The sequence below is a fragment of the Trichosurus vulpecula genome, chromosome 5 (assembly GCF_011100635.1).
Source record: "Trichosurus vulpecula isolate mTriVul1 chromosome 5, mTriVul1.pri, whole genome shotgun sequence".
In the NCBI taxonomy this organism is placed as follows: Eukaryota; Metazoa; Chordata; class Mammalia; order Diprotodontia; family Phalangeridae; genus Trichosurus; species Trichosurus vulpecula.
In genome coordinates, this window is record NC_050577.1 from 202,143,047 (window position 1) to 202,285,496 (window position 142,450).

The 142,450-nt window shown below is 41.6% G+C and overlaps 5 protein-coding genes and 1 long non-coding RNA gene across 14 annotated transcripts; 5 read left to right on the forward strand and 1 right to left on the reverse strand.

Moving 5' to 3' along the window:
* Positions 1-11,362: 11,362 nt before the first annotated feature.
* On the forward strand, positions 11,363-17,238 carry LOC118849750. The gene is made up of 3 exons (XR_005010441.1): positions 11,363-11,440; positions 12,167-12,277; positions 17,163-17,238. It is a non-coding gene; the product is annotated as an uncharacterized LOC118849750 (long non-coding RNA).
* A 1,530-nt stretch (positions 17,239-18,768) lies between these two features.
* LOC118851170 (maestro heat-like repeat-containing protein family member 1) lies at positions 18,769-22,329 on the forward strand. The gene is made up of 7 exons (XM_036760689.1): positions 18,769-18,861; positions 19,194-19,238; positions 19,827-19,971; positions 20,667-20,710; positions 20,978-21,137; positions 22,162-22,214; positions 22,309-22,329. Exons 1-7 carry the CDS (start codon positions 18,769-18,771, stop codon positions 22,327-22,329), a joined length of 561 nt encoding a protein of 186 aa, XP_036616584.1.
* Positions 22,330-22,558: 229 nt separating this feature from the next.
* Positions 22,559-27,940, forward strand: LOC118851171. Its single transcript, XM_036760690.1, has 6 exons — positions 22,559-22,857; positions 24,801-24,917; positions 26,051-26,173; positions 26,564-26,716; positions 27,647-27,766; positions 27,908-27,940. Exons 1-6 carry the CDS (start codon positions 22,699-22,701, stop codon positions 27,938-27,940), a joined length of 705 nt encoding a protein of 234 aa, XP_036616585.1. The 5' UTR covers positions 22,559-22,698.
* LOC118849751 (maestro heat-like repeat-containing protein family member 7) lies at positions 27,588-69,679 on the forward strand. 2 transcript variants are annotated; one of them, XM_036758715.1, is made up of 18 exons: positions 27,588-27,766; positions 28,197-28,276; positions 35,485-35,617; positions 36,800-36,889; positions 38,465-39,433; positions 39,931-40,031; positions 41,507-41,656; positions 42,186-42,340; positions 43,323-43,458; positions 44,273-44,466; positions 47,803-47,940; positions 48,079-48,289; positions 48,760-48,900; positions 58,186-58,344; positions 58,680-58,802; positions 59,658-59,763; positions 60,290-60,355; positions 68,960-69,679. In XM_036758715.1, the coding sequence occupies exons 5-18, from the start codon at positions 39,001-39,003 to the stop codon at positions 69,355-69,357; spliced, it is 2,511 nt and encodes an 836-aa protein (XP_036614610.1). In that variant the 5' UTR covers positions 27,588-27,766; positions 28,197-28,276; positions 35,485-35,617; positions 36,800-36,889; positions 38,465-39,000; the 3' UTR covers positions 69,358-69,679. The 2 variants fall into 2 exon arrangements, with proteins under 2 accessions (XP_036614610.1, XP_036614611.1); XM_036758716.1 differs by having other exon boundaries at positions 48,172-48,289.
* A 593-nt stretch (positions 69,680-70,272) lies between these two features.
* On the forward strand, positions 70,273-106,835 carry DDX11 (DEAD/H-box helicase 11). Of its 5 annotated transcripts, none has more exons than XM_036759315.1 (27): positions 70,273-70,352; positions 76,474-76,618; positions 77,215-77,460; positions 78,066-78,152; positions 78,712-78,866; positions 82,015-82,063; positions 87,692-87,799; positions 88,095-88,182; positions 91,244-91,449; positions 92,265-92,417; positions 93,655-93,701; positions 94,074-94,153; positions 94,645-94,689; positions 94,786-94,853; positions 97,532-97,570; positions 97,934-98,048; positions 98,166-98,300; positions 98,904-99,016; positions 99,597-99,669; positions 100,119-100,222; positions 103,189-103,338; positions 103,853-103,921; positions 104,137-104,237; positions 104,770-104,854; positions 105,313-105,376; positions 105,595-105,749; positions 105,832-106,835. In XM_036759315.1, the coding sequence occupies exons 1-27, from the start codon at positions 70,276-70,278 to the stop codon at positions 105,859-105,861; spliced, it is 2,787 nt and encodes a 928-aa protein (XP_036615210.1). In that variant the 5' UTR covers positions 70,273-70,275; the 3' UTR covers positions 105,862-106,835. The 5 variants fall into 5 exon arrangements, with proteins under 5 accessions (XP_036615210.1, XP_036615211.1, XP_036615213.1 ...); XM_036759316.1 differs by having other exon boundaries at positions 98,169-98,300; XM_036759319.1 differs by lacking the exon at positions 70,273-70,352 and adding an exon at positions 70,363-70,426.
* Positions 106,836-106,939: 104 nt separating this feature from the next.
* Positions 106,940-120,177, reverse strand: WASHC1 (WASH complex subunit 1). Of its 4 annotated transcripts, none has more exons than XM_036759322.1 (11): positions 119,735-120,177; positions 118,263-118,416; positions 111,976-112,087; positions 110,974-111,120; positions 110,497-110,633; positions 110,163-110,295; positions 109,705-109,906; positions 109,463-109,627; positions 108,864-109,022; positions 107,358-107,426; positions 106,940-107,216 (listed from the first exon to the last, which is right to left on the reverse strand). In XM_036759322.1, exons 2-11 carry the CDS (start codon positions 118,409-118,411, stop codon positions 107,077-107,079), a joined length of 1,413 nt encoding a protein of 470 aa, XP_036615217.1. In that variant the 5' UTR covers positions 118,412-118,416; positions 119,735-120,177; the 3' UTR covers positions 106,940-107,076. The 4 variants fall into 4 exon arrangements, with proteins under 4 accessions (XP_036615217.1, XP_036615216.1, XP_036615219.1 ...); XM_036759321.1 differs by having other exon boundaries at positions 119,701-120,025; XM_036759324.1 differs by lacking the exon at positions 119,735-120,177 and adding an exon at positions 119,413-119,622.
* Between the last annotated feature and the right edge of the window lie 22,273 nt (positions 120,178-142,450).

Here is a 142,450-nt window from a genome sequence, read left to right on the forward strand (position 1 = left end):
GACCTATTTGTACAAAAATATTTATAGCAGCTCTTTTTGTGGTGGCTAAGAACCGGAAATTGAAGGGATGCCCAGCAATTGGGGAATAGCTAAATAAGCTGCAGTATATGATTATGATGGAATCTTACTATACTGTGAGAAACGACAAACAGGATGACTTCAGAAAAACCTGCAAAGACTGACGTAAACTGATGCAAAGTGAAGTGAGCAGAACCAGGAGGAGATTGTACACGGTAACAGCAATATTGTACAATGTAGAACTATGAATGATTTAGCTATTTTCAGCAATACAATGATTCAAGACAATTCCAAAGGACTAATGATGAAGCTTACTTCTGCCTCCAGAGAAAGAACTGATATTGTTTAAATATGGGCTGAAGCATGCTATTTTTCACTTTCATTCTTTTAGTCTTTTTCTTTTATTTGAGTCCTTTTGTACAAAATGACTAACATGGAAATATTTTACATGCTTGCCCATGTAAAACCTATATATGATTGTTTTACCTACCATCTCAGGGAGCAGGGAGGGCAACGAAGGAGGGAGGAAGGGGGGGTAGAATTTAGAACTCAACACTTAAAAAAACCCAAATACTAAAACACTTTTTAACATGTAATTGGGGAAAAATAAAATATTATATATTAAAATAATAATGAAAAAAGACAGGGCCCTCTAGGATTAACCCTAGAATTCTGAGGACCTGACTCAGCAGTTCAGGTGAGAGTTAGAATAAGGATCCCAAAAGCTTAACTGTAACACATTAACAAGGATTTTAGGTAGGAAGAAAGGAAACAAACATTTATTAATTAATTAAGCACCTACTATGTATTTAAGTACCTAATTTTAGTAATTTGAGTGCCTAATATGTAATTAAGTACCTACTATTAATTACCTACTAATTAATTAATTAAGTGCCTACTATGTGTCAGGCACTGCTCTAAGTGCTTTACAATTATTATCTCATTTGATCTTTACAACAGCTCTGGGAGGTAGGTGCTGTTGCTATCCCCACTTTATAGATAAGGAGACAAAGGCAAACTGAAGTTAAGTGACTCACCCAGGGTCACACAGCTAGTAAATATCTGAGGCCAGATTTGAACTCAGAAAGAGGAATCTTCCTCACTCCAGACCCAGCACTCTATCCACTATGCCACCTAAATGCTTCAGTGCCTTGTCAAAGGAATCTTGTCTTGTTAAGGGGACACAAGAAAGGTCCAGGAAGGTCTTCCCGGACTCTTTAGTACAATGGATATGGAGTTTGGGATTTAGGATCCATGTTTCATATTTAGACTTGCCTGGATTCCATCTATATTTCCCTCCAGTGCCTGTGAAAGGGATGGGTAGGATAGAATATTGTACATTTAAATAGTCCTTTACAGCTACAGATCACTTTTACTGACAGTCCCTCATTTGGTCTTCACAGAAGTCCTCGGAGATGGGTATCATCTCCATTTGACAGATGAGGAAGCTGAGGTATGGTTTTTCTAAGATCACACAGCTAACAAGTGATGAGACAGGACTTATTATACCCAGATTTTCTGACTTGAAGCCTGATGCTCTTTCTATTACACCATGTTGCCTCTGGGAGTGAGAGTCTTAGGAAATGGGAACCAGAAAGTCCAGCAGGAAAGAAACACATTTTATCCTTTCTATACCTCATAGAGATATCCCAGGATATCCAAGAACGTATATGATCATGTCTGAACTGAAATGGGACCCAAGCTCCTCAGCAACAAACTTCAAAAGCCTATTGGACTCCATTCAGAATGCTTCTCAGGTGAGGCTGTCTTAACCACTCACTTCACTTCAGAACAATATGGGATGGGTCTACACAGCCAGCTGGACAAAAATCAGCTGTTCTAAAGAAATTGTCGAGAAACATCTTTGGAGTCAGCAATAGATTTAGTTAACACCTACTAAGGCCAGTCCGTGTCACTGGTCAGTCTTCCTTCTCGGAGTCTCTTTCTTCTCCCAGTTCTCCTCTCCCTCTTTCTTCCTCTCACTTCCTCCTTCCTCTTCTTTTTCTCAACTCTCCTGCCCCTAGCCTGTCTGCTTACCAGGGATGTCAATTATATACATCCTTACACACAGACACACAGACACACAGACACACACACACACACACTCACCCTCTTTGCTTCTGTTTTTCTTTCCAATAGCTTGCTCCAGAGAATACCTCTCATATTCTCAACTTACTGGAAAGGAAGATCTTAAGCAGCAAGAGAATAAATGTTTCCATGAGCCAGAATATAATTGAAATCATCATCAACTACTTAGTAAATGTGGTGAGACCTTTGGGGCTTAAGGGATGAGGGAAATTGGAAGAACAAAAGAGCCTGACAGATTCCAAGGGAGTCATTCTTGGTAGGGACTGTATTGGTCAGGGATAGAGGGTACTAAAGACTTTACATACTTGGCCAGAGGTGCAACTGCCTATTGTTGCTCCTTGGGCTAGTGCCAAGATTTGTGACCTGGGTGGATGTGAATGCTTAGTAGAAAGCAGTATGGGCGGGTGGCGGGGGGAAGTTGGGGCATCTGGTGAGTCAGAGTGAAGACCCAGCATCAATTCAATTCAGTCAACATCTGTTTAACACCTATTATGTCTAAACCACTGTGCTGAGCATGAGGGGCAAAGACAAAAATGAAAAATTTCCCCTACCCTCAAGGTTCTTATTTTCTATTTGAGAGATTTAAAATGCAACACAGATATAAGGATGCCTTGTTTTGAGTGCTGACTGGGTCAGGAGAAAGCTGCCCTGATATGTGTCCTCCAATTTAGACCTAGGATATCCTAGGACAACCACCTCAATGATGCTGCTCTCAATGTGCTACTAGCATTGTCCCATTCCTACCTTAGTGCCTAAACTAGTGGATCTGTATGGTCCCTTTTAGTTCCACCAACTGTGAATTCATAACATCCCCTTGCTGGGCTCCCCACTTGCTGTCTACTTATTCCCTAACAACCTCTCTGTTTGCCTAAGTAACAGTGGCAATAGAACTTTAAGGTTTAGAAAACCTTCACTCCACAGCTCTGTGAGGTGAATATGCAAGTAAATATTTTGCCCGTTTTACAGATAAGGAAACTGACTCTGAGAGAAGATAAGTGACTTACTGACCGGTGGTCACAAACTAATATAACTTAGAGTTGGGATTCCAGTCCAAGTTTCCTGCTTTAGTCCAGTTCTCTCTCCACGCTATCTCCACAACATCTCTTTCCACTATAAGCTTATTTATATGAAGCTAGCCCCCTTTCCTGTTTTCTATTAGCAAAGTTCTGCTATATGGCGACCAGCCCCCTGGAGAACTCGTTTCTTTCTGCCATACAGGAAACTCCATCACCTTCCAGTGTGAGCGTTTTCTATTTGGGAGTGTGAGACTTGTAATTTAGAGGACAGGGAGCAAGTTCCCAAAGTCCAGCAGATCAGTCTGTATAGGAAATGCATGTCCCTTTTTCCAGAATCTAAATAAAGTACAGGAGGAAAGCGCTGCCGCTGTCCTACTAGCTTTAGAAGCCCACAGCCCCAAAGTGGTCATCACTAATTTTTGGGACCGAATGAAGGAGCACAGCCTGCCCCAGCCAAATCTTCTTCGGGCGATGGGGAAACTCGTCCTCTACCAAGGTAGGAGTGGGTATGAGAGAGAAGAGCATTTGGAAGATGGAGGAATGGGTCCCTCAATCCACCTCATAATTTTTCTGTTATCTCATGCGACCTTCATGGCAGCCCAATGAGATGGGTAAGCCAGGTGTTTTTGCTCCCATTTCACAAATAGGGAAATTTAAGCCCAAAGAGAAATCAAATGAAGGTTTGGATTTCGTATATGGTCCCACCCTCTAATCAGAGAGGCAGAGGGTAGACATGAAGTGAAGTACCACTTGTGGCTTTCCACTGTGAATGGGAAACTAGATCATTACAGGATCCTAGATCTCAAAATGAAAAGTACCTCAGAGTCTGTCTAGTCCAACTCCCTCATTTTATAGTTGAGAAACTTGAGGCCTAGGAAGGATAAGTGATTTTTCCATGGTCACATAGCTAGTAAATGGGTCAGGTGTCACCTTCTTATCCTGAGATAGAAATACCCTTTTTTATCCTCCTTGTATCTAGGTATGGTACCCTACATTGGTGCTACATGGACCTATATCCTACCCATCCTGAGAAAGGCCCAGACTGAAGAAGAAAGACTGGCATTATGTAATGGTGAGGACCTTTGTTAGGACTGAGGGATGGACAGAGGTGGAGGGGGTGGCAAGACCGGGAAGAAGATGGAGAGAAGAGCATGGCAGTTGTAGCTTCAGTCGTGCAGCCTCTCTACCCTTATAGCATGAGAAACCATGCCTAGTGCTTGGCAGGACCCTGGGTGCCTGGAACCAAACCAATTTATAGATATAATGGGGTATATCTAGAAACTTGGATATAGCTAGTGTCCCTATGAGGCCCTATGGAGAAGGCGTGGGGATCTGAAGAGCATGTGGTTCACTCCCTAGTGCAGTGGAGGCCAGGGAATTGGTGCGAGTTCAGTGCCAGCTCTGAATTTCCCATGCAGTGATCAGTGGATTGGCCATTAATGCCCTAAAGCACATTTCTCTGGGCAATGATGGTGAAGAGGCCATGGATATCACAAAGGAGATGTTGTCCTTTAAGGCCTGCCTGACTCTCCGAGTGCTTTTTAATCGCTGGCCCCTGAAGACCAAGGGCAAGGTAGGGACAGGAGTTGGCTGATGTAATGGATGGGGCCTGGGGAACACAATGTTCAGTACCCATGGGGCAGCTGTCTATGCCAAGGGTGGAGTGGTGAAGCTTCCTGTTAGCAAACTGAATAAACTCTTCCTTTGTCAAGACACTCATCTAAGTTTCCAGGTGATGGTAATGGCTCCTTCCCAACCCTTTCCTTTCCTTTTCAAAGGACACCAAAAAGATAAGTGTGTTTCTTCTCTCCCTTCCTCCTCCCTCTACCTCCTCCCCATTGTTGGCCAAAGTCATTGAGTGTCATTCCAGGGAGTCATCGGTCAGGAGACAACCAAAATGACATTTCTTAAAGAAACAGCACCTTTTAGAGGTACACAATATTGCCTCTTGCTTGCCAACAACCTAGGGAAGCCCTAGAAGTGCTTATCTACCCACAGGCTATGGGGCAAATTCCTTTTGCCTTATGGGGGAGCCACTGCACTATCCCAAAGCCTCTCAGCTAAGGCTTTATTTCCCTGGGGACAGGTGGCTGAACAGACCTTGAGCATATTGGGAGACATCTTCTTTCTCATCTCACCACCAAAGCTGAAATGTCAAGTATGCTGGTTAATCCGTCGTCTTTTGACTCTGAGCAAAGCAGGTGTGCCACCCTTCTACATTGTTCAGGTGAATATGGGAGTCTCTTAAAAGTGCACATCCTTCTCTGACTCCTAGGGTCCTCTGTCTAAGGTCTAGGGATGCTCTGGACCTAAGACCACCTTATGGGTAGGTAGAGTAATCTCTGACATCATGTGATTTCAAACGATTGGGAAGGTGAAAAAGAAAAGGTCGTTCTACAATTATCAGAAACTATGCTGTTGGATCAGTGTTTTCCAGCCCTCATTCTGTAGACCTTTTAGTAGTCCTTAGCAAGTTTCTACAGGATACCAAAATATGGTTCCTACTTTGGTATGTAGAAATAGTGTACTGAGGTGGAAATCACAATGGATTGGGAGTTAGAAGTCCTGGATTCAGATCCTGCTTCTGCAACTTATTGCTTGTATGACCTTGGACAATTCATCTAATTGCTTTGTGGATGATCTCTTAAGTTCTCTCCTAGACCTATCATACTTCTCTTAATGCTGATCTTCCCTGAGCCAGTGGTAGAGAATTTCAATATGTTTACTTGCCTAATGAATAAGCGCAGTATTAGGCCAAGCAGTAATCAGAGAGATGTGACTCTGGGGCCATTTTAAAATTATGATTAACCAATAAAACCACATGGCTACTGTATGCTGTAATATCAAATCAATTTATTAAGTGCTTACTAAGTGACAGGCATGGGGCAGGTAGGAGGCATAGTGGATAGAGCTCTGGACCTGGAATTCAGGAAGACCTGAATTCAAAGGCATCCTCGGACGCTGAGTAGCTGTATGACTTTGGGCAAGTCACCTAACCTTGTTTGCTTCAGTTCCCTCCTCTGTCAAATGAGCTAGAGAAGGAAATGGAAAAGTACTCCAGTATCTTTGCCAAGAAAACCCCAAATGGGGTCACAAAGCATTGGACATGACTGAAAAAAGACTGAACAATAACAATAAAAGTACCAGGCATTGTGGTAGTCATATTAAAGACCCAGAGATACAGAGAAAGTTAAAAAATAAAATGAAACAAAAAAAACCCCCAGTCCAGTCCCTATTGCTCTCAGGGGTTCATAGTCTAATGGGGAGACAACATGCAAACAACCATATACAAAAAGGTATGTGTGGAGTGAATTGGGGATAGTCTCAGAGGGAAGGCAGTAAGCTTAAAGAGGACTGGCAGAGACTTCCTGAAAAAGGATGGACTTTAGCTGAGTCTTGCAGGAAGCCAGGGAAGCTGGAAGGTGGAGATGAGGAGGGAGAGAGCTTCAGAGAGGCAGAAGATGGAGTGTTGTGTATGAGGAACAGCAAGGAAGCCAACATCGATCTCACAGAAGGTGAAGGTGAGTGAGGTGTGAGAAGATTGGGAAGGTACAAAGGGGCCAAGTAGAAGGACTTTAAAAGCCAGACAAAGGACTTCTATTCCAACCAGCCAGCTGTTACAATAACCCATACGAGAGGTGAATTCCAGGGTGGGGACAGTGTTAGAAGAGAGAAAGGGAAGTATAGGAGAGATATTACAACAAGTAGAAATGACACTTCTTTTTGTTCCAATTCTTAAACGTTTTTATTTAAAGTTTTGAGTTCCAAATTCTATCCTTCCCTCCCCTCCCTCTTCTCTGAGACTGCGAGCAACCTAAAAATTATATTCTTGCCAATTGTTCTATTTTTATTGTCACCAGTTCTATCTGGAAATGGGCCCATCAGATATATACGTATAAATATATAAAATTAAGGACTGTTGAAAAGCAAATCCCCTATCAACATACTTTGAAAGAGGGCTATTGGCAATGTGAATGTTTAGTTATTTGCCTCTTTTCAAGGGCACAAAAATAGGTTATACGCGTGTAATTATGTAAAACATAGAAATGATGCTTCCAAAAGGGACTCGTGTACACTATTGCTTCATCCTTTTAGCTTGCAGCTTTGATCCCGATAAAGTGACAATCTCCTTTGGGAGGAATAACACTTTATTTGGGAGGAACAATACTTTATTAGTCATTTTTCAGAGAAAGTTTTTTTTTCCCGCAAGTCAACAAGCATTTTTTTTAAATTAAGATTTTTTTTATTTTTAGTTTGCAACACTCAGTTCCGCATGATTTTGAGTTCCAGATTTTCCTCTCCCACTCCTCCCCAAGATGGCATGGAATCCAATATGTCTTCTACATATAATTTTGCATTAAACTTATTTACACAATAGTCAAGTTGTAAAGCAGAATCATGACCAATGGAATGAATCATAAGAAAGAAGAAACGAAACAAAAAAAAAACAAAAATAAAAGAGAAAAAATATACATATACCACAACTTGTTTAGCCATTCCCCAGTTGATGGGTATCCCTTTGATTTCTAGTTCTTTGCTACCACAAAAAGAGCTGCTATAAATATTTTTATATATACGGGTCTCTTTCCCCCTTGTGTGATCTCTTTGGGATACAGCCCTAGAAGTAGTATTTCTGGGTCAAAGGGTATACACATTTTTATAGCCCTTTGGACATAGTTCAAAATTGCTCTCCAGAATGGCCGGATCAGTTCACAACTCCACCAACAATGTAACAGTGTTCCAATTTTCCCACATCCTCTCCAGCATTTATCATTTTCCTGTTTTGTCATGTTAGCCAATCTGACAGGAGAGATGTGGTACCTAAGAGCTGTTTTGATTTGCATTTCTCTAATCAATAATGATTTAGAGCATTTTTTTCATATGCCTATAGATATCTTTAATTTTTTCCTTTCAGAGGAAGTTTTGCTAGAAGAATCATGAAGTCATAGATCTAGAGCATGAAGGGACCTCAGAGGTCATTTAGTCCAACATTTTATTTTTATTTTACAGATGAAGAAACTGAGAACATGAATAGCTACATGTGTGGGAGGGATTGAGTAGAAGGAACCTGGGTACCTGGAGAGAGAAAGGGAAACACTGAAGGCAGAAAGGATACACAAAAAAAGGGAGAGCGTACCTTCTCTCCCCCAGCAGAATTTGCCCATTTCTCATACCCATTAGAATTCAAGTTCTGAGACCACAAGGACCGTATTTTAGTTGTTCTCTAGCATGATTATTTAATTAAATTTAATTAAAGCAAACTGAATAATTTTTACTGTGGGGAGATACAAAGAAAATTTGCAACTGTAATCCCTTTGTCAAGGACTTCATAGCCTAATTGAGTATATAGAACATGAGAAATAGTTAAGAATACATATAAGAAAAACATAACTAAGCTATTAAATCACCTTGTGTTTATCCAGGAAGCACTTTCACACACACATGATGCGTTTATACACAACAATCCTCTGAGGCAGATAGGAGATGGATTTTCATCCCTCTTTTATTAATGAGTAATTGAGGTAACTAGGCATACAGTAGATAGAATGCCAGGCCTGGCTTCAGGAAGATGCTTCTTCCTGAGTTCAAATCTGGCCTCAGACACTTACTAGCTGTGTGACCCTGGGCAAGTCACTTAACCCTGATTGCTTCAGTTTCCTCATCTATAAAATGAGCTGGAGAAGGAAATGGCAAACCACTCCAGTATCTTTGTCAAGAAAACCCCAAATGGGATCGTAGTCCGACAGACTGGACAATAACAACTGAGGTAGAGTGACTTCACCATGAAGCGACTAGTTCTTTGCTCTCCCTCTATATTATGTGTTGTCCTTTTTTTTGCGAAGATGGCATTACCGACAAAAGTGCTTTGAGATGTTTTCTAGGTAGTTGTGCCCATTACCCAAATTCCCTTAGGGAATACTTTTGTGTCCAAGGGGGACATGTATTTGTGAGATGGTTATTGAGGGGCAGCTTGCAGCCTGGATATGAAGTTTTACTTTGTGAGGAACCAGTTGTTTCATATAAGGAAAGGACCTATGACCATAACCACCTAAACGTGATATTCTTACCAACTGTTCTATTTTTATTATGACCAGTTCTATCTGGAAATGGGCCCATCAGATATATATGTATAAATATACAAAATTAAGGGCCATTCAAAAGCAAATCCCGTATCAACATACTTTGAAAGAGGGCTATCGGTAATGTAAATGTGTGGTTATTTGCCTCTTTTCAAGGGCACAAAGAGAGGAAGGTATTTGTGAAACATTTAGGGGCTTTGAGAATGTGGCTTTGATTATAGCTTGGTGTCGCTGTACGGTAAAGAACCCCAGAGAAGTCTTGACATTCGGTTCTGTTTATGTAGTTGTGTGACTCAGGAAAATCATTTTCCCTCTCCGGGTCTCATTTCTTCTCCTCTGTAAAGGGGAGACAAGAATACTTGTTCTATCTCCCTCAGAAGGTTTAGTAAAATACTTTGCAAATTCTCAAGTGACGTGTAAGTATGAGCTATTATCTCTGGAAAGAAAGGCAAAGAAAGATAGCAGGAGTAGTTCCTATGGGAAGCCCAACTATGGGTAAGAGTTTGTTTATAACTGCCTGTCTGAAGTCAGAATTCACTGTTTTCATGATTTTGAATGGCCCCAAATGTTTTTACCCTTTTAGGCACTCACAGTAGGTTAATTGGAAGATTTGTGGTGCATTTGAATAGGTTCAGAGTGGAAAGGCTTTTGGGAGGAGTTGAAAGGAACAAGCATTTTCCTTTTAGACATTGCATGTTACCTGCCTAGGATTAGGAGTATGACAACACTTAGAGAAAATCTGGGAGGCAGGAGTGATTTCTTCACTCCATTCCTTTCGATCAGAAAACCATTTATTAAGCACCTGCTATGTGTGGGTTACTACACTAGATACCTGAGGAACTAAAAAGTTTTTCTTAAGACCTTTTCCATGCTACCATGGAGCATATAACTTAATAGGGGAACACAACAGTACTTGAGACTTGGAAAGGACTTTCAGACATCACTTAGTCCCACCCATAATGGAACAAGTATTTCTCAGCAAGTGGTCATCTAGTGTTTGCTTGAAGACCTGTGGTGAGGGTCTTGACCTTCTATGCTAGCTCATTCCATTTTTGGAATGTTCCAAAATCCTAAGCCGATGGAATCTTTCCAGCAATCCTCAATCTCCCTCCCTGCAATATAATCATGACAAATGGCACATGACAGGTAGATTATTAAGGGACAAAGTGCTAAATGAAGTCAGAGTAGGGGAGTAACTGGTCCTAGATTTAGAGTTCTGACCCTACTCTTCCATTTAGTGTCTTTCCCAGCTCCTGGAAGCTGTGGCTGCCAGTGGTTCTGGGGGTATGAATCTGGCATCGAAGTTGGATGACCTTGTGGTGCTGTTGTCTTCACAGGTGAGCTCTGTGGGAATCAAGCGATCTGGGCCCCTTGAATCTCTATGATCCCCACCTCCATGGGACCTCTCCAAGAAACCCAGCCTATACTGGGCCTCTGTATCATTTGCCACTATTTTTGTGGTCCTTAGGGCTGCCCGACTAGGCAAATGCATTGGCCCTATGGAGCAGGACTGGAATCCTTCCCCAAGCTAGATTGGAGAAATTCCCATGAAGCCAGACTAGGAAAATTTTCAGTGGTGGAAGGCTAGTGATGCTTTTTCCAGCACTGGAAAAAAATACAGAAAGTCCATGTCATTCCACAGGAAAATGTCCAATTTTCCTAGGGGCGAGGGGGAAGGGAATATTATACTCACAATCCTGTGAAACGATTATATTTTCCCTATGATTCAAATCACTCAATTCAGTGAACTCAATTAAGCACTTGGTGCTTAAGCCATGGTGCTAGGGAACAACTTCAGGGTGAAGACAGTATTGCCTCCTATATTTGGCACTGAAAATCTAGGGAGTCTTCTGGGATACAGCTTTCTGTTTTCCCTATGACTGTCCTGTTTCCCCTGCTTTTTGCTTTAGTTCTCTCAATGCTAAGAATAATAGTTTCTTACAACAACCCTCTAAGGTGGCCTATCTGTTTTTGTAGATGAGGAAAATCAGGCCAAGAAAAGTAAAGAGACTTGCCCAAGTTTCATGTGTGGCAGAGATAGGGGTATAACCCAAATATCGGACTCCAACTTCAATGCTTTTTCCATGATAGTGGGTTGCTTACCATGACAAAGAGCTCCTATTTTCTCCCTCCAAACAGTTTCTCTTCTTATATAGGTGACTTATGGGAAAGTTATCAGTACAGATTCACATTCACTTCAGAACCACGATATGGCCTTGAAGTCCTTCCATATTATGAGTAAGAATACAGGGTCCCTTGGCCTGAGCTAATCTGTGAAGAGGGAGGGGGGTTATGTGGGTCATGAATAACTTAACCCCCTTCATTTCTGCCTAGCCTGGAGGCTGCCAAGGCAAGGTGAACTAGATTTGCCCCAGAACCAGCCTTCATCTTCTGTGGAAAGTGGGGGTTGGGGGACAGTATTTCTGTACTTATGGATGGCTTGCCCAAATCTGAGGCTCAAAGCAATATGATATCAGCTGTGCATAGTATGAATTTAAAGGGTCTAGAAATACCTCTACCTTTATCTCTGTTCCTTTTCTCCAGTATCTCTCTGGTCAATATAATCTTCTTCCAGAGGTGATCTAAGCCCAGAGAGGCTGAGATACAATTCCAGTAATGATAAAAATAAAGACTATTTATGGTGATTGGGAAGAAAATGGCGGTAAGGGGTGGATTCTAAGACCCTGCCAATGATCCTACCTTTTCTGCAACCTTTTCTAGCCCTTGGTAAACAATCAGAGGCAGCATGATATTATAAAAGGGGTGGAGAATTTAAAATAAGAAAACTTGGGTTCAAATCCCAGCTTGTTTTTGTTTTTTTTCTTACTGTGTGACTTTGAACAAATCACTTTGCTTTTCTGGGCCTCAGTTTTTGGGGCTGGACTAGATGACTTCTAGGTTCCTTCCAATTCTAGAACCTCCATTTGTCCTCTTTCACTCCTTTGAATTCTCTTTCTCTGGTAGCACGGCTGTACCACCATGAGATGGCCAAGTTGTTCCTGAAGAGCATTCGTGGCAACGACATAACTGAGGTCACAGTAGCACTCCAGATTTTCAGAGATGTATTCCAGGAGGGTGAGTAGATTCAGAACTTGGTTATTATTGACGAGAGGGGATGGGAAGGTCTTCTAGCAGAGAAATACACAACACACACACACACACACACACACACACACACACGTGTCCCAAAAATTTTAGCTCAGTTTTAAATTTACTGAAACTTTGTGTGTGTGTGTGTGTGTGTGTGTGTGTGTATTCATACTAAAAATGGGAAAAATGATAAGTAACAGGAGGAATACAAAAGCATATGACACTCTTTTCTCCTGGATCTTCTCAGTCTCTTTTGCAGGATCATCATCCGTCCATCTCCTGTTTCTTAACTGTGGGTGTGGTTGGACACGTAGCCTCGGCACCCCTTTGACTCTCTCTACACCCTTTCTCTTGGTGAGCTTAGCTTCCAGGGTTTCAATTGTCATCCCTATACAGATGACTCCCCAATACATGTTAATATAAACACATATATCCGGTCCTAATTTCTCTGAAATCTAATCCCAGAAAACCAACTGTCTGCTGGACATATCTACCTGAACATCTCATTGACATTCACACATCCAAAATAGAACAACTTATTATCTTCTCCCCAGCCTACTCTTCCTCCAAACTTATTTCTGTTGAGAGGGCCACCACTCTTCCCTTTTGCAACCTCAGAGACATTCTTGATCAAACCTCTCCTTCAACCCTCATAGCCCATCTGTCACTGAGTCTTGTTAGTTTGATTACACATCTGCCTCTTTGTTTTTTCCACTCACACTATTTCAGTCCCTTATCAGTAATCACAAGAACAACTGTAATAACATCTTAATTAGTCTCTGCTTCTGGATCCTCCCTTCTCCAATACTTCCTCTGCTCTGCTGCTTAAATCATCTTCTTAAAGCATTGATTTGGCAACATTGCTCTTCTTCTCTAGAATCTCCAGAGGCTCCCAATTTCTTCTAGTAAAAACTACAAATTCTTCAACATGGCATTTTCACAATGAGGCTCCAGCTTTCTTTTCCAGACTTTAAAAAAATCGTTCCCTTTTACATGTTCTAGGTACAAGCCAAATTGGCCTTCTAAACTTAGGCTTTCCTAAACTTATCATTTGATCTCCTGCATAGACCACCCCCTTGACTAATATGCACTTTCTTTTCTTCTGTATAACCATAGAACCTTCTTAAAGCCCTTAGTTTCCTTCAAGGCTCAGCTCAGGTGCCATCTCCTTTGGGAAACCTTTCCCAATCTATCTCATTGTGAGTGTTTGCTCCTTCTTCAAATTATTTTGTATTTACTTATCTGTTTATGTAGTGCATTGCCTAAGTAGCCTATGAGCCCCTTAAAGGCAGTGATTAATTGTAATTTTGGTCTTCATATCTTTATTGCCATGAATATTTTTGGGGGCTGGGGAGGGGTGGTGGTTGTGATCTGTCATTTTATTAATGTATAGAGCTCCCTGGTGAATAAAACTCCTACCTAGATCTGCAGTGTTTCTGGGGGCCCTGAAAGTTTACATGACATGTCCAAGGTCACAGCCAGCATGTGTCAAAGGTAGAACTTGAACCCAAGGTAGTCTTGATACCTGAGCCTACTCTTTATTGACTAAACTATCTACTCACCTGCCTTGAACATTGTGCTTAATAAATGTGTGTGGAGCTATTGTTGAATTAAAACTATACTATACTGTACCATAAAGGAGGGGAAGATATGGTGTGTAGAAAGTTGCTATTAGTGAGGAATGTGATAGTGATGGTGGCAGAAGGGTTGATTGCCCAGTTGTGACCATTTGGAAGGTAAGGTAGAACTTCAGAGAGTATTGGAAAACATAGGTCTTTTGAAAAAATCAATGATATTTTTAATATCAAAATCATTTCCCTGTAGAGTGTCTACTCCCATGCTTCCCAAAACTTCTTTTATAACAAAGAAAAATAGTAAAACAAAATTGAATAATTCAGCAATGGTATACGGGTCCACATTTGCCACAGTGAGCACCCATAATCATCTAACCTCTGGATTAAATATTTATCATTGTATTTATTCTGTCATTTTTATTTATGGTGTTGTGGTCATTTGTGTACATTATTAATCTTTCGCTTTCTTCCTGCAAGTCTTCCCATATTTCTCTGAATTCTTCATGTTCATTGTTTTTTAATGGCACAAAAATATTCCATTACATTCATATACCACAATTTGTTCAACCAATCTCCAGTTGATGGGCACCCTATTGTTTCCAGGTGGGTTTGGGGTTTTTTGGCTACTGCAAAAGAAAAATACAAATACCATACCCTGTTTTAGGCACAAGTTTGCCAGAGATAATTTTATTTAACATTAATATCCAAACATTTCTAGCTTGTCCAAACTGTCTGAACTGGTATAATTTCTCCTCTCCCCTTCCCACCCTGCCATGCGCTTGGACATCTCTCTATATCAAGGCAATTTAGGTAATATTTGCAGATATATTGAAGAAGAAAAATCACAATATGTTAAAATATTATGTTTTTGAGGTTAGCCCCAAAAAGTTTTAGGTTAACAGTCTAGAACAAAAGTCTCTTACAGTAGTCACTTAATCTTCAATTAGAACCACTGGGTTCTTTCCTTGCCCACAGCCCTTAAGGATTGTGTCTCATCTGTATGATCAATATTACAACACTTTCTGGATAAAAAAAGAGGACATTTCTCTGGGATGGAAAAGAGAGCACTTTGCCTGGGTGGGTCACCGGCTACTTGCTTAAGGGGATGGGAAAAGCAATGATTTTAATGAGAAAAAGTACTTTTTATTCGAAGCATAGTTACTAGACCTCCATTTCCCAGATCTTAGTCTTTGTTCTTGGCATTCTGTACCCTTCCCTAAAGGGAAGAGTCTAGAAAGGATTTTAGTTTGGAGAAAATATAATTTCTTCATATTTTCAGTTGAACTAAAAATGAGGTTTTTAATATGCTGCACACAAAAGTACTGCTATGAATATTTTAGTACATATGAGACTATTTTTGTCTTTGATTTCATTTCGATACATGGCTATGACACTTTGTCCACATAGAAAACCAATTTACCTTTATTTATGTTTTATAGGGTAGATAGTACCCTAAAAAGATGTATATTCATCAGTGCAGGCAATCAAACTTTATGGACTACCATCAGTGAAAATACCAGCTTTTTTAGGAACAAAGCATCATGTCTTATCCCTGTGCTCACAACAAGATTCCTTCCTTGCCTAGTTGGAAATTACATGTCTCTCTCTGAGGTGATAGTCTAATAAATCTTTGTCAATCAGCACTATACAGATATTTGACTTTCTGAGTGTGGAAATGTCTGTCCTAGTGGTGGCAGAAGAGCAGACTAAAGGCTGCTGAAGACTTCCAGTGGTTTTTTAAAAATTTATTTTATTTTTTTGGGGGAAGGCAAGGCCATTGGGGTAAAGTGACTTGCCCAAGGTCACACAGCTAGTAAATGTGTCAAGTGTCTGAGGCCAGATTTGAACTCAGGTCCTCCTGACTCCAAGGCTGGTGCTCTACTCACTGCACCACCACTGTCCCCCAGCGGGTTTTTCTTATTCTCACTAAGGATGTTTAAAAGGTACATCTACGTTCTTATTGAGGATCCTTCAGCATTTCTTACAGCACAATAGTATTCCATTACATTCAGATACCATCATTTGTTCAGCTTGTTCCTAACTGATAGGTACCCCTTCAATTTCCAATTCTTTGCCACCACAAAAAGAGCTGCTACAAATATTTTTGTACCTGTGGGTCCTTTTAGTCTTTCTTTGATCTCTTTGGGATGTAGATGTAGTGGGGCACCAGGTCAAAGGGAATGCAGTTTAATATTTTTTTTTTAAGGTATGGTTTCAAATTGCTTTCTAGAAGTATAGGACCAATGGACAGCTCCACTAGCAGTATGTTAATGTACCTGTTTTCCCACAGCTCATACAGCATTTGTCATTTTCCTTTTTTGTCAACTTTGCCAATCTGATGGGTGTGAAATGATACCTCAGAGTTGTTTTAATTTGCATTTTGTCTAATTATTAGTGATTAAAGAATTTTTCATATAACTATTGATAACTTGGATTTCTTCCTCTGAAGACATTTATTCCTATTCTTCGACCATTTATCAATTGGGAAATGGCTCTTATCTGCATATATGATCAGTTCTCTCTACATGTCGAAAATGATAACGTTATCAGAGAATCATGACAAAGATTTTTTTCCCTGTTTACTTGCTTCTCTTCTAATTTTAACTGAATTGGTTTTGTTTGTGCAAAAACATTTAATTTTATGTATACTGTGTGCCTAATCTGTTCCACTGATCAACGTCCCTGTTTCTTATCCAGGATCCAATTGTTTTGATGATTTCTGCTTTGTAGTATAGTTTGAGATCTAGTCATGACCCCCTTCTTTCTCACAGGAGGGTGTCCCTTTGGGAATGGGCAATCACTGAAGGTTTTTGAGCCTTAGGAGTGATAAGATTAATGTCATTATGAAAGTAAGGATTCTAGAGCCATCAGGGTCTTTAGAAATCATGTTGTCTAATTTCCTCATCTTACAGATGGGGAAACTGATACCCAAAGTGACTTGCTTAATGTTACATAGCTAGCATTTACATACATGAATATATACATGTATGTATACATATGTACATATCTATAATCTTATCTATTTAAATGCTAGCTATTATTATATAGGTAGTAAGTAGCAGAGTTGGAACTTGAACCCAGATCTTTTGACTCCAGTGAAGTATGGGTTATATGCTTTCCTCTTTTAAGATGTATGTGTGGGCATTGAGGCAGGGACAAGATAAGATAGCCTCTGCAAGAGTCTAATCTTTGAAGACCAAAGTTCCCAACGTGGAATTTTCTTACTTGCCTGTCTCTGGGGACAAAGGAAGGAGGGAGGAAGTTGACTGCTACCTTGACTTTGATCTTTCCTTTAGTGCCCCAGACCGTGGAGCTAAAGGATGAAGTCATGCAGACTGTGATAAATTTAATTAAGGAGGACACCAAAGCAGTGAGTATGGAAGCAATAAATGGGGCTTGGAGGGTAGCTACTTTCTTTAGATTCTGACAGTATAAAGGGGGTGATTCAGGGGTGGGGGTGGAGGGGAGAGAGGAATCTATCGGCTTTGGGGGAGACTGTTGGGGGAAGGGTGTGGGGCACATGAGTTAAGTCAACCTTAGCTTTGGGGTCCTGCTCTTAGTTTGGATTTGTCCATTCCCCACCATCTGAAGCAGGTTCAAGAAGTTGTTCTCCAAGTGGGGAGAAGATGATGACTGGAGAATCGGTCAACAAACAAACTTACTGAGCATCTACTATGTTCAAAGCATTGTGCTGGGCGCTTATAAGATACAGGAGCTAACAGATGCACTCATGAAAAGATGGGAATATAAGAACAATCCATAGATATCACAGCGGTTTAGAGGGGATGGCTTGGGACTCAGATGGTTAGGAGAGAATGTTCCCCTTTGATCATTCCCTCTGTGTCTCTCATCAGTCTTTCACTATGTCCTGGGTCATTAACTATCGTCATCTCTGTCTTTGTCTCTGTCTCTCCCCACCCCACCCCCCACCTCTCTCTCTCTTTCTCCTCCCTCTCTCAAAATTATCCTGTGTTTACTTATCTGTTCACATGTTGCATTCCTCAGGATTATGGGAAACCTTGAGGACAGGGAAGTTTTCGTTCTTCATCTTTGTATGCCCAGAACTGAGAATTTCTTTGAAAGAGGATAGATTTGAGTTAGACTTTGAAGGATAATGTATAATTTTGACAATAGGATTTGGAAGGGGGGTGGTAGGTTGGACAGCTAGTGGAAATTCTAGACAAAAGGAATAGTATGAACAAAAGCACAGAGGGTGGAGTACAGAAGCATGTTTGGAGGGCAGTGAATAGGCCATCTTGGCTAGAGTTGAGCACATGTAGGAAGATAGTGGGTGAGAAGGCAGAAAAGGTAGATTGTAATCAAAACTGAAGAGACCTTGGAATAGTATTAGGTTAAGGAGTTTGACCATTATTTCAAAGAATCAAGTACTACTTGACTTCTAAAGGAGAAGCTGGGATCCTATGAACTTATTCTTAGCTTCCCTTTAAAGTTGTGAATGAGTATCTTTTTTGGACCCAGATTCTTCCCTTTGACCCCCTCTGCCAGTCTTCCTCCCCTCCCAGCCTCCAACTCAGTCATTGAGATCGTGAGAAGAGTTCCTTACAGGAGGAGGGTTTGTAGGAGGGCCAGGCTTCGTGCTTAGGTATTCCTAGATGGCTGGTACAAGAACAGATGGCTGTAGGCCTCCAGATGGCGATCAAAAGGAGCTAGGACCATTGGCTAAGCAAAGTGAAAAACATATTGGACTAGGATTGAGGAGATTTGGGTTCTGATCCCAGCTTTGATGCTAACACATCATTTGCTATTTGGAAAGTCACTTTAGCCCTCTGAGCCTCAGTTTCCTCATCTTTAAAATCTTCAAAGGTACCTCACAGTATGAATGTTCCATAAGTATATGTTATGTTACTTATGTAATAGGTACGGTTGCCTCTACTGCAATTTATGGAAAAACTAGGTGTCTGTGACTACTTCACCCTGCAACAAGCTGGTGTGCTTATTAACCATCTCATCAGACTCAATGAGATTGGATCCACGGTGAGTAGGGGAAGGGTGAAGACTCAGTTATAAGGGAGCCCCAAAGAGGGAAAAGGGCAAGAGTAGGGCTTGCAAAAGAGCTACAAGAAGGGTAGGATTGGGAACATAAAGGATAGGAGAGAAGGGAAGGGAGGGGAGGCTAGAATAAGAGTGAGGCTCAGATTATGAGGTGCAGTCTAAAATGCCTTCTGTAGCCTCTGGGCTCAGAAATATCAGCATTTAGCTCAGACCCTGACAGAAGGAGGGAAAAGTATTGACATTCTGATGGAGGTACTGACCCAGGAGGCTTAGATTGGGTTGGCTTGACTTTTCTTTTTTCTCATTTCCTTCAGATTGATGAGGAAACCCGGGAATTGTCAGCCAATATCCTACATCTGGTATAGATTCCTGGAGACAAAGATGCCTGCCCTTCTCCTGACTCCTTTCAACTTAACCCTCAAGTTGCCTCTTCCCCATAGCAAATCTCCTTCAGAGCTAAGGGGCTGCCTTAAGAATTTCACTTACTTTTGGAATCTCTATCTATTTCCACCCCTGATGACTGTTCTGCCAGTTAGGTCTTAGGGTTGTGACCCCTGGGGCAGACAGGAAGATAGCCTTTTCCCTAAAAGTCTCCATGGTGGTAGGCTGACCTCCTGCCCCATGCATTTTCATGTTTCATGACCCTAATCATCAGGGAGGTTTCTTCCCCTTGTGTAAGATCATTCCTGCTGAGGTTGTCCTCGATCAGAAATGTCTTCTGAGAGCCTTAGCATGTTTTTCAAATATTGTATGGGAGGAGTAGGCACATGGGCTATAGGGATTATCGCTGTCCCTTGCTCCCCCTCCCCATCATCCCATAAGGGCACAAGATGATGGTGATGAGAGCATGATGCTCTAGCCCCCTGTAGAGGTGGTGGTGGTAAGGATTGCAGTGGGGCTTGGCAACTGAAACTGTTGTTGGAACCTGTATTCCATGTTACCTCTAGGTGTCCCTGCCCAAACTGATAAATGTGTTGTGTCAGCCTATGAGCCCCATGGCATTTGTGCCCCTCTGCAAGACTGCCACTGAAATTGCATTGAAGAATCAGGCCTTGGGCCATGCCCCCTACCTTAGCAGCTACCATCTTAACCGTGAGCTGGAAGGGTTGGGTTTCCCTTGGGAGGGGGGAGCGGGGGGGGGAGAGAGAGAGAGAGAGAGAGAGAGAGAGAGAGAGACAGACAGACAGACAGAGAAACAGAGAGAGACAGAGACACAGAGAAAGAGACACAGAGAGACAGAGATGCAGAGAGACAGAGAGACAGAGACAGAGAGACACACAGAGAGAGAGAGAGAGAGAGAGAGAGAGAGAGAGAGAGAGAGAGAGAGATCGATCGAGCTTGAGCTTGGAAATGTAGGTGTGGAGCTGGAGAAGCTGTGAGGTGGGAACCTTAGTGGACAGCTGTATACCTTGGGAAGGAGGGCTGTGAGACCACAAGACCAGAGCCTGAGGTAGAGCTGGGGCAAAGCAAAGGCAGGTCCAAAAGTAGAGAATAAAGAGAATAGAGCACTGAGTGGTGGATGAAGTCTAAGGATGTTAGGGGTGGAACGAGGATGGGGAGACACCATGACCTCTTAAGAGAGTGCCTTGGGATGGCACCTGCCCCAGATACAGGGTCTCTCTCTGGGGTTCCTGACCCTAATTCTCTGTATCATCGATTCCTCTTTTCTGTCCTTTATCTGTGGGCTTAGTCTCAACTGGACGTGGGGTGGGAATGGACTGTGTTAGGGACGACACAACTTGACCTAGATGCCCCCTGGTCTTTTCTTTTTCTTGTCTTTACTGCAGCTACTGAATACCCCTCCCCGCAGGTGCTCTTTGTCCACCTTCTAGTAAGTGATGCTATAGGTGACTGGGATGAGTAACTGGTTTGGGTCTGGGTGAGGAATTTGGAGGCATAACTAAGGGGTATGGGGTGTGATTGGGGTCAGAGAATTTAAGGGAGGGGGCCTAGAAGCCTAAAAGGCAGTGACACAAATGTGGGAAAAGGGGCTGGAATTTGGGGACCTAAGGTTGACCTCTCCTGTTACCCCTATGTACATTACACCCTTACCCGGATCATTTCTTGCTGTTCCTCATACCCACCTCTTCCTTCCCAGATATCTTCTCTGATGCCATATAAAACAAAGGAATTTGGCATAAACTCCCTTTGGCTGTTATATGCTCTCCACCCTTTCAACTCCCTGCATCCTGTGATCCACTTCAAACTGGGCCAAGTGTGGACAAGAGAGATTCCTGATATGATTCACATTCTGGAGAGTGAGGAGAGGGGCTGGGGGAAGAAAAGGGGGTGGGGAGATACTGGAACAGAAGGAAACCAGGGTGGGAGATAGAACCACCCTGCGTTGGAGGGAGCTTGGGGGCAGTCCCTTCCCTATGGGACTTCCTTGTTCTTCATAGACAATAGTCTGTGTTCAGTAGGCTGAACACAATCTGCCTCTAGAGCAGGTCAAAGCAGAGCTCAGCCAAGGCATTTTTGTATGCCTTAGACAAGGATTGAATCTCAAACCTCTCCCTGACAAGTTAAAATATGAATATAATTTTGCCTCTTAATGGAATAATTGTAATTTAGGAATGTCGTAGTAATAGCCCAAGACATTCATAGTTGCTTATGGAGAAGCTACAATTGCAAATTTAGAAGTGGTTCTAAAAAGGACATTTTTTTCCTTGCCAACAGCGTCATCAGAATGAGTGTGCTACGTACCATTGTATCCACTGATCGAGTGGTTTGTAACTCACCGTACTCTGATGGGCTCTGCATTTCTAATTTCCTTTCACTCACAAATCACAAAGAAATTGAATTTGTAGAAACATTTGTCTTTACATTTTTATGAGGTTGTATTGAATAGAGAATTCTCATTAAAGCTTGTTTTCCTTCATGGTCATATGCCATGTTGATGTTCCCTTTGAAAGTGCCTGGGCAGGCCTTGACTCCTGGCTTTGGCCTGTTGCTTTATGCTGTGAAAGCTATTTCTTGGCCTCTACTGTGAATAAGAGTGCTGTATTTATCAATATAATACATGCAACTGGCATATCCCAAACACATTCCCAGCGTATACCAAACAGACTTTTCGGGCTCCCAAAAAAGTTGCCTTGATTAAGTTAAATTTTAAAGTGCCTTCTGCATATTGTCCTCTAGGCAGCTACCTACTTTGCTTAATCCTTGAACTAGCTCCAGGTTCAATGTCCTCTTCTGCTTCCCCTTGATAGATGAGTGGCAGTCTGATGGCTTTGAGGACTGACCTTAATGAGATGTACCCTCTTTTTTTCTTTTTAAATCTAGAACACACCAAAGAGGACTTAATTCAGAAGGAATGGGAGAAAAGGCTGCTTCTAGTGAGAAATGAGACACCAATTCTCTTTTCACTTGTCTTTTTCCTTTCTGAAAGCTGCTCACAGGCCTACACCCTAATCTTGGCTTTTCTTTGAGGGTGACGCCCTGGTAGAATGAGGCTACACTATACTGTCTGGCCCCTGTCCCCAAATCTTAATCAACTCACTATTTATTATTATTAATATTTTCTGGGGCAATGGGGTTAAGTGCCTTGCCCAGGATCACACAAGCTGTGCCCCAGACCAGGTTTGAAATCAGGTCCTCCTGACTCCGTGGCTGGTGCTCTATCCACTGTGTCACCTATGTGCCCCTCACTATTTTATTCAATGGTTTAGTCTCATTCCTATGTTTTCAAGCCCTATCTGATCTATCTTCCTGGGTCTTTCTGTTGTTTACCGAGGCTGTGCCCCGTTCCCCAGCTTCTATCTCCATATTCAAAGTCCCAGCCCTCAGACTTGTTACTATCTTTCTCTCCCCACTCTGTGAATGACCTCTCCCTGCTTGTGTTTTGTGTTCCACTTTCTGTTCCCCAAGTTTTCATATAATGCTTTGCTGGCCATCGATGATGACTATTGGCTGAAGGATCTCATCAGAGTGATATTTGAGAAGATCCAAAGCTTCAAGTGGTCACAAGTGGAGGAGAAGGTACACATAAGTGTCTTATGGGGGTGTGTTGGCAAACAAAATGGTTTCTTAGCACTCAGTTCAACCAAGTGCCCTTGAAGAGTTTGGCCTTTGTTTCCTTGATTAGATTTGGGAGTCCTTGGTGACCTCCTTGCCTCAGGGGAGGGCCTAGTTTACACATGAGTTTGAGTGACATGTTTGGGACATGAGAGGCTTTTAGACCACGTGGGTTTAAGTCGCCTCTTTGTGATGATTTTAGGTCATGTGGGTGAGTCGCCTGTGTGACTCACCCTTGACCCTGAAAAAGATGTAAAACCAGGGGTTGGCTTTCTCTTTTTTGGAGCTCTTACCCACAGCTGTGACTCTGGGCCAGATCTTGTTATGAGCTCCTGCGCTGAACTTAGATGTTGGTAACTATGAATTTTATTTGGTCTGTCTGTCGATATTTATAATTTTTTTGTATTTTGCTCTGAAGTTCAGGGTGCTGGCTTTTCCCCCTGAACTAAGTGAATGATGTCTGTATGCTGAATTAAAGTAAGCTTGTTAACCCCTTAACGTTGCTTTCCTCACTAAAGCAGATAAAGAACCTGGACTTTTGCAGCGTGCTTGTAGAGTGCTTGTTGTTGGGCTTGTGTTGGTCTTTCACCCCCACAACAGCTGCTAGCCAGATTGTTGCAACAGGGGGTTAGGGTGGTCCTGGAGGGCATAAGGACAGTAGGGGCATCCAGGAAGTGGTTAAGTGACTTTTCTTGGGCCTCAAAGATCTCAGAAAAAGGAGAAACAAGCAGAAGATTAATGACAGTAATATTAGCAGCAGCAGCAGCAGCAGTAGCAGTAACACCTTGCATATGGTTAGCACTTTTTGCTTCTCAAAGCTCATTCATGTCCACTATCTCGGTGGAGGATTACAGCACTGTGAGGCAGGCTGGACAGGTGCTATATCCATTTTAAGTCACTAAACTAAAATCACAAAGCAAATTAGGAGTTGAATAGACCAGAACCCAGTTCTCCCAACTCCTAGTCCATTGTACCACACTTTCTTTCTAGTCGGGACCCTGGGCTTGGGTCCCTAGGAGGAAGGGGAATCACTCTTCTGAAGGTTCAGATGTGACTCCAGGCTTTTTCACCACCTGTTTCCTCTGTGCCTAGAATTTACCCCCTCCTCGTCTTAGCCTCTTACTTTGCCTGGCTTCCTTCAAGTTTGAGCTAAAATCTCACCTTCCATAAGAAGTCTTTCCTAGTCCTCCTTAATGCTAGTTTCCTTGCTCTGTTGATTATCTCCATTTTATCCTGTTTATAACTGGCTTGTACATAGGTGTTTGTATGTCGTCTCCTCATTAGACTGAGCGTTCCTTGAAAGTCAGGACTGTCTTTTGCTTTTCTTTGTATCCCCAGCACCTAGAACAGTGCCTGGCACATAGTAGGTGCTTGTTGACCGACACTTCCCTCAGCGACTGAAGAGTAGGTTGTAGAGCTCTCCTCCTGCCTTCTACTCTTTGGTCTAGCCACCGTCACACAGATCTATTTTCCTGCAGGGTGGTAAATGGAAAAGAACACTGAATTTGGAGTCAGGAGGCCTGGGTCATTTAACCTGTCTGTGAACCTCAGCTCTCACATCTAAAATATTTGTACTGTAATCATGTTTATATTGCCTGCCTCATAGAGTTGTGAGAAAGGTGCTTTGTAAACTTTAAAAGGCCCCCTATACTAATGTGAGTTATTATAACTTTTCTCTGGGCATCTCAGAACCTGAGATGTCTGATGTGGCAATAGAAGACCCGTGTGTGTGTGTGTGTGTGTGTGTGTGTGTGTGTGTGTGTGTGTGTGTGTATGTGTATGTGTATGTGTGTGTGTGTGTGTTTTGGGGAGGGGGTTGACAATGACAGAGGGGAGGGGTGAATACATATAGCTTAGAATACTATTTTTGCTAAGACCCTAGTCACTCCTCCTTCTTCTCCTTCCAGTCCTTCTTATACAGACTCATTGGCTACACCCTGAGGGGCTCTACTGACCATAACTTCGTCTCCCTGATGTTAGCCGATATCCTCAACAGCACTCAAGAGGAAGAGTTGGAGAGAATGGTGAGGCCAGAGGCCCCAGGAAGGAGGCACATGTTAGAGAGTATTAGAGCACAGAATTTTTGAACTAGGTCTTCAGACTCTCCATTCAGGAGTCTTCTTTCAAAAAAAATTATTGGTATCTTTTATTTTTGTATCACTCTTATTTCCAAGTATATTCCTCCCCCTCCTCTACTCCTCCCAGTGAACCATCCCTTGTAACAAAGAATAAATAAGAAACAAAAAGCAGTTTAGCAAAACTAACTAGGACATCAACTGAGTCTGGCAAAGGTCCACGCCCATAGTCCCCCACCTAAAGAAGGGAGGGGGGGGGTGACCCTTTTCCCTTCTATGGAGCTAAGCTTGATCATTACACTTGTACAACCCCCCATTTCTTTTTGGTGGTGATGTTGTTTTCCCATCTACATTGGTCATTATGGATGTTGGCTTCTTGGTTCTGCTGACTTCCCTTTGCATCAGTTCACGTATGTCTCCCCCTTAATCCTTAATATTTAGCATTTCCAATGGCTCAGAACTATTCCATTATATTTGCATATGACAGTTGTTTTAACCATACCCCAATCAATATAGCCAATATTTTTCTACATCTCTGCTGCAGGTGAAGTGTTTTGCTTTTTTTTTTTTTAACTTAATAACTCTCCTATGGAGTAGTATTTTCCCTCCCCAGAGTCTCCCTCCCAGATGACCAAGGCTCCATCATCAACAAATATGGTTTAAGTGCCTACCAAGGCAGTGTGGAGTAACAGAAAAAGCATTTTAATCCTGATCTTAATACTTAGAGGTTGTATGAACATAAGACAACTATTTAAACTTAATGAGCCAACCTACATTGTTAAAGGGAATTTTCTCACCTGAGAGTTTTCTATACTAGCAAAACCACAGGTCTTGTCCCCTGTTCCCATATGGTTATAAGAATTGTTCCGATTTTGTTTTTGTTGAGATTATTGCTAAATTCTTAATGAAAAAAAAGTGTAAATGGGGTTTCCAAAGGGACTATATCTTCTTCTCTTGTATCTGTACCCCTCCCTCCCTGCCTTGTACTTTTTGCAATGCTATGCACATGGTAAATATCTGGTAGGGGCTTGTTGACTTGTCTGGACTCACAGGGATATTGAGGGATGTTTTTGTTTTTACAGGGCATTGGCAACGCTATTAGTATCGTGGCTACCTGCCATCTTAAGGCAGCTCTCAACGTGCTTCAAGATTACAGCAGCATACTCACTGATAAGAACACATCCCCTATCCTCAAACTCAGCAAAGTAATAGTCTTGAGCATTTCCGCATCTGTGCACCTCAGGCTTCCTGTGACTTCAAAATCTCCACACCATGGCTCCATAACTACACCATCCCTACTTCCTTGTGGTTCTAGCATTCCACTTTTGGGTCTCCTGCCTTGGGGACCTCTGTCACTAACTTCCCTTCCTCAGCTGGCACCACCAACCCTACGCTTCAGACTCTATGGATACATATTCTCCTTCTCTGTCCTCTAATTAGATTCTATTCCTTCCCTGGACATCAGTTTTCCCATTAGGCAATGGGGAAAAGACATTTAATTTTTAGGTGAAAGTACAGGGGACACAGTAGTGGTGGCAGGAGGGAGTAATGAAGAAGAATCAAAAGTGATCCAGCCTTATCTTTTTCTGTAACAGGAACTTCAGCAGATGGAGTGGGTAAAAATCTGCAACACTATCTACATTGCCTATAGTAGGATTTTTCAAGAGACCAAGTCTGATATTGGTGTCCATGCAGACGTCATCTTGTCTTTAATCATAGATCACTATGAAAATTGCATCGTAGAAAAGGTACAGCCTTAACTCTCATTTTCCAGGAGGACCTAGATCAGGCCTGTATAACCTGTGGCCTGCCAAAGGATTTTGGGCGGCCCGTGAAAAATGTAGAGGAAAACATCCTCTACATTTTTTGCAGGCCACGTGAAATCCTTTTTCGTGCCCGTGGACCATAAGCAGTCCATGGGCTGCAGGTCGTGTGGGCCTGACCTCAATCAAGGCAAGGTGGATAAGGGCAGGACTCTACTGACTATAGTTACCCCATAATATGTGTTTAGAGCCTCCATTTTGGATCTTGATGCCTAGGGCAGGCCTTTGGAGTAAGTAGTGATTTTGCAGAATTTGGGGGCAGGAACAACTGCTTTTCTTGGATGTCAGTGGAAAAAATTTTCCATTATGACTTGATGGGTGAAATTTCATCCCCAGTTCTTTCCTGTGCATGGGTCAGTGTGGTAATATTGGAAAAAGTACTGGCCTTGAAGTCAGGAAGACGTGAATTCAAATCCCATCCCTGACACTTGGTACTTGCCAGCTGTGTGACTCTGGTTATAGTACTTAAACCTCTCTGAACCTCAGTTTCCTCATCTGTAAAGTGGGATTAATATTCATACTACCTACTTCAAGGCTGCTTTGAGGAAAGTGCTTCTGAAAATCTTAAAGGGTTAAACAAATATGATCTGTTAATATGATGACAGGACATTACGCAGAGTTTGCAGAGGGTGGGACGCTTTGGCTTAGCTTATGGGGCTGGGACTTTGTGAGGGTTATTAAGGTCCCATATAATGTCCCTGGGGGTGGGGGCAGGGTTATGGATGGGCTAGAGGCTTCCCTGACTTTCATCTCTCCCTACCCAAATCTTGAGATCTATACGCTTACCCAGAGCCCCAGGAACCATCACTTCCCAGGAGGCACTCTGGAGGAATCTGACTCTGATGGTTGATATAGGATACAGACCTGAAGCTGAATTACCTGAATAACGTGGTCAAGTTAACAAGCAACTTGGCAAGTGTGGTTCACTCAGAGCTCCATTTCTCCTACAAAAAAAAGATGGTGTACTTCATGATGGTGAGTCAGCCCTAGCATGTTGAGGGGCATGGACATCTTAGGGTCAAAACTGGTCATCATGGAAAGTAACCACAGCTCCTGGGCTAGGTCCAAGACTGAGTCTCCTATCCCTGTTTGTTCTTGATTCCTGATCCCCTTAAGCCCTGTGAAATAGGCCACAAGAGCCTTTGCTAGTGCTGTAGCTTTCCCTTTAGGAAATAATTTGTGCTGTCACCCTCCCCTATCTCTGGTCTGGTGGAATTAACTGGTGAGGAGTGTTTTCCAGAGTCTAGTTCTGGGAATGCTAGGAAGAGCCTGAGCCTTTGGGTACCCTGGCTTTTCTTTCTTTGGGAAGTGGAGGCTGGAGTACAGAGAAATGACAGGAAAGAGGAGGCATGTGGGAAGATAATGATGTGTATTGTCTTTACTCTTACTCCCTGGGGAGTCACAGGAACTGGTAAAACAGGAGCCACCAACCTCTATCTCCAGTCCTATTAGACAGAAGGCAATGATGATTATCACCAATTTCAGGTAGTCATGGAAGACAGCCCCTATTTCCTCCAATGCTTCTTGTTTCCTTCTTCCTTTCCAGTCTCTTTCCTCTCTTTCAATCTCCCAGTGCAAATATCCCCAGCCAATAGAGAAGGTTCTACTCCCTCGGATAGATAGATAACCAAGCCTTGGCAGATAGTGTTCCAAGCTGATAACTGTCAACACGATCTTTGCTTCATTTGTTGAGATGCTATTAAGTGAGAGGGAGTAAAGCTGGAAGCAATTTCTTGTCTTTTGGCCAGCATTCTTCTGGCCAGCATTACACATTCGTTTCTGAGACTCTGGTACGTTGATGGCTCTGGGATTTCATAAATCTAGGCTTTGTATCTCCTGCTGTAGATTGCAACCCTTTTATGCCCTTCCATTCTATCTGTAGATCTTTCCACAGATCTTCAGTAGAAGAGCTATCCAGTGGGTTGAAGGGCTTCCTCTCATTCTTTTAATATTTTTGGGATACTATTATACCACTTGGGCTGTCCATCAATATACTGAACCTTGTTTCAACAGTTAATTGTGATAGAGATTGTATGTCTTTTATAAAGGTGTGGTGTACTATAGAATATTGCTTGCAAAAGTCTATTACCCCTCATATTTCCATCGAGGGTGATATATATGTGTATATATATACACATGCATATACACATACATATAAGTATATATAAATATATACACAAATATAGGTATTTATATATATGTAAATTACTTATATAAAGATCTTATTAAGATAATAAAGTAGCATATGAGTCAGTAATTGATGATATCTTCTCCAATATCTCTTTTTGGTGGCAAAAGTACCTGTAATTTCTGCGCGCCCCCTTTCCTCTGCCACCATACACAGACACACACAGACACACACAGACATACACATACACATGTTGAATAGCTTCCTCTTTTTCAGGTATATTGAGAATTGATCCCTCAATGGCCTCAAATTTGTGTTACCTACAAAAAAGGACTTCCTCTATATATACTTGGCCTAGTACTCCCTGATTTTCCAATTTTTATTTTCTTTGTTTTTTTTTCTACTTACTCATGAGGCAAAAATTGGGGCATAATCCACCCCGAGTGACTAGACACCAGGCCTCTCAGCATTTTGGCCTCCTAGCTGTTTTCTTGCTCCTAGGCCACATGGTCTTCTAGACCAATTGGGACAAGAGACTCAGAGACTCAACCTCATCCTCTCTCACCCAGAGGGTGATAATCAAGTTGATATTTGAGTTGGGACGTGGGACAGATCTGTCCTTACTTCTTGGAAGGATGTGACAATCTACTATTGTATAGCTAGCAACTTCTCCTCTTTTCTGATCCCTGTGATTCACAGTTGAAGGTTGCCTAGGCAAAAAGCACTCTTCCCCTATTACCTCTCCCTGATCCCTGACCCCACCTCTGCCTCAGCCTTATCTTTTAAGTGTCCCTCTCCCATTTTGCTTTCTCTCTCTGTTGTGACCTCTGAAACTCCAATCTACTGTTAACAAACTGCCCTTTGAATTAGACTTCTTCCTTTTATATCCTTCCCATCTTCAAATTAGGGAAATCTGTACAAGTTGAACATAATAGATTTGCCATTTCATGTGCAATCATCTTTTTTTTCCCCATTCTACTATGTTATGGAAATTCTTGTTTTATTTCTTAAGTTCACAATAAAATAAATTAAATTGAAAAATTAGGGAAATCTGGCTGCCCCACCCCCCCGAAAACACTGCCAAACCTGGCCAAACTCCTCCGTACTGAATATACCTTCTCTTATGCTCCCTAACAGACATGCTTGGCCAGGGGAATGAATGGGAACACTTCTTGCTCCTTACCGCTTTCAGACCCTCCTCCTGCCACCATCACTCTAATCTTTTTTTCTAGGTTTACCTCATCCATTTCTATCATCCTAACAAGATACTGGCGGCAATTCTCTCTCAGCCTCTAGGTCATTCTCCCTCCTTTTTCAGGTTCAGGACTCAGCTCACAGTCTTCTTTTCTATCTTAACCCCTGCGCCTCTGCTTTGAGGGTCGCAAAGAGTTGGAGGCACCTGAAATGGCTGGACAACAAACAGCTCATGCTGCCAAATGCCTCTGAAGGGAATCACAAAACTGTATTGATTAGCTCCACCACACCCTGTAGTTGGCTGGGCCTTCCTTCCTAACATCCGTTTCTGTATTCCTCCCTGATGGACTCCCGGTCTCACCACTCAGTTTAGCATCTGTACTAACTCCTCTCTTCATCACACTTTCCCTTCACTCTCTAAGCAGAGACCTTGAGTCATACTTTACCGAGAAATTGAGACTTTTTGTCATGAATTCTCTCTTCTTCCCAATTCTACATTTCAGATCCCTTCCACATCATTACCTATCCTTTCCTTGGCTCAAGCTTTGGAGGAAGAGATAATAATGGCTGTAATAATACTTAACATTTATGTGGTACTTAGTTCCATACACAGTGCTAATTGCTTCATAATTATTATCCCCTTTGATCCTCACAACCACCCTGTAAGGTAGGTGCTATGATCACCCCCATCTTACAGTTGTGGAAAGTGAGGCAAGCAGAGGTTAAGTGACTTGCCCAGGGTCACACAACCAGTAAGTGTCTGAGGCTAGATTTGAACTCAGGTCTTCCTGACCCCAGGCCCAATACTGTAACCACTGCACCACTCAGTAAAGTCCTCATTGGCAAGGCCAAAGCTTCTCCTCTGGGAGCTTGAGATATCAGCCATGCCTCCTTTTTCCCTAATCTTGAGTCTCTTTTTATTCACTGTCTCTTTATGCTGCCAAGATCTCTTCAAGCTCTCGTCCTCGACCTTTCCACCCCATTCATAGACAATCTTCTAGAGAAAAATCAGCACTCATTAATACAACTGCATCATCCCCTCTTTCTTTTCAACAACTTGTAGCTTGGCTTCTCACCCTGCCATCTGACTGAAACTGCTCTCTGCAAGGCCACTGATGATATCCTAATAGGCAAATCCAATGACCTTTCTCAGTTCTTGACTCCTCTGTAGCCTTTGACACTGTTGACCCGCCTCTCCTCTATACTCACCTCAGTTCCTTCTCAGTCTGCTTTTCTAGGTCATTATTCATAGCCACAAGACAGCTAGGTGGAGCAGTGGGTACAGTGCCAGGCCTGGCCAGAAAGTCTCATCTTCCTGGGTTCAAATCCGGCCACTTACTGGCTGTGTCATTCTGGTCAAGCCACTTTACCCTGTTTGCCTCAGTTTCCTCTTTTGTAAAATGAGCTGGAGAAGGAAATGTCAAATTGTTGCAAGGTCTTTACCAAGAAAACCCCAAATGGGGTCACGAAAAGTCATACATGACTGAGACAACAACAGAAATCCATATCTACTTTCTACCTATCTCATAGAACTGTTGTGAGGCTCAAATGAAATTACATATAAGGTGTTTTACAAACCTTAGTGCCTTAGAGGTGTAAATTATTATTATTATTACAAATAATAATAATGATAGCCATTTATAGAGTATTTACTGTATGCCAGGCACTATGTTAAGCACTTTGCAAACATTATGTCATTGGATTCTCACAACAACACTGAAAAGACTTGACACACTTACTAGCTATGTGACCTTGGGCAAGTCACTTAACCCCAATTGCCCTGCCTTCCCCCCTCAAAAAAAAACCAAAACAACACTGAAAGTAGGTGCTATCATTATCCCCATTTTACAGTTGAAAAAACTCAGGTAAGTAGAGGTTAAGTGACTTGTCTAAGAGCACACAGCTAGTAGGTGTCTGAGGCCAGATTTGAACTCAGGTCTTCCTGAATTTGGGTCCAGAGCTCTCGCCACTGAGTCACTAGCTGCCCCCAAAAGGCGAGAGAACCAAGTCTATAACCTATACTGCAGTGAACTAGGCCTTGATTCCAGGGAAAATTCTAGAATGATCATTAAAAAGATGGTTAGTGACCATGTCAGAAAGGAATCAGGGATTACAAAGTCCTGTCATGCTTTACTAATCTTAGCTCCTTTTTTGGGACAAGGTTTTGAAAATACTAGATCAGGGAAGTGCTGTAGAAATAATTTACCTGGCTTTTACCAAAATATTTGATAAAACATTATTCTTGTGGAGAAAAAATGGAGACGTGTAAATTCATATGGCAGTACAATAAAATGAACTTGGAACTAGTTGAATGAAAGGATTCAAAGGGAAGTTGTTAATGGTCAGTGTCGGTTTGTTTTGCTAGGAGGTCTCTGGTGGAGGGCTCCAAGGATCTGTGCTTGTTCTTAAGCTGTTTGAGTTTTCTCAAGGACCTTAGGTAAAGGTATAGATGGTATGCTGATCAGATCTGCAGATGACCCAAAAGTGAGGGTAGCTAACACACTGGATGAGAGCATCCACAGAGAATTTGACCAACATCCATCTAGTCATCCAGGTTCACAACTTTATAGTTATCTTCATTTCCCAAAGACCAACTGAATCTACCTACCGACCATCTCTAGCACCTACTCCCTTCTCTATATTCACATTACAAAATTCTATTTCAGGCACTCATTGAGTGCCACCTAGACTATTCTAATAGCCTTCTGATTGGTCTCTTGGATTACTTACTATCTTTCTTCCTTCCAGTCCAGCCTTCATACAGTTGACAGAAAAATCCTCCTAAGGCACAAGTGTGGCCATTCCATACCCCTGCTCCAAAGTCTTCAGTCTTCTTTTCTCTAGGATAAAATATAAATGCCTTAGTTCTATTATTTAAAGCATTCCACAATCTGACTTAATCCACCTTTAAATTGAATTGCTAGTTGGTCCCTGAACTCAGTATGTTCTCTGAACTGGACTTCATGGCCCCCACTTCTGTTCATTTGAGCAGGCCCTCTCCTTTGCCTAGAATATACTCTTTCCTGATCCCTGTTTTCTAGAATCCTTATTTTCTTCGAGGATCACCTTTAATGCTGTTTCAGTGTGAACCTTTCCTTTATCCCCCCACAACTGAATGTGGTCTCTGTGTTGTACCAGAAGTGAGTGAGACACGCCACGGAGTATAAGTTTTAAATGGAGAATTTATTAGCTGGCGGCCATTGGGGTTTTGCTACCCAAATCAAATGGCCCTGTGTTGGGGTGAAGCTGTGGCTTATATAGGAAATACGGTATGGTGGTGAATCATCTCTTGGAGTTTTACAGGCCAGGTCACAGGGTGGTGGGTGGTCCCGGGGAACAGGAACAAAGATCTTGACAGATCAAAAGATTCTGACAGGTTATCGTTAAGTGGGATAATCTTATCTATTGACATTCCTTGGAGGAGCCACAGAGTCCCAGGGATGTAAGGGTCTGACAGGTTATCGTTCAGTGGGATGGTCCTATCTATTGACATTCCTTGGAGGAGTCACAGGGTCCCAGGGATATTTGCTAAATGCCGAAGAGATCTGAGTCCATTCTTTCTGGGGGTGTTTGTCAGAGTCTAGGGGTTTCTCAGGGGTCTCCTTAGCGATAACTAATTTTTCCAGTACCACATCTGTCCTCAGTATTTATTAGAGCACTTTGTCTGCTCTTTCTTTTGCTTATCCTGCCCTACCTGTGTATATATGCTATTCTGTTCTGTGCCCCCTCCTTCCTCCTCCCCGCCCTGCCCCCCCTCCCCAGCAAGCTTCTTGAGAGATGCTTTGTTCTGCTAAAACCACCATTTTGTTGTACCAGAAGCGAGCAAGACACACCACAGAGTATAAGTTTTAAGTGGAGGATTTATTAGCCGGCGGCCATTGGGGTACTGTGCCACAAATCAATGGCGATGTGTTGGGGTAATGGCTTGGCTTATATAGGATATGTGGGGGTACAGGGTGGGGGAAACAGGAACAAAGGTCCTGGCTGATCAAAAGATCCCACTAGTGGGATAATCTCATTTACATTCCTTGGTGGAGTCACGGAGCCCCAGGGATATCTGCTAGAAAGGGTCTGCCAGGTTATCCTTCAGTGGGATGGTCCTATCTATTGACATTCCTTGGTGGAGTCATGGAGTCCCAGGGGTATCTGCTAGAAAGGGTCTGCCAGGTTATCCTTCAGTGGGATGGTCCTATCTATTGACATTCCTTGGTGGAGTCATGGAGTCCCAGGGGGTTTCCTAAATGCCAAAGATATGAGTCCATTCTTTCTGGAGGTGCTTGTCAGTAGCTAGGGGTTTCTCAGGGGTTCCTAATTTTCCCTGTATTACAATTTGGAGGAGAGTGAAGTGCCTGCGCTTTTTCAGTAGTGAGGAGACAATTTAACATCTAGTTATTTTCTGGCTTGAGAGAGGTGTGTGTGTGTGTGTGTGTGTGTGTGTGTGTGTGTGTGTGTGTGTGTGAGAGAGAGAGAGAGAGAGAGAGAGAGAGAGAGAGAGGTGGTGCTAATATTGGAATCTGTATCTGAGATGCTTGAGAAGTTACTTGTCCAGGTCATCCAGCTAGTATGTATCAAAAGTGATGACTAAGAACCAAGGCTAGCCCTCTATCTATTCTATTAAGCTGCCTCTGGAGCACCTAGTTACCAAGATTATACATCAAAATACCGGGTGGTGGCCGTCCCCCAGGTGAATTCCTCTCTGGAATGCTTTCCGCATTCCCCTAAATGAATGTCTTGAAAAGCTGGTTTGAGGGTGGATTTTGTGGTTCTTGCCCTGGGGGCCAAAATGGTTAGTCACAGCTCTATTGATTGTGGTTTGTAGGCAGTCTAATCACTTCTCAGAGAACTCAGTAATCCCTGCTTGGTTTTCTTTCATTGTGGAAGGGGAAGGAGGACGAACAGACCTGAAGTCCATTTTGTGTTTTTATCTTTTTCATGGGTTACTATGGTTTTAAAAAAATCATCACCTGGTGGTCCGCTGGTGAAGAAAACTGTTCTTAAAGAAAACTTGCAAGGAAATGTTGTCAGAGATATACCTTTGTTCCTTCCCCTAGCAGTAATCTCAAGGCAGCAGAAAATATGTCTTGTCACCATTGGTTAGGGACCCCTATTCTGTAGTATTTTCTCCTTATCTGTTCCCAACCTCTCCCTTTGCCCATTTCTTCTTTTCTCTTCCCCTCTCTTAATATGTTGCTTCGTTGTCCCTTTCCTCCTCTTCTCTTCCCTTCTTTTCTCCTCTTCTCTTCTCTGTCCTCCTCTCTCTCTTCTCCACCTCCCCTCCCCTCTCCTCATTCCTTTTTGTCTGGCTCATTCCCCATCTATCCCTTGTCCCCAATCCCTCTCTCTGTCAATGTATCTTTCTCTCCCTCTTTAGGAAGCTGAAACCTGCTTTGCAACCAGAAGAGAGGAAGGAACTGCTCAGAGCTTGTTTTAAAAACATTATCAGCCTGCCTCCCTTAGAGGTCATGCAGACAGATATGTCTCCCAAGGAATCCCAGGCCATCGCGGTAATGGACTATATCTTGAGTAGCTTTGTTGTGAGGGATAGAGACAGATTCCACTGCAGCTATCATGAGAAAATAATAATGTTTGGAGGCCCCTGTCAGTGTCACCCTAGACATGATAAAGGGGGACAAACAGATATGGGTGCTCCTTCTTCAGGCTTAGAATCTCAAGTTAGACAATAGTTGGACAGATGTGAAAGGAAATTACGAATTGAAGAGTACAAACTTTCTGCCAGTGTTAAACTCTGGAACAAGACCCTCCGATAGAATGAAGGGCCCAAGACTCTAGTTGTTAATTGTTGTTAATAAATAGTAACCATTAGTGATAATAGGGGCATTTATATAGGGGCAGCTAGGTGGCACAGTGGATGGAGTGCCAGGCCTGGAGTCAGGAAGATCGATCTTGGTGAGTTCCAATTTGGCCTCAGACACTTTCATGGTCACGAAGGGTCAGACGTGACTGAACCACACAAAGTTGGATGTGACCGAACACACACACATTTGCGTAGTACTTTAAGATTTGTAAAGAGCTTACAAATATTATATCTTTGATCCTCACAACGACCCTGGGAGGGAGGTGCTATTATTAACCTCGTTTTACAGACTAAAAAATTGAAGCAAGCAGAGGTCTCGCCCAAGGTCATCCATTGATTAAGTGACTTGCTGAGGATCTTACAGTCAGTATATGTTAGAGGAGGGACCTGAATCCAGGCCTTCCTGACACCATGCTATCAACTATGCCACCCTGCCTTCTCAACAAAGAGGACATTCATGGAGTGTACTGTTTTTGTGTTGATTAGTCATGTCTAACTCTTCATGACCCCATTTGGAGTTTTCTTGGCAAAGATACTGGAGTGGTTTGCCATTTCCTTCTCCAGTTCATTTTCTAGATGAGGAAACTGAGTCAAATAGGGTTAAGTGACTTGCCCAGGGTCACACAGCTAGTAAGTGTCTGAGGCCGGATTTGAACTCAGGTCTTCCTGAGTCCAGGGCTGGCACTCTAATACACTGCACCATCATCTAGTTGCCCATAGAATATACCCTCAGCACCAAAGTGAGAAGGATATAAATTGTAGGCATAGACTTACCTAGATGGGATTTCTCAAAGAAAAATTCCTAGTGGTTTTGAGAGAGGAAAACAATTGACTCCTTCCTGAAAAACCTTCCTCCTCCCTTCATGTCTAGAATCTATTCAGGGACACATTGCAGGCTCTGCGGAAGATGCTGGAGGGGTTGGTCACAGAAATGCCAACCTGGGTCCAGAACTACTTGGAGGTCAGTGAGAAAACCCTCGTAGTTTCCTGCTTAATCTTTTAGTGACTCCCCACTGCCCATATGAACTCACCCAGGCTTATGGTGCTCCACAAACTGATTCCTATCTATCATTTATTGATATATCCATATCTAGTTTAATTTCATTGTGTTTCTCTTCATATGCTTTATGTTCCAAGCAAAATGGGCTACTAGCTATGTCCTGATTTTTCCCTGCTCTCTCCTACCTCTGGGCATCAATGCAATCTGTTCCCCCTTCCTGGGATGTTTTCCCTCCTTCTGCCTGCTAAAATCCTCCTCTCCTGGTCTCTTGGACAAGTGCCACCCCTTTGATGAAGCCATTTCTAGCCGAAGAAAAAATCTCTCCTTTAGATTTCTTTAGAGCCTTTTCCCCTCTATCTTTCCTTTGCCCTCATCCCACTCTACCTTGTATGCTTATTTGTGTGTATGCTATAAATTGCTATATTAGATGGAAAGCTCCTTGAGGGCAGAGACTGTATTTTTTAAATCTTTGTATCCTAGCATAGTGTCTTATATTTAGTATGCATTTAATAAATATTTGTTGAATTAGCAGGAACCAGAAGTAGGGAGCAGGACCAGAGATTCCACTAAGAGAGTACAGTAAAGCTTAAGAGTGGGGATATAGACCCTAAAGAATGGCATTTAAAATTAGAGGACATGGGTTCAAACCCCACTTCTGTAATTTGCAACCTCTGTGACCTTGGGGAATGGTCTTCACCTCCATGAACCTGTTTCCTCGTCTGTAAAATGAGGGGATTAAACTGGACAATTTCTGAAGTCCCTTCTTGCCTGTAAACGTAGTACATGCTAGCATAAGACTAAATCTTTCAGGACACTGGTTTCCAAAGAAAAATGGCTCCCTCTCTAAGACCCTTTTCCTTTCCTTCCTCCACTCCTGCAACCTACTTATTTTTCTCCTTCACTGTGTTTCAAAGAATGGGATTCTCACTAGGAGGCATGATGAAGTACAAGGACATGTGGGCTCCCAGACAGGGCTGACCCTGAGTACAGTTCTGAAGCTGGCCAACTTTGCTTTTTGCCTTTTGTGTTCTCCCGTCAATATTTTCAATGCCGCTTCCTCCCTCCATCCTCTCTTTTCTTTCTTTGTCCGTTTCTCTCTGTCTCTCTTTTCACCTCTTTCTATTTCTCTCTTCCCCTTGTCACCGTATTAAACTCTGCTCTCAAGAATGGATATGCTCAATCCATTTATGTGTCTGACAAGTGTAATGGGGGCAAAACAGCTGGGAGAGGGGCTGGGGAGATACATCAAAACTTTGTCAAAGAACCTTGGCCACTGAACCAGGAAGAGCTACCCACTCAAGGTTGTATTACCCCTCTTAGGGGTACTTGAATCTCTTATTGTGGAATTTTAGAAACTTTTGTGCCCAGTAAGACCCTTCAAGTTATACTGCCTGTCTTTGTGTAAAGTCAGTTCTACCCCATAGGATGATGTCCCTCCATTTTTCAGAGGCCAAGGTAGGGGCTGAGGTATCCTTTTTCCTCCCTGGGGATATAGCTGAGTGGGGTCTTCCTTCCCCTTCTCCTTCTTCTCATCAGTTTCTGGACACATGGCTTAATTCCCAGAAGGACCATGAGAGGGAACGAGCCTTGTGGTGTGGTGTTCGCATCCTCAGTTTCACTGTCAAGAAGCACAATTTTTATGTGAGTGTGGCCGTTGTGAGAGACAGTCCAGGGCAGGCAGGCCAGGGGCAAGACCCAGCCAAGGGACAAAGGATCCAATTCATCTCTTCCTCTCCACACATAGTCACCTAGCTCAGCCTCACAGCAAGCTACACAATAAGAACACTTCTAAAAGGTTTTAAGGTTTGCAAAATACCCTACCACAACATTGTAAGGAAGGGAATGCAAATATTACTACCCCATTTGAGGATGAAGAAAATGAATCCCGGGAGAAGTTGTAAGTGATTTTCCCCAAGGCCATACATATTAAAGTCAGAGCTGGTATCCTAATCTAGGCTCCTGACTTCCAAAACCAAAACATTTTCCCATCGATTAGGAAACTTCTCTAAAGTCCTTTCCAGGTAGGCCTGTTTTATCTGCCCCTTGCTCCGCCTGTCCCTGGTTCTTCTGCTATGTGTTTTCTCCTCAGCCTCCCTGTTATGTCCTCTGCCCAGAACAAAGAACTTTTGTTCTTATCAAGCACTTTTCCATCCACGTGCCCAGCTGACATCTGCACTCTCCCTTTGTCCTACCAGCTTCCTCCATTAACTTCACCAAACACCATAACCCCCCTCCTCACTCTTACTTTCTCCAAGGGTGACCCATACCCTTGGGCTGCCCTAGCTTCCCTCACATTCACCTATAAGCTAGCATGGTACAAAGGAATAGCATGTGTAACCTTTGCTCTCTTCTTCCCTTTCTCCCCTGAGATTGACATTGAGTTTCTCCAGCTCGGGCAACTGGTGAGGTTTTTGGCCATACTTTGTCAGGACCATGTGGACAACATCAGCTTCCTGGCCTCACAGGCTGTTTACAGTCTCTACTGCATCATGCTGCTCAAGAAGAGTATGGAAAGCCAAATGTTCTGTCCCTTTTTCCATTCCCTTTCCTCAAACTCAGCTATTCTCCTTGTTCCTCACCCAAGAGTCAAGGTTCCTTTCCAAGTGGGATCCAGGCGCATTCCCATGACCTGCAGCCATCTTTTTGGACATCAGATCCCTCCTTTGGAAATGCATGGTCTAGAACCTTGCCTTATCCGTTCCTTAGCCATACTCTTATTTTCTAGCCCCATCATTTTCTACCCTTGAACTCTGCCATCAAGATACCTAACTTTGATGCCTCCCCTGGGAGTTCTTATGATCTTAACCCACATTGCTACTTATCTAAATCTCTGGTCTGTGGTCCCTATGGTCCCAGCCTGATTTGTCTAGGATAGCTCAGTAGAGTTAGTGTGCTTAGGAGGTTGGGGGTGGGATACATCTGGAAAATTCCTATAGTATTTGGTGGGAAGGAAGGGGTCCTCTAGGAGTTGGAGGAGTGGGAAGGTGGAATCTGTTTTCTAGAGTTGGATCAGGAAAAGAAAGGGATATGGGAAGAACTTCCCAAGAAAGAAGGTGTCTACAGTGCCTGTGTGTTCCATAATGACACTGCTGAGATTGCCAAGGTAAGCCAGCAGGGCCAGGTAATCCCTCCTTCTTCCCCCACACAGACTCTGCCCTCCAGAGGGGAGGTGGGAAGAAACCTAAAACCTAAAGCAAGGACTCAACTGTATCCCTAATGTCATGATCCTGTAGACTCCCCTGAATGGGTCTGCCTCTTTCAGTACCTCTGGCTCTCCATTTGTGGCTGTGAAATGAGGAGACAGGGTATTGAAATAGCTGGAGCACTGGGCCTGAGTTAGAGTCCTGGGCAAATTGCTTCATTTTTCTGAACCCCTTTTCTTGTTTTGAAAATGAAGGGGTTAGATAATTTCTAATGTCCCTTGTGGCTCTCAATCCAGTGATGCTCCAATGAATACCAGGCTTCCAAATCCAGTTTTAACCTTTAGGGATGCTGTAACCAAATGACTGAGGTCACAGACACAGGAGTTTCTGCATTGCCACCTCACTCAACTTTAATTGTTTTAGATTGGACTTGTGATTTAGACATGGGGAGCTCCTGATATGGGAACTTTCTCTATTGGTGCATCTTGAAAAATCCTCTATAATTTATATTCTAAGAGAGTTACTTCAGGCACCAAGAGGTTAATGACTTGCCCATGGTCATATAGCTATGAAGTGCTGGTTCTAAGGCCAGCCCCATATCCACTCTGCCATGTTGCCCCTCTGGTTCCATGTCATGGCTTCCCATTTCCTCCTTCTCCTCCTCCTCCTCCTCCACCTCCTCTTCACTCTCCAGATATCCTTATTAAGTACCTGATAATGGACAGTGCTGGTTCCACCCAGAGAACTGTACAAGTTCCTTCCCTTCCTTTATGGAGTTTGCAACATTACTGTAGTTCTTAGCTATACCTTACCTCTCCCAGCCCTCTGCTGTAGTGTCAGCCTCATGGATTTTAGAGTTGGAGGGGACCTCTTTAGAGATCATCTACTCCTAATCTACCCATTTTATGCTGAGGAAATTGATGCCCAGACTGGTAGAGACTGGTCCAAAGTCACACAGGTCTTCTGATTATAAATCTAGGCTCTTTTTTCTTTCTCCTTGTCCTACAACACCCTCCTCCCATCCTGCCCTGTAATTTTTATTTTAGTTTAAAAATGGTGACCATCAGCAACAAAAAATATTTAAATAAATAAACAAAATTAAGAATTGATCCCCCAGTTTACTTTCATCAGCTCTGTCTCATTTACTCTTCTCCTTAGCCCCTAATACCTAGCTGCTGTTTCCTGCCACTTCTTTTCTCTCTTTCCAAAGCCCTTGTTCCCTTCTGGCAGGATTCCATCCTGAGGTGTGGGTGGGCAGCCCTGCTTTGGGAGTAGACCTACCTAGGGAAAGTTTAGATGGGCAAATCTGAGCCCTATAGAGTCCTAATGGGAGCCCCTTTTCCAATCCCCCCCCCCACACACCCAAGATAAGGGGCACAAGACAAGTCTCCTTGGATCATCTGAGCACTTCCAGTCTTTGTCCACTCCATTACAGGCTTTTGCAGAATACTTCACCCCAAAGCAACTCACCAGCCTGGTACTGACTGCCATGGAGGGCTTAATGGACAGCCGAGCCAAGATCTCTCTAGCTTCAGGGCAGCTCATGAGCTCTATCATGGAGGAGAGAGGGAAAGATGTATTGAAGGTAGTGTTGAAAACTGGTAATTGTTGAGTTTGAGTGACCAACTATTCACTATAGCACTTGACTAGGCGCTTAATTTCTTCCCTGTTTTCCCCTCATCCCAAACCCCTCCCCAAGTCCCTTCTCTCTGGGCTTCAGTTTACTAATTTCTGAAATGAAAGAGTTGGTATGAACTCCTAAGATCCCATTCTGCTCTAGTATTCTGTGATTCTAAAGCAGGCTCCACATGCTAATTGTTTAGTCAAAAAGAGCAGAAGTTATAGTGGAGACAGCTACTAGGATGCTTGTCATCTGCCTTACTAGTTGGTAGTAGGTTACCCTGGGAAGCTGGAAGGGCATGGGGTTATTATAGGCTCTGGATGTCAGACTTGATTCTAGAGAGGTTCCAGGGTGGTCTTGGAAGCTTAAAATCACTCTGGGAGAGCCCCTCAAGGGATCTAGATTGAAATGGGAAGGGGAGGATGGAAGAGAGGTTCTAGATTGGGAGGGAGGGGATGATTAGGTTTTTCTGCCTCCGTTTTTCACTTTCCAGATCGATCAAATTGTCAATGGCATCTATGATAGACTCAAATTCCAACTGGAACCAGCTACAAGGAGGGAGACACTGCAGGCCATGTGTGCATTAGTAGGCAACAACACCCACAGTGTAATGACCCTACTGCTGAAGCGCCCACTTCCTTGGGAAGGGTAACTATTCTTCAACACCCCCAACCCTAACTACAATAGATATCATAGGACCTTGGAGGTGATTTAATCTAACCCCCTCATTTTAAGACTAAGGCTTAGAGGGTTTAAGTGACTTGCCAAGGTCAAGTATATCCATCAATTCAATGAACACTTACTGTGTGTATGTTTTATATGAGGCGCTGTGCTAGGTGAAGACAAAAAAACAACAGTCCTTGCCTGCAGGGAGCTCTTTATTCTACCTTTTCCTCAGCATAAAGATTTCTATTCCTTTTGCCCAAAACCAGTTCCTCTCTTCCCATAGCAGGCAGATACAGCGGTCCTCCTAACCTCTTATCCCCCAGACTTGTGACCTATCTCTGTACTTTCTGTCCCTTTCTTTTAAAATAATAATTTTCATTTATGTTGTATTTTAAGGTTTATGAATTGATTTCTTTTGAGGTAGATAGTGCTAGTGTTATCCCTTTTTGTAGATGAGATATCTGAGGTTGGGTGATTTACCACAGTCACGCAGTGAATGCCAGAGGCAGGATCCTAGATTTCTTGATTCTAGGCTCAGTAGACTTTTAACTATGCTATGTGATTTTTATACTGTATGTAGGGAGGGGATGGTGCTGGCCAGAATACAGCATAGGAGTGAATGGCAAGCTAATAGCACATAACCAAACCATTGTACCTAACATTAACCAATAAGGCCAGTTAGACTACCCCAGATGAAGATTAAATCTATTCTTTTGATTACCTTTGTCTGATGCTAATTCAAAGTCTGTAGTCCCAGACCACAAAATTTCATTGTTTCTCTCTCTATACAACGTTCCCTTGGGTTTGTCTCTCTTTCTTCTCTAGTCCCTTGACCATTTTCTCCGAAAATCAGGGCCCCTTTTCTGTTCCCTCCTCTCATCATGGTTCCTCCTTATGGGTCTGGGGCCAGATCAGGGAACATAGCCGCCAGGTTGCACAACTTGTGCATCACTGGATCCTGCAGAATCAACATGGAACTATGGCGAGTGTTTGGCACCCGGAGGAAGACCACAATCAATGTCCTGCAGTTGCTCATATCTATCTTGGAAGAGTGGCACCCTAAGCAGGGTTACAAGGAGATGTCGTTTCGTCCTGTGGCGGTTAGTTGAAGGGATGAAGGCTAAGGCATAATGAGGGTGGGAGATCATCCTTCTGGGAAGCTGGTCTACATGTATCAGGAGAAGGAAGCAGAACTAGGAATAGCAGCCAGCAGTCAGGAAAGAGGGGAAACCCAAAGAAAGTGATAATGAGTCTTAGAATCCTATCAGCTAAAACCTGAAGAGGTAATAGTCCTCTTATGAACACAACCCACTTCCGGTGCTTTTAACGTTTTACAAACATCTTCATTGTCTCCTCAGAATGTCCCCATAAAATATAATCATTCCCATTTTATAGATGGGCACATTGAGGCCAGAGAAGACAGGTAATGGGTCCAAACTCACAAAGCAATTTAGTTGCAGAGCAGGTTACTCATATTTAGATTTCCTGACCCCAAGACTATCTAAGGTATAATCAGAGTTGGGGAGACACGGGGAGACAGATGATGGTGGCTAGGAAATGGATCTAAGGAAACCTTGCTAAAAGTCATTCCCCCACCCACTTTGGGCAAATCACATTTTAGGCCAGGAGGTAGAAGCAAAAGCAGGATGAATATGTTTCATCCTCTTTTCCTTAAAAAAATAGGTGGTGGGCCATTTGGTCTGGTTCTTCATCCCTAAGCTGAGTTAGGATGAGGGCTATACTTTGTTGATGGGCGAAATAGTGGGAAGAAAAGGGAATCTCTGCTTTCAAATGGAAGAGAATCATGAAGAGTTTTCTAGCTGAGCACAAGCTTGGCTAACTGCTTTCCTGTCCTCCTTGAGCCTCCCCTTCTACTCAACCCCATTCATCCTAGCTATAATTGTCTCACCCCAGGTGGCCTGTGCCCTGTGCGAGATGCTGTCAGGGACAGTGTGCAAGTTGGCTGTGCTGGAGCTCTACCCCCGGCTGCTGCTGGCTGTACTAAATCATGTATATTGGGTCATTGAACAAAATGTCCCTCAGAACATGGTGGTATACCGTAAAGAGGGCATCCCAGGCATCAGGAGCAAGGTCTTCGACCCTGTCAGGTAGGCCTGCCTCTGGGGTAAGGGAGGAGAAAGTCTGATAATGTTAGTTACTCAAGATCCAGAGGAAGAAAATAGGGTCTTCTCAAGGGGGTCACAGTCTAAGAGGGAAATAAGATAGTGGGGTCTATAGACTGATATTCTTTACAGCTGAGGTATTCAGACATTTGAACACACTTGTGTGAGCCTTTGAGGCAACTAGGTGGTGTGGTAGATATATCTCTATCTCTATCTATCTCTATATCTATCTATCTATCTATCTATCTATCTATCTATCTAAAATACCTCGAATCAAGAAGACCTGAATTGAAATCCAGCCTTGGAGACTTACTAGCTATGTGATACTGTCACAGGTCACTTAACCTCTATCTGAGTTTTCCCAATTATAAAACTGGGATAATAGTAGCACCTACTCCCCAGGATTGTTGTGAGGAGCAAATGAGATCATATTTGTAAAGCTCTTAGCATAGAGTCTGGAACCTAGTAGCAGTTTAATAAATACTTGTTCCCTTTCTCTTTCTTCACATACTCTACCACAAAGACATTTTCAGATTCTCCTTTCCCCACAGTCTCATGCACAGGCATGCTGTACCTATGCCAAGACCCTCTACATGACTACATCTGACAGCTCTTCACACTCACATGTGGTCATAAGAATTCTCTTGCATCCTGCCACAGATTCACAAATTTATTCTCGTTATCTGCCATGTGTTCTCCTCCCCAGCCAGCACATACAAACTCTGACACACTGTAATGGCAAGTAAAGTGGGACTTTTTGTTGTCTTTTGTTTTGGAGTGCTTCTCAGCACTAAGGCAATGAAGTGCCTTTAGTCTTGCCTTTGTTTCAATCAAGAGTCTTTGATTGAAACGGGAGTCTTTGGTGACCTGCTTAAGTCATGGGAAGGCCTAGGTCACATGGGTATGAATCATGTGATTGTGACAGCCTCTGACCCTGAAGAAGTATATATATGAGGTTAGCATTTTTCTTAGGGCTCACTTACTGGAAGAGTGTCATGTGATTTGACCAGACGAGACTCTGGGTAGCCATTAAGGAGCCCCCTGGCTTTGAAAAACCCGGATGTCGATGCTTCTGTCTCTGGCAACTATGTATGTTACGTCTTGGTCAGATGGCTAGAAGCCTGTCGGTTGATTTGTGTTATTTTGTTCTGTTTATATAATTTCTGCTTGTAATTTCTGTTTGTGTTTTCTCTGAAGTTCAGGGTACTGACTTTTCCTTCTGAATTAAGTGAATGATATATGTATGTTTAATTAAAGTAAGATTGTTAACCTCTTAAAGTTGCTTAGAAAAGCAGATCAAAGAATCTGTGCTAGCAGCTCTCCTATAAGCTGATGTTATTGGCCTTACATAGCCATAGTAGTGGCAAGTAGCATTGTGGTTACACACACTTAGATTATAATGACTGTGTTGATGGCTGATGTAGTTCTCTTAATAAGCCCCTCCCCTCCAGAATTTACAATTGGTGCTGGTTCATTTACAAAATTGTGCTATTAACAGTGGGCAAGTTATAACCTCCCTGGGTCTCAGTGTTTTCATGTGTAAAACAAGGGGATCATTCTAGCTGATCTCTATCCATAGTCCTCTGGAGGTGGAATTTTCTGTGGTTCTGATACTGGGTGAATGGTATCTCAGAGCAGGGCTATAAAGGGCTTGGCTGGAAGCAGCAGCTAGGAAGAGGTCAGAAGGAGCAGTAGAGATCTGTATGGCCTCTTGGGAGGGTTTTTTAGCCACTCTAGGGCCCTGTTCCCTCCTCTGTAAAATGAGGCAGTTAGATTTGATGACTTTTAAAGTGGGGGAGAACTACAGATGGAAGGGAGTTATGACTCACCAAGTCTGCCTTCAGGGATAATGTGGCAGCTTCTGAAGCAGCTTCTCAGCTTTCCCATTTTGTTTAGGAAAAGTCCTATCCATGACATGTGCTGAGGATGCTCCCTTGTTTTCGAGGGCATTCCAGGCTGGCAGCTGGTGGGGGAACAAGGAGAAATCTCTTGACTTTGCTTACAGATCTATGCTTTGAGATCTTTGAGCATTATAACTGGTTGAGGGGCATGAAGGGTAGCAGTTGTGCAATCAAGGGGGATGTGTGTTGGATAGAGAGCTGGTCTCAGAACTGGGAAGATTTGAGTTCAATTCTAATTGACATATGCTGGCTGTGTTGAACCTGGGCAAGTTACTTAACCCCTCTATATGCCAGGTAATTCTCTAAGATGGTAAGTGGCAGAGAAAAGGCCAACCTACACTGGCAAAGGAGGTACCTCACTAGAAGCTCCCTAAACCAGTGAAATCACAAATCTAATCCTTGTTCCTATCCCTATGATCCCAGGCACTGTAAGATCATTTGGGCCCAAGGGGGCAACTATCTTGAAATTATAGGTAGGGAGATTAGAAGAGCTTTCTGAGCTTTTTAGGAATAAAAACAAAAGGAGAAGCAGAAAGTCAGGAAGATGAGTTCAAATTCAGCCTCAGATACTACATGTGTGACCTTGGGCAAGTCACTTAACCTCTGCCTCAGTTTCTTCAACTGTAAAATGGAGATAATAACAGTAACTATTGCCCATGGTTGTTGTGGGGATAAAATGAGATAATATTTGTAAAGTTCATAGGATAGTGCCTAGATAGTAGGTGCCATACAAATACTAGCTATTATTTCTATTAATTAAAACTATATAAACAGGGCCAGAATATTCCCAGAGATCTATTATAGCCATTATTAGGGGCATGATGACCTCTCATTGTTTTCCCAAATGAGCTTCTCCTTTGGGATCCTACATATAAATGCCAATTCAGATTCTATAGGAATTGGGGAAAATAAAAGTTCAATTTACAACCAAAGCAATACAAACGAAGAAAAAAGGCCTCAATTATTAACACAGCTACATACAAATGTGTGAAGGTATGTATATATTGTCTAGCAAGCAATAGTAGTTAATTTATATTCCCAGAGGAAGAATGCCATTTTTAGTTATAAAAATTCTAAGGAGCAAACATATTCTTATATGTGTAATAAAAAGTTTCATAGTAATAAAACAGACAATACAGATGTATAAAGGGAGATTGAATAAGAGAGATAGAATGTTCAAAGGAGTTAACACCTAGAAAAGATGGTACAAAAGTCACAATTAGAGAAGCTGGCCTCAACAAGAAGGGTTACTTCTCAAAGGAGAGAATGGGGACTGATGTGGAGTAGAGGGAAAGAAGGAACTCATAACAGATACCTAGAGATTCTGAAGTTGTCTCTCAAAGTTCACAGGATGGGGTACAGATGGTCATTCCACATCCCTTCTTCCTTTATTCTTCACCGATCCATCCTGGGCTTACAGTTGTGCACTGGAGGCTGTCAAGACCATGTTGATAGCTGCTGAGTATTATAGGGTTGTATCCTATGCTGACCAATACCGTGGCTGGGATCTGCTCTCCAGCCCGAAGTATTACTACATGGGAGTCATCGAATTAACAAGGTACCTTTAACACCATCCTGGTTGACTCCCTCCCCGCTCACTCCTCTCTGCTATGGTAACCCCAGCCATTCTTGATTCTCCTCTCCCTGGATTCCCAGGGTCTTGATCTCTCAACTCACCACCCCTCCCATTTTCCAGTCCTTGTTCTATTTCCCAGCCACCTTCCAGGATGTCCTGCCTCCCTTCCCTCCCCACCCCCAGCAACCCTTGGACTCCTATGTCCCATCCCAGTGGCTTAGTGAGGAACTGTGACTCCAATATTCTACATCGAATCATGAGGGAAGTCAAGCCACTCCTGTACAGTGTGGACGACAGGCAGAAGGTCATGGCTAGGGCTTTGTTTGTTCAGGTAAAAGGCAGGGTGGAGGAGAGGAGGGAGGGACACCCTGGTCTTTTGTGGGGGAAACATTAGTCCCAGAATCTGGGACCGATCCATACATGGGCTCTACCGTTACCTTGCTCCCTGGCCTGTTCCTAAACTGGGACTGTGCATGTTCTCATCTAATCATTTTGGTTCCATTTTCTCAAGCTGTTCCTTGTCCATTTATTTCTTTTGTCCATTTCTCTGTACAGACCCTTAGTCTTGGACCCTAGTCGACTTAGATTTCTTGTTTCTTGATTGCAGGAGGAGGGAAGGGAAAAGGGAATTAGAATATCTACATGGGGGTTCCCTTCTCCTGAACTTCAGGAGGATGGCTTGAGGAGGCAGGGGCAAGGGACATACAACTGCAGTCTGAGTACTGAGCCAGAGACACGGTTGTACTTTATAATTATTTTCTCCTCCACCCCACTCCCATCCCCACTTTTTTTTTTTCACAGCTCCTCTGGCACCGATCAGTGGCCCAGACCTTGGGGGAAAACTTTCTGAGTCATCTAATTAAATGGATCCGTGAACCCAATCCCATCATGAAAGAAATTGGACTCCGGGGAATAAGTAACCTGGCACTGCACCCAGGGCAGGTGAGAAGAGAGGATGGGATGGGGTTGGGGGTGGGAGCAAAGGGGATTCATTTCAAGGAGACTTCCCAGCTGGAAAAGCTTCTAGGTATGGAGTGTGAACAGAGCTACAACTGGGAAGAGTCAGTGGCGTATGTGGGTATGATTCCCAATGACTTAGTAAAAGAGTCTAGATTAGGGTTTGGGAAACTCTGCTACTTCACTACTAGATAAAGAGTAACTCAGTCTCTAGAAGTTGGAATCTAATGGAAAAGGCAATTAATAGGCCTGAGTTCTGACTCCAGTTCTTCCATTAACTAGTTGTATGAATTGTAGACAGCAGGATATTGTAGGAAAAAACACTAGATTTGAATTCAGGAGACTTGGGTCCAAATCTTGGCTCTGACACTACCCAAATGACCTTGGGTAAGTCATTTCTACTCTTTGGCCCTCCGTTTCCCCTCCTGTAAATGAGAGAATAATAGATGAACTCTAAGGTTGTTTCTTATGATCTTACGATCATTTCAGTTGCATTATCCATAAAATAAGGGGATTGGTGTTGAGAAACTCTTAAGATCCCTTCCAGGCCTAATGTTATATGATTCTATGACTATAAATTAATTCCTAGTCTTAAAGGGCTCATTTCTCTCCTTCTATGACTCTCAACCTCTCAGGCTCTGAATTCCCAGGTTCCTTGTACTATACATCTTCCATTCTTCATCTTATACATTCAGTCCTCAACTTTTCCATGGATAAGGTTCCTAGAAAATGGCACAAAAGTAAAAAATGCAAATGTTGATAACATTGAACCTATGGGAAAGGGGAGATTTGGTCTCATAACCAACAAAAACTATAATCTTTTGTTATAGATTGCTGAAAATATAATTTTCTGTATACAGTTCTTTATAATAAAACATGAATTCTGATCTAACACAGTAGCCATGAAATAACCCATAAAATGAAATACACAAAATAAAACATGCAAAACATTTTTTCTTGTTAATAGTTCCCTAGAATTCTGTGGCATTTCGTGCTAACATTTCAATAAAAAAATTGAATTTCAGATATTATTCGCTTTTTATAATACATGAGATCTACAGTAATATAAATGTTTTTATTGTTGTATCATTTCAGTTGTGTCTGACTCTTGACCCCATTTGGGGTTTTCTTGGCAAAGATACTGGAGTGGTTTGCCATTTCCTTCTCCAGCTCATTTTACAGATGAGGAACTGAGGCAAACAGGGTTAAGTGACTTGTCCACCAGGGTTACACAGTTAGTAAGTGTCTGGGGCCACATTTGAACTTGGGTCCTCCTGATTCCAGGCCTGGTGCTTTATCTACTGCACCAGTTAGCAGCCCCTATTACCATACCTGCTGTACAGCAAATAAAATTCTTAAAATTAAACCTTTTTTTTTGAGCCTGAATCTTGCCTTCCACTGTCTCAGATGGCAATGTACTATATACTATACTTCTGTAAACCTCTCTACCTTGGCTGCCTTCTGAAAATCAAGGGAGAAGTTGCTGGGACTTTAGTCACTACTGTTGGAAGATGCTGAGACTGGTGAGGTCTTGAGATCACCTTAGAGCCCAAAGGACTCACACTATGTTTTGGGGGCATACTTGCAACACAAAATGAATTTTAAAGGCAAACAATGAAAATATACAACAAATGCACGGGAGCTCTTTGCTCTACAAGGGTAGGGTAAACAAGACCAGTGAAGTGCCTAGTAGGATGGATACCAGCCATTCCACAAACTTGAACGTATCATACCTCTCTTTTTTGTCCCCCTTTACTGCACATAGGGCTAATGGTTGGCAACAGGGAAGTGAAAATGAAGTTACTAATAAAATCATGCAAATTCTTGAAATTGTGAAAGTTAAATCCAGGAATTTTGAGGACTGGCTGTATTAATAAGTTGCTAAACTGTTGAACTCTTGTAGTCTATCAATCTCTCCAGCATCTAGTTGATCTTGAACTTCTAATAGTTCATTCAGAATCTTCTTCTTTACGGTCTCTACTGCTGCTCTTAGTGAAGCCCATTCTCTTAGCAATTAATAATCTCTGTGCTCTTCCTTCCAGGAAGGGACACTTGCATCTCTACTTCCAGTCATTCAGAGCTTCTTGAAAGAGGAGGAGTTGGTGGCAGTTCAGGCAGTGAAGGGCCTACGCAACATCATTTGTCATGCACAAGGGATTGTAATCCAGAGGGCCTTTTGCAGTATCTCCAACCAACTCCGACCCCTCATCAATGATGTATGTGTAACAGTTGTAGACTATGTGACAAACGACAAGGTAGCCCATGTACAACAAGAAATGACAGATGGATCTGGAATGCCCCACTCCATAGCCAGGGGAGACTAGCATTCCATCTTTGTGGGTATTAAGAAGATAGCTGTGGCAGGGTGATCACTCCCTCACTCTCTTACCTTCAAGAGAAATATAGGGATTGGAATTATATCCCTCTTTCCCATATAAGATGTTTGCAGTCTAGAAGTATGATTCTTATTGGAGGTTCAGGCTTAAAAGCCACTTTGGTCACTAAAGGGCTGGGGAAGTAATTCCACCCTAGACTTAGAGGCTAATTTTCTCTTGACTGGTTTAACTTCTCCTCCCACCATATACTTATTACAGATAGGATAAGCACAAAGAGAGAGCAAAAATATTTATTATCAAAAGAAGCAGTATGATAGTTATTGGGGAAGTCATACAGATTAGTTTGGACAATAGAATGCACAAGAGTCAGGGGACTAGAAGAGAGATGAAATCTCAACTCAATGGGAGAAAATACCCAATAATAACATTCTTATTTTTAAAAATGTTTTTATATCTTTTTTTAAAACATCATTGTAGTTTCCCCCAGTGTCTCTCTCTTTTTCTCTCCCACAGAGCCCTTTCATTTAACAAATAGTATTTTTAAAAGACAAAAAGAGGGAAAAGTCAGCATAATTAATGTATCAAAAAAATCTGAAAATATGTGCAACATACAACACTGGTGACTCTGCAAAGTAGAGGGGTGGAAGTGTCTTCTCATAGCTGTTCTTTTGAGCCATGCTTATTCTTTAGAATTTGGCAATATTTAGATTTTTTGGAGTATCTGATTATTCTGTCCATATTCATTATTGTAGTAATTGTGTATATTGTTTTCTTGGCTCTGCTTACTTCACTCTGTATCAATTCACGTAGATCTTTCCATTCCTCTCTGTATTCATCACAGTTTTCATTTATTACATCACAGAAATATTCATTAAGTGCATATGCCACATTTCTTCACCTATTCGCAAATCAATGGGCATCTACTTTATTTCTAATTCTTTGCTATCACAAAAAAATGTTGTAAATATTTTGGTGTATAGGGGGACTTTTTTCTTATCCCAGGCTTTCTTGAGAGATGATCATAGTATTAGCATCTCTGAGTCAAAGAGTGTGGACATTTTCATCACTTTTATTTACGTAATTCCAAATTGCTCTCTAGTATAGTTGTACTGATTCACTAAAGTATTAGTGGGCCTAACTTCCCCAAATCCATCTAACATTGATTATTGCTATTTTTCTGGTCATCTTTAACAATTTGCTAGATTTGAGGTCCATCTTTTTTCATGGATGCTGAAGTTCAGATTTAAAGGATAGAAAATCTTGAGTTGTAGATTGAGTTCCTTTGCTCCTTGGAAAACATTAGTCCATTCCCTCCTGTAGTTTCTGGTGGATGCATAATAATCTTGTGTAATTTGAATTTCTTTTTCTTTATATTTGAAAGTATTTGTCCTGGTCACTTGCAGAATTTATTGTTTGTCATTGGAATTGTTAAATTTAATTACTATCTGTCTTGGAATTTCCAGCATACAGGTTTTTTTTTTTTTTCTGGAGGCAATTTGTGGGTTTTTTCAATTGGTGCTTTGTTTTCTATGTTCAGAAGTCCTGGGCAGTTTTTAAATTTTTGTATTGCATTATAATATTTGGGTTTTTATACAATGTGTTCTTTTGAGAGACTTTGAATTGTCTCTAATCATACTATCTTTAAATTAATCTATTTGGTTTGTATGGAGGTCGCATTTTCTGTTAATGTTATTGCTTTTGCTTCTTTTCTTCTAGACCAGAGGTTCTTAAATTTATTTGACCTATCACCCCCTTTAAAAAAATTACTCAGTACCCCCCAGAAATCTACTTTCTTTAATGATTTTTTTGAAATTTGCATCATTTCAAAAAATATAAAATATCTTTTAAAAAATGACGCATCTTAAATTTAATAATTTATAAATTTGTGCGTTTTTTCCTGAATTGTAGTTTTGATGACACAGTATTGTGTAATGTAACCACATGGTATCATATTGAAAACAAGTCATTACATGCACATATTCCTGCCCATGCATGCTGGACTTCCTGATAATGCATGACATGCTTGCCTGCCAACACTTGCTTGTTAAGACCTGTCAATGGGCTTGACCACTGATCAATTATAACTTGCATTTTGTGTGTAACTCTTACAGAACAGATGAAACATGTATAAATAGTTTTTCAAAATTTCCTTCTCTTCTTTCCCTATGCTTCCACCACCCCCTTATTTTATTCAACGCCTCCCAATTGTACCTAAAACTACTACTGCCCTCCTGGATCATTCCAGTGCCCCCCAAGGGGCAGCATTGCCAACTTTGGGAACTTGTGTATCTAGACTGACTTTTATTTCAGTGTATTTGCATTTCCAATCAGTTATTTTCTCTTTTGTTTCTCTGATTAGACTTGCCACTCAGGATTCATTTTTTTCTATCAATTATTTTTGTTGTGTATACCATAAATATCATGAGTATTTCACAATACTTATTCCTCTTTTAAACCACTTAGAAACATCCTGCTGTGGTTCTAGGCTATCTTGGGAATCCACAGGGTCCTCAGTCTCATCATGTGTTGATTTAGTTTCCTTCATTTTGTAATTCCTTCACCTTATCTGGAGGTCATATTCCCTTCTATTATTAATATATTCCATATTAGTTTATCTACTTATGCTCAAGGTCTTTAATTGAGGTTTTTTTCTTCCTGACATTATTAGAAATTTTAATATTAAAAAAATTCCCTCCTATTGCTTACTTTCTGACTTCTTCCTTTTGATGGTGGTTGCCCTGGAAGTTGGACGTCAAAACCACTTCAGCCTTCTACTTTGTTGGTGTATCAGTAAGGCAGTAATAACAATGTAGATGATAATTGTCAAAATGCCTGTGTAGTTCTGTGTTGCAAAGTATACAAGACTCTCCACGTAGAAGGTAGAAGAAATAAACCATTTATTCAGACACCAGAGAACCTATTGCATAACTAAATGTTCCGCTCCCCACAGCCAGTTAACCCACTTCATTATAACAGCAAGGAACCTAAAACATGATATCACAACATGGAGTCTCACCATCCCAAAACCTCTCTGACCCCCTGCTGGGGCCTTCCCCAAACACTAACTCACAGTACAGCGGAGTCACAGCCTGTTCAGTTCTAACTGTCAGGATGGTGGCCATAAGCAGCCATTAGCAGTTATAACTGCTCTCTGTCTGTCTGTCTGTCTCTCTCTGTCTCAGCATTTCCTGTGACATAACTTCCTTTTCCTGTCAGGAAGCTCCTCCCACCATATGTGACTTAGGCTTCCTGTGATGTAAGCAGGTCACATGGCCTATTAATGGGTGGGAAAGATCTTCAAATCTAAATTGCTACTACAGTTGGGAAATTTATATTTCACAGGCCTCAGTTTCCTCCCTAAGTGACTTCTCAGGGGAATAGAACTGACTCCAACAGGATACTGGGTTCTTTCCCTCAAGTTTAGTGGGGTGACACATAGTCATTTACATGTTGTGCCCCCATTTCCTCTGTTTCTCAGTTCTCTGGCTGGGTTCTGTTATAGCACAGAACAGGGTTCTGCTGTTCCAGCCTGAGCAACCTTCTGTCTTTTTACTTTCCATAGTTCCCCTTGGCTGGGTGGGTGGTTGGTGGTGATGGTGGTAGAGTTGAATTCTGTTGCAAGTCCAAGGGTAGGTATATGTGCTAGAATGTGGCGGGAAGTGGATAAGGTGGTACTAGTTATGAGTTAGAGAATTGCTTTCTCTGTTGTTAGTTCACTGAATAGTTATCTTGGTTAGGTTCTTGGTGTCCTAGACTATGGAGAAAGATGAAATTGCTTGATCTCTTCTGCATAATCCCTATTTTGGAGAGGTTTGAGGGATTATGAGGGTTAGAGCAAATGTCTAGTCCTTCATCCTGTTGGTCACATAACCTGAAAGTTAACCCAAGTAATCTACTCAATCTTTGGGCGTATAGGCACTAGGAATCAAAGGACATTTTGAGGTGCCATCTCCTCCCCACATGTCTTTGGCTCCAGGAGTCTCCTATCTACCAACCAAAATTTATGCCTTGCCCCATCTGCCCCATCTTTCCCCGATACTTCAGTCTCAGAAAGCTCTCAACCAATCAGGAGTCACATCTCACAACCTCACAAGGCTATCCTGTAGGGGAATTCCCAGCCTGATTTGAGTACAGGTAGGTGGGGGAAGGGTAACATATATATGAGTCTGAGGTCCCAGGTTGGGTCAGGAACACTGGGGGACTAAGGACTGGAGATTGGCCCTGGCATCTGAATGGAGCTTCTAGGTTAGGCTCTAGACCTCAGCAAATAAAGGGTTAAAGGTGGAGGCAAAGAGCTGGGGACGCTTGACTGAAAAGGTTAGGATAGAGAGCAGGTAAGTAAGTAGAAGAGAAATTTAGGTCTAGGAGAACTGGGTAGAGTATGCCCCATTCCCCTTGTCCCTAACTTTTCTGATATACATATCCACAAACACAATATACACAAACACTTGAAGCTTCTTATTTCATAGATTTAGAGTTGGAAGTGATCTTAGAGGTCATCCAACCCCTGCCTCATTTTACAGAAGAGGAAACTCAGGATTAGAGAAATTAAGTGATTTACCCAAGGTCATAGAGTTAGTAAGTAACAGAGGCAGTCTTTGTTGTAGTAAATATCAAAAATTTAATTAGAAATAAAGTAGATGCCCATTGATCGGGGAATGAGTAAAGAAAATGTGGTACATGAATTTAATGAATATTTCTGGCATGTAATAAAATGACAAACGTGATGACTACAGAGAAGAGTGGAAAGATCTACATGAACTGATGCAGAGTAGAGTAAGCAGAGCCAAGAAAACAATATATACAATTACTACCATAATTCAACATTCAGGTCCTCTGACTCCAAAGTATGTGTTTTTTTCCCCTCAATGCATCATGCATGTGAGTGTTAGGGGTGGTGGGAAGGGAGGAGATGACTAAAGAAGAGGCTACTTCCTGACCTGGAACTAATCTAGTTTGGGAATAGAAGTCCTAATCCTAGGAAAACATCTCCTGCAAGGGCAACTTGGAGTGACATGGCTCTGCCTTTTAATTTTATAGCTCTACCCCTGTGGAGGGTGAGCATGGGGTTATGATAAAGGCATGCCTTTGTCATGGAAGGAAGAGGGAGGTATCAGTACAGAGGAAAGAATACTTGCAAGTAAAGAGACCCCCTTGGACGGATCATGTCACCCCTTTGGGCCTTCGTTTTTTTTCACCTTTAAGTCAAGAGGGTGGAACTAGATGATCTAGATTTTTTCCTAGCTCTGGGAATTTGAGGGGTTTAGGGTGAGGATAGGGCAGCTAGGTGGCACAGTAGATAGAGTGCCAGGCCTAGAGTCAGGAAGGCCTGAGTTAAAATCTGGCTTCAGACATTTACTAGCTGTATGACCCTGGTGGGCAAGTCACTTAACCCTGTTTGCCTCAGTTTCCTCATCTGTAAAACCAGCTAGAGAAGGAAATGGTAAACTTAGTCTAGTATCTTTGCCAAGAAAATCCTCAAAAGAGATCATGAAAAGTCAGATACAACCAAAAATGACCGAACAAGAACAAAAAAGGTGGAGAGCGAGGAAGAGTCCCCAAATCCCCAATTCAGAATTTTTTAGGCCATGGCTATATACCCCATGTTCATTCCCTTTCATTAACTCTGACCCTGAAAAGGATAATAAAAAACCCATTTATTAAGGCTTTTTTTTTTAAGTTAGGTGGTACAGTGGATAAGAATGCTGGACTTAGAGTTAGGAAGACCTGAGTTCAAAATCTGCTTCAGATGCTTTATGACCCTCTCCCAGCCTCAATTTTCTCATCTATAAAATGGGGACAAAAACAAAATCTCTCACAGGGTTCTTGTGTGGATCAGAGAGGATAACATATACAGTGCTTTGCAAACCTTAAAGTACTATATAAACTCTGGCTATTATCATTACTATTATTATTAAATGTGTATAGTGTTCTTTATCGAGTAACATCATTTATAAACCTTTCTAACTAGGTAGGAACTCATAGGTGACCTTCCCCTACTCCAGACCTTTTGGGCAGCTTTCAGCCTCCCAAGTCATATTATGAAACCCTTCATTCCTTTTTTTTCCAGAAGAAAATGTAATAGAACTAAATCTTTGTGAAGTTTAAGATTTAAACAACGATGGTACAATTAGATTAGTGTTATAAGCTTAGAACAAAAGTGCAGCTTGAGGTTGAGAACACTGGGCTCACCTATAAGTGGTTAATGGAGCCGCTGCTGGCCCAGGGAAACCATTCCTGGTTCAATCACCCACTAGCTGTGTGAACTCTGGCAAGACGCTTTTCATTTCCCCCTCTGTAAGTGGGGATAATAATACACGAATTTATAAACCACAGAGCTTATGTTTAATATGAGCTTAAGCTAATAATACTAATAAAACAACTTCAATATGCTCAGCATTGCTCATAGACTAAGAGCTAAGAGAGCTTCCTTAGAGACCATCTATTAACTCCCCCTACTTGGTCTAAGACAGCGTCTCAGACAAACATATTGATGGCATTATGTAGAGTAAAATACAGAATGCTGACATTTGTTATCAAATGAAGAGGATACTACTGACCCACCAAGACAGCAAGACACACACTTCAAATAGTCATAGTACATTTATTTCCCATTTACTCATCCATTCCCACTTACTCTGTCCCCTTTGTGAGTATGTGGCCACTTACAGCTAGATGGCTGAGCAAGGTTAAAGTTACAATCTGTAGCTAATAGCCCCTAAACGAACTGAGCCCATTTGCCCTATGCTCTAATTAACTGAACAATTAGCCATAGAAACATTGAATATGTGGGTAATGTTCAGTATTTGCATTATATAAACATGACAGGGACCAGTGTATTTTTGAGGGATAGCTGTGGGAGTTTTGTACCTGCACAGGGCAGGGCCATAGGGAACCATCACCTGGACATTTCCATTCTGCTACTCAATGGCAGGAGAGGGACCAGGTGCGGATTTCAGCCACCTCTGCCCTTAGCCTCATGCTGCATCAAATCTACAAGTTCAGGCCAGGCCCTAAAACCCGAAAGGAGCTCTACAGTTTCTTGGTCCCACTACTGATCAGCATTCAAGATAATAACCTGGAGGTAATCAAGGTGAGATTGATCTTTTCTCTTTCAGACTACAGGCCACTTTACCCTTCTTTCCCTCTCCCCGACAGTGGGAAAGTCAAAGGTGTTTGGCTTGGATATGTATTGTATCCCTATGTCTGTGACATTGTACTCTAGGCCTACACCCAACACATCCAGCTTTACCTCGGTGCCCACGGCCTTTATAAATTCCTTTATACATAGTCCTTTGAAGCTTTTGCTCCATCATCCCCTTTTGTTCCAAGTTTTTTGACCCTCTATCTAAGCCTACTGCCTTAGCTATGAAGGACTATGTGGAGGCGGGGAGGTTTTTCTTTGGAAAGCCTTTTTCTATCTCACAGGTCTGTGGAAGGGCCTTGACTGAATGGGCTATCGGGATTGGCTGGACATCACTCAAACAAACATTCCAAAATACAGTCATAACTGATCATGTTAAGATACTGGAAGAAACATGCAAATGCCTGGTGAGTGAAAAAGTCTCTTAGAGGTCATAGCTACTGTACTGGACTCTGAGACATACTAGGGTAAGAGAAGTAGGGAAAGAGATGGCATATAGGGGATAAAAAACCCCAAAAGCACTATTTTGTTTAGTTGTCTACTCTTCAAAGTCCTATTATTCCATTCCTCCATATCTTAACTTCCCATTCTCCATTATCCATAAACTTTGGGTTCATAGAAGTTCATGGCCTGTAATGTAGCTGGTCCCTCAGTGTTAGCTCCTGAGCTTCCCCAGCTTGTAGACCCTGATTATAGAGGCTAGATAGTGTTATTCTAAGTTTATAGGTAACAGTATGGCAGAGGTCACCAGTGAATGGTATCCAGAGAATCGGGCACTAAGAAATCACTAAGCTGGGGATTAGAGACTCATATTTACCAGAAGTCAAGAGCGTACAAGAGAACAGAAAGTCAGGTATTAGATAATGTTTGGAAGAATAGACAAGTATTAGCAATCTGGGAAAACAAAGTCTAGAAGTCATATGGTGAGGCAAGGTTGAGGGAAGCATTTAGATGTCAGAGTCATGAATACAGGTAAATGGGTTGGAGTGCCAATAATCAAAACATGAGGATGTGAACTTAATATTTAGAGGAAGTATGACAGAGCCAAGAGCTTCTAATGTACTTCCTACTAAGGTAGTCCCAATATCAAGGTATGAGCAAATGTGGGCTTAAAGGTATGAGTTGTCAGGAATGCGAAAACCATATTGGTTGGATCTCATGTTGGTTGGAGAAAAGGAGACAGGACTGTGGTCACAGGTAAGTTCTGAAAGGCAGCTTCCCCTGTGGATCAGGGCCAGCATCGATTCTTGCTGCTTCCACAGGTTGGCACAAGTCAAAACCATTTGGTGGGAAAGTTACTGTTCCAGAGCTTTAGCTTCCTGCAGAGCCCACGGCCCTTCATTAGGGCTGCAGCAATCACATTCATAGGTAAAGTCAGCTTACTTTCTTGGATACCACTTTCCAGAACTTTTCTCTTCCATCCCCTTTGCCTTTATCCTGTTTCCTTCTGCAAAATGAATAATATAGAACAGTGTGATGGTTTGGTTGCCTTTTTCCTGGGTTTGTCCCAATTTACAAAAATCATCCTATTTCCAGGAAAACTTGGGCTTCAGTTTTCTCATCTGCAAAATAAGGATTGTAGGATTATAGACGCAAAGTCGAAAGGGATTTTCAGAGATCGTCTTCACTTTTCAAGAAATATTGAACTTGATGGTCTTTAAGGGCCTTGCCCACTCTAACCTTCTGTTAATGAATCCCTTTGAATCTAAATACTTTTTCTTTAGGGAGTTGTGGGGAGAAAAGGTCTTTTACTTAGACCACTGAAATTTTGGCTTCTGAGCATCTCTCAGGCACCTTCCTTGCTGATTGTTTTGAATTTTTCTTATGGGTATAAGGGAAAAGGCAGATGGGTGGGACAAGTACAGGAGCAATTTTGCTTTTGCTTTATTTTTAGGGCAAACTGTTATGAAGCTAAATGTGAACGAAATCCACGAAGAAGATGTGCAGCTGTTGCTGAATGGTGAGACATGCCAAAGTGATCTAGAATCATTAGCCTGAGGGCCAGGTAGAACATATATTGTCCGCAGCTTGTAAGAGTGGCAGCTCACATTTCTATATCACTTTATAATTGATCAAGTCTTCCTCTCCATCCCTCCTGTGAGAAACAAAGCGCAAGCTGTATTACCCTGATTTTACAGATAAGGAAACGGACACTAACAAGGGTAAAGTGACAGGTTGTGTCATCACTACATCATGCTTTTGTCCAGGATAGAAAGAGATAGAAAAATGACTCAAGGAAGTGCTTTAAATGTCTTCCCAGAGCAGTATTAAAAAGACTTGGCAAAGCATGGCTACTCCATAAATACTGTTGACTAATTGATAGGAATTAGATGCAAATTGTTAGTTCAAGTCTTACTATCTCAAGAAACTTGAATTTTGCTCCTAGGTCTTTCTACATGAAAATCAAATAATTCTTGAGCTGGGAAGGGATTCTAGGAATTTTCTAGTTCAGTCCTAGTCTCCTCTTGTCATTTTATAGATGAAAGAGGTGTTGTCCAAAGAGGTCTAGCAGCTAGTAGGCAACTAAAATCGAAGCCCACGTTAGGGCTTTTTCCCATTGCATCTTACTACAGAGAGTCTGTCAGTCAATACATATTTATTAAGTGCCTGCTATGTGCCAGGCACTATATTAAACATGGGGGATGCAAAGAAAGGCAAAAAACAGCATTTGTTCAGAAGGAGCTCCCAGTCTAATGAAGGAGATGTCATGCCAATGAGATATATAGAGGGTAAATTGGAGACAATTTCAGAGGGAAGATACTAAGATTAAGAAGGCCCTAAGATTAAGGCTTCTTAGAGAAGGTAGACTTCAGGTGAAAACTGAAGGAAGCCAGTAAAGTTAGGAGATAGAGATGAGGGGAGAGAGAGTTCAGGGCATGGGGGGACATCCAGTAGAAATGCCCAAAGTCAGGAGATGAAGTGTCATGTGCCAGGAACAACAGAGAAGCCAGTGTTACTGGATCACAGAGCAAAGGGAGGGAGTATAGGAAGACTGGAAAGGTAGGAGAGGGGCAGGTTACCAAGGCCTTTAAAAGCCAAACAAAGGATTTGTGTATTTGATCCTCCAGGTAGGAGGGAGTCACTAGAGTCTATTGAATAGGGAGGAGGCATGGTCAGATGTGAGCTTTAAGAAGATCATTTTGACAACTGAGAAGAGAAGAGAAGAGAACTGGAGTGGGGAGAGACTTTAGACAAAAAGACCGATCAGCAGGCTATTGCAAAAGTCCAGGCATGATATGATCAGTGCCTGTACCAGGGTGGTTGCTGTGATAGAGGAATGAAAGGGGTGTATACAAAAGATGTTGTAAAGCTGAGGTGTCAGAGACACCAACCAGGGCTGCATCGGGCCCACAACACTCTCAAGTTCCAAGATTAAAATGTAATTGGGAACTATTTAACTAACTAACTAACTAACTAAATAAATAAATAAACACTCACACACACACACATATATATATATACACACACACACATACATACACATACATATATATACACACACATATATATGCACACATACATATATATGTAATATATACAATATATTTAACAAAATGAAACACAGAAAACACTTTAAAACTAATTCAATATGCAGCCTACGGGGATCTTTACGTACAACTTAGTAGTTCTGTTTCTATTTGAGTTTGACACCACTGCTTAAGCCCTCTAGCCCCACACTGTGTTCCTGTAGAGAGATGACAACTTGTAGCTTCTAGAGAAGAGAAATTCCTCTGGCACCCTCCATGTCTTCTGCCTCTGTAATGATGGATGCTTGGTGTTCAAAGTCCTTTACAACCTAGCCTCGTCCTACCTTTAGTCTTTTTACACCTTACTCCACAATGAGTGCTCTTCCATCCATTGACACTAGTCTTCTGGCTGTTCCACGAACAAGATACTCCATCTCTTGGCTCTAGGTATTTTTTTCTGGCTGTCTCCCAACCCTCCTCTGCTCTAACTACTGACCTCCTTGGCTTCCTTTAAGTCCCAACTAAAATCTTACCTTCTACAGGAAGCCTTCCCTAACCCTTCTTCATTCCAGTGCTTTCTCTCTCTCTTAATTATTTCCTATTTATCTTGTATATAGCTTGCTTTGTATATGTTTATTTGCAAGTTGTTTCTCCTGTTAGATTTTAAACTCCTTGAGGACAAGGACTTTCCCCTCTTTTTGTATCCCCAGCACTTAGGCTTAGTACAATGCCTAGCACACAGTAGGCCCTTAATAAATGCTTAGTGCTTGATTGATTAATGGAGGGAGAGAGTGGAGAAAGAGGGAGCTTTACAGCAAGTCTTTAACTTTCTCAGGTTCTTCTGGGGCAAACCTCACACCTGTCTTGTAAAGTCAGAATTGACAGAACTTGTACTTTAAACCCTATGTATGTAGTCTGGCCATATGATTCCTGAACTGGGCATGCTTGTTTCTACCCCTATCTATCTGCACAGGCTGTGTATCCTGTGCCTGAAATGCATTCCCTCCTCATCTCTGCCTTTCAGAGGAATCCTTATCTTCCTCTAAGGCACCCATCTGGTGCTACCTCCTCTGGGAAACCTTTTTCCATCCTCCCCACCATAGGTGTTCTCTCCCTCCTCTGGAAAACTGATTTAAATCACACTGACCCCTCTTCTAGGAAATCCTGTGGAACTTACTGCATAAACTATACATTTTGGGACTTCATAATCCATTGCCTTATATTAGTTCTTAGCTGTTTCATTTGCATTTATCTCATCTTCTGCTGAAAACCATAAATGACTCAAGGACAAGGACCAAACCATGAAAATGGGGTGTGGGGAAACAGTGCTGGAATTGGAGTGAGGAGATTGGGGCTCACTTTCTCATACTCACATTTCCTGGCTGGGTGACCGTGAGCAAATCACTTAATCCCCTTTCCTTGTCTGCAAACAGTATATTGTCTTCTTCAGAGAGTTATTGTAAAGAAATCGCTTTTCTCTTTTAAAATTTTAAAACAGTATAATAGAAATGTTACTTTTCACTTTTTAAACTTTTTCCCTTAAGTGTCTACCTAGTGATGAGCACATAATGATCATTGTAAAGGTAGGTATGTGCTTGATTGCAAAGGAATTGAAATGACAGGCTAAGTTATTTATTTGTCATTATAGCCTAGAGGCAATAGGGGACCATTGAAAGTTTGAGAAGAGAAATAACATGTTCAGAATTGTGCCTTTAGAAGGTTGTTTTGGCAGGCAGCTATTTAAAGAATGGTAGATTGAGGAGGCAGTGGGGGTCAAGTAATGGAGACTGGAGGTGGGGAGATAGGTTAAGAAGCTATTATAATACTCAAGGTGACAGATTATTAGGATCTGAACTAGATTAATGGGTGCACCGATGGAAAGAAAGGGAAGGATGCAAGAAATGTTATGACATAAAAAATTTATAGGACTGGTTGGATTGGAAGAAGAGATAACACAAAGGGAAAATGGGAAGATTAATTAGGTTTCCAACTTGGATGGCTGAGAGGATAGAGGTACCATCAAAAAAATAGGGACACTGAAGATAAGCAAGCTTCAGGGGGAACAATTTGAATTGGAATTGGAAGTTTCACCAGGATGTTCAGGTAGAAAGGTCCAGTGGGAAGTTGGGAACTGTGGGCCTAGAATTCAGGGAAGAGATCAGGCCTATATATGTAAATTTGGATATCATTCGTGTCAACTGAATTTATAGAAGCAGATGAAATCACCGTGCAGGAAAGTGTAAAAGGAAGAGCAGAAGGTCTAGCAAAAAGCCCTGGAGACATTCATACTTTAGGAGATGAGAGAAAAAAGATGAAACAGTAAAGGAGATAGAGAAGGAGTTATCAGACAGGTAAAAGAGATAGAGAGAGAGCAGTGTCATAATAACCAGGGTATCTAGGAGGAGGAGATGACCCAAAGTAGTGGAAAGCCCTCTGGATTCTCAGGTAATAAGGTCTTTGGGAATTCATTTTGACTTTCTCATTGGACTTAAAGGAGACTTTGGAGTTAGAGGATTGTGGTTGCTGATATCTATTGGCTAGTTAACTTAAGAGGTGACTTAGCCTTTCTGGGCCTTGGTTTCTTCATCTATAAAATGAAGGCGTTGCATTAGATATTCTCTAAGGTCTTTTCCAGCCCTCAAAAGCTATGATCCTTCTCAAAGAAAGAGATTCTGCTCTCTCTAGCAATATCTAACAAACCTTGTAGTTAGGAAATTCTGCATTTCTAATCTAATTCTTCCCAATGAAGCTAGTCAGTCAATCAATAAGCATTTAATTTGTACCAGGAACTGTACTAAGTGTTGGCTATACAAAGAAAGGCAAAAACAGTTCTTGCTCTCAAGATAACCTATAAATAACAAGGCATATACAAGATATATAGAGAGTGAATGAAAGGTAATTGCAGAGGGGAATGCCACTAGCAGCTGCTGTGGGGGAGCTGCTGCAAAAGGTAGATTTTAGACGAGACTTGAAGGAAGCCAGGAGAACTAAGAGGCAGAGGTGAGGACAGAAAGCATTCCAGATATGGGAGATGTTATTGTTGTTTTTGTTGGGTTGTGTTCAACTTTTCATGACCCAGTGGTCTATAGCACACCAGGCCCTTCTATCCTCCAAAGTCTGTCCAAGTTTATGTTTGTTGTTTCCATGACACTATCTGTCCATCTCATCCCCTGCCATCTTTTTCCTTTTGCCTTCAATCTTTGCCGACACCCAGGGTCTTTTCCAGACAGTCCCATCTTTTTATGTGGCTAAAGTATTTAAGCTTCAGTTTCACTATTTGACCTTCTAGTGAATAGCCTGAATTAATTTACTAAAGTATTAACTGATTTGATGTCCTTGCTGTCCAAGGGACTCTCAAAAATCTTCTCTAGCACTACAGTTCAAAAGTGTCAATTCTGCAGACCTCAGATTTTCTTATAATCCAATTCTCACAGTCATACATTGCTACTGGAAAAACCAAAGCTTCGACTATATGGACCTTTGTCAACAAGACAATCTCTCTGCTTTTTAGTATGCTGTCCAGATTTGCCATAGCTTTCCTTCCAAGGAGCAAGCATCTTTTAGTTTTATGGCTGCAGTCACCATCTGTGGTGATCTTTGAGCCCAAGAATATAAAATCTGACACTGCTTCCATTTCTTCTCCCTCTATTTGCCAGGAAATGATGTGACTAGTTTCAAATGTTTTGATTGTTTTTTTTTTAATGTTAAGCTTCAAGCTAACTTTTACACTTTCCTCTTTCACCCTCATCAAGAGGCTTCTTAATTCCTCTTTAGTTTCTGCCATCAGAGTGGTATTATCTGCATATCTGAGATTGTTGATATTTCTCCTGGCAACCTTAATTCTGGCTTTTGATTCCTCCAGCATGGCATTTTGCATGATGTACTCTGCATATGTTAAATAAATAAGGTGACAATATATATTGTCCCATCATACTCATTTTCCAATCTTAACGCAATCGATTGTTATATATTCAGTTCTAACTGTTGTTTCTTGACCCATACAGGTTCATCAGGAGATAAATAAGATGAACCAGTGCTCCCATCTCTTTGAGGACTTGCCACATTGTTGTTATCCACACAGTGAGAGGCTTTAGTATAGTCAATGAAGCAGAAGCAGATGTTTTTCTGGCATTCCCTTGCTTTCTCCATAATCCAGCAAATGTTGACAATTTGGTCTCTAGTTCTTCTGCCTCTTCAAAAACCAGCCTGCTCTTTGGGTAATTCTTGTTTCACATATTGCTGAAGCCTAGTTCGAAGAATCTTAAGCATTACCTTTGCTGGCATGCGAACTGAGTGAGATTGTTCAGTATTTTGAGCATTCTTTGGTATTGCCTTTCTTTAGGATCTGGATGTAAACTGATCTTTTCTAATCCAGTAGCCAGTGTTGAGTTTTCCAAATTTGCTGGCATATTGAATGCAGCACTTAAGAGCATCATATTTTAGGATTTTAAATAGCTCAGCTGGAATTTCATCACCTCCACTAGCCTTATTGTTATCAGGGCTTCCTAAGGCCCGTTTAACTTCATTCTCCAGGAGGTATGGCTCCAGATCAGTAACCACACCATCGTGGTTATTTGGTGATGTTAAGATCTATCTTGTATATTTCTTTTGTGTATTCTTGCCCCCTCTTCTTAATTTCTTCTGCTTCTGTTAAGTCGCTACTATTTTTGTCTTTTATCATGCCAATTTTTGCATGAAGTGTTCCCTTGATATCTCTAATTTTCTTGACGAGATCTCTGGTCTTTCCCATTCTATGGTTTTCTTCTATTTCTTTGCATTGCTCATTTAAGAAAACTTTCTTATCTCTTCTTGGTATTCTCTGGAATTCTGTACTTAGTTGGGCATATCTTTCCCTTTCTTCTTTCCCTTTTACTTTCCTCCTCTTCTTTCCTCAGCTATTTGTAAAGCCTCATTAGACAGGCTTTTTGCTTTTTTGCTCTTCTTTTTCTTTAGAATGTTTTTTGTTACTGCCTCTTGCACAATATTGTGATCCTATCCTAATATCCTAATATCCATGGTTCTTCAGATACTCTAGCAGATTTGATCCCTTAAAACTACTTCATATTCATAAAGGATGCTATTTAGTTTATTTCTATATGGTCTGATGGTCTTCCCTACTTTTTTCAATTGAAGCCTGAATTTTGCAAAAAGAAGCTCGTGATCTGAGCCACGATCAGCTCCAGGCCTTGTTTTAACTGACTGTACAGAGCATCTCCATCTTTGGCAGCAAAGCATATAATCAATCTGATTTCTATATTGACCATCTGGTGACATCCATGTGTAGAGTTGCCTTTTGGGCTGTTGAAAAAGAGTGTTTGCTATGACCAGCGAGTTATCTTGACAACTCTATTAGTTTCTGCCCTGCTTCATTTTGTACTCCAAGGCCAAACTTGCTTGTTATTCCAATTATCTTTTTATTTCCCACTTTAGCATTCCAATCTCCAATGATCAATGTGACATCTTTTTTTTTTGGTATTATATCTAGAAGATGTTATAGATCTTCATAGAATTGATCCGCTCTGGCCTCTTCAGCATCAGTGGTTAGAGCATAGACTTGTATTACTGTGATATCTAATGGTTTGCCCTGGTTTGAACAGATATCATTCAGTCATTTTTGAGATTGCACCCCAGTACTGCTTTTCTCAACCCTTTATTAACAATGATCAGCCATAGTCGGACACACTGGAACTTGACTCTAGCATAGTGACGTCATTTTGATCATCTTCAAAAATGAAGGACAACGAGCAACCATTGACTATATGGCTACTATATTTCTTCTAAGGGATTCACCCATTCCTGTCTCTTTAAGTTCACCGACACCATGATGTTGATGTTTAATCTTTCCATCTCCTGTTTGACCTTGGTTCACAGATCCTATGTTCTAGGTTCCTAATGCAATATTGATCTTTATAGCACTGGACGTTCCTTTTATCACCACAGATACATCCACAGCTGAGCTTCCTTTTGGCTTTGGCCTAACTGCTTCATTAGTACTGGAGCTGCTTGTTCTTCTTTCTTCCTTCATTCTTCCCCACCTTCTGATCTGAAGGGCTCAGTTTCTGATGTTATCTCTTTTATCATTTTAGTATTGTCCAGGGGTTTTTCTTGGCAAAGATACTGGAGTGGTTTGCCATTTCCTTCTCTAGTGGATCACATTTTTTCAGAACACTCCACTGTGACCTGTCTTTCTTGGGTAACCTTGCATGGCATAGCTCACAGTTTCATTGCGCCATGCAAGCCCCTCCTTCATGACTAGGCAGTGATCCAGACAGGGCAGGCCTGGGGGATAACTAGTGTAATATCACAAAGATGAGAGTTTGGTGTCATTTGTGTGGATTGCAGAATGTATGAAAGGCCATAAATGTAAGAAACCTGGAAAAGTAAGAAGGGGTCAGGTTATGAAGAGCTTTAAAATGGCAAACAGGGCACTTTATATTTGGAGCCACTGGAGTTTGAATTCAGAGAGTGTGACATGTTCAGACATAGGCTTTAGAAAAATCACTTTAGTAGATAAGTGAAGGTGTATTGGAGTGGGTTAAAATTTAGGGCAAGAAGTTAAAAGGCTATTGTATTAGTCCAGATGAGAGCTGCTGAGGGCCTGAATTTGGTGGCTGTGTGAGTAGAGAAAAGTAGATATAATTGAGAGATGTTGTGAAGGTAGAAATGACAAGATTTGGCAATGGATTGGGTTTGTGGGATGAATGAGGAGTTGAAGATGATAACAAGTTTGGGAGTCTGGGTGACTGGGAGGGTTGTGGTAACCTGGACACTCCATAGGGAAATTTGTAAGAGAGAGGATTTTGTGAGAAGAGACAACAAATTCTGTTAAGGCTATTTCCCCTTTGTGTTTACATGTAGATGAAGAACATGGCTACATAGGCTTTGACATGGATTTAAGACCACTGTTAAGTCCTCATGAGATTCTTTTCATCTAGTTCTTGTTTCTTGCAACCTTTCCTCAGAGGCTTTACATTTAAATGTTATGGAATAATGATATAAGAACAGTAAGTACTGGTAGGGTTAGGGAAGATAATTCTTAGGAGAACAAAGGTCTAAGCATTCCTCTTCCCCCAACCACTACTTTCTTCTGATTTCAGCCCTTCAAGATCTAAAGGATGACCCTGTGGATTCTATACAGGGTTTGGTCTCCATCACAATCAAGAAAATGGAAACAGCTTATGTGAAGAGTTCTATCTGTTCTGGGCTACACCTGAAGCAAAATTTTAGAGTCCCTGGTTTTGGTACCAAGAAGCGGCTCTTTAAGAGCATAAAATCCAAGGATGAAAGCAAAAAGGGCATACCAAACTGGTCTAAGTTTTTCCACTGGCAAATATTGTCCATTTTTCGGAGTTCTGAAGATAGCACGAGGCAAGAGGATTGCCCAAGATGTGTTCAAAAGTTTCCCAGAAGAATACTTCCCCAAAAATATCTCTTGAACACACAAGATTTGGATAAGTCTGTGTACCAGGTCCAGAAAGAGCTCAAAATCTCCTGACCCTCCATCCCTTTTTTGGAGTTTGGGACTGACCTTTTGCCCAGCTGTTTGCTCCGCAGGTGGAGGTTTGTTACACAGATATCTTTTCCTGGTTTTCTACAAAGAATGAATTACTCATACCCAGCACCCTCTTCCTTTCCTTCTTCTCCCTAATTCCCCCACGCCCCAGGGTTAGGAAGAAACCCAAAAGGATAGTACTGCTGTCTTTTCTATCCTTTATTTCAGAGCTTCTGGTTTCCTGCATAACTTTTATCAATAAAACTCCTTTCCTTATTTTAAGACAAGGTGGTATTCGTCCAATAGTTTTTATTCGGGGCTAGGGGGAAGAAGACTTCCATGCAACTCCCCAAACAGGGACAATGTAAAGTTTTACGTCTCAAGAAGAGGGAGACTTTGCCCCCTCAATTGTCTTTTCACTTTTCTTGAAACATGGACACCTCTCTCTTATCTTCCTTTCACTGCTACACTTGTCCAAAGAGTAGCTGGACTCATGACCTCCTTTCCCCAACTTACTACCCATTCTCCCCTTAATTCGGTAAGAGTTCTGCAACTCTTCATTGCCAAATTAAGCAAAGAAACAAATAAAGATGAATAGTGAATAAATGACTGATTGCCTGGATGAAAAAATTTAAAAAAACAGAAAACAAACAAAAAACCCGAGAGAGAGAGAGAGAGAGTGTGTGTGTGTGTCTGCAAGTAACTGTGAGATCAGAAGCATGTGCGTATTATGATTGTGAGATCAGAATCCCGCATACAGCATTCGCATGTTTATAAGGACTTCTGAGGGCCGAATCAGCAGCAGCAGTATGCGCAGGCGCAAATCCCCAGGAACACTCGAGGGTGGGGGCGATGTACCCGCTCTTCAGCCGGCTCTCCTTTCGCGGTCGGGGATTAGCTCCGTAGTGGAGGCGTTCGGGCATGCGCGGTTGGGGGGGCGTGGTTACGTCCTGCCTGAGGCCAACGCTATCCGCGGGAAGCGGCCGTTTCAAAACGAGGTAAGTTTTGCTGATGCCAGGCCCCGGCTTCAGCGGAAAGGGAGAAGGCCAAGCGAGTGCCGGACAAAGGAAAGGTTCGGGTTAGAAAAAGAGCGTGGTGTGGAGCGGAACTAAGTAGAAAGCCGAGCCCTTCACCCACGCTGGCGGAAGTGGGCGGGGACAAGAAGGGCGGGGCGGACGGAACACCGGATGAGGGGGCCGGGCAGAAGACCCGGATGGGGGCGGAGGAGTGCGCCTGCGTAGAGGGGTTTGGCTTTTGAGTTTCGGAGTATCGCAGTTTGCTGGGATTAACTTTAACGGGACTTCTAGAATTGTGCTGTCGTCCCACCGATGGAAAAATTGAGGCTCCAAGGCCTCGGGGATTGACTTGCCTAAGGTCATAGGTACCGTAGTGGCTGGTGCTGGACCTGGAGTCAGGAGAGACTCCACTTACTTTACCAGCCACGTGACCTCGGGCGAGTCACTCATTGCGCCTCGGTTTCCTTCCCTGAAAATTGGTAGAATAACACCGAGTGTGGGCTGTTGTGAGGATCCCTTAAAAACACTAAATAAGTAGCCAGGTTTTGGGGGACCCTCTTTTTTCTGAGAGTGAGCCCAATGGAGTTTGGGAAATATGCATTCTAATTGAGCCTCATATACTCAATGGCAGTGTGACTGAACCCAGAGCCTGTGACTCGACTTATCTCAGCTTCGGGCTCCATTCCTTAATTTGTTTAAAAACGGAGATCCTTCCCTGGCACGGTTTTTTCGAGTCAAAGCGGCGTATTAATGGCAGTTACTAATCCTGCCTCTCTTGTCTCCCTGGTCCGATCCACGCGCTGCCAAATTGATAGCCGTAAAGACGCGCGATTCCCTGTGGACCCCAGGCTAAAATGCAAACTCTCCTCTTTGGCATTTAAAACCCTTCACAGCCTCGCTCTTTCTAAGCCGAATTTAATGCCTCACGCGGTCTATGAGGTCTCATTGGCTTATTTGCTGCTTCCTCCTGATGTCCCAGCTGTCGTCTCTGTCACTGCAGACTGCTCCTTTCCCCCGGTGTCCGTCAACGCGTAAACTGGGGGAAGCCTTTCCTAATACCCCCGGTTGCTGGTCTTCGATTGCCCCCAATACCGTATTTGGTATACGTCTTTAAATTGCTCATTTGTGGACATGTTGTACCCTCCTGGTAGGAGGTAAGACCCTTGAGAACAAGGGTTTTGTCTTTGCAAAGGGTCCGACACATAGGTGCTTAAATCAATGCTTATTTTATTGGATTGTTATCTATTTTATAGGAAGTATCGCCCACTCATGCCCCCTCCCCCCATCTTTTGTTCTTGAGGTGATTTTTAAAATTGAAGGGTAGATCTTTACACTTATACTTATTAAATTTCATCTTAGTAGATTTAACACAAAACTCTAGGCTTCTGCCGGAGCCTAAAAAGACCTTGACACTGTCCTTCAGCTTGTTTAGCAGTACTTTGTGTCATCTTGAGATTTGACAAGGATATCATTTATGGCTCCAACTAAGGCATTGATTAAAAACACTAAACAGTACAGGGCCAAGAACAAGCCCCTCCAATTCCACCTAAAAGTACTCCTGTTTAGTCCAAAAATCTGCATCCTAATCGCAAGCTTGACATGAGAGAGTCAGGTGCTTTGCTAAATCCTAAGCATTCTAGCTTCACAACATTCCTCCGATCTACCACCCTGTCAAAAAAGTAAATGAGATGATTCTGGAATTTCTCTCTCTCCTTTTTTTTCTTCCATCCCTCTCTGTTATCCTTTATTTGGCTTAAATCCTCTCTATTAAACTATTCTATTTCTTTTTTTAAAAAAAGTTTTATTGGTATGTTTTGATTTTTTACATTACAAGCATTTACAGTTGTTTTCGTTTATGTTATCGTGCTCATCTTACAAGTCGTTCTGGTTCTGAGTATTTCGCTCGGCATCAATACATACAGGTCTACCGGGGTTTCTCTGAATTCGTCATGTCTTATGCTAAAATAATATTCTGCCATGTTTATGTAGTACAGCCTTTTCATGGGCTGTTAATGGGCACTTAATTTGTTTCCAATTTTTTATCATAACAGGAAAATGTTGCAACAAATATTTTTGTGCATATGGTCCCTTCCGTCTCTTGGGGTATATGCATAGTAGTGGTATTAATTAATGAAAAATTGTTTCTTGTGTTTACAGTTGGTTCCATGTTGTGCTAAGTGCTGGGGATACAGCTAGAAAGTCAAGGCAGCCCTGGCTGTCAAGGAGCTCACATTCTAGTGGGAGAAACAGCATGAAAAGGAGAGTTCAGCTGTCGGGCAGTCAGTCAACAAATATGTATTGAATGTAGTATGTGCCAGGGCACTGTAAAGATGGAAAGGCTCAGTGGATCTTAGGTATATGAGCAAGACAGATAGTGATGCATTTTCTTTCATGTCATGTCTCATTGATAAAACCATGTGTGTTTCTAAAGTTGAACATTTTATTTTCTGGATCTTATATTTAGTTGTGATTACTGAGGTGGCTACTGCAGCACCTGCAGAGGTAGTTACTGAAGGGGATATATAGGTTGCTCCCCTGGACTGTAGCTGGAAGCAGGGTTGATGGTCCGTGGGGACATGCTATTTCTGGGGTCCTAAGGCCAGGGACTGCCTAGTATATACTGCCTTCCTGTCTCTTCTTTACTGCGCATTTCTGCTTTGGCTGGGTAATGATTTCTGCAATCCACAAGCATTTTTTAAAGCACATCTTATGTGTGACAGGCTCTGCTAAACACAGGATACAAAGAAAAGTTGAAGATGGTTCTTGCCATCCAAGACCTTACAATTCTAAGAGGGGAAATTACGTACATACAAATAGGTTTATACAGGATACATGCAGAGTGAATATGTACAAGGCTATCATAAAAGAGAGAAGCAAAGGGGACCAGGAAAGGTTGCCTGAAGAAGGTGGAGTTTAAGCTGGGTTTTGTTTTTGTAGGCGGTCGGGCTTAACTGTCTTGGCCAGGTTCACATAGCTAGTGTCTGAGGCTGGATTTGAACTCAGGGCCTCCTGACTCCAGGGGCTGGTGCTCTATCCACTGAGCTCTAACTGCTCCTAAGCTGCCTTTTAAAATTTTTTTCTTAAAAATATTTTTATTCTGAACTTGATAAATATCAACAAATATGGATACTTCCTCATACAAAGAACAAAAAAAAATTGCATATGACTTGGTAAATTTCTCTTATGTTGTTGTGTTTGTCCATTCTCGGAGAGGACCGTGACATCAGGCAAAAGATGATATGGCTTGCACTTGACTTTGATTTGAGTGAGGGAGGGCTGTGCAAGGTTACCAGCCTCACTTTCTCCTCTAGAGCCATCTGGGTGTAGTGGCCTGTTATTCACCAGGAGGACGGGAGATGGCCCAGGATGCATTCTATTATGTGCAGCTTTTAATAAAAGCATATGTTACATTTAATATGGTAGTTCCAGGTTGTTCCTCCTCCTCTTCCTGTTCATTTTATGTATGAACTTCAACAAATTAGATACTTTTTTCTAAAGCCAATTGCTTTAGGATTGTATGAGTATGAAGACCTATTGTTTTTAATGAACCTGTATCCAGTGATTTTTTTTTTTATGTTGTCACATAAGGGAAGGTGGGCAAGTAATTGTTAGTCACTTGCTTAAGGCAAGTAGCAGTTTCTCCTGAGTAATAGAGAATACTGAATTCTGTATTTACTGTCCATGTATCTCCTTAGTCAGGTAAGTTACTAGGTTTTTAGTTTTTGTTTGTAAAATCATAAAAATACATGGTTTATAGAGAATGATAGTATTTCCCTGAGCCATCCTTTGTTTTTCTGGAGTGTCGAGTTAATACTTTAAAATTTTCATCAACTAATATTATGGGGTTTGACAAGGAGCTCTATTTCTAGTTGTCCTGGACCAGAAGTATTTCTTTCCATAAGTATTTCTCTTCTCTTTTCCCAGTGTATACATATATTATATATACCTCCAGGTACAATAGCTTGTTTTGCCAAGGAAATGGGTAGCTTTTATTTCCTCTTTATCTTTTCATTTTCCAAAAAGTCATGATTTAAAAGTTTGTTGACAGTTAATTAAAACAATTCTGTATGTGCAAGCTTCAATCTAACTTGAGACTTTATAAACAATTATTTAAACACAGTTTAAATTATTTAAACACAGTTAAAAACAGTTACTAAAACATATCCTAAATCTGTATTTAGGCATTTGTATGGCTAGGTATTTGGGAATATATAAATGTACCTGAAAGAAATTCTGGTCTCCTAAATTCCCTGTTACCTCCAGGACAAAATTGAAAATACATAATTTAGAACTGTCATCTTTACTTAAAAAACAAACAACACTTGGAAGCCAATTGCATATATTCTAGTTCTCAAGGGGAAACATTAATCTTGTTGCTTCCTCAAAGTAAAGTTTACTACTTTATTAACAAAATTAAAATTTTTACATCTTTATCTCATTACATCTTTTATCATATTTCTCCCTCCCCCTTTGAGGATATATATTATCTTCAGATCATTCAGGAAGAATGAGATACTTTAAGGACCTAAATTTCACATGACTATATATATGTGTATCTATACATATATACACACACACACACATATATATACATATACATGTGTATATATACACATACACATATAAGAAAAACTATTAGTAAGGGGATGGCAGACCTAAGAACTGATTCTCCTAGGGGCCACAAATTCAGAGTAAAAATAGAAACAGTAATGACCTTTATATTTGCATCCCATTATAATGTTTGAGATCAGAGATGTTTGAGTATTGTAACAAGATTCATTATTTTAAAAAAATTCTTTACAATTCAGTGTCAATAGTTGTCAAGATTTGCTATGAAAGGAAGGAGAGACATAAGTTGTAGCAATATTAAGATTGTTTCTTCAGACCCAAGCCTAAAAGCACAGCCTGATTTATCATCGGTATAACAGGGGAAAACTCACTTAGCCCTAATTTCAGGTAAAAGTCATAATAACCTTTTAGAAGAACCGTCATACAACAGAGTGCCACATTATTCACAGGCTCAGGATTAACCAGATGGGAAATTTTCCTGTTCAGAAAAGAAATAGCATAGTGTGGAAACTGAGTCATGAGGGATCCTGCCGTTACTTTTAAGGCTTTCTTAACCTTCTCAGTCATTTACATCCACCAGTAATATTTCTCAGATAACACTCCCTTTGTGTGACTCATGGCATTTCCCCTGAATGGTAGAATACTGGATTGACAGTTAAATAGTTATACCTTACTTCATTCAGAGCAAATCAAATTACAGTCCCTAGAGATCTCACCTCACACAGCACATTTCACCAATCACAGTTTAGGAGAGGATACAGTTCTTTTTCTTGTTGTTTCAATGTCAATTAATTAACAATAAATAAAAGTATTTATTCTCAATACTTACTAAGTACCTACAAGGATTTTCCAAAAACTTTCATTCAACATCTTTCTTTTCTAATTTAAACACATCCTAGTGTAAAAAATCTAACAGAAGTTAATCATCATATTCTGGAGTTTCAGACAGTGTGATCTATGATAGTTCACTCAAAACCTAGAACAGCATTGGCTACTGTAAGCCTCCAGATTCCTATATCCTCATATATTACTTCGTAAGTCAAAAATAAAATCTTTAAAACTGGAGTCTGTCAATACTAGCTTGGCTCAAAGATGTAACAAAGATAGGAAAAATGTCTAGTTCACCATCTTGTTGCTCATGTGACCCAGAAGCCCTTTGTGTTATCTAAAATGCTTCTTCTGATAACCCTTCAAGGTAGGTGTTACTCAGATAGCATTGAAATCAAGGAGCCTTCTCTTTAGGGTCTGCCCTTGGCTGCATGTCATCACAGTGGGTATCAGTAGATGTATATAGAATGCCAGCAGCTTCTTCCACAAGACTTCTTCCATCTGCCTGTTTGTCTCCACTTACTCAGTCATCACCCTAGTTCAGAGTTTTGCCATCATGAGAGTTTTACCAAGCATTGCCTGAGTCTTCAAAAATTTTATGTTGTAAGTACAGTTAGGTAGGCTGCTTAGGGGGCTGCCCTATAGACCATTGCCTTTTTCTTGTTTCTTGGGGAGTTAACTCCAAGTAATGACTTATCTCTTTAAGGAATATGGCAAATCAAATCCAGGAAGGAAGCATACATTTCCCTTTCCCCTACACTCCTTACTCTATCCAGAAGGACTTTATGGCAGAGCTGTATCGTGTTTTGGAGGCTGGAAAGATTGGAATATTTGAGAGTCCAACTGGCACTGTAAGTATGAACTTAAAAGGACTAAGAAGGAACCTGGGAGGGAATATGGCTAATGAAGCTTGGAGGCAGAATTGCTTGATTCTTCTATTTGCTCTTTCATTTTGATTACCAAAATAAAAATAAAAACCAAAGTGGTGTAACATGAAATGTCAATTAGTGTGTCTGTTTTCTGTGACAGAATACCACCCTGTACTTTTGGTAACTGTACTTTCTAATGGTTTTCATAGTCTGAGCTTTGGCAAAGTTGTTTGCCTCTGTTTCTTTTTTCACTCTTACAGCTGTGAACATGGGCATAGACCCATCAGGTAAAAAATTTAGTCTTTGGGCAAGCATGAACTTGGATGAAATTCAAATTCATGAATCACAGCACTGAGAATCTTTGTCTAGACTTCTCATGCTTTTTTCAGTATTGTTATGATGCTGGGATGCATATAAGAAAGATTGGGCTTTGTAGGATATTAAAAATGTTTTGTGACCAGGTAGATTTAAAAACAAACAAAACTTTCAACTGGAACTTTCAAGCGTTCATTAAAGGGGAGAAAGGCCGGAAGGGGGTTTTGCAATCTCTTCTTAAAATTTAATTTTTCTCTCATTAGGGCAAATCCTTAAGTCTCATTTGTGGGGCCCTTTCTTGGCTCCGTGACTTTGAGCAGAAGAAGCAGCAAGAAGAAGCCCGTCTTCTTGATGCAGGAATTGCCCCACCAGATCACTTGGAAGGACCTCTACCTCACACGTCTACTAGCCAGGGGGCTCTAGATACCTCAGAGTCTACTGGGGAGCCTGATTGGATTGCCCAGTTTGTGCAAAAGAAAGAAGAAAAGGATATGATAGACAGATTGAGGGTAAAAAATTTGGGGATAGTAAGAAAGGTGAATATAAAGGAAGGTATCATTAGCACCGAATTATTCTAGGATGAAAAGGATTTCATCTTAGTCTTTATCTTTTGACTCCAAGTCAGTTTTGTCTGTTGGCTCCAAGACCTAGGTTCCAGTTGATCCTTCTTTGAATTCATAATACTTCTTAGCTCTCCCATCCTCTGCCATTAATTAACTATAATTCTCCATTGCTGTGATTTGTAGGGTGATTGTCATTAAGTAGTAGCACATGGTCTTTTTCCAGGCAAGATTTTAACAGTGCCATATCTGGGAAATGACCTATTCATTTTCCTTGGCAGCATGACTCATTGGCCATAGCCTTAATTAAGGAGTAAATTAATTAAGAGGACATGGTTGGGGAGAGAAAATGCTGGTGCTTCTTGTCATGGGTAGCAGAGCTGGAACTTTGAGAGGTCCAGGAAGGAGCTATAGCACTAGCAATTCCAAGTGTATATCAGAAGGGATGTAGAAGGAGAGAGGGCCTCTTAGGAAGATGACAATGACAAGTTCACAGAGAAAGGGCAAATGTAAGACTCTGTGGGAGCTTCTATTAGACTTCTCTTATCCTTTAGGATGAACAAATCAAGAGGAAGAGGCGAGAGGAGCGTCTCCAACAGATACGCCACAGTGCACATTTAAAATATACAGCCAAAAGAATGGTGAGTTTAATGTCTTGAAATGGCTTAACTCTAGGTTTTTGACCTTGTGGGAACTGTACATTTTGTTAAGTGGGAGTGGCCATGACTTCAGCGGCTTTCCCATTGTCTGAATTGCTGGACAGTTTAGAATGAAGTATTGATCAGAGACTGCCTTCTCCAGACAAGTCTTACATGTTAACTCTTTGTGGTCATTCAGTAGAAATCTATCAGCTTTTGACAACCAGTGGCTAAAACTTGCCCTCAAAACAGTAGAATCCCTTTGTCCCTGCTAGAAGGTTGTTTTTCCCTCTCTACGTCACATAGGTGTGTTGATGTATTCCCAGTAGAGACCATATAGAGTCATCCCAGTGGGACAATATGGCTTGTTTCACAGGACACATAGATTGTTTTGACTGGTGCCCAGCCATACCAGAGGCAGAATAGAATTTAAAGAGCTAAAAAAACAAACCAGGGCCAAAAGATGAAACCAAACCCCAAATGCCAGGACTGATCAAGTTAGTGGGAGAATGACCTTCTATCTTATTGCTGAAGGTTCTTTCCTCTAATACTTATGATGCAGAGACAAGAAGAAGAAGAGATGGAACGCCTGTTACGCCTCAGCAAGGAGATGCTAGCAGCAGCAGGGAGTGGACAGCCAGAGGAGGAACTTGGCAGGGAAGAAGAGCTGGTTCTTGCTGAATATGAGAGTGATGAGGAGAAAAAAACAGTCAGTGGGTAAGATACTGTTCCCTCACCTTGAGTCTACCTGTTACTCATAGGGAACTAGGCACTCACAGGGCCCCAGCTCTTTTAACTCTCATCTGACCTTTGTCTTTTGCTCCTTCTTCAGCTCTTATGGATATTGGGACAAGTGGCTACCAATGCTGTCTCAAAGAAAAAAAAATATTTCCTTCCAGTTTATTCTCTTGTATTCTCTTATTCCTGCCCCATACTTTACAAAGAAGAAGGAAAGTGGTGAAGGAGAAGGAATGTAATTAAAACTACTAATCTATAGTTGAAGCTGTCTGTTTCCATGCCTTTGTCTCTTCTCTCTTCACTCAGACCCAGTCACTAATCTTATACAGTTTTTTGTTTTTCTTTTATGGTAGATCCTCTGAAGTAGAAATTTGCATTGGGTCTATCTCTAGCTCAACCATCCCCCTTATGCGCCCTCCCCCCTAGTTGTCCCTTCATGTTTCCCTGTTGAATTTTCTGTATTTTCTGTTTTTCTACACTAAACTCTGTATGGTCAACCCTCCTTTGTCCAAATCAAATTAAAGTCAGTTTCATATGACTCCTGCCTCTCCCCTTTCCTCCTTGTTTGTATAGTCTTGTGTAGTCTTTTTTTTTGTTAACTCCCATTCTATGAGATAGTAGATTCTACCCCTTCTTCTTCCTTTCTCCCCTAGTGTATTATTTCCCCTCCCCTCTTTCCCATTTTTTTCTTCTCTTAAAACCAACAAAACCAAGGGAATAAAAACCCTTTAGACCCTGTGGGAGTCTTTAACTCCCTCTCCGACCCTTGAGAACAATGGAGTTATGAAAGGGTCATTTGTCTCTTCTCCCCCAATTATGAATGAAAAAAACACTATTAATTGCTTACCATATGCAAAGCATTGCACTGAGTGCTGGGGGTATGCATGAAAAAGCAAGACCGTCCCTTATTTCAAATGACCCACATTAGGATATAGGCGGTTCATCAACATTTAGTCTCTCCTAGTTAGTCACATATTTACTTTTCTATGTTTCTCTTGGCTTCTTTGTATGCACTTCATTGTTTGCTTAGTTCCGGTCTTATCAGGATTGCTTGAAAGACCTCTCATCTCTTAAAGATCTGTATTTTCTCTGTAGGATTATATTAAGTTACATAGGTCGGGTTTGTCCTTGACCTTTTGTAATACGATATGCCTTTTCTTTATTGTCTCTGTACTTTCTCACTTGGTGATGTCATCAGCTTCCACTGGCTCGGTTACCATCTCTCTGTAGGTGATTCCCAGGTCTGTCTGTCCACCTGTGGTCTCTTTACTGAGCTCTTGCCCTGCATTGCTAACTACCTGTTGAACATGTTGAACTTGATGTACTGTAGACATCTGAAACTTAATATGCCCCAAACAATTCACTGTCACTGTCAGTGGGATTCCTGTCATCTCCCCTCCTTCCATATCGAATCAGCTGCCACATTTTGTAGTGTCTTGAAAACATCTCTCCTGTGCATCCCCTCCTTTTTATTCACACAGCCACCAGCCATGTTCAGGCCTTCATCACCCCCAGCTTATACTACTGCAGTAACCTCACAGTGGGCTCCCTGCCTCCAGTCTCCTCACTCCATTCTGTCCTTCACACGGCTGCCATGTGAGATCTTGGAGAGCAGGGACTAGTTTCGCACCATGGGTGCAGCTTCATAAATGCTCATAGAGTCTGCCGTGTGGTTTGAATCCCAGGCTATTGGGTAAAGCCAGAATAACAGTTCATTATTGTCTGACATCAGTTTTACAAATGGCTACTCTTTCACTAGCCCTGAACAATTTTATCATTGCTCTGAGGTTAATAAAGCTGATTTCTTTAATTCTGTTCTTTGTTTAACTCCTATCTAAAGTGATTATAAAAGAAATTTTACTTAATAGCTCATCTAGCGTTTTATAGTGTTAAACCTGAAAATTTGGTTGAAGGAAACAACAGAGCTAGGTGATAGAAAAATCCATGTTGTTTATTATTTTTCCTTAAAGCATAGCGGAGCTAGCTTACTTGTACGTACAAGGAGTCAGAGCATAGGCTCTGCCTGTCTGAACAAAGGAATGAGAAAACTTATATATGTTATTTTAGCAGACCTAGCAAGCCTGTATTACCTCATTTTTTATGACCCCCATGTATGTTTAACCATGATACAAGAAGAGGATTTTCCTTAATGGAAAGAATGTTGACGAAGGTCAGTTAATATTAAGCGAGGTAGTCTCTCTTGGGTTTAGGGTCTCATCCCTTAATGGCTAACAGGTATCTGGCCTTGTTGACAGTGGTAAGGGTGTTTCCTGAGCAAACTTTTAGAGAGAACAAAGAAGCCCAGGTCCTGGATCTTCATCCAGTTACTCATTAATTCAGGCTCTGGGTCTGGTTGAAACTAGAAATGATATAAAATAGTATAATATTTTCCACAATAGTTTATACGGAGTACTTTCCTTTCAACAGCTCAATGACATTAGTAGTGAAGTATTATTCTCATTTTAGAGATAAATAAACTGAGACTAAGATAAATTAAGCAGCCTGCCCATAGTCACAGGATTAGTAATCAGAGTCAGGGTTTATGACCCCCAAGTCCAATGTTGATGCTGTACAGTACAGCTACTACTTGTGTCAGAGAATTTTCTTTAATGACCAAGAATACACTGTTTGCTCTGAGTAAACATTGAGAGGGTTTTTATTTCCTCACTGATTGCAAAAACCAAAGAGGTGAGTAGGCATGTTGTTTATTCTCAAGGTTCAAAGAATTGAACCCAAGTATTTTCTAACTTCCAGTTTAGGATGTGGACCCTGAATGTGCCCTACAGTTTTGTCCAAAGTGTCACAGTGTCTTCTCATTTTCATTTTTTCCTAGTGCACGGGTGTGGAGTTCAAGCTAAGTAGTGAAAAAAATTGAAGTTTGTCTACCTGGGTGTGCTTCTTAATCCGAACAGAGTTGTTCCCTGATGGGTCCTCTATGTTACAAAGTGTATTTTTACCTCCTTTCACGTAATATTTAGCCAGCTGACTTTGATTGTCTTCTGAAGCAGAGCTGCACCTGTTTTCCCTCCTAAGGCCCTTCTAATGTCCATCTGGGTAAACCTGGGTTTTTTTGAGAAAAGAACATTTCACTATTTTTGTGTGTATTTTTTTTCCCTCTGTTATTCAGAGCTCATGAAGAGGATGATGAAGACTTGGAAGAGGAACATGTAACCAAGGTGAGACCCAGTTACATCTTGGGGATTTTTTTGGTAAGTAGTATTGATTCCTAGCACCCAGCTGGAAAGATTTTGTTGCTTTCTTTTGTTTTTACGTCACTTTCATTTCCCATTATATCCATCCCCTACTCAGAGAGCCAAGCCTTTTAAAAAAAATGAGAGGAAAAACAATCTGTTAAAACAGAATGGATCAACATATCAATTGAGACAGTCTACACAAGGTTCTGTATTTAGTCCTCCCCATTCCTGCAAAAAAGGGAGGGAGGTATATTTTTATTTCATTTGGCAAGTATTTATTTTCTCTTTTTCCCAGTCCTTCCTGCTCTTCCCCTCAACCCATTGTAAAAAGAAAAACAAAACCCTTATAACAAATATGCATGGTCAAGCAAAACAGATTTTCACTTTGGCTCTGTCCAAAAATGTATGTATCGTTCTGAATTTTGAGTCCCTCACACGTCTCTATCAGAAATTCAGTAGCATTCTACATTGGTCCTCTGGAATAATGTTTAGTCATTTCTCACTCCCTAGCATATCCCATTACATTTATGTACCACAGTTTGTTTAGTTATTCCCCAGTCAATGGACATCTACGTTCTTTCTAGTTCTTTACTACTGCAAAAAGTGCTGCTAAAAATATTTTTTGTTTATATGGGGACATTCCTTCTGTTTCGTACTTCATGGCCTACCTAACAGTTGGCTCTCTGGATAAAAAGGTATTGTCACTTTAGTCACTTCTTTCATAATTCCATGGTTGGACCAGTTCAGAGTTCCACCAGCAGTGCGTTAGGTTGCCTGTATTTCCATAGTGCCTCCAACATTGATTTTGTCATCTTCCCCAATTTTCTGGATGTGAGGTGAAACCTCAGAGTTGTTTTGATTTGCATTTCCCTCATTAATAATGATTTGGTGTGGTCTTTCATGTGACTGTTAATAATTATAGTTCTTTTCAGAACTTTTTGTTCCTATCCTTTGAACTACTTATCTCTTTAAGGAATGTCTCTTGGGTTTTTATTTTTGTATTAATGCACCTTGGATGCATTAATACAAAATGCTTATTTTGTATTGATGGATCTTGGATATCAGACTCTTAGCGGAGATGACGATGATGAAGATAATTTACTTAGCACTTTAAGGTTGCAAATATCTTTACCTATGTTTCACAACAACACTATAAGGAAGACAGGATTCTTACCCTCACTTTACAGACAAGTATGATGAGTCTGAGAGGTGAAATGACTTGCTCTGTCTGAGGTAAGATTCAAACTCAGGTCTTTCTGATTTCAAGTCTGACACTCTAACCACTGCTTAGTCTTGATGTTGGATCCGAATATTTTTTCTCACTAGATAATTTCCCTTCTTATTGTTGCATATCACAGTTCTTATCATAGTTCCCTTATCATAGTTTGTTCATGCAAAAGAGCTTCAATTTCATGTAATTGAAATTATCTGTCCTATTTTTATCATTGCTTCTTTTGTTTGGTTAGCATTCTCCCCCCTAGCAATAGTTGTGGAAGGTAACTGATCTGATTTCCTTCTTACTTTCTTATGACCCTTAATAGTCAGATTTCCTTCTTACTTTCTTATGACCCTTAATAGTCAGATGGCATATCTGTTTTGAACTTACTATGGCATATGTTGGTTTAAACCTAATTTCTTCCAGACTACTTTTCAGCTTTTTATTGGTCTTTGTTAGAAAAGGAAGTTTCTCCCCTAATATTATATGTAATTCAATTTATTGAACTTTGGGCTAAGTTATAAAGGACCTTATGTGACAAACAAAGGATTGTATTTTTTGATCTTAGAGGTAATAGGAAGCCACTGGAATTTATTGAAGAGGAATATCACACCTCTGCTTTAGGAAAATCACTTTGATGTCTGATTCTGGCATGCTTAGAAGTGGAGAAAGATAGTAAGACCAGGAGACCAACCAGAGGGCTGTTGTAGTAGTCCTGGTATGAAGTGATGAGAGCTTGTGTCATTATGGCAGCTATGTGAGTAGAGATAATGGGACATAGATTAGAGGTTTTTGTGAAGATAATAGCAAGACAGCTGATTCCATATCCTTGAGTAAGGAGTTAAGGATGATCCTGAGGGTGCGAACTTCAGGACTGGGAGAACAGTGATACTTTCAATACTGATGGGAAAGTTGGGATGACAGAGAGATGGGATATGGCGAGGGAAAGACAATAGTTCTGTTTTGGTCATGTTGAATTAGAGATGTCCAAAAGGCAATTGGTGATGTGTAACTGTAGCTCAGGAAAGAGACTACTGCTGGATAAAAAGAAAATCTGGGAATCTGGGGCGATGATAATTGTACCCATTGGAGCTGCTGACGTTACCAAGTGAGATAGTGTAAAAGATCCAAGAAAGAGCCTTGGGGGACACATTCTGTTAATGCATAAGAACAAAGGAGACACAGTGAGAGTAAGACAAGGTTGTGATTTGGCGAGGTATAAATGACAGGGTCAAGAGATTTGAGTGTGCAAGGTAGTGTAAAGTTGATTTATCAAGGGAAGGAAACCAGTGCAGGGTGGTGGCCTAGGAAAGGCTTGAAAGATAAAGGGGAATTGGAGGTCGTGGCGAGGATGAAGGACAAGATTAGGGGTCATAAGACATTCACTTTTCGTATTTTTAATCATTGTTCTTTCTGTTTACATTATTGTAATCACTGTGTGTATTATTCTCCTTGTTCTGTTGATTTCACTTTGCAGAATTTGTAAGTCCCCCTTTTTTTCCCTGTAATATCCATCATTCATTTTTTTTTCTGTTTTTAAGGAATTCTTTTTTTGTTATTTTTTAATTTATTTTTTCTTTTTAGTTTACAACACTCAATTCCACAAGTTTTTGAGTTTCTAATTTTCTCCTCCCCCTTCTCCCCCAAGATGGCATGTAATCTGATATAGGTTCTACATATACCTTCACATTAAACTTATTTACACAACAGTCAAGTTGTAAAGAAGAACTATAACCAATGGAATGAATCATGAGAAAGAAGAAACAAAGCCAAAAAAGAAGAAAAAAGAAAAAAAAAAGATGTCAAATAGTTTTCCTCAATCTGCATTCAGACTCCATAATTCTTTCTCTGGATATGGACAGTTCTTTCCATCATGAGTCTTTTGGAGCTGCCTTTGAACCTTGCATTGCTGAGAAGAGCCAAGTCTATCAAAGTTAGTCATCACAGATACTGTGTGTCTGTAATCCCATCATTCATTCTGTACAGTAATATTTAATCACATTCATGTATCACAGTTTAGCCATTCTGTAGTCAGTGGCTCTCTAGTTTGTTTTTGGTTTTTTGTTACTACAAAAAATACTAGTATAAACATTTTCATGTATAGCTGGTTCTCACCTAAGATTTCTTTTTATGGCATAACTTTCACAATCAAGTCACATACTCATTTTGAGCTTTTTGTGGTACATTGTGTAAGGTGTTACTCTAATCTAAACCCAATTTCTGCTTTCCGGATTTTCATTTTTCTCAGATGTTCTTGTCATACAGGCTGTTCTTCGCCAAGAGTTTTTGTTTTGGCTCTATTAATACTGAATTACTTATAATTGTTTCTGATTTTTCCTTATCTTGTCCGTTGATCTATTTTTCTCTAAGTGGCACCAAACAGCTTTGGTGATTACTGCTTTATAATATAATTTGAGGGCTGAAATCACTATTCTCATAAATTTGTCTGTTTTTTCATTATTTTCCTTGAGATTCTAAATCTTTTGTTCTTCCAGATGAATTTTGTTATTTTGTCTCTCTAGGAAATGTCCTTTTGGTAATTTGATCGGTATAGTACAAAATCTGTTCATTTAGATAGTGTTATGTGGCTTGGGGTATTTTTAACATGGTTAGCTATATTTTTTTTAATGTTAAATATCCTTGCATCACAAATTGATCGTAGTGAATATTTTTTGGATATATTGCTATAGTCTCTTTGCTAAGATTTTATTTAAATTTTTGAATTGATATTTTTTATCCTTTCCTGATTTAGGAGTTGGTACTATATTTGTCTCATAAAAGAAGTTTTGTAAAGTGTTTTCTTGCTCAATTTCTGAGAATTAATTATGGAATGTGGATCTTAATTGTTCTTTGAAAGTTTCATAGAGTTCACTTGTAAATTTATCTAGATCAGGCTTTTTCCTGCCTTTGGCAGTTCCTTTAGTAGCTTAGTTCCTTCGGGAATTTAGTTTTATTACATAGCATGTAGTAAACCGTTAATAAATGCTTGTCCAACTTTTTCTGAAATTGGATTGTTTGAGATTTTTATTTCGTGTTCTGCTAATTTGGGTATGTTAAATATTTTGAATTCTCAGTTTTGCTGGCATATAGTTATATATCATAGGTTATCAGAACATGATTTTTATTTCTTCTCATATTTTGTTAATTTTAAAATGCTGTTAATTTGATTTTCTTCTTTCATCTTCTTTTAATTAGGTTAGCCAAAAGCTTATTGTTCAGTGGGGGTTTTTTTTGTTAGTCTTTTTTTAAAAAATAAGTTTTAAGTTTGGTTTATTAATGCTGTAGTCATTTTGGTTTCCAGTTTTTATCTTTTTACTTCAGTTTTTAAGATTTCCTCTTGGGCCAATTTTGGATTTGTCCATTTTTTGATTTTTTTCCAGTTTTTTAAACTGAGTATTTAGTTCATTAATCCTTTCTTTTCTGATTTGATAATGTATGTTCCCAGATGTAATATTTCTTCTGAGAACTTGTTTAACTTCTTTTACTGAGACTTTCTAAAATCTCCGAGATTGTGTTTTCTAATATCCTTATTATTCTTTTTTACATAGTTACTATTTCTATGATTTTTTTCCTTTGATCTATTCATGTTAATATTTATTTAGGTCTATATCTTTTGCTTATGCTTCCTAGTATCAGTTACTACTTCTGTTATGTCTTTAAAGGATGCGTTTAATGCTTTTGCCTTTTAAAATTCATTTTAAATTTCTGCTGGAGCTGAAGGTTGAATTTAGGGAAATTTGGATTCTTCTCATTAAAAATGGCAGAGAATGGCTTTTTGCCAAAGGTTTGTATAGAATGATAGGATCATAGATTTAGTGTTAGAAGGACCTTTGTTGTTCAGTTGTTTCAGTCATGTCTGACTCTTCATGACCCAATTTGGCATTTTCTAGGAAAAGATATTGGAGCGGTTTGCCATTTCCTTCTCCAGTTCATTTTACAGATGAGGAAACTGAGGCCAACAGGGTTAAGTGACTTGCCCAGAATCCCACAACTTGTAAGTGTCTGAGGCCAGATTTGAACTCAGGAAGATGAGTTTTCTTGACTTCAGGCCCAGCGCTCTATCCACTGCACCACTTTGCTGCCCAGAAGGACCTTTGAGGTCCTTCTGGAAGGAACCCCCTTACTCTACAGGTATAGAAATTGAGGTACTGAGAGGTCAAATGACTGCCCAGGATCACTCAAGTAGTAAGTGGCAGAGCAGAGTTTCAAGCCCAGGTTTTCCAACTCTACAGCCATTGCTCTTCCTATGGCATCCTGCACCTTCTTTGTGGGCATGTCCTTTCCTTTTTTATTCCTTTATATCTCCAGGCTTCCTGCTCTATGTTTTAATTATTGAAAAATCTGCTTGAGGTGTCACAGGCAGTTCTTTGAAATTCATCCTTCTCTCCAATCAGATTTATTACTGCAGCCGAACACACTCTCAGCTGATGCAGTTTGTGCATGAGGTACAGAAGAGCCCCTTTGGTAAAGAGACGCGACTTATCTCCCTTGGTTCCCGGCAGGTGGGTGAGAGCCTAGACTTTGGGGTTCCTCGTTGTACCTGTACGTTGTTGTTTGACCTCTAACAAGTAATCTCCTTCATAGACTCTTATCCACCACCCAGTTCACTGTGGGAATGTAGAACATTAGGGCCTGAGCTTTAGGGGAAAAAGTTACATGAAGTTAAAAAGTTGGCTTTTGGTATTTTCTGAACCTCTTCCCAGGGATGTGCTCAGGTTTGAGAGTCCCACAGTCAGTCCTTTCTGCCAGAGAATATACAGGTCCTCGAGTGAGGTTACCTTTCCTTCTGTCTTGTAGAACCTTTGTGTGAATGAAGAAGTAAAACGCCTGGGCTCAGTCCACCTCATCAATGACCGCTGTCTGGAGATGCAGAAAAACAAGCATGGTAGTCCCCCTTGTGACCTGTGAGATAAGACATGACATAGATAAAGTACTTTGCAAACCCTACAGTACTGTAATCAAAACTAGAAAAAGAGGTGGAGATGAGCAGATAATTGAAGGAAGGCTTCGTGACAAGGTGGGACTGGGAATACTAGGAACAACAACAAAAGAGCCTAATAGACATATGATGGCGCACCAGGTGGTGCAGTGGTTAGAGCACCAGCCGGAGTAAGGACAACCTAAGTTCAAAGTTGACCTCAGATACTTGACTCATACTAGCTGTGTGACCCCCGGCCCCATCGAAAAAACAAGGAAATATGGCCAGATAACATCCCTTCTCCTACAGTGGTCATCCCTGGGTACCATTGAACATCCTCTCTAGGAAAATGTGTCATTGCCTTCTGGGTGGGTCCAAGTCCAAGTCAACAAAGATTTATTAAATGCTTACTGCATGCTAAGCACTGTGCTAAATGTTGGAGATTCAAAGAAATTAAAAAAAAAACCAGTTCTTGTCTCAAGGAATTCACAGGAGATGGCATGCAACTAGCTAGGCATACACAGCATAAATACAGAGTAGCTTTCAATTAATCTAGCAGCTGGAGGGATTGGGAAGGGCCTTCTGCCAAAAGTGAGATTTGAATTGAATTTTGAAGGAAGTGAGGACAATTACGAGGCAAAGATGAGGGGACAAAGGATTCCAGATATGGGGGAAACCAAAGGTAGAAGACAGATTGTAATTTGTTTGATAGGCGTGTTTCAGGAACTGTAAGTAGGCCATTGTTGCTGAATTGTAGACTGTGTTTAGGGGAATAAGGTAGGAAGGGGGCAGGTTGTAAACAGCTTTAAATGTCCAGTAGGACTTTATGTTTGATCCTGTAGATAATAGGGAGCCACTGGAGCTCTTTGAGCAGGGGGCTGAAATGCGCAGGCATGTGCTTTAGGAAAAAGTCATCGTGGCAGCTGAGTGGATGATGGATTGGAGCGAGGAGAGATTTGACACAGGGAGGCTAGTTAAAAGCTGTTGCAGTAGCCCAGGTGAGAAGTGATGAGGGCCTGAAGTAGGGTTGTGGCCATATGAAGGGAGAGAAGTAGATATAAATGAGAGACATGGTGACAGTAGATGGTATAAGATTTGGCAGTGGATGGGATATGGAGCAAGTAAGGGTGAAGAACTGAGTGATACTGAAGGCTGCCTCAGTGAATGGGAAGATGGTGGTGTCCTCAGGAGTAAGGGGAGAATTCAAGAGGGGAGAGAGTTTTGGGGAGAAAGATGAGTTCTGTTTTGGCCGTGTTGAGTGTGAGATACTTACGGGACGTCCAGTCTGAGATGTCTAAGAGACCATTAGAAATGTATGACTAAGGCTGGGAGATGGAGATCCGGGAATCATGTGCCTAGAAATGGTAATTGGACCCATAGATGCTGATAAAATTACCGTTGAGATAGTATAGAATAAAAAGAAAAAGAGGCACAGGACGGAGCCGTGGGGGACATTAATGATATGTAGGCAGGAGATGAAGAACCAACAAAGACAATGGAGGAGAGGGAGGAGTCCCAAGAGAGCAAAATCATGGAAACCTAGAGAGTGATCAGCCGTGTCACAAGCTGCAGTGAGGTCGGGGAGGGATGAGGATTGAGAAAAATAAGACACAGATTTGGGGGACTGGCAAAGGTGGGAATTTGTTTGGCTTAACTACAGACAGTTCTGGCTTTACATAAATTTGTATTGTAAATTCACCTTTATACATAATAATTCTGAAAGAAATCCACATTCCAAAAGAAAAACTTATGTTTACTATACAGCACTGTATGCTCTCTTTCCGCTCTTGCCCCTTGGCTCAGTTCTTTGCAGCTTCTCACCTTTCCCCCCCTCCCACCCCCCCGCAAAAAAAAAAAATCCAGCCTAAAAAAACCCACGCTTCAAGTGAATGCAAATGAACAAGCATAAGGGGAGGCCACCACCAATGCCACTAGCTGGATCTGGGGCTTGGCTTGAGACCTCTGGCAGCTGCCAAGAGAGAAGGCCTTTGCCCTGCTCTGCTCACCTGCCCACGTGTCTAGCCAGTGTATCTTGTCTTCTATCTCCGCACTCTGGTACCATATGACTGTCTTTGGACCCCGCATGACACTTATCCTTCCTGTCTGTTCCCGTGTCCAGCTCCCATGTGTTTGCCCCATCCCCTTATGTTCTTCCTCTAGGTTCCAGCCAGGCCACCATGTGGCTGCCCCTTCCCCACCATAATCCTTCTCTTTCTCTTGTTTCTCTGTCCCTGGCCCACATCTGTCCTTGAACTATATGCTGGCCCTCTCCTTCCACAGGCAGATGCACAGCACCCTTCCTGTCTTCTTCCCTTTCTCCCCTCTCCATTTCTGTGGGCAAATTTGAGTTATACAAAAATTGCTTTACGTAAAGGTTTGCAAAACAGTCTGCTTATCACTTTATGTAGATATCTGTGGAATGGTCCACTTATATAAAGTGAAAGCTGTCTGTATGCACATTTGTTAAAAGGGCTTTCTTTTTTTCTTTTCCAGTGGTGGTGGAGAGGAAGGATTGGGAAGAGGTAGAATTACAGAAAAAAAGAAAAGGAAGAGAGGGTCATTGAGGCATCTCAAAAAAAAAATACAGAGAAAGAAACAGAAGCAATGCCAGAAAAATGCCCAGACAAGCAGAACAGCTTTGGAAGCTATAGGTTGAATTTATCATCTACTTAAAAAGCAAGGTGTACAGAATGAAGATGTGCATTTTCTGTAACAGTCCTCTTCTCTTTTACCTCATATATGAAAATGCTTATTTTGTTTGGTACTTGTTCAGAATAACAACAGATTTAAAGCAAACACAAACGCTACAAGTACAGTCCCTGATTGGGTTGCTACACTGTTTGAATGCCCTTGAAATCTTTACTGTTCTTTGCATTGGCTTTTCTCTGGGTCCGGGGACATGGTAGAGCTGTGAAGCCTTATCAGCCAAGGGCTTGAGGGGTGCTTCTAGATCTTCCATAGAGGAGCCTGCCTTGCTCTTTTTTAAGCTTGGTTGTGCACTTTTCTTTCTGCCTTTATTGCCCTTCAGAGAAGAAAAATAAAGAGGAAGAAAAGGTAAAGAAAAGGAAAACAGAGACTCGTGCTTCCTGCCCCTTCTACAACTACGAGCAGATGCAGTTTCTTCGTGATGAGGCTCTCGTGGAAGTGAAAGACATCGAGCAGCTGGTGGCTCTAGGAAAGCAGGCCCAAGCCTGCCCCTATTACGGAAGCCGTTTTGCCATTCCTTCAGCCCAGGTGAGTACTCCTTGAGGAGGATGAGGCTCAGATTCCTCCTCTCCCTTTCCTGCCTTTGACTTTAGCCCAGGCCACCAGGGATCCCTGTAGCTATGGCTTGCCTTTCCCACTTAGTTTTCACTAACCTGCTGGTTTCCAGTTGCTTTTTTGTCACGTGCCTTTTGGGTTAGGCGTGTTCATGATTGAGAAAATTTAAGAAAGATAGACTCTCATAGATTATGTCAGCAACTCACACTTAGTGGTGTTCCTATGGATTACTCCTCTCTGAGTCTTGTTTCCTATGAAACAGCAAACAGCCCATACAACAATCTCCAACCCTTTGACTATCTTCATTGTCATAAGAGTCCCAAGTGTTTCTTGTGTAAAAGCCAGTGTTTCTAGAAAAATAATATTTATTAAATAATGATTCTTTTAAAAAATCCTGTCTTGCATACCTATACATATTTTTTGAAGCATCAGTATTACCTATCTCATTGTGTCCTAATAATACTCAGAGAGATAAGTGGGAGAGGTTATTATTTTTCCATATTCCGCATATAGGGATTTTGAAATACAGAAAGTTCAAGTGGTTTCTCTAATGCCTTATAGCACATTAGTAGTAGAACCAGGATTAAAATAGCCCTTTTGATCCTTTGCTCACTTCCTATTGTTAGGCCACTTAGAGCTTTTACCACTACTTTTACCACCACTCAGGAGATAATACACATGGATACATTCCAGACAGAGCTAGCCTAGGAGCCTCGGGCTATAGAGTTTGATGCATATGAGTGAATTCCACTGACTGGTAACATAGTCTGTACCTCTCTAACCCATAGCTGGTAGTTCTCCCTTACCAAATGCTGCTGCATGCAGCTACCCGTCATGCTGCTGGCATTAAACTTCAGGGACAAGTGGTGATCATCGATGAAGCCCACAACCTGATTGATTCTATCACGAGCATCCACAGTGCTGAGATTAGTGGCACCCAGGTGAGTTGTTAAATGGCAGTGCCATAAGGATGTATGCCTTCCTCAGAAGTGTGAGGAAGGGGCCAGGGGCAATCATTTGGCAAAGGGAGGGGTGTTATATCTGTCCACATAGTGTTGTGTGTAATTTGAATAAAAGAGTATCATTATTCCCTCATCATATTTAGGTCCCTTGATCTTTTCAAAGGCATGCTATGACTCGGAGAAATATTGGAGTTGCTTGGTCCATTGTCATAGTGCAGATGAAATGTCTTTTCACTTTGTTTCTTCTGTACTGCCCATTATTAATTTGACCCAGTCTAACTTTAGGAAGCTCTTAAATTCTTCCTTACCACATAGGAAATGTTACATGATTGCAAGCAGAAATGTCTTGTTTGACCTGTGTTGTGGGAAGAATTTAGAGGGTATCTTGACTGAGAACTGCCTTCTGTATCTCATACATTACTGATGTAAGAGCAGGATGTCTTCAGTCTAGAGTATGTACTTTCTGGGGACCACCATACTTTTGCCTGAACAAGCATAAGTTATCAGGGAGTGGTACTGTCCTTTTGAGTCCCAGATTCTTGGTTTTGAAGCTAATTCAGTTCAACAAGCATTATTTACATTTCTCCTATGTACAAAGAATTGTCCTGGGTGCTGGGGAAATGAAGACTAAACAAAACAAAAAATTCCTGCCCTCAAGAAACTTACGTTTTATTGGGAAGGTACAACATGTAAATAGACAATTAGTTTCATGATAATTTAATAGAAGAGAGAATACTAAAAACTAAGGGTCCTTGCTGGATCTCAGGTGGACATTCCTTTCAGTAGAAAACCTTTTAGGACTTAACCGAGGGAAGGAGAGAACAAGGGAACATGCATTTATTGAGCATCTATTATGTATCAAGCATTTAAAAATATTCTCTCATTTGATCCTCATGACCCCGGGAGGTAGGTGCCATTATTATCCCAAAGTTAAGTCACACAGATAGTAAATGTCTGAGACAGGATTTGAACTTGGGTCTTCCTGATTCCAGGCTCTGAACTCTCTACATTGTGCCCCTTAATTCCTCCATCTTTGGAGCCATTTCTGTAGTCACTTACTTGGTGATCTCATGCGCTCCCAGTGTTTAATTATCATCTCCATGCAAATGAGGCCTGGTTGGAAATTTCACTCTTCTATGAATGCTGCCTCCACCCTGGGTAACTTACTCTAGGACCAAGTTCTTCTTTCACAGCCATTTTCTCTGTTCACTCCTAGCTCTGCCAGGCTCACTCCCAGCTGTCCCAGTACATGGAGAGATACAGGTGAGCTTCCTCTGAAAATGATAAAAAGACTCGGGCTTCTCCTAAGTCTTAGCTACCACAAGTTGAGAGACTTTTAAGTATATCTTCTCTTGTGCAGCCCTGGAGTAGAACCTTCACTGAGTTGATAGTGGCATGTGTTTCATCACAGGCCTGTGGTTAATTTGAGCCTATGGGTCACCCCATTACTAAGCTACTGATTGCTTAAGTCCTTAGACGATGGTGGTCAGCTTTTTCCTTGGGGGTGCTCTCTAGGGGCTTGCCTACTTATAAAGATTTCAGAGAAAAGGAATTTGTTGAGGAGCCAGAGAACCAGGGCTGGGGGTGTGGGTGTATTATTTTAAGAGTACTTGACATTCATTGGCTTTTTTATAGGAAACTTTTGAAGGCCAAGAACCTGATGTACATCAAACAAATTTTGTATTTGTTGGAGAAATTTGTGACTGTTTTGGGTGGTAAGAAAAGTTCTGTTCTCATCTGATTCACTAAACTTCCAAACCATCTGATCCCTTTTTTTTCTTGTTTCTTTGCCATGGCATGTCCTTCATCATATAGGCCACATAATGCTTGAGACAGGCATGCCAGATTCCTGGCTTCTGTTGATTTTATGATTGACTCATTATGTGGCCCCAGGGTTTGTTGTTTAGTTCTCCTTGTCCCTCTTAAAATAAGGCTATCCCACTTTTCTCCCTGCCTCAAAGGAATGTTGTAAAAAGAAGATGAAATCAATAGTCTGTGAGTTTCTTTAGGGAACATGTCTTACCTGTGTAGTGTGAGAGTGTTTGTGTGTGTGTGTGTGTGTGTGTGTGTGTGTACACCCACAAACTTGTGCTTGCATGAATGCATGTGTTTATTGGTTCTCTTTATTGTCACTGAGCATTTGGGTGAGTTAGAGCAGGCTAGAGTAGCAATCTCCTTATGTCATGGCTTGATTCTTTTTTTCCAGGAAATGTGAAACAAAATCCCAACACTCAAAGTCTCTTTCAAACAGGTAAGAACATGTTTAGCTGAACTAGGCCTGAAGAGGATTTTGAAACAGATCTGCAGAACTCAGAAATACTAGGAATCTTCATTTTTTTACTCTTAGGGGCTGAGCTGAAGACTATCAATGACTTCCTGTTTCAGAGCCAGATTGACAATATCAACCTATTCAAGGTAGAGTTTATGTGTGTGCCAGGTGTGTCTGTCTGTAGAATTTCTGTGATCTGTGAAGTTCTGCTGCTCAGTCATTCAAAAAACTTTGATCAGTCCTCACTTATGCGCAAATAGATCATTGGCCTAAATCCTGTGAAGGAGATTCTATACTGAAGTAGTTTGAGGTCTAGTTGGGAAGACATAATAAATATATTTAAAATGGATTAAGAACACTTAAAAGCAGCATATCAGCAAATGCAAAATATATGAACCAAAAATACCAAAGGTATATAAAAATGTGATCATAGGTAGCTATGGTTTATCCCTTAGGATAAACTAGGGAAGGCATCTTCTGTATTTAAAGATCCCATTGAAACCAAGAGGTTAATAAGAGCCAAGGCCTAGCCCATCACTAAAATTTATCAGAATGCTGATAAAGGATCATCTGGAGGTCTTGTCTACTATTCTTTTCCTATCTTAACCCTAGCAAACCCACTTCCCTTCTGGTTTCCATATTGCCTCAGATTTCTTCCTGTTTAGGTCCCTTATTTGTAGTTTTCTATTGGATATTTCCACCTAGATAACTTCTTGGCATCTCAAATGCAGTATGTCTAAACCAAATTTATAATCCCTCGCAAATCACTTCTTCCTCCTTGCTTCCCTGTTTCTGCTAATGGTTCCACCTTTTTCCTATTTACCTTGCCTGGAAACCTCAGAGTCATCTCTGTCTTCTTCCTTTCCTGATGTCCAATCAGCTGTTGAGACCTGTCCATTATAGAGGGAATTCCTGTGGATCGGACTAGATGATTTTTGAGGTTTCTTCTAATGCTGAGATTTTGTGATTCTATACTTCTTCCTATGCAATGTCTTAATTTTTTTCCTTGGAAAAGAAATCCTATACCAGCCTTTAACTTCCCAGTTCAGGCTTTTGTTAGGTACAAACACCGAACTTATTTTACCGTAAACTTAATATTTAAAATAAGCTACATTTAATTAAAAAACTGACCCAAATAAAGCATAATTTTCTAAACAGTAATTTCTAAGTGATTTTCTAACTCTTCCTGTTTGAACCATTTACATCTTAGATTATATGTGGAGAAGAAAAGTAAAAACAAAAATATACCTCTGTCCTGTTGTCACCTTCTGAATGGGGCTTTGAAGCTCCATTAATTCTATTTCCTTTGACTTTAGAAAATATGATTGCATTCACTGTGTAGCATATGGTCTGACTGCTGTTCTTCTAACCTGAACTTGTAGGCTCCTGGCCTTGGTTTGGGGTCAGGGTGACATAGCTGCAGGTTCTGGGTGTCCCTGGCTTACCTTTGTTCATGTACTGAAAGGCTTCCCTGTGCTCTGATTTCTTGAGAGCAATTGCCTCTGAAAGATTGGGTGTGACTGGGGCTGCAACATTGAAGAATTTTAGTGTTACCTACACAGCCTGAGTTCTCCACTAATATCCTTAAGGTATGGGGAGAAAGTGAACAAAGAATCTAGTAGGTTGGATAAACTCTGTGCTGAATTGGAGAGGACATAGACATACAGGATGGACAGGCCAAAGGAATGGATATAAGCAGTACCCAATTCCATGAGATCATAGTTCTGTTTGAATATTTGAGTTTTTCTACTTTGTCTGTACTAGCTACCATTTTGTCTTGACCAGAAATTTTTAGCCTGTGTTCTAGTTCTTCTTACGTATTTCTGTAAAATTTATCTTCCCAAAATATGCTTTCCTTTGATCAAAAACCTTGAATAGGCTGCCATTACCTGCCAATAAAGTTCAAACTCCATATCTTGGTATGTAGGATCTATCACAGTTTGGCTCTAAGTCACTTCCTAGTCTTGCCCTGTGCTAACTTCATTCTGTATGTCTTATATCCTGATTAAGCTTAGCTACTTACTCTGTGTTTTACCATACCTACACCTTTCCAGAAGCAGTTTCTTCTGCTTGCAGTGTTCTGGCTTACCATACTTACTTACCATACTTACCATAATTTTCCAACACGTCCTTCAAGACCCAGTTATGAAGCTTTTTCTTCTAAGTACTTTCCTGAACCCTCAGTTGGAAGTGACCACTTAATTCCTCAGAGCCCGTTATAGCACTTTGTCCCATTTGTGGCACTTAACAACGTCCTGCCTTGTGTGAGTTATTGGTGTACTTTCTACCGAAGGTGCCTTGCAGTGGTAGGTACATAATACTTATTGAATTAAATTAGGACAGTCAATAGGAAGAAAATCGGGGGCGGGGAAGATGGAGATTAGTCCTCAATAGCAAAGAGACAGGAGTATATGTATAGGAGACATGTATAAATCCAGCCAACAGGCATATTAAGCCCTAGAACTGTGTTCAGGTTGACACCTTTCATTTAAGCTTGGTGTGTGGGAGACTCTTGGCGCCTACCCTGAAGACAAAAGTCTGCTTATTTGGCTTGGGTGTTTTGGTGTGAGAAGGTGAATTCACTATAATCGGTTTGATGATTAATTACCCAAGTGTTTTCTTTTTATTTTCTTCAGCCATTTGGCTGTTTCACTACTAGGTTGAACCTTCACAAGAGTAAACAGAAGGGAATCTATTTTGATGTGAAAGGTTGACCTTCCTGGCTAAAATAAGACTTGGATTCTTGGGGATGTCAGTAGTCTGGCCTACTGCTGTCCTTCAGTAGTATCATTTGGGACCTGGTTCTAGTTCCTTTTTTCTACAGGTACAGCGGTATTTTGAGAAGAGCATGATCAGCAGAAAGGTAAATACTTTATTTATGGACGCCTTCCAATTTAGATGGGCTTTATTGGCCAGGTTTGGGGCACAAGGAAAGGATGTTCACTTCCCTGACTAGTTAGTATCTTGTTGGTTCTTTGGAAATGCAATTTGAAACTGTTTCTTTCCATTCAGAAGACTTCTCTAGGTAGGTCTCCACCTTCCTCCCTCACCCCTCCTTCCCTTTTTTTAGGCAGCCACCTCTAGTATCGTTATACTTGGAGTCATAAGACTCTGGTTCTGCCACTTCCTAGCTGTGTGGTCTTATGCAATGTATTTAACCCTTCCCTGAGCATCAGTTTCTTGATCTGTAAAATGGGTATAATATTTGCAATTTGCCCCAATACAGCTGTTTGGGTTCACCATGGAATATAGTGGTGTCTCTATCGTTCCACCTTCTAAAGAGCAATCCAAGTTGGCTGGTTTCCAACACTTCTTGCAGAGCCTTAAGCCTGGAACTGGAGGTGAGTCAGGGAAGGTTGGGAAGAAGCCAGGTTCCAAATCCTGGGGCAGAAGAAGTCGTTAACAGCTTCAGGAAGGGTTTTTCCCTCCTCCATTTTAGACATCTTTCTGTTTCGCAGCAGCTCCATCATCACCTTCTGGAGAGGATGAGAGCAGACCACCATGGCTTGGCTCTCCATTGATGCAGATTGAAAGCTTCCTTGCAGCTCTCACCACTGCCAACCAAGATGGCAGGATAATTGTGAGCAGACAAGGTAATCCTGCCTCCAAGCCTGGGCTTCCCATAGCTAGGTTCACTCTCTGAGGACCCAGTGGAATATATGAATAAGGATTCCTATTTTTCTTCCCTGAAATCATTATGAGGTAGCGAAGAGGTGAGGGAATGGGAATTATATCTAAAAAGAAGGCTCATGTTCAAGAAGAGAGGGAATGGTGTTAGAAGGGAGTAACAGAGTGGACATTTTCAGGGCACTATTAGTTATTTCACCTTGGAAAATATAAATGAGCCCTGGAAGGAAAGTTGTTAAAAACAATGGGATCCCAGAAAGGGGTGGTGGTTCGTAGGATCATAGCTCTCAAAGTGGGAGGGACCTCAAGGTACATATTCTTAGTTCAACTTTCTACAGCTGAGGAAGTTAGGGAACTTAAGTGACTTGCCCAAGGTCACAAAGGTAGAATCAGAACCTAGAGTTGGCATGTTTCCCATGTATCCTCATGTGAATATCCTCAGACTCTATAGTGAGGAAAGTGTCTGTTATGCTCTATGTCCATCTTTATTGCTGTAGTCAGGAAGAGGTATGTACAAGGCTGAACACTCCCTCTTCTCATGAAACTGCCCTCCCATCTCCTTTCTTTAGGCAGCCTCAGTCAGAGCAGCCTCCGATTTCTCCTCCTGAATCCCTCAGTGCACTTTGCCCAGGTGGTAAAGGAATGTCGGGCAATGATCATTGCTGGGGGCACCATGCAGCCGGTGAGGACTGTGGGGACATCTTATGTTTAGTTGACTCTTCTGGCACATGTGGAGGGTGGTAACTCCATTCCTGGGCAAGGGCGGCCAGAGCCAGGATGAGGCTTTGTCCACAAGGTGGCAGTACTCCCCTGACCTTCATCAACCCTCTTAGCTTGTTAGTGCCTTGTCTCTTGTGAATGCCTTAGCAACCTATGGACCCTGACTTTGTCCCTGAGAAATCTCCTGTTTTTGCTACTTGACGCACCATGCTCCTCTTCCGTAACCACCACAGAATATTCAACTTATTTTTCCCAGTGATGTCGGAGGAGTTAGGTTCAAATTTTGGCTCTTCTTTCTTTTTACTAGCACAGTCACTTCGGGGAAGTTGCCCTCCAGATCTCTTTCCTCATCTGTAAAATGCCAGGGTTGGACTAGATGATCTTCCAATTCTCCCCAGGTTCCCCCCTCCTACCTCCACATGCAAATTTCTGTTCCCCTTCTGTTGCCATTCCACACAACTCAGGCTCATAGCTCTGTCTTTCTCCTGTTCGCATTGTCTCCCATTGGTCACTGGCATTTTTGTATCTTGGTTTTTATTTAGGTGGCTGATTTTCGGGAACAGTTGCTAGAATGTGCTGGGGTTGGAAGAGAGCGTGTGGTTGAGTTTTCCTGTGGTGAGTATTCATGCCCAAGATGGGGTTTATCAAGGGACATTTACCCATTGGCCATGACTTTACCTTTTGGGACTGTGCAGTTTGAGGGCTCTGTGACTCAGGGTCCTTAGTTACTTCCTCTTTGACCTTGTGTCCTCCTTCTCAGGCCTGGCTCTGATAGGGATTAAAAACTCTGGCCTCACCTTAACTGTGCTGGATACAGGTGGTTAGTTCATCCTTGGTTGACTTTCTCCAAATTCTGTATGCTGAGGCCCATGCTTCTGTATTCCTCTTCTCTGCCCATGTTTTCATAGTTCATAGATTTGAATATTCCCCTAGAAGAGAAAGAGCTACTCTTCCATGTTGTCATCCTAGATCCCCTCTGGAAGGACAAGGATAATTTTGCTTAAGTTCTGCCTCTAGCTATAGATTTGGTCTTCATTTCAGTCTTTATTTTTGGTTTTCATCAGGCCACGTAATCCCACCGGACAATATTCTACCCATTGTCCTTTGCACTGGGCCCTCTAATCAGCAGTTGGAATTCATCTTTCAGAAGAGAGAGCTGCCTCAAATGGTCAGTACCATTCTACTTGTCGTAGGAGAAAGATTAGAGTAGAGGGAATGGAAAGCATTTTAATCCAAGAAGGGAGAGGGTGAAGGGAATAAACATTTGTGTAGTACCTACTCTATGCCAGGCACAGTGCAAGGTGCTGATTATTTCATTTTGATTCTCAAAACAACCCTGCGAGGTAGGTGCTGTTATCATCCCCATTTTACAGTTGAGGAAACTGAGGCAAGGTTAATGGCTTGCCCAGGGTCACAGCACGAATGTCTGAGACCACATTTGAACCCGGGACTTCCTGACTCCAGGCCCAGCCTTCATCCACCTTGCCACATAGCTGCCTCAAGAAGAGAGATGAGTTTAGAATTTTATATATCTTTTAGTGTCAGGCACCGAGTCCCTCCGTTGTTCAAGCAGATTGATGATGTGTACCAAGTGGGGAAGGGATGGGAGGGGACTTTTTTTCTTTTTAGTTTACAACATTCAGTTGCACAGGTTTTTGGGTTCCAAATTTTCTCCCCCTCCCCCTCCAAGATGGTATGTAATCCGATGTAGTTTACCTTCACATTGAACTTATTCACATAATAGTCCGGTTGTAAAGAATTATAACCAATGGAATGAATCATGAGAAAGGAGAAACAGAACCAAAAAAGAAGGAAAAAACAGAGAGAGAGGAAATAGTTTGCTTCAGTCTGCATTCAGACTCCATAATTCTTTCTCTGGATGTGCATAGCTTTTTCCATCATGAGTCTTTTGGAGCTGTCTCTGAACCTTGTAGTGATGAGAGAAGTCAAGTCTACCAAAGTTAGTCCTTACAGACACCATGTGTCTGTAATCGTGTATAATGATCTGCTGCTTCTGTTCCTCTCACTTAGCATCAGTTCATATAAGTCTTTCCAGGTTGTAATGAAATCCATCTGCTCCTCATCTCTTATAGCACAAATACCATTACATTCATATACCACAATTTGTTTAGCCATTCCCCAATTGATGGGCATCCCCTTAATTTCCAATTCTTTGCCACCACAAAAAGAGCTGCTATATTTTTGTATGTATGGGTCCATTTCCCACTTGTATGATCTCTTTGGGATATAGCCCTAGAAGTGGTATTTTTGGATCACATTTTTATAGCATAGTTCCAGATTGCTCTCCAGAATGGCTGGATCCGTTCACAACTCCACCAGCAATGTAACAATGTTCCAGTTTTCCCACGTCCTCTCCAGCATTTATCATTCTTCTGTTTTGTCATGTTAGCCAATTTGATAGGAGAGATGTGGTACTTAAGAGTTGTTTTGATTTGCATTTCTCTAATCAATAGTGATTTAGAGCATTTTTTATATGACTATAGATATCTTTAATTTCTTCCTCTGAAAACTGCCTGTTCATATCCTTTGACTATTTCTCAACTGGGTAATGACTTGTATTCCTATAAATTTGGTTCCGTTCCCTGTGTATTTTAGATATGAGGCCTTTATCAGAGACACTGGTTGTAAAGATTTTTTCCTAATTTTCTGCTTCCCTCCTAATGTTTGTTGCTTTGTTTATACAAAAACTTGTCAATTTAACATAATGAAAATAATCCATTTTGCATTTTGTAACGCTGTCTCTTGTTGGGTCATGAATTCTTCCCTTTCCCATAAATCTGACAGGTAAACTATTCCTCGCTCTCCCAAATTGTTTATAGTATCAGCTTTTATTCCTAAATTATGAACCCATTTTGATTTTATTTTTGTATATGGTGTAAGGTACTGGTCTATGCTCAGTTTCTGCCATACTATTTTCCAATTTTCCCAGCAGTTTTTGTGAAATAGTGAATTCTTAGCCCAGAAACTGGATTCTTTGGGTTTATCAAAGAGTAGATTGCCATAGTCATTGACTACTGTGTCTTGTGTACCTAACTTATTCCACTGATGTACCATTCTGTTTCTTAGCCAGTACCAGGTAGTTTTGATGACTGCTGCTTTATAGTACAGTTTAATATGTGGTATGGCTCGGCCACCTTCCCTTGATATTCTGGACCTCTTGTACTTCCAGATGAATTTTGTTATTATTTTATCCAGCTCTGTAAAATAGTTTTTTGGTAGTTCGATTGGTATGGCATTGAATAAGTAAACTAATTTAGGTAAAATTGTCATTTTTATTATATTAACTTGGCCTAACCACGAGCAACTGATGTTTTTCCAGTTATTTAGATCTGACTTTATTTGTGTAAAAAATGTTCATATGGGCCCTGGGTTTGTCTTGGCAGGTAGACTCTCAAATATTCTGCAGTGTCTACAGTAACTTTAAATGGAATTTCTCTTTCTATCTCTTGCTGGTGGACTTTGTTAGTAATGTATAGGCATGCCAAGGATTCATGTGGGTTTATTTTATATCCTGCAACTTTGCTAAAGTTGTTTATTATTTCAAGTAGTTTTTTACTTGATTCTCCAGGATTCTCTAAATATTTCATCATATCATCTGCAAAGAGTGATAGCTTTGTTTCTTCTTTGCCTATTCTAATTCCATCAGAGGACCTTTTTTCCTCCCTTTTTAAAGAAACTCTTAAACTCTAAAACCTAAATATCTTTTGTGTGGAGCAAAGAACAAAGCTGTCTTTGAACCCTACCCTTTCTGGCTTCTTTATCACCTACTTAAAACTAACCCTGCCTTTTTGGTATATCTAGTATCTGATTTACTTATTGCTAGAAGATCCAAAACAGGTAAAGGTGGAATGGAGAAGATTCACCAGCATATTCCAAATATGTTCTATCTTTGTCAGCATTTTAAAGTTGTCAATATTTTACTATTTAGTAAGATGTGCCATTTAGGATTGTAACCTGTACTTTTTTGTCCTGATATGGTTGTCCTCTCCCACACTGACTCCCAGATTTCTCTAGATATAGTGGTTTTGGTCTGTTTGTTGAAAATCCAGGCTTGGACAGTGTCTCGTCCAGCCATGGGCTGTCGGGGTGAACTTCTTGTTTCTCCCTTTTCAGATGGATGAAATTGGCCGCATCCTCTGCAACCTGTGCAATGTGGTCCCCGGGGGTGTGGTCTGCTTTTTCCCCTCCTATGAGTACCTGCACAGGGTACAAGCACACTGGGAGCAGAGTGGTCTGCTGACTCGTCTGGCAATAAAGAAGAAGGTGAGTCTATCTCGTCTGGCCACACAGGTGAAACAAATGCATCTGCCTAATACATGGTCTTCTCCAGAGATGCTTGCAAATACAAGACCTCTGTTTCAGGTCACATGTGGCCTTCTAGGTCCTTGGGTGTGGCCTTTTACTGAGTCCCAAGTTTTACAGAAAAAATCCTTTTATTAAGGGGATTTGTTCTGTGAAGTTTGTATTCAATCAAAGGGCCTCACTTGAGGACTTAGAGGGTCACATGTGGCCTCAAGGCTGCAGGTTCCCTACCCTGGGATAAGAGTTTGTTTTCCCCCAGGGCTACTTCTTTTTAGCTCCTCAGCCAGTCTACTCACTCTCCTGTCATTGCTGTTTGTAATTTCTTTGGAAACATCTACGTGGTCCAAAGGGTCAGTGACTCATGAGTGAGTGACACTCATAAAAGTGTTATTCAGAACACAGGGCTAGGGAACAGTACTAGGAATCCTGTGATCCTTTAGCCCTCTTCTTGGTGGCTTATTTATATTTGTCACAGATATTTCAGGAGCCTAACAGAGCAAACCAGGTGGAACAGGTGCTGACTGAGTACTCCAAGTGCATTAAGGTAAGAGGTGGAGTTGTGAAGCTGTAGGGTAGGGTTATGTCTAAGTGCCCCATAGTAGCTGATCATGGGTAACTCCTGAGCTCCTTCAAGGCAGGGACTCTATGCCTATATCCCACAATGCCTGGCACATAGTAAACACTTAATACATTCTTTCCGATTGATTTATTGAACTGATATCTAATTAAGCAGCTTCTTGGTGTGGGATGGTTTTTCAGCGATGCAGCCAAGTGAAAGGTGTGATGACTGGGGCCCTTCTCCTTTCTGTGGTTGGAGGGAAGATGAGTGAAGGGATCAACTTCTCTGATGACTTAGGGCGGTGAGTCCAAGTTTTGGTCCTTCCTCTTTTCATTCTCCCCCTGCCATCTAGGAGCTTAGAACCCAGGCCCACAGTCTGGTTGTCATGGCTGGCCACAAAATCTTAAAGCCCAGTGCCACCAACTCCCTTTTGCCCAGAATCGTCTATTGGTGGTGGCAGGGCTTGAGGCAGTGAGATTGGATGAAGTGGTGTGAAAGGGTGAAAGCTGGACTGGGTGTGTCTGTGTCTGGATTCAGTCCAGGTGAGACCAGGGTTAGGAGGCTACTAAGTATAATCTAGCTGGAGGGACTGTTAGGGTGTCAGCCAGATCTTTCCTCATTTTAGGCTTGGAGAACCAGGCTGGGACCTTCCTTCACATGGTATAGCAAGTAGGATGGGTGGACTCAGATCCCACCTCTGACACTTACATGTTTTGTGATCATGTGCTAGTCACTTAGCCTCACCAAGCCTGTCTCCCTATCTGTAAATGGGGATAATGCATGTTGTACAGTGCTTAGCAAACCTTAAAGTGCTAGGTCTAATCCCTCTGAAGGTGCGTGGTTATGGTGGGCATGCCTTATCCCAATGTCAAATCCCTGGAGCTGCAAGAGAAGATGGCATACCTGGATCAGACCCTTGTGAGTGTCTCTTCTTGTCATTGTTACTAATTCTCTTCCCAAGCTCACGTCCTTCTCAAAATCACTTTGATTTGGGCTGGGTGAGGTCATGGGGCTATGCTGGCTGTGAAGGGTTGGGTTGTTCATAACTGTGGACAGACTCAGAGAAGTTCCGTAGACCTGAGCAAGATTGTCCTGAGTCTGTCACCATTTCTAGGCTTTACAGCTAGCCATGACCTCCCTGGTGCCACCTTAAAGCTCTAGTTAGGAATAGGAATAATATAAATAGTCCTCTTGGTCTGTCTTCTGTGTCATAGGGTCACATGTATGGGCACAGCTTATATGTGGATCTTGAACTATTTTGCAGTTTTAGTTATGGGAATGTCATTTTTCTTAGGGATACTGAAGCAAATGGTATAAGGAGCAGGGTGGGTTCCTTGTTTAAAAACAGTACTGATAGCTCCTCTCCATTTCCCCAGCCCAATAGCCCAGGGAAATCCTTGATTGAAAACCTGTGTATGAAAGCTGTCAACCAGTCTATAGGTGAGCCTGGCACACATCCTGGATACCAAGATTTAGCATAGGTGGTAGGTAATGGAAGAAACAAGGGTGGGAGGAATTTAGTTTTGCTCATTTACTCTCATTTATATTACGGTGGTGGTTCAGTGATTTGTTAGAAACATTTGGTTCTGTGAAGGACAAATGAGATTGCACAGCTTTTGAGTCTTCCCTACTCTGAGCCCTACCTTTGCCCAACACAGGACGGGCCATTCGGCATAAGCAGGACTTTGCCAGCATCCTGCTCCTGGACCAACGTTATTCCCGTCCATCCATTTTGGCCAAACTGCCCAGCTGGATCCGAGATCAGGTGGAAATCAAAGCCACATTTGGGCCAGCCTTTGCTGCTTTGCGGAAGGTAAGTTGTCTCCCTTTCTTCCCTCCCCAAAACACCTCACTAGAACAAAAGATTCTCAAAGACTTTTTGTGTGTTTTTCCAGTTTCACCGGGAGAAATCTGATCCTTCCTGACAGATGAGCATCACTCCCTACTATGTGCCTACACCTGCTATATTTGTTAGTATGTCTACAGAAGTTGTGGCTGCAAAGATGACAAAACACAGAAGAATAAGGGTGGGATCTAGCCCTAGCTCTTTCTGTCCTGTCCCCTGGTGTGAGGACTGGAGGAGCCAGTTTTATGTTGTAGGTTTGGTGTTACAGTTCAAATGAGATGGACAGAGAATTACAGTATGAGAAAGATGTAGGTTGAATTTCATTTTAGTAAGAGTAAAAAGAAAAAGCTGATGTTATCGGGAAGAAGCATTGGAGAATGGATATTTTGTACTTGGTTTTACTGACCGTTGTTGCCTCCCTTCCTGCTGCTTTGTTGTGAAATCACTGTCCAGACCCAACATGAAGCTGCCACTAGACAGTCATAATGTCGGACCATCACGGATTTCTTCTGAAGCACGTCTTTGTGGTGTCTGTCTTCTTTGAGGATTTATGAAGAGATTTAGCTCCAGCCTTCTGCCATCTATCCACCACCTCCCTCTTCAGCCTATTTAGCCCTTTCTTTCTCACAAAGAAAATCTTAGTCCATAGTTTCACTACCCTTGCTCCCTGGACATCTCCTTACCTTCCTGCCTCCTGAAAAGGGGCTGGGGTTTAAAGGCACACGGTTCCATAGAGTTGGCTTGATTCCAGTTCCCCTTTCAAAGCCAATGGCAATCACAGTGCCTTCTGTCATTGATATTAGCATTCATATGTTAGGGACTATTGTGCTGTCAACATGACTGTTTTAAACCACCTCATGTCTATTTCTGTGTCTTTGCTGTGTGGAGATCTCTACTCTGTGGTAGCTGAATCTCCCCTTTACTACTTACCCATGCCCCCCCAAAAAATGAAGGACCCCATCTACTCTAATAATGGTGAAAAAGAAGGCTTACTCTTACTGTCGTGGATTAACATAGCTATTGATATCTTAATTAAAGTGCACATTTGGTTCATGCAGCTGTGATTCATGTTAATTTTAGCTCAATGGAAGAGTGACACATGCTAGTAAAGGGGAGAGAGCCTTAGAGCAGAGGGGAATATAAATAAACAATATGTGTTCCATTTCCCATCTCCAGGATGAGCTGAGGAACCTTTAATAAGAACTAAATCAGGGTTAAACCGTAAGGGTGTCCATGTTTCATCTGTCTTGGGGCAACAGCTCAGGTGTGGCTTCCAAGGAAAGTAGAGGCCTTCCTATGACTCCCATTCATCCTCATCTTCCTCTCCAGGTGGTTGCTGCAGCATTGGTAGGGGTGGAATTGAGTCTGACATTCGAGCAAAAGCTCCCCCAGGGCCTTCTCCAGTGCTTGCCCCAGGTCCTTTCCCTGAGATGCCTGAAAGTAAAAATTTACCCAAGTGAGGGAAGGTTGAGTTGCCTCAGCTCCAGAGAATTAGAAGCAAGAGATACATTATGGATGGATGGATCATGAATAGGGCCTGGAAGGAGGTACCAGGGCCCCAATACAACTATTTACCTTTTCGCCTCATGACTAGTTTGTTGAAGAGATCTGACATTAGGTCACCACCTTGGCTTGTGGCTCTCACTGTAACAAAAAAATCGTGGTTAGGATTGGGGGGGGGGCGGGGGAAGATAGGAAATTTCACAGGGTTTTACTTTTGTGATTATCATCACTCCTTTTTTTTAATCTTCCAAAGGATTATTAGAACTTCAGTATAGCAGTGGACAGCTAGCACCAGCAAGCAATAAATACAGCACTGGATCCTAAGTGATTTTATAATTAAGTAAAGAGAGTGACAAAGAAGACTACTTGGGCTTCATATAATGAAAATTTTTCTAACATTTCAGAGCTGACTGGGCTACCTTGGAAGGATATTCCTTCAGTGAATGTCTTTAATGACTATTAGGGGCTCTGGTGTAGAAAGGGATTCCTGTGCAGCCTCAAGTTGATGGCCTCTGAGGTCCCTTCTAACTGAATCTGATGAGTGAAAATAGATTTTTATAGCATTTTTAAATTAACTGATTTCCACAAGCTTTTGAAATGAATGAGAAGAGCAAGGTGAGGTCAGGTCACGCCAAGATGCAGCCAGGAGCACTGCCCTCAACTTGGGAGAGGAGGCTACAACATACTAGGCTTTGTTTTTCATCTTTTACCCTGTAACAATTTCCCACTACCTGTTTTTCTCCTTATCACTGGCCTCATAAAAGAAAGCTATCTGCAGTCTCCACAACCCCACCTTACTCTGTGTTCTGATCTGACCCTTTCCACCACGCTCCCTGGAATCTTTGTTCTATACTGAACAACCTTCCCTTTATCCCAGACCTCCTTATTTACACTCCATCTTCACTCCTAAGTGACAGCTGGCTTCCCATTAATGACTGTTTTTCCTTGGCCCTCTTCTCCAGCTGTATCTTCGGCCCCTGACAAAATGCTGGAGTTGGAAGGCTCCTTGCTCCCACTGCCATTTCCAGACTCAACCTTTACCACCATCACTGAGCAACCTCTCCTCTTCCTGTATTCAAAGTACCAACATTTTCTATTCAGTCTGGATAACAGTGGTTGTTGTATACTGGGCCCTAAGGCATCTTTCTCTTTCCTCAAGAACTCCAACACCCAGCTTACTGTCATTTCCTCCTAAACTCTTGTCCTTATGAGGTGATGTCACCATTCATGCCGATACACCCTCAAACATATAGGATCTCACCACGCCCAGAAGTGTTCTATTTCCACCATTTCTCTATCTGCCCTACCTTCCTTTCATTCTATCTCTCCTTATGCCTCAGCCCTTCTAAGCTAGGAGGAAGCAAGTCTGGAGGATGAGGAGTCTACTAAGAGGTGTTCCCTACAGTGAGTCCTGGCCAACAGCAACACTCCATAAAGCATGAATGGGCAAAAGCATCTCAACAGTCCTGGGCTAGGGGATGACCCAGCATTCCTTACTGGGCTTCATGCTGCTAAATAGAAAGAAGCAATGGCCTTCAGGGCTCTAACTTTTGTAGCAGGAGTGAGGGCAGGCCTTACCTTGTTCCTGTTCCTTCTGCTTCTTTTTCTCCAGCTTTCGCTCCTTCACACTCCGTAGCTTGGCTTTGCCAATACCTCCGGCCTGGCGAATTGACTCTAGCAGGGTTGCCCGTCCACTGGAAGGATCCACTACTTCCTTGGGGGGTACATGAACTGCAACTGAAGGAGGGGGAGAGAAGACAAATGAGAATGGGACAGCCGAACTGGGCAGGGACTTCAGCTTCCAACCACTTGCTTAGCCTAACCTGTGAGGGAACTTCCCTCTCCCTTTTGCTAGTAAATGAAGCAGAAAGCCCTGCTCACAAACACATCGATTCCTAGTTCGTCAAAAAAAGATTTACTGAAAACTAATATTCAGTAAGTGTGCTCAGAGATACGTTAATGAGATTAGGATCCATATTCTCCCCTCCCCCAATTACATTTAAAAGGGGTAATGTTTGTGAAAGGAAACAGTAGTAAATGTGTGTAGTTTAAGGCTACTGGATTAGATGATCCAGAGACTACCCTTCAAATAAAGTGTCCAAGGTACAAGTGACCTGGCAGGCCTCCAACTCCCCCTTCCCATCCCAACTGCCAATGTTAGGGACACTTAGTGGTACCTGAAGGAGACATGCTGCTGTTGTCCCCACTGGCTGGCTGGGCTGAGGTGAGCTGAGGCAGAGGTGGGGGTGGAGGCGCACTGACCAATACTGCAGGAGCTGGTGGAGGAGGAGGCGGTGGAGGTGGAGGTGGTGGGGGTGCTACTGTTGTGTCACCATCTAGTTCTGAAAATAAAATATCATTTAAGACCTCAGTTGGGGCCAGAGAAATGAATAACAACCTCTCCCCCTACTCAGAATACCTGTCTTAAATGGCTCAGCAAGCTCAGTGTTGAAGGTGGGTAGCTCAGGAATGGTGCCAGGGGCAGAAGGTGCTATGCCAGGGCCTAGGTCAGCACTGTACATGAGGTCATCAGCAATGCCAGGAAGGTCAGGAAGGTAGGATGGCACATCGATCTCTGGCACCTGGCCCAGATCTGGTACATAAAAGTAATTCTCTGCGACCTAAAAGAGCAAGCAGGAGGTGGGGACATTGATTAGGGGGCTGGGGTGGGGTGGTATATACCTCGGCCAGGTTATCCCACTCTGGGACCAAATAAACAGAATAGGCTAAGTGGTAACCCCTTCTTCCCACCAAAAAGAAGCATCATAATAGCTTAAATTTATTCATGGTGCTCAACAGTTTACAAAGCACTTGCCCAGATATTTCTTAGGCTCTGAAGCCTTACCTCCAGTACCATCCCCACCTGTGACACATTACCTGCTGCTCCAGTTGCTCCCTCTTGCTGATGGATAAGGGGGCATCAAACAACTTCTCAGTCTCTGTCCCTAGTGTCACATGAGTCTTTGTCACAGCCCCAGCCAGAGGGTCCAGAAAGACATACTTCTTGTACCTAAGGGATGGAGGCATAGTTGGCAATCACCTGAATGTAGGGTAGGGTTATCTCCCCACTTTTGCTTCCTCTAGGGTCACGTTTAAAGCTGGGAAAGGGAAATACAGAGAAATGAGGGCCTGTTGGCTCCACAAAGCCTTGTCATCCCCTCGTCCCTCTAGACATCAATCCTGCCCCCCTTTGCTCTCCTGCCAGTCATACAGGTTCTCAGTGGTGTTGAAGAGCAGCAAGGAGCTGAGGGAGTTGATGTTGCTGGGAAGGCCCCCAAGTCCCTCCTCGGCTTCATCTTCAGGCTGGGGTCTGGTGTTCACACACACAGGGAAGTACTTCAGTTTTTCCTGAGGATGAAGGGAGTGGTGAGAGAAGAAAGCAAGCCACAAGTCGGCCTGCTCTCATTGCTAGGACGGTGCACAGTGACAGCACTGGGGTTAGGCATTTTAGTAACAGCATGTTTATATGGCATTTTACATTTTACAAGTATTTCTGGCACAGTAATCCTATATAAATAAGCATATTTTCCATTTTACAGATGAGAAAATGAAGGGGCAGTTGTCTTAAGTGAAGTGGGCCACCTTCATAGTTGTTTAGTCACCCAGCACTCTTCATACCAAATTGGCTAGCCCATCATCTCCCTGCTGTCATCCCAGGAGACCTCTTTTCCCTCCTGGGAGTCCAGACCTGCAGGGCCCTTTCATCTAAGGGTCGGTGCTTGCTTTGGATCTTGTGTCGGATGCGCCTCTGAGACCCAGGATCCTGGGCTCCCTCGAAGATGGAGTTGTACTCCTGCAGTCTATCTGGGGCTGGATACTTGGCACTAGAGAACACCTACGGGGAAGCAGAGGGGACAGGAACTTTCAAAGATGGAAGGTTATCTCTCTTTTGGTGGAAAAAAACCAAAATGTCCTAGAAGTGGTAAGGAACACCTTGGGAGGAAGAACTATGGTGGTCATGAAGTACTGTACCCTAGATAAAAGCAGCAGCATGAAATAGGCTGAGAGGCTCAGGGCTTGGCCAAAAGGAGTCAGGATCACTAGACTGATACTTGGGGCGAGGGGAGGAGAGAGACTGTGGTGCTATATTGGGGATCCTTGAAGAGTTTAGCCTTTGTTTCCTTTGATTAATTCAGTGTCTTTGATTGAGTCTTACCAGGTGCTGAGCCCCAGGCCCAAACCCCTATCTATTAGGTGCTAAGCCTACGTGGGTGTGAATTGGTAACTAAGGTGGGGCTCCAGGTGGGGCCAATGAAGGGAGGTGCTAACACTAGAGCCAATCATAGGAGCCTAAGTTCTGGTTGCTCAGATGACAAAAAGGGAGAACAGAGCTATTTGCTTAAGGCTCTCACTCCTGGAGGCGCAGGACTCTGGGCAGCTGCCCTAAAGACTTCCAGCTGAACTCTGATGTTGATGGTTTTCTTGGTAACTATGAATTGTATTTGGTCTGTTGATGTTTGTAATTTGTCTGTGTTTGCCCTGAAGTTCAGGGTGCTAGCTTCTTCCCCTGAACTAAGTGAATGATATTTGTATGCTGGATTAAATTGAGATTGTTAACCCCTTAACATTGCTTTCCTTAGTAAAGCAGATCAAAAGAACACGGGCTTGCAGCATTCTGTGAGCTGGTTGTTGTTGGTTTTACAACCCCACAGCAGCTGCTAGCCTGATTGTTGAAACAGGTGCCTATTACCTTGATTGCTTTCTTGCTGCCCTTGATCTTCTCAATCTTGGCCTGAGCCAAAGAGACTCTCTCTCCAATGACCTGCAGCTGGCTCCGGCTCATTTCTACTCGTTGGGAAATCCTGCCACAAAGATCAACACTTATGAGTAAGGTGCCACTTCAAATGTTCTTTGTCCCAAACCCTTTTTTGCCCCGATGTCCGTATGATAGGTCTGTGAGACAAGGTGCTGGGAATGAAGGAGTGTATTCTCTGAGGAGATCATGCACTTCCCAGGGCTGGCATGGTGCTGCAGATGACCTCTGAAGGGTCTGTCTAGACTTGAGAGTTCCCATCCGCTAGGGGTTGTACAAAAGGATTTGAACAGACTTACAGAAATAACTGTTGCCCTGCAGAACAGACATACTACAAATGGACAGAAAGACCACAACCTTCCCTGTACCTAAAAGATGTCCAACTTTAACAGACTTAAGTAGTAAAAATCATAACTACTGCTGGTCTCACAAGGTTTCCACACTCTTCAACAAAAGGCAGCCTTTTCCACCCACAATGCTCGAAACGACCCTAACAGGTTTCAGCATCACTTTACACCAATTCAACAGAAATTCAAATATAACTGTTAAGTGCCTCCTAGGTACAAGGTCCTTCCTCTGGTTCAACAAGGATCCCTTGATGTGTATGTTCATTATTATCAGAAATACTTTGTACAAAAAAGTAAAGTAGGCATGGGTTAGTTACTGATATTTTCTTGGTTATCATGGGAAGGGGGCAGCATGGGAGTTTTAAAAGACTAGGATTTTTTCTGAGAGTGATATCCTTTCTATTTATACTTCTCTTGAGAATCCTGCCTAAGGCTTCACCAAGGGATCAGTATTTAAAGGAGAATCATATAAACTCTGTCTGGTCTCAATATACAGTACCAGGAGCAGATGGGGGAAGCTGTCTTTGAGAACCTTTGCTCTCTGGAATACCATGATGTGGCACCAGAATAAGACTTTTTGGAAGACTGGTGATGGTACAATTTGAAATACTATTTTTATGAAATTTTATTAAAATGCAGATTATTTTACTTTTGTACATTCTCCAGTAGAACATAGGCTTGTTAAGGGTTGGGGCTGTTTAATTTTTGTCTTTATATCACCAGTGCCTTGCACATACTAGGTTTTTACTAAATGTTTAAAGAATTAAATTGAATAACTTTTAATTAACTAGTCAACTTATTGTTTATACAGCTGTTACTTTAATTTTCCTTATGCGTAGATTTTATGGATGAAGAAACAGAGGCTCAAACAGATTAAGTGACTCACCTGTACTTCCACAGCTATGAAGGGCTAGACTCAGGACTTGGTCCATGTCTCTTAACTAGCTTTCTTTCTACCACATTCCCCTTTAGAAAGGATTTCATGAATTAGGTGGAAAGGTTGGACTAAATTACTTATGAGATCCCTTCTAACTCTAATATCCTATTATTGTAAGCTGCAGTAAGTTTGTTAAAAACTCTTTCTCATTATAGTCAACCTCATATGTCAAGGCAGAACTCAGGGTCAGAACGCAGGTATTCTGATTCCAACAACAAAAATAACCCTGCCCAGCCCCACTCTCTCAGCCCCCAGACTGGTGCACTGTATCCTTCTAGGCCTGATCTCTAGTGAGGCTGCCCTCCACATTAAAGACATCTCAGAATGAACTGTGCGAACTCCAAAGCCAATTCCCGTTCTGGGGCTCCCAAAAAGGCCCTTGACTTTTCATCACTGGCTTTTCTTCTTTCCATCCTTCCCACTCTGTTCTTTCCTATCTCCAGGCAAAGAAAAACTTGAACCTAAGCTCTCTTCACCTTCCCCTCTTCAGCTCTTGGGATAATTAAAAACAATCTGCTAATTATGCAAGCAGCTGATTGAGTGTTCTGTAACCTGGTGTACTCCCAGGTGCCAATCACTGGAGAGAAGCAGAAAAAGCTAGGAGGTAGAAGAAGGGGAGAAGAGGAGAGGAAGAAAATGCAAGAACAGGAAGCTATTTAGTAATGCTAACTCTACCTTCTTCTTGCATGTCCCCCACTTTACCCAGAGAAAGTAGCTGCTCCCTCTCAAGTAAAGCTAGGGAGAGATATTGTAGACAGGTCAGAGAGGAAAAGGTTGGAAGAAGCAGAAATCTGTTGAGAGATACTTGTATTTCTTTCAGTCTCTGTGGACATCTCTGCTGTCACATTTTCTTGGCTCCAATTCACCTGGTTGGAATGGGGCCAGAGCAGAAAGAGAGTTTCTATCTAACCCAGAAAAGGGGAAATCCGTAATCAGAGGTAGAAGAAAGGGAAGTGTTAAGATGGAGAAAATTAATTTGGCTCAAAAATTCTCTCCCTCCCTTCCACCTGTCTTTGTCCTCATAACCACTGAGCGCTAGGAACTTGGGGCCTAGAAACTGGGAACAGCTTATCTGTTAAGATAATAAGGCCATGTGGGGAGCGCACTATCAGATCAGGGGAAAAATCTCCATACCTCAAAAAGCATTTATAAACATCCAGATCCATGCTATCTTCTTTGAAAATAGATATGACATCTTACCCACTCCCTGGTAATCATAGGATTGTAGATTTAAATCTAAAGACTTAGAGATCATCAATTGTCAACCCCCTCATTTTATAGATGAGGAAAATGAAAGGTTAAAGTGACTTGTAGAGTTGGGAATAAAATAAAGGTCTTCCGACTACTGGTCTATATTTGTGTGTCTTGTCTTTCTAACTAGACTGGGAGAGAAAGTAGCTTACACTTTTCTTTTATATACCTGACCATACCTACCAAAGTGCTGAACACATAGCAAGTGTGAAATGAATATTTGCTGAGCTGACCTGACTCTGCAGAATTTGTCAGTTCTGGACAGACAAGGGTCCGGTGTTGGAGTTCGCTCTTTGAGGACAGCAATTCTTTCGTTTCATTTTTGTTTTCATTCACTGCCCAGCACAATGCCTGGTATGGAGTAGGTGCTTCACAAATGACTGTTGATTGACTGGACTAGGTACAGAGTAAAAAAGTAACCCAAACACCTGGATTAAAAATACCCAACAACCTGAGGATTCTATCAGAAATCAAATGTCTCCTTTACAAGATGACAAACATCAAGTCACTCAGCCATATTTGACAGGTTTTCCTAATGTTAATGTTCATCTCCAGTCCTGGAATTGAAAACTCCATGACAGCAGGGCTCATGTTCCTCTCCTCACCTCACAGGATTTAGAAGAGACTGAGAAGAGAGAAAGGGAAGGCACTGTTGTGAAGGGAAAGAGAGATGAAAAACAGCAGCAGGGATGATAGGATCTCCTCATGTTTGTAGGCAGCAGGAAAGGAACCAGAAGCTATGAAGAGTGAAGACTCAAGACAATGTAGGATGATCGGGCAATCTGCAGGACCACAGCTTAAAATGTGGCAGGCTCCTAGCCAAGGGGTGACTTGAAAATCTAACTGAATTTTCATATACACCAAGCTAGATGTCATAAAGAACAGCTGCAATAAAGGAAGAAGAATAGCAGCTCCAGAAGTTCCAGGAAACAAAATCCAAGAAAGAAGCATTCTTGATGCAGAGTGGCAAATTTGACCTTATCATTGAGACTGGATGGGGTAAAAATAGAGTGTGATCCTGGATGGGTATGCATTTTTTGGGATGAATGAGGGATGGAATAACAATGTACATAAGAAGATATCCTCACGTGAGGAAACCCAGGAATGGGGAAAAGGAAGCATGGCAGAAATTATTGGGTGAAAAACGGTGGAGGGAGAATCAGAAACAGTTTTTTCATAGGAGAATACCTAAGGGTGTTGGAGACCATCTGTTCAGAAAGTGGAAATGAATGATGCAACAAGGAAACAAATCACAAACTCAGCACAGAGAAATAATATTTGTGGCAGCTAGGTGGTGCAGTGGATAGAGCAAAGGGCTTAGAATCAGGAAGACCTGGGTTCAAATCCAGCCTCAGACACTTACTAGCTGTGTGACCTTGGGCAAATCATTTAACTCCCTATTTGCCTCAGTTCCCCATCTGTAAAATGGGGACACACTAGAGAGAGAAATGGCAAACCACCCTAGTATTCCTGCCAAGTGTTGGACATGACTAAAGGACCAAACAACAACAGAGGGAACTTCAATCATCCAGATATCTGTTCCCTCTGCCAAAAGCAAAGAAACTAATAAGCTCTTAATGTGCCTTATTCAAGGCAACGTTGACAATTTCATGCTTTTTTTTTTTACAACAGTAAAGGAACCAATAAGAGGAAATTCCCATCTAAATCTGATTTTCACTAACACTGCTGTGCCATCAGCTACCACAATGCCTGGCACATAGAAGGTGCTTGTTGATTAACTGAAGGTCAGGGAGTAGAAGATGAATATAAAAACGTGGTGTGGTACTGTAAATGAGAACCTGACAAGGGGAAACTGGTTGCTGGGGTAAAAATGGATTGATTCATGAGTCTCCAGCTATCATACGAAAGATCATGGAGAAAGGAAAGGTACTGAAGGTCTGAAATACAGGTCTGACCATGTTACTTTCTTCCTCAATAAACTCCTGTGGTTCCCTATTACTCTCAGGGTCAAATATAAACTCCTTTATTTGAAATTTAAAGCCCTTCACAACCTGGCTCCAATCTACCTTTCTAGCCTTATGCTTTCAAACCAAGGTTCACATTTTCTTTCTTGTGCTTATCACATGGGTTACCTTGGACAATTCACCACCTCTTGGGGCCTCAGTTCCCTCACTTGTAAATTAAGAGGGTTTGGACTAGATAGACTCTAGGATCCCTTGTAGCTCTCCATTTATGATCATAATGTCTCCCCAACAATGCTAATTTGACTTTAGTCTTTGTATCCCCAGCGCCTGGCACAGAGAAGGTGCTTAATAAATACTTGTTGGCTTACTGACTAGAGAAGAACAAATGTCCTAACTTTTGAGAAAGGGAACAGAGTCTGCAAATTGCAGGGCTGTGAACTTGACCCCAATTCCTGGAAAAATTCTAAAATTGATTATTAAAGAGATGGACAATGAACAGACTGACCTTATTTACGTTCCTGATAGAGTAACTAAGCTAATGGTTCAGGAAATACTGTAGATATAATTTGCCCACATTTTAAGCAAAACATTTGATAAGGTATCTCATGCTATTCTTATGGAAAAGATGAGCAACATGGGCTAGATGATAGTATAATTACATAGACGCAGAACTGGCTGAATGGCAATGGTTCAATGTCAGCTTGGTAGCTTATCTCCAGTGACCTGCCCCAGGGATCTATGCTTATCCTTGTACTGTTGGACATTTTTATCAATGACAAAGAAAGGCACAGAAGGCATACTTATCAAATTTTCATATGACACAAGGCTGGGGGAGATAGCTAACATGTTGAATGCCAAAGTTTGGATTCAAAAGGATCTTGAGAGGTTAGAATATTGAGCTTAACCTAATAATATGAAATTTAATAAGGATAAATAGAAAGCCTTACACTTGAGTTAAAAAAAAAAACAAACAAACCTATTTCATAAGTATACAATAAATGAACCACAGTCAGACAATAGGTTTTCTGAAAAAGATTTGTGAGTTTTAGTGGACCTCAAGCTCATTATCCAATCAGTTGTCAAGTACTGTCTGTTCTACTTAAAAACACATCTTCTATCCATCGCCTTCTCTCCAAACACACAGCTACCAGCCTAGTTTAAGTCCTTATCACCTCTTACCTGGACCACAGTAACAGCCTCTTATTGGTCTTTCTGACTTAAAGCTATTCGCTTTCCAATCCATCTTCCACACAGCTGCCAGAGTGAAACTGCTTAGGCACAGCTACGACCATATCATTTCCTGCTCAAGAAGCTCAGTGGCTCTCTCCTGCCTCCAGGACTAAATACAGACTCCTGTTTGGCATTTAAAGCCTTTTAACACCCTGACTCCGGCCTACTTATGCAGGCTTCTGGCACATTACTTTTATTCATACATTCTATGGTAGTGCTGAACCAGCCTACTTATTGTTCTCTACATGTACTACTCCATCTCCTGTCTCTATGCCTTTACCAAGGCTCTCTCTCATGCCTGGAATATACTCTCTCCTCACCTTTTCTTAGAGAATTCCCCCCTTCCTTCAAGGGTCGGTTCAAGTGCTACCTTCTACCTAAGGCCTGTTTTTGTATCAGGTAGCAGGCAAAGCACTTCCTTTGAAACCCCCCCCCCCACTCCCCCAGATTCTAATGTCCTCCTCTCCTTTTTGGGGAAATTACTTTGCATATAGTTTATGTCTTTGTGTTCATTGTACCCTGAGCCATGCCTACCTGCTGAAGATGTCACCAGAAACCTTCTGCAGGTACTGTAAGGCATCTGCCACCTGCTGGATAGCCTCTTCTCTTCGAAGATCTGGCTGGATCAAGGGCACAGAGTAGGCCTGGCCCTCCAGGTAATGAGACTGCGTCATGGTCGTCATGGTGCCTATGGGAGAAGGGAAAAGTCAGATGTGCTCTATCCCCTCTGAAGGTCCTCCCCTTGATCCTGGCAATATACACACAAGTGGGAGCAAGGCAAGCTCAGGAGAATCTGGTGCCTTTCTAGCTCAGTACCCCAACAACTAGGGAGTCCAGGTGTAGAGAGTGCAAGAGGATAACCCAGACCTCAGAGATGCTGCCAAGAGGGAGAGACTGGGGAAGAGGCAGAGCAATGAAAACTGGAGGGGAAACGGGGGAAGAAGAGACTAGGGGCTGGGGTTAGGGTACAAAAGAGAATGAAGGAGTGAGAAAAGATTGTGGTGAGGGGATGTCCAGGATGTGTGCGAAGAGGGGGATCCCCAACTGCTCTCAGAGCAGCCCCGTGCCCACGGGAATCCATCACGTTTGAACCTTCGCATTCCTTTCTGGTCTGGCTGACGGAATGGAAGCCCAGTCCCTGGCAGGCTAACTAGGTGCAGCCCAGGTGGACTCAGGTGACTCTGGCCGGGAGACAGGAAAGTGGGCTGAGCGTTCTGTCTGGATCGGAGGTGGAGGGGGCGGGGAGAGAAGAGGCGGAAGGGGAGAAGCACTTGAGCAAATTGCGAGGCAAGGGCAGAATCTATTTATACTTGGTTTAATTAACTCGGCTCCCCGGTGCCACTAAAGCACAATCACACCGCAGACACTACTGATTTGATTGGCAAGAGAAGTGCCAAGCGGAATATTAAGGCGAGAGCCCCTATAAATAGGACTAATCACGATCCCAGCACTGAAAGGTGGCAAGGAGGACGTTAATCAGCCCTGGCCCCTACTCGGGGATGCAGGGGGAGGTGGGACGGGAGTAACAATTAATGGTGGCCTTGGCGAGGCAAGGTCCCGCCTCGAAGTGACCGTGCACGGCCGCTTGCCCTCTCTGGGCCTCCAAGACTGCCCATTTTCCCTACACTGCGGAATGAATGAGGCCAAGAGGGCGGGGGTGGGGGTGGTTCTTTCCTCTTTTCACCTCAGCCCCGCTGTAAAAGTGGAAGAGGCTGCCTGGGCTCCCGTCCAGGGGCATCGGCTTAGCCGGACCCCTCCAAACCTCCGCTCCTCCACCGAGTGGGACCTGCGGACGCCGAAGCCTCGGCTTCCCTCCCGCCCTGCCCTCGGCCACTCTCGGAGAGGGGCGCGCGCTTCTCCCCGGCCCCCAAGCCTCGTTCTGCCTCCCGCCCCGCCCCCACGGGGGTTCAAAGCTCCAGCCGCAAGCGGGGAGAGGGAAGGGATGGGGGGGGGGGTCCCCTCAGCACATTACGTCACTAGAGCCGGACCAGTAGGGGCACTCCCACCTAGCGAGCTCCAAGGTAGGGGTGGGGTTGGCCGTCTGAGGACACCGTAGTTGCAGGCCTAGCAGGACCACAGGGAATGTGCCCCGATGGGGTGGGGGTGGAGTCTGCGGAGTCACGTGGAAGCCGGGACGGCGCGCGGGGCGGGCTTCCGGGAGCGGGGGTGGTGGGGGATCCCTGACCGGACGGTCCCTCCCCTCCTCAGGCCTCAGAAGCCAGCTTCTGCGGCCTGGCCCAGCTTCGGGGAAACGGGAAGAGTGATTGCGTCCTCTGGCCTTTCGCGTGCCTCTCTCTGCACAAAGGCTCCGGGCTTCTGACCCACTCACCCCCCGCCCCCCAGCTTGGCCCAGGCGCTCGGCCTTTCCACTGGACCTGGACGCGCCGGGCCTGGCCCAGCCGGCGGCGGGAGTCTGACGTCCGCCGTTTCCGCTTCCCTCCCCTCCCCCAGCTGCCAGGTCCTAGCGCCCGGCACTCGCTCCTGGGTGAGCATTCCTCCCCGCAAGCCGGACTCCCGAGGAGCCCCCGGGGCCCCTCTCTCTGCTGAGATGCCGCCCAGACCCTCTCCAGTCTCGGTCGCCCACTGCTCCCTCCCTCACTGCGGGTCCTCCCCTTCCTTCCCCGGATCGCTCCCGGGTCCAGCCATCTCCTTCCCCTGGCAGCCCTCCTGCCTGCGGTGACTTCCCGGTCCCCGACTACCCCTGCCCAACCCCGACAGCCACCGGCCCAAGGCATCCCTTCCTGGGGAGCCCACCGGAGCAAGAACGACTGAAGAAACCGTGGCGAACCCCAGGCCACCTTAAATCACGGAATTTGAGAGATGGAAGCCTGGGGGTCCTTATCACCATTTGGTCCAACTTTTCCGGGGAAGGCAGCCCCTCACTATAATAACAGGGTGGTCAAGCGGTCATCCAGCCTCTGCTTGGAGATGTCCAAGGCAGGGAAACCTACTCTGATATCCCGACTTCCTTTACTGTTTTTGTTTTTTAAGTGAGAATGGTTGATTGGGCGAATTCCGGATCAGTTTGATAAGTTCCCCGACCGACCGCTAGAGATCAATCCACGGGCATTATTCAGTGTCTGCTGCACGACTTCCTAACCTTTTTTGTGTCCTAGACCCTCTTGGCAGTCTGGTGAAGACCACAGAATCCTCCCAATGCTTTAAAATAATAGTAGTAGCATTCATATATAGTTATTACCAGGGGCTTTACACACATCTCATTTGATCCTCGCAATCCTATGAGGCAGCTCCTATCATTACTCTCATTTTACAGCTGTGGAAACCGAGGTAGACGGGTTGAGTGTCCATTGTCACACAGCTAATCAGTCTCGAGTTCGGATTTGAAGTGGATCTTCCTGAATGCAAGCCCGCTGCTCTATGCACTAGGCAGTCTTTTTGAATGCATTAAATAAACTAGGTTTACAAAGGGAACTGATTATATGGAAATTCTAAAATCCTAGATTAAAAACCCCTCCTCTACGTGCCAGGAACTAGACATGAAAAATCAAAAATCAAAGTCCTTGAGGCACTAGCTGCTAAGGGGAGGATCAGGAAAGGCCTAGAGTAGTAGAGTCTCTAGGAAACTGAGGTTGAAGAGGAGTGCATTCCAGGCGAATGTGGTTGGATGGGAGTGTTATGTGTGAGCAACAACAAAAAGTCAACATTTTTTAAACTCCTACTCTGCACCAGGCACAGTATTTGGGATTCCAAAGTAGGCAAAAAACGGTCCTTGTTCATAAGGAGCTCAAAGTCTAATGGGAGAGACAAATGCTATGTACAGAATAAATTGGAGATATTCTAATGGGGAAGGCACTAAAATTAAGGAGGGCTGGGAAAGGTGGGACTTTGAGATTTGACAGAAACCAGGGAACCCAGAAGCTGAAGATGAAGGAAAGAGTTCCAGATATGGGGGACAGCCAGTGAAAAGTCTGGGAGTTGGCAAATGTTTGAGGAATAGCAAGGAGGCCAGTGTCACTGGTTGCAGAGTAAGTGGTGGGGGCAGGGTAGTGGGGGAGCAAGGTTTAAGAAGAGTGGAAAGGTGGGAAGAAGCCAGGTTATAAGAGGTGTAAAGGGATTTACGATTCTCATATTAATCGATATGATGTGTAATGAATATACTAATAGTTTAGATTTCTCAGGGCTCCCATTTTCCCAGCAGATTCTGGCTTGGGAGTCAGAGTCTCAAAATGCAGCTTAAAGTTATCAATCGACACTGACAGTTCCCACATTGTTATGCTAGTGCACAGAATTGAATCACAGATTGTAAAACCTGTTCCTGTCACAGAACTCTGGTTCTGAACCCCAATAAGTAATCAGGACCCCCAACACTTGAGACACTGTTCCCACAGGACTGGAGAACACCTGTATTGTCCTGCATTTGTGGGTTTGCCATGGGAAATTGCTCAACACCCAGAAATAATTGTGTCGTAATCCTCCTTCCCCTCTCCTCACCAGTTATGATTTATGTATAAAAACTTTACCTGTATTCCAGCATGAGGAGCTCTTCTACCATCTGCTTGACCACTACTCGATTGCTGGTGTGCCTGTCTCTGACCTGTTCTGTTTGGCCTCCTGCCATTCTCAGGTTAGAGACTGGTGCAGTAAAAATCTGTTAACATAGGCTTTAAAAGCCAAACAGATTTCATATTTGATTCTGGAGGGGATTTGAAGTAAGAGGATCTAAGTTTGAATCTTGCTTCTACTACTTACTATCTCTATGACCTTGGGCAAATCATTTAATCTCTGTAGGTCTCATTTTCCTCATAAAACTTTATAAAACCCTTCATTATAAAATAAGATGATTGGACTAGACCTTGAAGGCCTCTCCCCCTACCCCCCCATCCCCAGCTCCAAATCCTATGATCCTATAAAGAAAGCACTAGATTTCTAAGCACAAAGCACTTCAAGAACTTCTCTTAGCCTCAAGCCTTGGACTCATCTCCCCTAAAGTCTCTCTTCACAATACCCTCACAGCGTGGGAATACACATCATACAGTATATATTCTTGAGGCTGTGCCTCTCCTAGCTGCTAAGGCCTATGTCATTATTATCAAAACCCACTTTTCAAAGCAGTAACCTACAAGTAGGTAAAAACCTTCCTGGAACTTCACATATTTTGTTTTGCAGCTCTCTAATAAATGCCAGTTACTGTTAGTGGTGATATGAAATTATAGACTATTACCGTATGTGTGTGGGTTAATTGCATTGACCTGCAGTGCCCTTTTGCCTACTTTTCCCTTCAGTACTGTCTTTTCCCAGAATGGCATCTAGAATACCTAAATCCCATTTGTATGGAAGCCAGGAAAGCAGGGCAGTGGGATTAATCTCTAGAATGGATTAACTCAGGCCCTGTTTGCTCAGAAGCAACAATATCCTGGCAAGAAGGAAAACTATAGGAACAAACAGATAGCATCAGGGTGGTAGACAAGGACAGACAAGCTGCTGAACACAGGAAAAAGAATGGAGCATGGGGTAAAGGAAAGGTGGGGTGAGGACAATATGGGGATTATAGTGGGTAGGTCTTGCTCCAAAAGGGGACATGGAAGAGTAATAGTTCAAATTCATGTAGTACTTTATAGTTTATAAAGTGCTTCTTCACAACAACCCAGTAAGAGAGGTAATGCAAATGTTTTTATCTCTATTTTACGGATGAGGAAACATGCTCAGAGAGAATGTGACAACCAATGTCACTCAGCTAGTAAATTTGAAACCAGGAATTTACTAATTCTTCTGGCCCCAAATACAGTTCTATGCCCACCACTTTACAGAGGTAGAAATTTTCCATTTCTCTGCCCTATTGATGCTGAAATCAGGACATAATACCTTCTTTAGATTTTTTCATTCGATATCTGTTTCTGATCACTAGAGGGACACAAACAGGGGCAGATTATAAATCATAAAAGTCTTAAAAACTGGTCTTCTGTATAGTGAACTAGGCTTTATTTTTTCTTAGTCCCCTAGTGTGTTATAGTGTAAAGAATGCTAGATTTGACATCTAAAGTCCATCCTTAACCCTTTAAGGGTGGATATCCCTCATGTTTCTATCCTAGACATTCTTTTCATTCTGTGCTCTCTTCCTCAATTTTCGCTCTCATGAGTTCAATTATTGTCATTATACACATGACTATGCAGATGATTCTCATATTTATTTATTCACCCTTATTCTTTCAAACTCTCAATGCCTTATTGTCCCTCATTGCCAACACATCCAGTTGGATGTCCCACTGGCATTTCAGACTTATGTCCAAAACAGAATTCATGTTCTTCCTCCCTAAATCTTCCCCTCCTCCAAACTTCTTTTATTTCTGTTAAGGAAATTTCTTAGCCATCCAGTTTCTTAACCTTGAAGTGATCTTGACTCTTCTCTCTCCTTTACTGACACATTTAACCAGTTGCCAAGTATTGTGCATTCTACCTCCATAATATATCTTGCATCCAGCACTTTCCACTCACGACCACCACAGGACCTTATTGTTAGGGGTCCCTGACCAGCAAGGATCCCAATCTCAGTACGCAATGATGAGGCGGGAGTTAGGGAAGATGCAACTCCAATTTATTGGGAGACATCCAGTTTTATAGGGTTTTGCACTACATAAGCAGAAGTAGGTGTTTAAGGGGTAAGGGGATGAGAGCATGGGAAGATCGATATCAGGTGGGAAGAATCTGGATTGTTGTAAACTATGATTCCTACAAGTGTATGGGAAAAACTAGGGCTGTAGTAAGGTAGTTTCCATGGGAGTATGAGAACAAAGGGAGGTGCTGTCCTACAGTATCTACGGAGGCATGGGAAGGCTCAGGCATGTAGCCAGCTGATATCAGAGCTGTATGAGCTATGTGAGGCACGGGGCAGGATGCCCTTGTAAAGTATCAAAGATGTTCCAGTAAGTAAAGTATCAAAGCATTGTTGTGTTAGGCACTGGTTCAAGAGCATTAGGTAGTGGCCAGCTGGGTTCCTCACTCTGGGCTTGTGAGTCCCTGGTGAATGGACTCTGCCTGCATGAGAAAGGATGGCTAGGAGAGTGGGAGTGGGGCTGTTAGGTGGGGCTGTTAGGGACAGAAGTCCTTCCTCCGGGTGCCTACCGTTCCAACTCCTACTAAGCCTGTCTGGTTTTACCCAGGAAACAGGCCAAGTGCTAGGGTCTGAGCAGCCCTGGGGTTGGCACCAACTCCCTACAATTCCCCCCTTTTGATTTACTCCTTACACCTTACGACTTCTCACCTGGATTATTATGATATCCTCCTAATTGGTTTCCATACTTCTGGTTTCTTACCTCTCCAATTCATACTCCATATTGTTGCCAAAACAATCTTTCTAAAGCACAGCTCTGACTATGTCAACTGCCCTACTCAATAGCCCTCAGTGGCTTCCTGCTGACTCTGTGATAAAACAGAAACTGTTTAGCTTAGGGTTTAAGTATCTCCACAATCTGGTTTCAACCTACCTTTCCGACCATAACTCATATTTGCTGTTTTTTTAACCTCTACATTTTAGCCTAGCTGTTCACCAAACCTGATGTAACACCCCTTCTGCAGTACTCTACCATTCTGCACTCACACTCTGGATCTACAGAGGGATGATTACCTACCCTAAAGTAACTTTACCCCATGGGTAATTGGTCCTTCTGCTATAGCACAGAAGGCCCCACTGATTTGCTTCATATTAATAATCAGCAATTTAACTAGCTTTTAGTGAAAGCATTTACTTTGTAGTTAATTTATAGGAAGGACAGAGGGTACAAAAACTTGCCCTCATAAACCTAGTGTTCACTCTTTTTCCCACTGGAAAAATGGGCTTAGAGTAATAGATCATTAGTAAAGCACTTGTGTAGGACTCATATGTTGCAAAGGATAACACATTACTCCTGACTTAGAAGTTCTTTCTCTTTGTAGAGTCCTTATGCAGCTCCCCTTAGGTGTAGCACCTCAACTAGAAAGGATGCTCAGCTAGTCTCCTAGGGTTTGCTCCTTTTTTGAGTCAATATCTTTCAATATTCTTCTCTACTGCAGTGTGTCACTCTCCTTGACATTGCCATCCCCTTCCCTGTGTTTGTGTCTGTCCTAAAATGTATTTCTATTCCCTGACAGATGCATTGTCTCCAGCTGGTCAGGTAGCTCTGATGACCTGGAAGATGAAGGAATAGGGTGGGTAATGGGGAGGAGAGAAAACCTCCTTTATATAGGGCTCCCTAACAGGCTTCTGAGCCTGGACTTCTCTCAACTCTTGAACTAGAACTATTAAAATTCATCCAGCTATTTAAAGCCCCACCCCCACCCCCGGCTTATTTAGTGGATCTCACTGTTTTTTCCTTGCCCCCAATCAAGGAGGTTGAAACTTTATAAAAAGATCATAGGGAAAAGACTCATCTTGTTTACAATTAAAGCCTCATTATGTGTGACTACATTCTTTGATTACATCAGCTGAGCTGGGGAAGGGGGATCAACCTCCTTGCTTCTTACATTGATATTCCATCTTCTACTTCTGTGTTTTTATATGACTCATCCTTTATATCTATAATAAGTTATCTTCACCTCCACCTCTCAGAATCATCATCTCCTTTCAAAGCTCATCTCAGGCATCACCTTCATGAAACTTTCCTTAATTTCTCATCGGTTAATGTTCTCTTCTTTTTCTGAGAGGCATTATGAGATGGTAGATAGTATGCTTGATTTGGAGACCTGGATTCAAACTTTCCCTCCAACATTTACTAGCTTATGTGATCCTGGACCAATCTCTTAACTTCTCTAAGACTCAGTTTCCTCATCTGTACAATGGAGGTAAAACTATACTATAGTTCTTCATAAGGTTGTTGTGAAGCTTAAATGAGATAGAGTTTGCAAAGCACTTTGCAAACTTTAAAGCCATGCAAGCTATTATTCTTCTTCCCAAATGACTTTGTATTCATTTCTGTATATGTTATATCCTCTTCCCCCAGTGTAATGCCAAGTTCATTGAGGTCAGGTGTTATTTAAATTTTTTAAGTCCCCAGTGTCAAGTAAAGTGTCATTAAACAATAACTATTTATTGAATTGCAAAGGTGTTTATTAAATGGCAAAATATAAGATTTCAGAGCCTCTTAATGTTCTAGGAGATATGGCACTTAGAAGGATCCAAACTCACAAAGGTACCCCAGGTTTAAGGTACTCTGTGGGTCCAAAATACACTAATGACTCCTGCTGATGTATTTACCTTTAATAAGAAGTGGTAACAATTATTTCAAAGCAAAGGCATTTAATAAAATGGCATAAAAAGAGTAGTAAAGCATTTCCCCTATAAATTATTAAATATTCTTCTACAAATACATATACCATTGGTAAAAAGAATAAACACATACAAGAAACACACATGGAGTAACACACTCCTAGGGAACATATATGACCAGGGAGTATGTGTGGAGGTACAACTTATGCCTCTGATGTTGCAACTTCCACTGATAGATCACACCATACACGTAGTCATGTCACTGGATGTTTCTCCTCTGGAAACACAGATTCCACAACATGCTTCCTAATTGGACACTGCTATGCTGGTTATATAGCTGTTGCCAGACACAACTAGGCAAAGCTCCACTGGGCAAATGGCTATGGACTTCTTTCTGATTCTAGCTTTTGCCTTCATTTTCATAGTCTTTGCCTATCTCTCCTTTATGAGAAGCATGAGCTCTCTGCTTTGTTCTTTAGTTCAGAAGTCGGAGACTTAAAATAGCTTTTTAAAGAAAAGTGGCCACCCTTGCCTCAGCCAGCAATAGTCTTTCCTAAGGGGATAAGGGAAAACCTTCCTAACTTTTGTAAGGCTTGCTAGATCACCCCAACCAGTAATCTTGGCACGAAGGTCTCCATGGCTTTAACTCACAGTCGTTGGGGATTACCCCCAGCACCAGAAACTGAGAACAAACAATACAGAGTAGAAACAAATACCCCCATGGCCATTTCTTAAAGCTAGGGAAAAGAGGCTGAGCTGACAGAAGGGCAGCTGCAAAGATGGCAGTGATCAGTTTGTTCTCACTAGTTTTAAAGATACAGACAGTCAACCAAGGAGGCTACTTGCACTAACATGATAGAGGATGCAGGCAATTCCATGTTAGGCAAACCAAGCATGCTTGTGTGTGTGTACACATATGTATACATATATGTGTATACACATATGACATATGTACACATATCTGTATATACATATACAGCAGGTCCTCATCATTTGAGATTCCATATTTGTGAATTCTACTCACTAAAACCTCAAACGGATACTCAAGTTCCCAGACGTACACAAAGCAGCAAAAATAAATTTGAGTCATTCAACATTCCTAGCCTCAGTTGAGATCAAACAAGGTATCTTTTTGTCTTAGCTCTCATACTGTTAACAAGTGTCCCTTTTGTTCACATTTTTGTACTTTTTGTTGATGATTTCACTGTTTAAAATGGACCTCAAGCATGGTGCTACAGTGTAGTCTAATGTTCTGAAGCACAAGAAGGTTGTGATGTACCTTATGGAGAATATGCATGTGTTAGATAAGCTTGGTTCAGATATGAGTTATAGTGCTGCTGGCTGTGATTTCAATGTTAATGAATCGTCAATATAGTACATCCAGAAAAAGGAAGAGGAAATTCACTGATCTGTATGTGAGACCACTCTGGAAAGTGCTAAAGTAAATTTTGTGACCAGAGGCTTGAAATAACCTAACCATGTAGGAGTAATGGTTCAGTATTAGCTAATTCAGTATTCACAGTAATTTTATAGAGCATAACTACAGTGAATGATGAGAACTGACTGTATATATCCACATATATATCATATATAATTGCATTCTTAGATTTTCTTGGAAAAGTCATGGGCTCTGGCATGAAAGTAGACACTTTGGAATATCTAATTCCAGCCAGTCTTTTAAAATTTCTGCATCGAGACCAAATCTAGCCTATTCAGAGAATTAGTGTAGTGTGGCAATCAATGAGCAATAACTGAACATCTTGACTATCTATACGTCTTAGGCAGATGCTTACAGGAAGAAAAGAGAGAGCATTAAAAGAGAGGATAAGGGGTCACAGCTCCATGGAGCTCATAATGATCCCTGAATCTCCATCCCCATAGGGGCGGGGTCACGGTGTAGCAGGAGTTCTACTTTGGACATCTTGTGGTGGAAGAAACTCATCATAAGGGTTGAAGTGCTTTTACTGCATGAGTTAGACATAGGATATAGACACAATCTACTTCCACAACATTCTTTGAGTTGTTTAAAAAATTAACTCTTTAGAGAAGAAGGACCTCAAGAGACTTTAAAGATCTGTTAATCAATGGGATTATCAGAGTTCTTTCATTGTCATGCATTACTTATATGATGATACGGACAAAGGTTGCATACTCATGGTATTAGGAAAGATGTTGAAAGATCCCAAGTACACTGCTGAAGATATTAAGTTGACTAGAGGCTGCACTTAAAGCTATCAATTCACTAAATGTTCCTTCTGCTAAGCCTCTATCAAGTTCATGGTACAGTCCCAGGCACATGGTACAGCCACCTCCTCTTGCTCAACCAAATCTTTCTGGACACTAGTAGGGTATGTGTGTGGGTCTCAGGGATGGACCACCACAATGTGGCTAAAGTTCAAGCTCTTAAGGTTCTAGGGGTAACCCTATTTTGGTGGGATTTTTCTCACTGCTCTCACTACTATGAATCTTAAGCCCCTACAGGTGTGCTTCCCATTTATACAAAATTCAGTCACTATCACTATTAGGTCTTAAACATAAAACATTTACTTAATGATAAGACAAAAGCATATTATAATAATATTATTATTATTATAGTTACTAATAATGCAGTAAATAAAGTAACAATAAACACTTTATAGTCTTCACTTTCCCACCATTAGGAGTGTCCATTGGAAGAATGGACATACACAGAAAAATAGTAAAGAAGCACATGAGTGAGTAAAATCTATGCTCTTGAGACAACTCAGAACTCTGGAGTACAGGACTTAATGGGTTTGGTTCCTTCAGCAATAATCTGCATCACATAAAGTCACTACTTTTCTAATTGTTTTCCTTCTGTTCCTCACCACTCTCTTTCTAACCAAATCTACTTTTCTTCTACTTCCAAAATGATGAAATAATGAAAAGCTCTTTAAATTCATAATCTCCCTTAAAAGGGGGCTGACATAGTGACAAGCTGTTCTCTTAAGTCAGAGAGAGAAATGCAAAGCTCATTAAATAGGTTCTTGGGGCAATGCAGATAAGCCTAGCCAGCTCTTTACTCAACAGGATTCTGCATCATCCAATCAGCTCTCAAGAATTTGTTACAGCAAAATTTAGCTTACAGCATCATAGAGCCTACAACACCTCTCTTCCCCATCTGCTCTTCCCTTTCAAACCAGGGGGAGCAGAAAAGAGCACCAAAGCACTTCTGAGAAGTTTCGTCTTTCTCATGCTGCAGATGGTGCTAAAGGGCAATAGCTGAGACTTTAGCAAAGTTCAGCTCTCTTCCAATTATCAGGCTCCCATTCTTTTCTTTAGCCAATACACAAAGAAATGCTTCTATTTCAATCATTAGGCTGCCAAGTACAGCTGCAAAAGCTTATCTGTCAGCTTCTCTGTATCTGATAGTCCTTATTTAATCTTCCATAGTCTCCAAAATATTATTTAACTTATCACTTTGTGAATTTTAACTTGCCAAGTTCTAAAAACAATGTCATGCAAATCAGTCAAGGGATCAAAGTGCTCTGCATCCCTAGTCATTTCTCTTCCCTCAAATAAGTTCTCTCAGTTCTCTCCTCCTCACAAACTGTGTTTAGGAAAATGTTGTTTCTTTACACGTGGATTTTTATTAATTTTTCACACACAAAAGATTTTTTTCTATTTCTTTCAGTCACCAAACTGTTCACATACGAAAGGGGTAGTACTTCCCATCTTTCACAATTTGATTTAATTTGATTTCTTTATACAACACTATGTCCCTTTCAACAACCCAACTACACACAGTATCTTAAATAGCTTACATAGTGTATCATCAGGGAGTGAGAAGACAGAAGTGCTTCTGTCTTCTTACTTAGCTACCTCTACATCTCTGCTCCTGAGCTAATGATCCAGAGAAAGTAACAAAAGAGAAGATACAGAGCAGTTTTGGCAAGAGGAGGTCTACATAGTAAGCAGGAAAAGATGCTTATTAAAACAAGGATACTTAAATTGTTTCAAAGGAAAGCATGTATCCTTGTTAGTATAACCATTTATGCTAGACCAAAGAAAATAACTTCTTTAGCAGTCAATGAGTATGTGTTAAGGGCCTACTATGTGCTTTATGAGATAGGATAAAGAGATGGTGTCAACTTCTTTGAGCTTTTATGGTTCTCTGCATTTTCTTTTATACTCATAAAGCAATTAGGGGGGAGGAAGGTATTGAAAGAGACATTTTGTTGAGATCACATAGCGAAAAAATGGCAAATATAGAAGAGAGTCATATATTAACTTTTACCAGGTCACTTTTAGCTCTTAAAAAAATCCCCTTTTAACACTTTGTATGATAAGATGAGATTTCCCTCTTCCTTTGCAACTTAGGTTGGGCTAGTTTTTCCCTGAAAGGCAACACATCTATTCCCAGGTCTTAGTTGGCGCAGAGGCCGAAGCTCAACCTTTACCTACCTTGATGTAGCTTCTGGGTGGCCTGGTATCCTCTAGATGTATTAATGTGTTGGTCCTAGTCACCGAAGGACATAAAAAGGCCCATTCACATGGAGTCAGGACCCTTTAGACTTGGTAGATGTTGCAATATTACACAACTCACCATACCTTATCTTCTGAGAGTCTTGGTGGATGTCTCAACACCAATAGTACGTTTGAAGGTGACACTCTCACATCTAGAAATTGCAGGGGCAAGATTTCCCCTATCCCCAGATATCCAAATCCTGCAATGCTCACATCACATGCCAGCAGGGACTCTTAGGTAGGGTCTGCCCTATTTGAAAATGTTTGATGGGGAAGAACACCATACTCCTCTTTTTTTGTCTGTGATCATAGTGAGTCACTCAGGATGAATAGGTATTTATGAGTTTTGGTCTGCATTGAAGATCTCATTACTTTATCTTTCTTTTCAAACCTGATCCTCTTCCAAACTTTCCTATTTCCACTGAGAATGTTACCTTCCTTCCCATCACCAAAATTCACAACTTTGGTGTCTTCCTGAAGACATTCTCCCTAACCCCATGTATTCAATCAGTCAACATGATTTTTCTATTCTATTTCCCCAACATCTCCTGCATTCATCTCCTTTTCACTCACACAGCAACCCTGTTAGTGGTCATCTCTTCTTGCCTAAACTATTGCAATGGCCTCCTAGTTATTCTCCCATTCTCAAGTTTCTCTCTGCTCCAATATGCTGCTAAATTTAATATTATATTCCTAAGGTATAAGCCTGCCCATGTTGCTTCCCTACTCTATAGACTGCAGGGGATTTGTATTGACTCTAGGATCAAATATTATTTCTCTTTTTTATCTCATCCTTTTCTATTTTTAATGAAAATGTTATACATAATTATTAGTACAGTAGTATACTTACATGTTTTATAAATAAGTATATGTCCATATATTGGGAATATATGCTTAAAATGTTTTATAAACGGGGTCATGATTGTAAAGGGCAGCTAGGTGGTGCAGTGGATAGAGTGCCAGGCCTGGGGTCAGGAAGACCTGAGTTCAAATCTGACTTCAGATATTTACTAGCTGTGTGACACTGGGCAAGTCACTTAACTCTGCCTCAGTTTCCTCATCTGTACAATGAGCTGGAGAAGAAAATGACAAACCACTCTGGTATTTTTGTCAAGAAAACCCCAAATGGGGTCATGAAGTGTTGGATATGACTGAAACAACTAACCAATGACAATATGACCATAAAAGTTCATACACCACTGGGCCAGTGGATTTGGACTGAATCTGGGATAAAATTCAGTAAGGTTAAATGTAAAGCCTTACATTTTGTGTTTTGGGTTTTTTTTTTAAGCTTTACACTTGGGTTAAAAAAAATCAACTTCACAAGTACAAGATGGTGTAGACATAGTTAGAGAGCAGTTTGTCTGAAAAAAAAAACCTGGAGGTTTTATTGGACTGCACATTCAAATGAGTCATCAGGGTGATATGGTAGCCAAAAAAGCTAATACAATCTGGGACTGCATCAAGAGAGACACAGCTTCCAGAAATAAGATGGTGATAGTCCCTCTCTACTCTTCCCCGGTCAGACTATATCTGACATACTCTATATATCTGACCTATCTATATATCTGACATACTCTATTCAATTGCGAATGCCAGGGAAGGGAAGGGACTTGAATCTAGGTCCTATGAGGATGAGTTGAAGGAGCTAGGGGTGTTTAACCTGGAGGAAAACAAAGATTCAGGGGGGACATAATGCCTGGGTTCAAGTATTTGAAGAGTTATGTATCAGTAAGGCAATAATAACAATGTAGATGATAATTGTCAAAATGCCTGCGTGGTTCTGCATCACAAAGTATACGAGACTCTCCACATAGAAGGCAGAAGAAGTAAACCATATAGTCAGACACCAGAGGACCAGATCCTATAAGCCATCTACCCACTCACTCCATCACAGCAGCAAAGCATTTGATACATAATATCATAGCATGGAGCCTCATCATCCCAAAACCTCTCTGACCCCCTGCTGGGGTCTTCCCCAAAACAAACTCACAGTACAGCAGTCGGTCTGTTCAGCTATCAGGGGTCAACTTGCTTTACCTCAGCTCTAACAGTCACAATGGCCATTAGCAGCCATAGCTGCTCTCTCGCTCTCTGCATTTCCTGTGACGTAACTTCCTTTTCCTCTCAGGAAACTCTTCCCACCACATGGGACTTAGACTTCCTGTGACATAAGCAGGTCACATGGCCTGTTAATGGGTGGGAAAGATCTTCAAATCTAAATTGCTATTACAAGCTATCACATGGAAGAGTGATCAAACTCATTCTCTTTGACCCCAAAAGGCAGATCTAGGAGCAACAGAAGTTGAAAAAAGAAGAATTTAAGTTTTTATTTTAAGCAAATTTAAAATAATTGCTTATTTGCTAAAAATAATTTAAGCAAAAAAAAATCTGCCTAACAATTAGAATTGTCTAATAGAAGAATGGGCTGCCTAAGGAAGTCATGGATTTTTATTCATTAAGGTTGAATGTGAGCAGAGGCCGGATGACCTTTTATTGAGTATATTTTAGTAGAGATTCCTTTTCCATTCTGACTCTTCCCTTCTAACTCTAAATTAAGAGTCTAAAAATTGACCCTATGACACCTATCATGTTCTGACTCCAGCCCAAATAACATATAAGTTGCAAAAGTAGCCGTATCTAGCTGGGACAGGACTATTTCCAATATAAACTAGATCTCAGATATGTTCATTTCATTTGAGCCAACAAACATTATGTGCAAAGCATTGTTACTAGGTTCTCAGTTTACAAAGATTGAATCCATCTCTATTTTGCCATCTTGAAATTTTGTGCCATGGATAACAATGGAGACTTGGCAAGAAAATTTAGGTAATTCAAAGCAATCCCAATATTGCCACTGAAAGAATAAGATAGGATGGGCCCCCGAGGAAAGCAAAGTTCTCAGAATGAAATCCTGAAAACAAAAACATAAATGATTATGATAAAGAAGAAAAAGGGGGTGACTTTTTAGTAATATTGATGCAGATGCATAGGGGATTCATTCACCAACTTAGATTGTTTGGGGATAAATGCTAAGGACAGCAAAAAGATCACACCAGAACATTGGGATAGGATTGATACATGGAGTGGAGAGGATGACTATAACAGACAATGAAGAAAAGTAAGAACTAGCTAAACTAGTTCTTGTGGCCTAGATCAGGACTTCTTAAACTTTTTCCACTCCTTTTTACCTGAGAAATTTTTTACACAACCCCAGGTATGTAGGTATATAAAATAGGGCTACAAATAAAACATTTACTGATAATAAATCATAAAGAAATTTATTTCAAAACAATTCTTTGATATACATATATACAATTTTACCATTTATTAAAGATGAAAGCAAATTTGCATACTAATGAGGTGGATATGCTTGTTTATTTTTACAAAAAGAATTAAATCTTGGCAGAATATTTGATACTGCAGGACATATAGCATCTTCAACATTTTTCAGAGTTGATCAATATTTTGATTTTATTATCATCAATACTGAGAATGCTACTTCACATAAATATGTAGTACAAAATAGCAATTAGTATGTTTAGGACCATTTCAGAAATTGTCAGAAATTCTGTCCTAATCTCAAGCCAAAATTTATTTAATGACTTTTTAGGAAACTCAAATTTTAATCCTGCATCATTTGATAACTGGGCAAATTCTTCTTGAACTTTTAGTGGCAGATGACTGACAGTTGAGTATGGTTTATGAACCCAACTTAGTTTTTTGGAATCAAAGTTTGAAGGAAAATATTTCTGAAATTGTGTCCCCAGGCACTTCAGATGATCAATTATAACTCTTCCAATTAAATCTTTGGGAAGGTTATTTTCAATTATAAAATCATCTGTAGCTGTAAGCATTTCTAAAGAACCATTTTCCACCCTATTCTTCCATATGTTAACATTTTTAGTAAAATTTTCAATTTTGCCTTTTAACATAAATATGTTACATTTTTCCCTTAAAGTGACATGTTTAAATCATTGAGTTTTTTTGAAAATATTTGAGAAATAACATAGTTTTGAAAACCACAAGTCATTATGAAAAAAATTAACAAAATCAGATTTCTGCTCAGAACAGCTTCATCTTTCACTTTCAATAATCTCTTTAAACTTTACCTTCTTGAGAGCCACCTTACCTCTGCATGTAGTAATAAACTTTTATAATCAGAGTCCATGTCTTTCCAAAGGCTTGAAAATAAATGACTGTTAAAGGCACAGCTTTTAATGACATTAATACTTTTGAAAGTATTGCAAAGCATGACATCTAATTCTGTTGGTAATTTTTTTTTTTGGCTATGAGTGCTTCCTGATGGATCATACAGTGAGTAAAAGTGTTATATTCGTTGCTACCAGCTTTAACTTTTGCTAGAAATCCAATGTTCTCAACCCACCATTGCTTCAGCACTGTCTATACAGACTCCAACATAATTTTTCCACTGTTAAACCTTCATTTGTGAAAAATTGATGGGCTTTAAGATATAAATCTTCCCTCTTGTGTGCCCTTCCAGAAAGCAATAAAACAATAATTTCTCCTGTATACTTCCTTCATAAACATATCTTACATAAAGGAACAACTATGCCTTCCTAGAAATATCGGTCGTTTCATCTAACTGAATTGCAAACTTGGGCTGCCCTTAAGCCTGGTAATAAGCTGCTGGAATGGGTCAATACTAATTTCATAAATTCTTTTGGAAATAGTATCATTTGATAAGGGAATTTTACAAATTTCATCCCCACACTTTTTCTCAATGAACTATTTCTGACATTTTAATAGCAGCAGGTAACATGAGATCTTCTCCTATCTTGCAGAGCTTTTTAGTTTTTGCAATTAAATAAGAAGTTTCATAAGATGCATGTAAATATCTTTCATTGACAGAAAAATATTGTTTTTCTTTATTTAAAGGTTTTAAAAGTCATTCAAAATACTCTTTTGGTTTATTACAGTATACTGCATGCTTAGTATTAAGATGCTGTTTTAGTTTGGCTGGTTTCATGCTCTCCACAGCCAAAACTTCATCATGAATTAAGCAAAGAGCTTTTTCCACACCATCATCATTATCAAAAGTAAATCCATATTGCAAAAATGATTTGACATATTTTCTTTTTCTTGTATACTAGGTATACTACAACCTGGTAGTGAAGACTCTGCCACATTGTCATCGATATTTTTACCTCTTCTGTCTGAATTTAGACACTTATCTATAACCAAAAATTATTTTTGTCCTAAAATATAAATAAATACTGCTAACAATTTCTCAAATAAATACTAGCTTTAGTTTATGAAATTACATTTGTTTGTGCTTAATTAAAAATTGATGTTCATACTTACATACATATGTAGCGGTGGTGGTGGAGAAATAGTATTAAAGGGCTTTTGTCTTTACTTGCTGCAATTAAACACTTATGTTTCTGTAAAAGAAGGAGATAACAGCAATTTTAAAAATCAAACATTCTAACACAATACAATCCAAAGACATACTAATCTGATACTTACATGCTGAGGAATGATGGTAGGAAAATGTTAAAAGTCTTTATTTTCCATAATTAAACTATTATGTTTCTGTAAGAGCAGAAAACTTTGTATGTACAGTAAAAACACTGCAATTCATAGCATACAATAGTCTCGTATCTGAGCAGAGGTATTTCTGGTAGTTGGTTTTGTGTGGCACGCTGGCATGCTCAGTGCACGTGTGTGTTCAGAACCAAGGCTGCAGTGAAGTTGCCTGATGCAACACAGGCAAGCACTGCCAGAAACACCTCGGATTCATTACACTTTTGATTTTGAATTAATTTTTGGTTGTCGCATGTTCAGAAATCTTTTACTGTTGCCAAATTTTTTGTGACCCCCACATTAGCAGCAATGATGTTGATAACAGAAACAATAATAGTAGAGGAAGAAGATGGAGGAGAAGGAAGAAAAAGGAGGAGGAAGAAGATAAAAGAGTAGGAAGAGAAAGAGGAAAAGGAATAAGAGGAGGAGGAAGAGGACGATGATGAAGAAGATAGAAGAAAGAAGGAGAAAAGGAGGAGGTAGTGGAGAAGGAAGAAAAGGAGGAGGAGGAGGAAGTGTGTCCCGAGCAATTCCATTTTAAGATACTCATGTAACAAAGATCAGAAAAAAACAAACACAAAGATGGAGAGGCAACCATATGTTCATAGTCACTATGACCAGGTGGAAGATAAGGAAGTGCCTTTCCCCTGCTCTCTGCTTTGGTAAGCAGCTCAAAGTAGTTCTACCTCCATGTTGCCAAAAGGAAAAAGTCATGAAGGGGGCAGTTCACTCCTTTTGTATTGCCCACTGAATTGTGGCTCAGCAACTCCTGAATCATCACTTCTTCAAGCTTCAGCATTCAATTAGAGGACTCTTCATTATCATATGATACAGACCACTGAGTTGTTGACCAGAAGTAGGCTTACCCCAAGCTTTCATGTGGCCACTTGTATTTGAATCAGGCAGGGAATATCATCTCATACTCCATAAGCTGTCTCCTCATAGGCCAGTCCACTTCTATTCAATAAGCAAAAAGGCCTCTTGAAGCAGAAAATAAATAATGAAGTCCATGCATTAAAGCTTCCACACTTTATGCACTGCGCACCTATTATCTGCAGGAACACAAAAGAAAAATAAGACATGGCCCCTGCCCCTAAGCACAGCAGCTCTATGGTAGAGGAGATAAGACAAAAATAATTGTAATGTAGGGAAAGTGAAAAGGATGGGGTTGGTCTTAGAAGTTATGACCAATTTGATAAGTTCCCCAATCGATTTGATGAAGTTACAAGGTATGACTGTTTAGACATCCAAATGGCACCTCTCCGTGCAATATGAGCATGCACCATACTAATTGGGTTTCAGGAACTGGGGTCTGCCTTCTGATGAATAGCTTGCTGAAAATCAGTTACCTCTTTCCTCTCATGTCACCTGGACAAGCCCATGCAGCTTGCCATGTGATTCTGCTCCTTCTCTATGTGGGGAGGAAACTTTATGTAGGCAGAGGTGCTCCACACACTCCCTCCCCCTTTTCCCTGCACACACAATGAAAGGAAGTCTGAAAAAAGAGCATATGACTTGATTTTATAGACCACATGGGAGGGGAAAATAATTCTCAGTGGGGTCAATCATTAGGATCTAGTCTCTGAAGCCTAATCAGAATAGTGCCAGTGAGCACACTCACATCCCATGGGGAAATGCACTTTAGAGGTCTCTAAACAAAGGATCATTCCCTGAAATCTTGTCAAGATTCAAAAATACATCTGATTGAAAAGAGATTCCCCTGATTGACCACCCTTAGCTGACATGACCCTCATGGTTTGGACCCCCAGGATTGAACCTAGTCCATGTGAGACCAGGGTACTTGGGGGTGCCTGGGCCATACTTATTTAGGATCTGTTCACACTTGATTTCCAATCAATTCCAAGTTCTTGATCTCTTTTGGGCAACTTCTTACATCTTGAAGGCATGTTTATTTTGTTTTTGAGCAGCTCTAGACTGGCATGTACCCAGACATCTTGTCTGGGATTGTTATAGATTCCAGTTTGACAAGAATAGGGATGTCTGGTGACCTAAAAATTCTAAGTATTTTCTTTCTGAAGGGGAGCTTGGTTGATAAGTTGTTACTGGTACTAGTACTAGGTACTAGTACTACTATTACTACTATTACCAATACTACTACTATTCCTCCGCATGATTAATTGGCTAAGAATCAACTGTTTCTGCCCCTAAAAAGTGCGTCTTCCAAATCAGCATTTTGCATTTCACTTTGGCTTTACCCTAACCAAACAACCCCCTTCACATCCATTTCTTATGGCAAGTCAGGCTAGTAATTAAGCTCCTTCTTGTTGGTGATAGTCATCCTTTTCAATGCAACACAGAAATTCCCCTTGATATTAGTTACACAGGTCTTGTCAAATTTACAAAGTTGCCTACAAGGGTGGATACATCCATCTCACTCTAGGTGTTTGCTCACCTATGATCAGGTAAAGACACAATGCAGAAGAGACAGTGAAGACCCAAGGCCCAGACTCTGCCTGCCTAAATCCACATAAGTGCTTTAGCTGTCAAATGCTTACAGTTTGTTATTTCTTGGAGGTTTCGGAAAAGAGCACCATCCCTAACTCCCTCACTGGATGTCTAAAAGGGAGAGTTATTTGTTGCAAGGGAAAGTAGAAGGAAGAGAGTGAACTGGAATCTAGTTTTCTTCTTTCAACAGACATAACTCCTCCCTGACACTGTTATGGAGCTAAGGGACCAATAAGGGGATTGATTTGTTATTACAAAGCACCAGAGTCTGTTAGTACTGAACCAATGAAAGTCAACTAGAATCAGTCAGAGAAACTGTACATGCTCCAGGGGATGCAATCTTGGTTATAGATAGAAAGTACCCATTCTTTTTAAAAAAAATACATATTTTACGTTAATAAAAATCCATTTTCTTTCCCTTCCACATCTCCCTCTGTTGAAAAATAAAAACAAATCCCTTATAACAAATATGCATAGTTAAGTAAAACTGATTCCCATATTGTTTATGTGTATCCTGAGTCTACCACTTCTCTGTCAGGAGGTAATATAGTTTACCAGTGGGTCCTCTGGAATTGTAATTGGTCAATGCTTTGACTAGAGCCCTAAGTTTCTTAAAATTGTTTGTCTTTACAATGTTGTCGTTATATAAATTGTTCTCCTGCTTTTACTCACTTCACTTTGTATCAGTTCATATAAATCTTCCTAGGTTTCTATGAAACTGTTCCCTTCATCATTTCTTATGCACAACACATTCCATTACATTGGTATACCATAATTTGTTCAGCCATTCCCTAATTGATGGGTACTCCCTTAGTTTCTAGTTCTTTGCCACCACAAAAAAAAACTGCAAAAAAATTTTTCACATAAAGGTCCCCCCTTTCTTTGATGTCTTTGGGGTATGGGCCTAGCTGTAATATTATCAGGTCAAAAGGTATGAATAGTTTAGTAACTTTTGGAGCACAGTTCCAAGTTGCTTTTCTAGAATGACTGGACCAATTCACAGCTCCATCAACAATGGAGTAATATGCACTTATGTGTCTATTTTCCCCAGAACTTTTTGATATTTGTCATTTTCTATTTTTTAGTCAACTTTGTCGGTTTGATAGACATGAAGTAGAAATTCAGAGTCACTTCAATTTGCAATTTTCTGATTATTGGTGTTTTGGATAATTTTTAAATGACTATTGATAATTGACTTTCTCTGAAAACTGCCTTCAATATTTTTTGACTCATTATCAATTGGGAAATGTTGATGAGTGATCTTTTTAATCTTTTCACCTCACCACTCTCTTTCATAAAAGATCACTTATCTGAGCCAAGCTGATTTACTGTTTCTGGAATATACTAAGTACATTTCCATATTCATGCTTTTACTTATGCCTTTAAGATTTTTTAAATTTATTTTTAATTTATGGGATAAAACAAGCATTTCCATAACATAATATAATAAAAAGATGATTGCACATGAAACTGCAAATCTATTATGTACAACTTGCTATTCCTTATAAATATGTAATAAAGTCATTCTCTAAATTTTTTCCTTTTTTCCCCCTTCCCTCTTTCTTTTCCACTTCCTATAATGCCCTCTCTCCACCATCTGACATCCCTTTTTTCTTCCTTCTCTGAGTGACTTTACCCCTCTGAGATCTTTCTCTCCTCCGGATTTATAGTACTTAGAAACACATGAGATTTAGAACTAGAAGGAAACTCAGAAATCACTTAGTTCAATACTGTAATTTTACAGATGAGGAAATAATGGCTAGCATTTCTATATGTAACACAGTAGAGTGTTTACAAAAAGGATTATATTTACTTTAGAAGATATAATCACAAATATATAAACACACTCTCCCTATATGCCAACATGTAAGAGACATAATCCTCCTCCCCCTTGCACCACTTCAGTTTCTATGGAGGGGAAGAATTAGGTTCATAGCTTAGCTTGGTTCCCATAGAGCAGTCTCAGTTCTAAGTCCAAACCCCCAGGGGCCAGAGTCCCAGGCCCTTGGCTTCCCAAGGTTTCCATGCCAGGCTGACTGCACCACCCCGCCTGCAATCCTGACTCCAAGATTACCATATTTTGAGGTCCATGAAGGTCACCTTTGACACCTGATGCTAAGGAGGAAAACATAAAACAGAAGCAAACACCTCCCCTCCCCAGGCCTGCCTCTTAAAGTAAAAGAGGAAGAATGGGGAAGGACAAGTCCCTTCCTCATCACATGTATTCAGTTCATGGTGTCCATGCTGCATGCAGCAGCTAGGAGCACAGCTGAAAAGATGGTGGAAAAAGGAGTGAACAGCTTGGGTGCACTACTTTTAGAGATGCCAATAGAGAGCCAATCAAGGCTTGGTAGGGGATGAGGTGAGTTCCGTGCTAGGCATACTGAGCATGCTCAAAATCCAAGTTACATATAAATGCAAGATAATGCTGTGAGATAGGTGTTAATACTGACCCCATTTTACAGATGAAGAAACTGACAAGTTGTGATTTCCCCACAGTTACACGAAGATAGTGGCTGAGGCAGGATTTAAACTCATCATCTTGCCTCCTATGCCCAATGCTGCATATACTCTCCCACTCAACATCCAAGCTCAGAGACATCAAGTGACTTACTTATCCAAAGGCAGGTAGTAAGCAGCAGAGCTGAGATTCAAAACCATATGCTATAGTTCATATGATTTATTTGTTGCTTAACCATGATGGCCTGTGATACCTTAAATGTTAGCTATTGTTATTCATTATTGTTATGATATTTTCTAACATTAATTATGTTTTCCTATTTCTGTATCGTGTCACCTCTACTATATTACCTTGAGTCTTATATGCCTTTATATCCTCCCATAGCACCTTACACAGGGCTACATACATTACAGGATTCATTTTATATTTGGATAAAGGAAGGAACCAGTGAAGGAATAAATCAATTGTATTGAATAAGCTTGGAAGACCGTATATAGAAGACAGTAAATAGATTTATTTGGTTGGAAAAGAGTTTGAGCCGAGGAGTAATAGTAGATAAGAGTG

Bases quoted from the DNA above. Each gene is read 5' to 3' on its own strand.
- LOC118851170 (XM_036760689.1), top strand. From the start codon at position 18,769: ATGGAAAAACTAGGTGTCTGTGACTACTTCACCCTGCAACAAGCTGGT. The intron at 19,972-20,666 runs GTGAGCTGGAAG...TCTTTACTGCAG, and splicing joins TAGCAGCTACCATCTTAACC to CTACTGAATACCCCTCCCCG. The intron at 22,215-22,308 runs GTGAGAAATGAG...CTTTTCTTTGAG, and splicing joins GGGAGAAAAGGCTGCTTCTA to GGTGACGCCCTGGTAGAATG.
- LOC118851171 (XM_036760690.1), top strand. From the start codon at position 22,699: ATGACCTCTCCCTGCTTGTGTTTTGTGTTCCACTTTCTGTTCCCCAAG. The intron at 22,858-24,800 runs GTACACATAAGT...TTCTCCTTCCAG, and splicing joins GGTCACAAGTGGAGGAGAAG to TCCTTCTTATACAGACTCAT. The intron at 24,918-26,050 runs GTGAGGCCAGAG...TTGTTTTTACAG, and splicing joins AGGAAGAGTTGGAGAGAATG to GGCATTGGCAACGCTATTAG.
- LOC118849751 (XM_036758715.1), top strand. From the start codon at position 39,001: ATGTGTTTTCTCCTCAGCCTCCCTGTTATGTCCTCTGCCCAGAACAAA. The intron at 43,459-44,272 runs GTTAGTTGAAGG...GTCTCACCCCAG, and splicing joins TGTCGTTTCGTCCTGTGGCG to GTGGCCTGTGCCCTGTGCGA. The intron at 60,356-68,959 runs GTGAGACATGCC...TTCTGATTTCAG, and splicing joins TGTGCAGCTGTTGCTGAATG to CCCTTCAAGATCTAAAGGAT.
- DDX11 (XM_036759315.1), top strand. From the start codon at position 70,276: ATGCGCGGTTGGGGGGGCGTGGTTACGTCCTGCCTGAGGCCAACGCTA. The intron at 88,183-91,243 runs GTAGTCCCCCTT...ATTGCCCTTCAG, and splicing joins GATGCAGAAAAACAAGCATG to AGAAGAAAAATAAAGAGGAA. The intron at 105,377-105,594 runs GTGAGCCTGGCA...TGCCCAACACAG, and splicing joins AGCTGTCAACCAGTCTATAG to GACGGGCCATTCGGCATAAG.
- WASHC1 (XM_036759322.1), bottom strand. From the start codon at position 118,411: ATGACGACCATGACGCAGTCTCATTACCTGGAGGGCCAGGCCTACTCT. The intron at 111,121-111,975 runs GTAATAGGCACC...GCTTCCCCGTAG, and splicing joins GCAGCAAGAAAGCAATCAAG to GTGTTCTCTAGTGCCAAGTA. The intron at 110,296-110,496 runs GTATGACTGGCA...TCCATCCCTTAG, and splicing joins TTCAACACCACTGAGAACCT to GTACAAGAAGTATGTCTTTC.